Source organism: Quercus lobata, chromosome 2 (genome assembly GCF_001633185.2).
Source record: "Quercus lobata isolate SW786 chromosome 2, ValleyOak3.0 Primary Assembly, whole genome shotgun sequence".
Taxonomy (NCBI): domain Eukaryota; kingdom Viridiplantae; phylum Streptophyta; class Magnoliopsida; order Fagales; family Fagaceae; genus Quercus; species Quercus lobata.
The window spans coordinates 94,516,216-94,653,578 of NC_044905.1; the positions used below are offsets into that span (position 1 = coordinate 94,516,216).

The 137,363-nt window shown below is 33.9% G+C and overlaps 4 protein-coding genes across 6 annotated transcripts; 3 read left to right on the plus strand and 1 right to left on the minus strand.

Moving 5' to 3' along the window:
- The first annotated feature begins 53,066 nt into the window (after window positions 1-53,066).
- LOC115977310 (probable LRR receptor-like serine/threonine-protein kinase At2g23950) lies at window positions 53,067-58,466 on the plus strand. The gene is made up of 11 exons (XM_031099094.1): window positions 53,067-53,522; window positions 53,625-53,757; window positions 53,867-53,938; window positions 54,023-54,166; window positions 54,483-54,554; window positions 54,691-54,750; window positions 54,861-54,961; window positions 55,068-55,196; window positions 55,290-55,634; window positions 56,697-57,076; window positions 57,661-58,466. Exons 1-11 carry the CDS (start codon window positions 53,417-53,419, stop codon window positions 58,027-58,029), a joined length of 1,911 nt encoding a protein of 636 aa, XP_030954954.1. The 5' UTR covers window positions 53,067-53,416; the 3' UTR covers window positions 58,030-58,466.
- Window positions 58,467-60,640: 2,174 nt separating this feature from the next.
- On the plus strand, window positions 60,641-72,134 carry LOC115977311 (autophagy-related protein 18b). Its single transcript, XM_031099096.1, has 11 exons — window positions 60,641-60,879; window positions 61,082-61,155; window positions 61,828-61,901; window positions 61,992-62,101; window positions 63,431-63,522; window positions 65,128-65,240; window positions 65,890-66,009; window positions 66,529-66,674; window positions 68,984-69,091; window positions 69,845-69,913; window positions 71,538-72,134. The coding sequence occupies exons 1-11, from the start codon at window positions 60,785-60,787 to the stop codon at window positions 71,677-71,679; spliced, it is 1,143 nt and encodes a 380-aa protein (XP_030954956.1). The 5' UTR covers window positions 60,641-60,784; the 3' UTR covers window positions 71,680-72,134.
- Window positions 72,135-89,405: 17,271 nt separating this feature from the next.
- LOC115977312 (AFG1-like ATPase) lies at window positions 89,406-96,952 on the plus strand. The gene is made up of 15 exons (XM_031099097.1): window positions 89,406-89,604; window positions 90,080-90,421; window positions 90,555-90,634; window positions 91,154-91,254; window positions 91,402-91,524; window positions 91,746-91,815; window positions 92,542-92,628; window positions 92,766-92,831; window positions 92,956-93,048; window positions 93,405-93,461; window positions 93,572-93,700; window positions 93,796-93,886; window positions 94,671-94,759; window positions 96,001-96,194; window positions 96,578-96,952. The coding sequence occupies exons 2-15, from the start codon at window positions 90,199-90,201 to the stop codon at window positions 96,642-96,644; spliced, it is 1,470 nt and encodes a 489-aa protein (XP_030954957.1). The 5' UTR covers window positions 89,406-89,604; window positions 90,080-90,198; the 3' UTR covers window positions 96,645-96,952.
- A 2,147-nt stretch (window positions 96,953-99,099) lies between these two features.
- LOC115977313 (tetratricopeptide repeat protein 1) lies at window positions 99,100-104,768 on the minus strand. 3 transcript variants are annotated; one of them, XM_031099098.1, is made up of 5 exons: window positions 104,209-104,768; window positions 103,369-103,578; window positions 101,608-101,734; window positions 101,343-101,456; window positions 99,100-99,559 (listed from the first exon to the last, which is right to left on the minus strand). In XM_031099098.1, the coding sequence occupies exons 1-5, from the start codon at window positions 104,494-104,496 to the stop codon at window positions 99,444-99,446; spliced, it is 855 nt and encodes a 284-aa protein (XP_030954958.1). In that variant the 5' UTR covers window positions 104,497-104,768; the 3' UTR covers window positions 99,100-99,443. The 3 variants fall into 3 exon arrangements, with proteins under 3 accessions (XP_030954958.1, XP_030954959.1, XP_030954960.1); XM_031099099.1 differs by having other exon boundaries at window positions 104,227-104,767; XM_031099100.1 differs by having other exon boundaries at window positions 103,369-103,575; window positions 104,227-104,766.
- Between the last annotated feature and the right edge of the window lie 32,595 nt (window positions 104,769-137,363).

A 137,363-nucleotide genomic window follows, 5' to 3' on the forward strand; every position in this document is an offset into this window, starting at 1 on the left:
CTCAAATAGAAATAAGGAAACTATGGTCACATCAAAATGGCACATACTCCAGCATGTAAATATGTTGGCTCAGAAATTGATGGACAAGGAGGATAGATGGCATATCATAAGTAGTGTGTGGATGGAGATGCTTTCTTATGCAGCAAGTAATTGCTCTATGGATAATCATGCAGACCAGCTTAGGCGAGTGGGGGATTGATCACTCATGTTTGGCTTCTCCTAGCTAGCCCACAAGACTGATAAATTCTATACCAGTGACTAATATAGTATATTGGTATGTTTTGAGATATTTTAGCAGTTATTTCTTGTAATAAGATCTTAGTATCTTGTGAAGCATTTGAGTTAATTGTCTCCAATATATAAATCCATGTTAGGGAAAAAGGTAGCTTTGTTTCAATATGTAGGGCCATGTAATTTATGATGAAAGTAGAATGATATTTGTCTTTGTCAAATTTTCATCATTAGTGGTGGTTTACTATTCAATGTGTTTTTACTAAACAGTTATTATTGCTCTCTCTCTCTCTCTCTCTCTCTCTCTCTCTCAAGAAGAAACTGTAAATTTTATTAAAGAAAAGCCAAATTGGCTTGGAATATGGCATGAAGGTGTGGAGGAACACCCTCCATCCACACCAAGAGATTTGTGACATGAATAATATGTCTAGCAAGATTATGAACTACAAAATTTCCTTATCTATGAACATGAAGAAATTTAATAAAATCGATGGATTCTGCAAAAATCTTGGCATCAAGGATTAAGTGTCCTTATGGTGCTAGAGATTCATTATCATCTTTATACTTTAACTTATTCGTCCTCTTCCATATATATAATTCATTCCTGTTTCATTATGATATCCTTAATTTTTTACTATTGTTTTCATTTACTTTAGACTAAAATGCAAAAGCAAACTTTTGTGGTAATTGTGATTTTGGTCCTTTGAATTAAAGATTTTGATTTTAGTCCTTAACATTTGATTTTAAATTTAATTTAATTTTTCTATTATGTTTCTAAGAATGATATGATTATTAAATGCCAACTAAGCTTGCAATTATTATGTGGGTTCTAGTTAGTTCAACTGCTAAAGTCTCAGATGGTTGTATAAGAGATTTGAAGTTCAATCCCTGTCTACATCAAAAACTAATTAATATCTTAGTCTGATGATAAATAGCTATAATCAGAAGTGGATGCCATAAGTTGAAACTCTAAAAAAAAAAAAACTTGCAATTATAACAAATGGTCCAAGTAAAGTATAATAGACATATCACAACTTCATTAAAAGTAATGATAGCTTTTAAGGGAGAATGAGACATGGAGTTAAAATATGACAAGTCTATCGAATAGCTTAACCCAAAAAAAAAAAAAAAAAAAAAAACTATAAAAGTAAAGTCAGCCTGCATTTGACACAAAAGATTTCTTAGAGTGCTGTGGTTTTTCTATCATTTGTATATATTGATGAGGGGATTCTTTTGTTCTTTAGAGTTGGCAGCATTTATGTGGTTTGTACCTACCGAGTGATCTGTTTGGCTGGTGAATTTATATATCCCACAGGAACTTGAATTACTATTGCAATAATGATGAAGTCAAATCAGAAATCCTCAAATCCTATGCATCCATTGTAACTTCTATTGTAACGTCTAAGTTGTAACATAGTTATCTCACCATTTTAATCGCATCAACTTACCCAGATTGAATAATATCAGTTGTTTATTGTAAAGGGTAAATACTAGTACACACTTATTACACACATTTTTTGTATTGTAATCATTATTGAAATCATGATTTTAGTGCAGAAATTAGTGCAGAAAGTGTGTCTATACAGTTGTGTGCAATAGGCCAGTGTGAAAAATGAAAATAAAAATTATGCTAATAAAAGGAACAAGGGACTAAGGCAACTTTACAATCCAATTACAATTTCATGCAAAAATCCCTTAGGTGCTCTCTCCCTCTCCCCACTATGTGTGTTTGTTTCTAAAAAAAAAGAATAGGTAATTGTCCCATATTGTTTAAGAAAGTGTGTTATGTATAGTATAACTTATCTCACCCTCCCTTAAAAGTTATCATAGTATTTGGATAGAATTGTAGTGTACATTTATGTTAGAATCTCTTTCCCTCTCATCGTGTTTTGTTTTTCAAAAAAAAAAAATTCCCTTAGGTGGTCTAGCATAAAAGGCTGAACCACATCTCCAGCCCAATTGGTGAAGTGTGTTTAGGCCCACGGCGGCAATTTTGTCAATTAAATGAGAGAGACACGTGTAACTTCCCTCTAGATTCTAGAAGAATCCCGAATAGTAATCGACTTTGTACTAAAAGTGCTCACTCGTACTCAAATTTGTGTCACTCTCTAATCGATCATTTCATTTCGTTTCTTCAACCATCTTTAGGTACTAGTCTTCCTCTATGGTTTGGTAAATTGAGGCAAATGGATGGGTAAATGAAAAAAGTGCAATCAAAGGCGGAGATCGAAGGCATTGTGGCGGCGAGTAGGGCACTGGTGTTTGTGTTCTTTTGGAAGCCATTATGCTTACTATCCAAGAAAATGGAAAAAGAATTTTGTCATTTCTAGTTCTACACCAAATTTCCCCATGGCTACTTCCCACTGGTTCGTTTTATTTCCTTCATATGCTCTAAATTTTTATCATACTTAATTCTTGGTTCTTGGAAAAAGAGGTCATGAAATCTAGCTTAAATTATTCTTTTATTTTTAATTTTAATAAGTTGCTTAACACGTCATTGCTTCAATCATTAATGTTCTGTAATTAATTGTGTTGTTTGGTTGTCATCCTATGAACATCTTAATTTGTTTACTTTCACAGAGGATTGTCATATCAATTTCCACTTGTCCATATTTTTGCTTCTTTTTTCTTATTTGAATTTTTGGTAAATGTATTGTAGGTTAATGCTGAAGAGCAACCTGAGATCTTCCAGGCTTATTCAATTTCTTCTGTTCCTTACTTTGTTTACTTCCAGGTTCGGTATTCAATTTATATATTATGGAGATAATTATGCTGTTGTTTGATTGATAGAATATGCAAATTATTTTATGTGGATTAATATTTTTGTTTGCATTTCAACTGCTAGCTTATCGAGCTGTCTTTTGAAAGTAGTATATATTGGTACTACTGTTTCTGTTTGTGAGAGTTCTTGTTTGGATACTGGTACTGTTTTGGTGCGTATGCACATTTTGATTGTTTGGTGGTCATCTGGTCAGTATATGGTGTTGTTCTAATAGGAGCAATTTCCAAAATAAAAGTTAGTCATGTGTCTTCAATTTGTTTTACTGGTAGATGCTAACATATTAGGGAAATAGTTTTGTTAATACTATGTTAGCACACACTAATATTATTCCTGCTGTTTCTGAATTATGTCATTTTGCAGTGTATAATTGGTGTCTTGCCCATGCATTAATATGAACTCTTGTTATCTTTCATGGTACTTGATTTCCAATGTATGATGCTTATCATATAATTATTGCCAAGTTGAGCAAAATTCTCCTCCAGTGTGTTTGTTGATTTCTAGAAATTTATGTTACTCTGTCAAGGCGGATTTAGTAGTGATTGATTAAAAAGCAATAGCAGCCTTCTTAGTCTGTATGGAACATGGTTGTTAGCAAGTAGATATTAAATCTTTAGGATAGGTCAAAATGAATTCCCTGGCAAGCATTCCATCTCCATTTTAGTGGTGCCTCTTTCGTCATATTCTGTAATAGAATTCATACTCCAGCATTAGATTGATATGGATAAATTAGAGAATAGCATCACATTTACTCTAAATTGTTATATTCTTGTTTGAGCTTGTAGAAGGTATAATGGCCCCCGGGCTAGTTATGATTAGGCACATCCTAGGGTTGTTTGATCATTTGTTTTATCTACGCCACCATAGTTTGACCTGCATATGCACTGCATTTGTGTTTACCCTTCCCTTTCTATACATATTAGTTGTTAATATAAATATTAGCCATTATATTTCCTTCCATTATATCTAGGTGTTTCGACTTGGCTGTCCATGCGCACATTTTCACCTTGTTTTAAATATATATAATAGCCTATTATATATCCTTCCGTTATATTTGGCCAATTTCCAACCAACTTTACTTTACTCCCCCTTTATCCAAACTAGCCATTAAGAGAAGGGAGGGCGCGCGGGGGGGGGGGGGGGGGAAGGGGTTCGTACAGGTTGTGCATAGACACACATGAGAGAGCTGTGATTGGTTGCAGTGTCAAATAGAAAATTCACATTTACCATACTGCTTTTACTTGGAACAAGTGAAATGCATGGTCTCCGCTGGACGGAATAGTGATTGTAGAGATCTATGCCTTCAACTTCAAGGTGAGATGGTTTGCAATATTTTAGCTGGTTGTATAAAGATATACCTTCCTGGAGGTAGGTTGACTTTTAATTGATTTTTTTGGAAAAAAATTCTGTTGACTTCTAGGCATCCCAGTTTAAGAGTTAAGTCTCCCTAGGTTTTAATAGATTTGGGTAAAGTGATATGATGGATATGATAATGTTGTTTATAGGAAGCTTGAGAAAGAAGAAATGGTAGTGTGAATTTAATTATCAAAAAAGAAATGGAAATTGTAGTGGGAATTTCCAGGAGAAATGAGCTGTGACACAATGTTCTAGGGATCGCAAAATCTGTCCTAATAACCTTTTTTCTTTCTTTCTTTCTTTGGTTGATAAAGAAGTAAAAATATTTATCTCTACATAATTATGGAGTTCTAATTTGCAACAAGATTTTTAGATTGTTAACATTAATGAAAAAGGAGAGCAGAATTAATGGTGAGCATATGATTATGCCAGTAGTTTTATGGGTTTTTACATGGATTTGAAGTAGACACTAGCAATGTAATTTTTAGAACCACATTATTTGAGGGAGAGAGGTAGCAGTGGACCATATGACCTGAACTTGGAACTAACATTATGTCTGTTTGGACTTTGGAATAACTTATTATTATTTTCAGATTTTTGAAATTGGGTTGTTTGAAAGAGGTGTACTTAGAATAAAGTGAGGTTTAAAAAGAAGAGGCTATACTTTGAAAAAATGTTGTTTCAAACCTTTTTGATAAGTCAACATGGGATACCACAAAGGATGGCCGTTAACACTGAACTATTACTTAAACCCCTAAATGGGCACTATGTATTGTAGAATTTTTACATAATCACTTTTATCAAGTTTACTGACTGCCTATTTTAGATTGAATGCAATTTTGGGAGGAAGTGTTAGAACATTCACATATGGAAATGCCAAAAAAATTGCATCTTATATCATCCAAAACTAGTTTATTTATTTTACATTACCACTTAACAATACACCCTAGATTCCATGCTTTATTATGTTACCACTATATTTAAATATTCTTTTTTTTATTATATTTTACATTACCACTTTAACAATACATCCTACATCCCATACTCTATTCTTTTCATGAGATTAAAATAGTTTGGGGTGGAATAAAATAATAGTTCTTAAGATATACATGTTGCTACAGTGGACGTCTATTTTTAGATGTTATTGTGGCAACATTGCATTTTGCATCATTGGATGTAGGGCTTCTTTTTTGTGTGTTTGGGAACAGATCATAAGCTAGCTTTTTGTTTTTTAGTTTTTATGTACAGTTTTTTAAAACCTTACTTTTTCTCATTTTTTCAAAGTATAAGTATACTTTAGCATACTTTTAGCGAAAGGCTAAATAATTTGTTTCCAAACGGAAACTTTGTGGATTTGATGCTACAAACCTATAGTGTCGGTAACATCTAAAATGCATATAAATCCAGGAATGCTCTTAGAAGTAGTGATGTCCTAAATCTTAATGCAACTTGACGATAATTTGTGAGTAACGTGACAAGTTGATAATTGTTGGACTTGGGATTTCCATGTCCTTGGATAATTGGCAGGATAACTATTGAGGACATGAGGATTGATTTTTTCAAGTTGTATTTGGATATCTTGTAATTTTTATTTCCTTTACCAAAAAAGAGGAAAACTAGGAAGGAGAATGTGTATTGTGTCCGTTAACATTAGATATTTATGTATCTATATATTGACATATGCCATCTCTTTTGCTTCAGAACCTTATTCATTTATCTGATGAATTATACATTTTTAATGTATAAGAGTTGTAATTTGATGGAGTGTCTCTTAACATTAACATGTCCAAGTAACTGATATTGTTCATAAGAAGGTATAATGCTGTTTGGTATTCATCGAAAACATTTTAGCAGTCCTTAAAACATTTGCCATCCTCTATAACTATCTGATCAGGAGGTTTGATCAAGAGTTGTTTCCGTAGAAGCGCCATAGATGTTGGGAATAGAACTCATAAACACTCCATGTTTATTATAAGTTTATGAAATCTGCATATTCTTTTAGGAGTTTATTATGTTAATTATGAAAATAAAATTAGTGGTGAGTGATGAAGTTGATTTCTGAATTTCCTCACCTACCTAACTAGAATTTAGGGCATATGCCACAAAGCAGATCTATAGTTTGAAGGTTTTAAAATGTTCTTTAACCCAGTGCAGGCCCAACTTAAGTGATGTCCTGAGAAGGGTGGCTTGTATAGCCTACCATTCGAAAATTTCTTGCATGTGTCTTGATTTGCAGATTAAGGCGTAAATGCACTTTTAGTCCCTACATTTTGACGTTTTTCCATTTTAGTCCCTATATTTTATTTTTTCCACTTTTAGCCCCTAAAACCAATTTACGCCTTTCATTTAAGTCCTTCAAGCTAACTTCCGTCACTAATCTAACGGGAACACTGACAGATGAATAAAATAATATTAAAAATTTACTGTAGCACCAACACATCAGCTTATAAATTTAAAAAATTAATTTATTAATTTTAACTGAATAAAAAAAATAAAAACAGAATTAAAAAATCATGCTCAAGCCTTGCCCAGAATAAAAACATGTGTTCTTCAACGTTAATCATGTTCTTCATTTTCTTCCCAGCAAACCTTGCCCAGAAATTTAAAAAATCAATATTTTTGTCTCTCTTCTTGCATTTTCTAAGCAACCAAACATGCAAAACACATAGCAATCTTCAAATGAGAACAAAACCCAACAATCACAAAAATACAGATCTCCTGCAAAATCAATCTCCAACAACGAACCAAACCCAAATCTCCAATAAAACAACCAAACCCATAAACCCAACAACCAAACCGATCCCAACAAAACCTTCAAACCCATAAATCTTCTTGGGAAACAAATACAAAAAATCTAGATTGGTTGAATTGTGAGAAGAGAAAATGAATCGTTGATAAAGATTGGGTCAGATACCCACAGGAAAAACAAACCAAAACCCCCAAAATTCTCAAACCTAAACAAAATCATCAAATCCAAAAACACAAAAATCTCCCATCGTTTTCTCTGGATCAAGAATCCATGGCATCCATTATTAAAACCTTGAAGATCTGCCCCTTGCTCTGCTATTCGTTGGTCGAGGGAGAACCTGAAGTGCGAAAGGGCCGAGTCATTAGGCACAATGCAAGCTTGCAACTCGGCGAACTCGGCCAAGCCTTTCCGAACTTGGACTAGAGTCGAAATCTCTTTCTTCTTGAACGACTCGTGCAAAGTCTTCTTGACTCCACCTTTTCCTTTCTTGAACGCCGATTTGAGTTTTTGGGTCATTTGATTGGGTTGTGGGTTTTATTGTGTGGCGGTGTTGGGTGGCTATGGCGATGGTGGTTTTGATGAGTGTGGGTGTGGGTGTGGGTGTGGCTGGGTTTTTGACTGATGTGGTGGTGGTAGTGGGGGGTTGCCATGGTGTTAGGGGTGGGTTTCACTATGGGTTAGTTTCACTATGGGTTAGCTATTGTGGCAGGGAATTTTGTTCTGGGTCAAGTTCATGGCAGTGGCGGAGGGTGGTTGTGGTGGTGAGGGTGGGTTTCACTATGGGTAGTGGTGGAGGGTTGTTGAAGAACATGTGTTTTTATTCTAGGCAAAGATCCAGAAGAATGGGTCTAGGCTTTCAGAAAGATGAAGATGAGTTTGAGCATGATTTTTTAATTCTGTTTTTATTTTTTTTATTCAGTTAAAATTAATAAATTAATTTTTTAAATTTATAAGCTGATGTGTTGGTGCTACAGTAAATTTTTAATATTATTTTATTCATCTGTTAGTGTTCCCGTTAGATTAGTGACGGAAGTTAGCTTGAAGGACTTAAATGAAAGGCGTAAATTGGTTTTAGGGACTAAAAGTGAAAAAAATAAAATGTAGGGACTAAAATGGAAAAACGTCAAAATGTAGGGACTAAAAGTGCATTTACGCCGCAGATTAATTAATTATTCACTTCCCTTAATTTCATTTCATGAATAGTAATGCCATAAAACTGACGTTGAGAGTGTCTCAAAAAAAAAAAAAAAAACTGACGTTGAGCAATGGGAATGCTATCCTTAGACTATAAACACACACACACACAAAAGAATTCAGAAATCAACTCTTCCCTTTCTGCTCCTAGCCAAGCAAGTTTCTTTCTCCTTTTTTCTAAATATGTAATCTACTTTAATGTAACTGGTCTGGCATTTTGCAAATCTTGCCTTCATACCTTTGCTTTTTACAGGAAAATTTTCTCTTTCAAAATATAGATATCACTTTGGTATTTTCAAATCACCAAATTATGCTTTATGTTGCTTGTATAGAGTGATTTGGGAGAATGAGTTAACAAATAATTGCCACGTTCTCCAAAGTGCATTATATGGCTTATGGCGATTCCAAGTACGTATTGAGCATTGAAGTGGCTCAAATGATCATTTTGTACACTTCTTTTTTCCCTTTTTGTTTGATAATTGCAGTGTGGTGGTTCTAATTGAAATGGTTATGAACTTATGATTTAATTCTGTGGTGTCAATCTTCATTTTTGGCTGAACCAAGGGGAAAATCTCATTTATCATCTGATTTTCCTTGAAATAACATGTTTTAGCAAATTTCACAAAAGCACTGTGGCTGGTGTGCATGAGTGTGTTTGCATATGCATGTGCATTTGAATTTGAATTTACCCTTTGAAGTTCAGTCATTATAGTTCAAATTACAATTGTACATTTGGTACTACTACTTGGTCCCTTTATGTATGGCTGAAACTCTTAGGAAATCCTTAAACAGATCACGAAATTTGAATGTTTTTGTTGTAAAGTTTCATAATTATTTACCCATGAATTTAATTACTTAATTAATTACATTGGTAAGTTATGCATGCACCACCCAATGGTCTTTTCCTTGGGAGAAATGTCATTTGTGCCCTGCATTACTGTTAATGGCCAAGTTTGGGTGATAAAGTCCCCCCCACCCCCAACTTTCCTTTTCTTTTACTCCCTCAAAAATCAATGGGACTAGGGTCCTTTAGTTGTTAATACCGCCTTATAATCATTTAGGCTGCTTGATATTTCATTATGCTAGGTTGCTGGCAAGTATTTTATGTGTATTATGGATCATTTGTTATATTGTTGTGTTCTGTTTTATGGGCAGTTTTCTTTTTGTTTTTATCAAAGTTTGCTAGTGGTCATTTTGGGAGTTCTTTTTTTTAATGATTCAATTGTTACAAGTGGGAGGGGGAGATTCCTACTTGTTCTACTTTGAAAGGAGACCGAATAATGCCATTGAGCTAAATTTTGGGAGGGACGTGATTTCAATTTGTTTTAGATACTCAAACTTGGATGTGATTTGGAAATTTATGATTTGATATTCTACTTTTGTAACAGCCCCACCATCTTTTTCCCCCTAAAATAGTGTTCTTTGGTAAATCTTTGGTAGTAATGAAAAATATACTTTCTATGGGTGAGTTTGGTTAAACTTTTTGTAGAAGTGTATAATGAAAAAGTTGAGTTTTTAAAAGGTGCATAATGAAAAAGTGCATTTTCAAAAAACTGAGTGTTTGGTAAAAGTTGTTGAAAAGTGTTTTTTGAAAAAGTTGAGTGTTTGGCTAGCACTTATAAAAGTGGCAATTTGAGGGATAAATTACTAAAAAAGACAATATATATAAGGGAGTTTATTTCATACTTTTTTTTTTTTTTTTAATGTGAGTTTGTTTCATACTTAAATCAACTACTTCATCATACTTAAATCAATTTTTCCCTTTCTAAAAAAATTATTTTTTTCTCACCAATATTAACTAATAATAACCTACCACTTAAGATTTATTGTGAAAGTATTGTGCAAATATTGTGATAAAAATTGATATTGATTTTAATTTTAACATACTATTAAAATTATTTTTTTCTTATCAATATTAGCTAATAATAACCTACCCCTTAAAATTTATTGTGAAAATATTGTGATAAAAATTGATACTAATTTTAATTTTAATATACTATTAAAATGATTTTTTTTCTCTTTCTAAAAAAATTATATTTTTCTCACCAATAGTAGCTAATAATAACCTACCCCTTAAATTTTATTGTGAAAGAATTATGAAAATATTGTGATAACATTTCTTTCTTCTTTCTTCCTTTTCCCCCCCTCTTTTTTATCCTCCACACATAGCATTTCTTTCTTCTTCTTTTTAATTTTTTTTTTCCCTCTTTTTTTCTCCTCCACACACGTACCCTTACTCTTTTCTTTTTTATCATTCTTTCCTCCTTTTTTTTCCTGCCATTCCTCCAAACTCCAGAACGTTCCAAAGCTCTACTTCTTCGTCTCTCTCTCTCTCTTTATTATTTTTTTTTCTCCCTTTTCTCTTAGCACTTCGTCTGTTGGATCTTGGGGGAATCGACAGCGTCCCACTCAGGTTCTGGCAACGTAGAATCCATTGGAGTGCGTGACGAAGATGAGGCGGTGGAGTTCGAAGACGGCGAGTGGCTGAGAGGGAAGGGCTTGGAGATCGAAAATGGGGTTGGAGTCGGAGTCGGAGTCGGAGGGTTTGATTGGGAGGGGTTCGTCGATTTGATCGAACCCAGAGCTCAATGTTGTTGACGCATTCGCCTTCAATTTCATCTTGTAATTCTATCATTTTGCTATATTCTAATGTGTTTTTTGTTTTGCATTTTGAGGAATCCTAATTTGCAAGAGATTGATTTTTTTTTTTTTTTCTTTAGCTGATTTGAGAATTTGTTATAGATTTTTTTGTGTTTGGATTTGGAAATTTGTTGGGGGAGCAGAGAGATGAGATGAGAGGAATGAGAGACAATGTGAGAACTGATGATTTATCAAGGGTAATTTGGTAATTTTTGAAAGAGCCCATCGGATACCTTCAAAACGCACTTGAACTTTTTGTTTATGGACCTCCAGAGCTCCATAACTCAAACGCACGTTCTCTTCACAAATATAAAACGCAACTTTTTCCAAAAAGTAAAAAGTTGCGTTTTATACTTACCAAACACTATTTTTGGACTGGCTTTTTTGAAAATGCAACTTTTGGGCTTCAAACGCTGAAACAAACGGGCACTATGTCAAGATGGTAAAAAGTTAGGGTCTCTTAACCTTGGAGTAGGCCTGTCCAGGGGTCATTCCGGGTCGGGTTTGTGCCCAACTTAGAATCGACTCAACCACTTCGAGTGACAGGAAATCTAACTCGCAACCAACCACCGGAAAACATAGTTCAATTCAATTTCGGGTCGGTTGGATAGCATCCATTTGGATCGAAATCGATGGAGCAACACCAGTGGTGAGAACTAGCCAGATCTTAATGAAATCTCGTTGAGATCTAGCTAGATCTCGACGGATCTCGCCAGATCTTGATGGATTTCGTCGAATCTACGTTTGAGAATGGCAGATCTCGGTCGGGTCGGTTGGATTCAATTTTTCATGTGAAAACCCGCCAATTGACCCACCAGATTCGGTTTCTAAACATGTAGACCTGCAACCAACCGTCATTGGAGTCGAGTTGGATGGTTTTCGGTTCAAGCCTGGATGGCTTTCGGTTCAAGCTCGGGTAGTTTTCGGGTAGTTTGGTCAGGTTGTTTGGGTGCAGGTCAGCTTGGACACCCTTACCCTAGAGAACATGTTGCTCTTACCAACCTTGGTATGGCTACAGGACCTACTGCCCTTAAATTGATTGAAGAAGATGGCTCTTCAAAAGTTGAAAACCAACTGCAACCTGGCCATGTTGATGCATTGAAAGAGCGATTGCAGTAGCTAATTAACTCTCACCAAATCATGCTATTCATGGAAGGAACCCCTGGAGAGCCTAAGTCTTGGAATAGCAAAGTGGTTGTCGATGTTTTGAGGAATGAAAATGTTACATTTGGAAGCTTTGATCTCCAAGCTGACGAAGAACTTTGTGATGGATTGAAGAAATTTTCTATGTGGTCAACCTTTCTTGATTTCATATTTTATACGGCTATGCCTGTATCCTTGTTTGTGGATTCGATGAAGTTGGTGATCATCAAATTGAAATGATTCGTGATGGGATGATCGAACTTGCTAATTGGTATCGTCGAGTCTATTGAGAGCTTTTCAATGGGTATAAAATTGTAAATAGATTGCATGAAGATGTATTACACCTTCAACATGCAATCTATTTACAATTTTATACCCACCAAGAAGCTCTCCTTTGCAATAGACTCGACGATACCAATTAGCAAGTCCGATCATCCCATCATGAACCATTCCATTGTGATGCTCACCAACTTCATCAAATCCACTATTGAAGATACATGCACACCTATACATAAATATGAAATCGAGAAAGGTTGGCCACATAGAAAATTTCTTCAATCCTTCGCAAATCTCTTCATCAACTTGGATATCAAAGCTTCCAAATATAACATCTTCATTCCTCAAAACTTCAACAACTACTTTGCTATTCCAAGACTTAGGCTCTCCAGGAGTTCCTTCCATGAATAGCATGATTTGGTGAGAGTTAATCAGTTACTAAAATCGCTCTTTTAACGTATCAGCATGGCTAGGTTGTACTTGGTTTTCAACTTTTGAAGAGCCATCATCTTCAATCAACTCAAGGGCAGTGGGTCCTATAGTAATACCAAGGTTGGCATGAGGAGCATGTTCTCCAAGGTTAAGAAACCCTACCACTTTACCATCCTAACATAGAAAGTGCCCAGAAATCCTCTAGAATGAGCAAAAAGAAACTTGAAACCTCTAAAATGACCAAAATATCCACAAAACCTCTAAAGTGACTAAAATACCTTGAAACCTAAAAAATGACCAAAAATACCCTAAAACCTCTAAAATGACCAAAATATAGTCAAACCTCTAAAATGATCCATAATCCCTTTAAATCTCTAAAATGACAAAAAATATCTGAAAATCTCTAAAATGACAAAAACATAAATCCTAAAACCTCTAAAATGACTAAAATACATCTCTAAATGACAAAAATAACCCAAAAGTTTTGGTTATTTCAAAGGTTTTGGATAATTTATGTCAGTTTATAAGTATTTAGGTATTTTGGTCATTTAGTGGTTTTGATGGCATTTTGTTCATTATAGTGGTTTTAAGAGTATTTTGTTCATTTTAAAGGTTCATGGTATATTTAGTCAATTTTAGTGGTTTTGGGGGTATTTTGGTCATTTTAGAGGTTTTGGGGGTATTTTGGTCATTTTAGAGGTTTTTGGGTATTTTCGTCATTTTAGATCTTTCAATTTATATTTGTTCATTTTAGAGGTTTCAATGGCATTTTGGTCATTTTTTTAGGTGTAGGGGTATTTTTGGTGGTTTAAGAGGTTTTGAGGTTTTTTTGGTTTTTTTCTTTTTTTTTTTTTTGAGATTTTGGTGGTATTTTGGTCATTTTAGTAGTTTTTATTGGGAGGAGGGTTAGTCATTTGGGGGTACTGTGGTCATTTTGGAGGTTTTGGGGGCATTTTGGTGGTTCCAAGGGTATTTTGGTCATTTTAAAATTTTTGGGGTATTTTAGAGGTTTTGGTGCTATTTTAGTCATTATCATTAGTAAAATAAAATTTATTAGTGTGGGCAGTTTTGTCGATTCCATAAATTAGTATATCCCCACCAAAAAATAATGTAAGATTATCCCATTTAAGAATATGATGGGATATATTTTGTATGTCACATCATATTGATGAAAGGATTACTGGTTTCCTTAGTATTTTGTGATTTTTCTATCATTTGTATATATTGATGAAAGGATTCTTTTGTTCTTTAGAGTGGTGAACATTTCTATAGTTTGTATCTACTGAGTGATCCGCTTGGCTGGTGAATTTATATTATTACATACGAGCTTGAATTACTATTGCAATACATGGTTGTTGACATTTTGAAGGCATTCAAAAGTAGAGGACCTGTAAATAGTGGGAGAATATATAAAAATGACTAGGATTAAAAATGGCTAACCAAGTTTTTGAATTCTCACATTAAAGGCGCTTGACGAGTGAAGCTTTTTTACTCTTTCTCGCGTGAGGGTCAGACTTGTTGTGGATGATAGCTAGTGCCCAACAAGCACTTTTTCCTTCGAGGTCGCATGTTGTTGTCAAATTTCTTCCCAATCCTCGAGTCTATAAGAGGAAGGGAATACTTGTATTTTAGGCAAATTTTTCCTACATAGTTAATAAAGGTGGATTGGCCCGGGGATTTTCTCTTTATCCTTGAAAAGTTTTCCACATAAAAGGGTTTTTTTTTTTTTTTTTACATGTATCATTTTCCCTCTTTTCCAGTTTTCCTTATTCCTAAGTCCTTTCGTTAGAACTCTTTTTTTTTTTTTAAGAAACAATAATACTTATTAGAACACACACGAAAATATATATACTAGTGTTTTAAACTAGTTTATAAGACATTACATAACCAAAGTACTATTACAAAAGGGCATAATTCTTATAGTAGTAGACATTACATAACTAGTCCTTTTTTTTTTTTTTTTTTTAAGTACTTAATCGTCAACCTCTTCTCATCAAAAGACTTAACGCATTCTACATTTTGTCTTTCTTTCACCAAGGTTAATGTAGTAGGAGTAACCGTGAGCATATTTTCCTTAACTAAGAAACAATCCATTGCCACATACAAAATATAATTTTGCTTTGTGACTCATTATTAGGGCTGTGCACAGACCTGGCCAACCCGACTTGAAGGGTCTTTGGGCGGGTTGAATGGATGCTCAGGTTGAGTTTGGGCCAAATATTGGGTCTTCTTCGGGTCTCAGGTTGGTCTTGGGTCCAACCCGACCTGCCTGATCTTAAAATAAATTTAAAAAAATAGCAAGAAAAAAACCAACAGAATTCAAGTATTTATGGCGAAGGAGATGACAATATCTTCAGTGAGCTCAAGTCATATGTGCCACCAGTATTTCAGTGTGATTTTGACACTTGGAAGAAAAGAGATTAATAAGTAGTCAAATGCATGGGGGAGTTAGGTTTATTGGTTTGACATACTATTTGGGCTTTTTTGTGGTCATGAAAGATATTGTTAGACTGCCAACATGATCAAGAGGTTACTAATGGAGTAGGCTAATGTTATTATTTGGTTCATTCCACAAAAAATTTAACCATTTTGTTTTGCTTGTATTTTCAACGTGATTCAGCCCACCACAAGAATTACACATACCATGACGAGTTCAACGCTTCACTCTTTGTACATCGTGAGATATAATATTTCTTTTTAATGATTCTAGATTTTGTTCGTTTGGTTTCTTTGAGTTGCTTCTCATACATCACATTCAATACATTAAACGTCCTAATAATAAAAAAAAGCTGTTTAAAAAGTCAAGGAAATAGATAAAAAAAGAAAGAAAGAAAGGGGAAGGCTATCACTGCGGGTCTACTATAGGCTCAGCCCCGATTTGATTATTTCCCATCAGCTGATCAAGGCATTAAGCTCAAATAAATCCTCACTATGCCCAAAATCAATTGACCCGACGCATAACCATGAAATTAAGCCTGAAATTGAATTGGCCCACCAGCCCACCCAAAAGAAATTGTCTTTCTTCCTTTACCGAATACCAAAAAGAAAGTTTGATCTTATTATTAACTAGTCTAACCATGCAATGCACAGAATAACTATTAAATATGAGATTTTAAAAAAAAAAAAAATTCTTTAAAATCCCCACCACAATAATATAAATTGACCGAAACACAAACTTTTAGTATTAAAACATAGATAATGACATTTAATGGATTGGGTCAGAGTACAGACTTTTAGAAGAAAACAATTTGATTTAAAAAGTTGGAAACTTTTGGTTTCTTACTTTTTCCCTTGAATAATAAACTTTTAACAAATTAAATGCTTTAAAATTTGAAAATCTTAAAAAGCTTACATTAACACTCTTCAATTTGTCTACAAAACCGGTGCTAAATCTACAAATTGCATTCTCATATCCTTTATCAGTTGTAAGGTGGTCGGAGATAAAAATTTGTCCCAATAGAATTGTCTCTTTCTTGCATTATAGTTTAATCCTTCAAAAGCTTTAAAAAGTGATATACATATGGTCACATAATAAAAATTTGTATAAAGTTTGGAGTCAACAATAGGATTAGGTCAACCTAAAAAACTCTTCAAAAGCCATGATAAAAGGACTAATATCACTCAGCCTGATAATTAAATTGCAAAAATCACCAGCAAAGGGTCTTTTTGCTACATCAACTTCCTCTTTCCTATTTGATGGTGGCACAAATGGGTATGTGAAAGAGCAGCTACAATTGTTAAGGCAGTATTAAAGATCCTATAAGAAGCACATTTTCCAGTATTTGGGCCCAATGGTGGTACAAAGATGGCATCCGTTTACACAAAATTCTTCTCAATCCATAATTCAATCCAAAAATGTGTAACCAATGTTATATATGGAAGTGTTGTAGGAGGTAGAGAGTAGAATAAACATATTCTTAGGACCACGCCTATATAGCTTTAAAGTTCTAACTATGAAATTCCACCCGCATTCAAATATCACTTAGTTCAAGTAAAATTGTAAAAGTAATAAAACTAACCCCAAAAAGCATCATTGTGGAGAATTCTTTTGAACAAATAAATTCGAGCAATCAAAATCAAGCTAATCTATCTTAAAATTACAATTTCAAACACAATCACACAAACCTACAATGAAATTCCACTTAAAATGTCTATATGCTTTTATCGAACCATTTGATTAACAAAATTGCATACAAACATCACTAGGTGTAAGTAAAGCCAATAAAAATCACCAAAAAAAGAAAAACCATCTTTGTGGAAAAATCACAGAGACAAATGAATTAGACAGAAATTTAAAACCAAACATACTCATCTGCAAACATATCTATGACAAAGTCAAAAATCTATAACAAATTTCCTGTTAGTCTTTATTTTGTAAAGAAAAATGATAACAAACTGCTATTATAAATTTCAGAAATTGCACTTATATCCTTTTTGATAAATAAGCAAAAAATGCACTGTACCATCCAATACTCAAATCGTTTAACATTAATTATTCAAGTTTTGAGATTCCATTTTTCAACTGCTATGAACCTGCAATTCTTATCTGTCATCATCTCCCTTCCGCAATTACCGCTACAAACTATTTTGCTGAAATTATTTGATATAAAAATGTGGCATATGTGTCATGATTTTAAGGAACATGACTTTGGAATCTGGCAATGGAAACAATTATGATTGTTGGATTTATTGTTTATTGAGGTATTGGAAAAATATTCAAATAGTAATATTATTAACAAAATTGGAATACAAACACCAATCCAAAAGCCTCTGCTAAGTACAAAAGTCAATAGAAAAAAAATAGTATTAGGGTCTTGTTATTTCACTTCGCCTTAAAATCACAGAGTTAAAGGGACAGCAATTTGAAACCATAAAAGTAATAATCCAGGACATGGGTTCTTTGGTTAAGAAACTAAAGCAACAGAACACTTAAAAATCCAACCTTTAGATTAATTTTCATTTGCTCAGTTCTGTTTTTCTCACTAACCAAACAAATATACAAAAGACAAAAAACCTACACACAAAAACCCCATTTATTATAAATACACTGAGAATTAGTAAATGATTCCAATATATATAAAAAGGTACAATCTAACAATTGACCACAATGTAATATAAAGATTGAAACTACATAAAAGTACATGAATCCAATAGAGAAATAGAGTAAAAAATAAGGGGAAAGGCTTTCAAAGATTTTATGGCAGAGATGTTTGTTACCTTAACAATAAAACAAAATAGAGAAACCCCAAAAATAGATTTATTTTTTATTATTATTTTTTTTAAAGAAGAAAGGAGCAAAGTGAGGTCTGTGAAGTATTTTGAAGGTTTTGAACATGATTCTGCAAAGCTTATACGCCAATTTCTGTATCTATACTACATGTCATTTTCTTTATTGGTCTTCATGGAGATTTCAAAAATTATCTGCCAACTGCTACAGTCTAATTGAAAACATAAAATTTCTTTCTACATATTAGGAATTTAGGATTTGAGACAAACCTAAACAAAAAAGACACAAACTAAAACAAAGGTGGAAGCCTAGAGGTGAATTGAAGGCGATGAAGATTCAAGGTTCAAATAAATTTGACCATGGTTGCAAGGGTGAAGAGTGAAGAGAGAATTGAGAAGCAGAAGAGAAACTTGGGCTGCGCTTGAAAGAGATGGGAGATGGGACTGCGTGAAGGAGAAGAAAAAGGAGATGAGAGTGCGTTTGTGAGTTTGATCGGGTGTTTTGTTTTTGGGGGACTCGGCTGAGTATGCAAGTATGCAACTAATCGGATTTTGTTTTTGGGTGAGAGAGTGTTTTATTTATTTATTTTTAAATATTGTTGATGTAGAAATTGGTGAGAGTTTCAAATCCTACATGTCAAGCTTTTAGAAAGTCAAAAAAAGTCAAAGGTTTTGATTTTATAATATATATATATATATATGTGTGTGTGTGTGTGTTAACAATATAAAGTGAGAGAGAAAGACTGAATAGTCTGTATATTGATGTGTAAATAATAATATACAATAGAGAGTCTTATATAGGCTAGGTATGTGTGCAGTACAAGTAATATGAGTAAACTACAAGTACAGTATACTGGGCTAAGCCCAATGGACTAATCTAGTCTAAGCTATACACTAACATCCCCCCTCAAACTAGAGTTTGCAAGGAGGAAACCAACTGGAGTTTGGATATAAGATCTTAAAGACGACCAGACGGGTGAGACTTGGTGAAGATATCAGTAGGCTGGTCAGCAAAGGAGATGGAGAACAACTTGAGATTGCCTTTCTTGAGATGCTGGTGAGTGATGTGGCAGTCGATCTCAATGCGCTAGGTGCGTTCATGGAAGACATCATTATGAGCAATGTAGATAGCACTACAATTGTCACAATAAAGAGGAGTGGCAGTGGGTTGTGGAGCATCCATGTCAGCCAAGAGCTAGTGAAGCTAGACAAGTTCACAGGTGGTGTTAGTAAGGGCACGATACTCAGCATCAGTACTGGAATGAGAAACAACATCCTGCTTCTTACTACACCACGAGACAAGAGAAGTACCTAACAGGAAACAGAAACCTATGATAGAGCATCGATCAGTCGGATCACCTGCCTAGTCTGCATCTGAATAAGCATGAAGCTCTAGAGAAGACCGAAAGGCATAGTGTAGACCATGATAAAGTGTACCCTTGACATATCTGAGAATCTGAAGAACGATAGCACAGTGGACAAAACGAGGGGCATCCATGAACTTACAACCATACCCACGAAATGTGAAATATCTGGACGAGTAACAGTGAGATAGATCAGACTACCAACCAATTGACGATAGCAAGTAGTATCGGATATAGGTTCACCATCCAAGGGTGTGAGCTTTGCATTGTATTCCAAGGGAGTAGAAACAGTCTTGTTGTCAGTGATACCAGTTTTGGAGAGAAGATCAAAAGCATATTTAGCTTGGGAAAGATAGTATCCATCAGAAGATGAGATAACCTCAAGCCCAAGAAAATAATTGAGAGTGCCCAGATCTTTCATCTCAAAATGCTGATTAAGGAAGTGCTAAAGAAAGCAGATACCTACAGAATCCTCTCTAATAATAATCATATCATCAACATAAAGAAGAATAAGAGTGATACCGATAAAGGATCTTCGGACGAAGAGAGCAGTGTCATGAGGACTCGAAGCGAAATCCTACTGAGTAACAACTGAGCTAAAACTTTTCAAATCAAGCTCGAGGAGCCTACTTGAGGCTATAAAGAGCATGGCAAAGGCGACAAACTTGACTGCCTGAGTATAGATAGCCAGGGGGTGGTTACATGTACACTTCTTCTTGGAGGTCTCCATTGAGGAAAGAATTCTTCACATCCATTTGATAAAGAGGCCAACAGAAAAAAACAACCATAGTAATGAGACATCTGATAGATGTAAGGCGAGTAACAGGAGCAAATGTTTCCTCATAGTCAATGTCATACTCCTAAGTAAAGCCTTTAGCAACTAGGCGAGCCTTGTATCGTTCAACAGATCCATCAACCTTGGTCTTGATCTTGTAAACTCACCGACAACCTACTACAAATTGAACAGAAGGCAAATCAACCATATCCCAAATGTGATTCTTATGAAGAGCATCTAGTTCTTCATTCATAGCTTACTGCCAAAAAGGGTCAATATGGACCTCACGATAGGTGTGAAGTTCATAGAGGGTGGCAAGAGTAAAAGAGCAGTGATAATTAGTGAGATAAGGGGGAGGAATGCTTACCCGAGTGGAACGACAAAGCTCAAGACCAACAGGAGACTCAAGAGAGGGTGGTGCCACAGGATCCAAGACAGGCGGGTTATATGCCGGGGAGAGAGCCGAAGATGAGTTGTCTAGAGAGGTAGCCAATGTCGAAGAATCCTCTACAAGTTCAGGATAGAGAAGGAGGAAAAGATCAGTAAAAATGGGAGACTTGGAGAAAGAGGACATAAGAAACTGCTGAAGACTCATGAAATAATGATGTTCCCAAAACTTAACATGACGGGAGACACGAAGGCGATGAGAATTGGGATCATAGTAGCGAAACCCCTTTTGAGATACTTTATAACCAAGGAAACAACAGAGACGAGCACGAGGCTAAAGCTTTGTTCATTCATGAGGAGGAAGAGAGAGAAAACAAGCACAACCAAAAACCTAAAGAGAGGAGTAGTCAGGAGTTTGACCACAGAGAAACTCGAATGGTGATTTGTTGTGTGTAGTTGGTGAAGGAATATGATTAATGGTGTACATAACAATGAGTGCGGCCTCACCCCAAATGCGCTCGAGAAGAGAGGAAAAAATGAGAAGGGTGCAGACACCATCAAGAATGTGATGATATTTTCGTTCTGTAATACCATTTTGTTAAGAGGTGTAAGGACAAGACCGCTGAGTAAGGGTCCCATGACTATCTAAAAAGGATAGGAAATATTTATCATTATATTTTTGAGCTTTATATGATCAAAAGACTTTAACGGTGTGATTGAACTGTGTTTTAATCATTTTCTGAAATGTTTGGTAAATAGACACAAGTTCAGACCTATGGTGAAGTAGATAAATCCAAGTATATATTGAGAAAAATCATCCACAAATATGACAAAATATCTAGATCCCCCCTCAGTGAGAACAGGTGCAAGGCCCCAAATATCAGAATGTATAAGATCAAAAGGTGCAAAAGAAAAGGAGTCACTATTATTAAAGGGCAATTTTGTTTGTTTGCCAAAATGACAAGAAGTACAATCAAATTTTTGAAACTAAACTGAACCTAAATGACCTTGTGAAGCTAACAATTGAGGACGAGATAAGGATGGATGACCAAGATGAGCATGCCATAGATCAGGTAAGGGGGTGGTAATGGTAGTAGCTGCAAATATAACTTGTGAATGAATCTTTAAGTCATGAACCTCAAACATGCGACCAACTTTACGACATGTCCCAAGCACTTGTCCCATCCGGGATCCTACACATCAACACCATGATTAGTAAATAGAAGATCTATGCCTAAATCACAAAGTTAACCAACAAAAAGCAAATTGAGGGATAACTTTGGGATATGAAAAGTGTCACTAAGGGATAAACAAGGAGAAGAGATTGTTCCTTTATGACTAACAGGCATAGGAGTTCCATCAGAGTGTAAATGGTGATAGGGTGTTCTAAGGGTGCCTTATCAAAAAATTGGGACTTATCAGGAGTCATATGGTTACAACATGCAGTATCAAAAAACCCAGGTTGTTTACCTGAGGTGACAAAAAGGGCAATGGAAGTTTGGGATAAAACCTGTTGAATTACTACCTCAATATCAACCGTACTAAGTGAGGAAGCTAAAGATGGACTTGTAAGAACCGATGGATTTGAAGGACATACAACAGCTGCCTGAGGAAGAGAAGCTTTATTTTGCTCTTGCATAAATTTATGCAGTTTGCGACAAACTGAGATGTCATGGCCTTTGTCACGGAAAAACTCGCAGCGAGTACCTTTGGAAGACTGAGAGGTGGGATGCCCAAAGTTTATTCGTAGAGGAGCAGTGAATGCAGAATGGGAGGCAATGGAGATGGTGTAGCCAATACATGATCAGAGGATGACATGTGATGAGTAGGCCGACGGTTCTCCTCAGAAATGAGCTCCTTAACTGTAGCATCAAGAGGAGTAGGAGACAACTAAGCAGAAAAGCCCTAGTAGGCTCAAAATCCTCACATAAGCCCATCATGAAGTGCATAAATTGATGGCGATCTCGATATTTGACAAAGAGCTCAATGTCCTTAAAACACACTAGTGGAAGATCTGCAGTAGAGAGTTGTTCCCACATAGTAGAAGTCTGAGAATAAAAATCAGAAATAGACTGACCTGTCTTTTGGCGCATTTGATAAAGTTTTGATTCAATGTGGAACTCCAAGCTTGAATCATTAGTGCAATTATAGCGATCGGCCAAACATTTCCAAGTAGCTTCAGCAGTCTCAAGACGAGGAAGAAGATTATGAATAGAGGGAATAGAGGTATTGATAAACCAAGACAAGATCTTACTCTGAGTACTCTCCCATTCCTATTGGCGTTCTTCATAATCATTCGCTGCAATAGTAGTCTTGGAGGCATTTTCAGCAACTATGGCTTTGGACTGAGGTTTTGGTACTGGCTCTAGTCACATATCTCTACAGTTTACGACCCTTGAGAAAGACAGTCCTATTCAAAGATCATACATGATAGTTAGTAGGACCATCCAACATAATGGTGATATGAGGTATAATATCTCGTTCATTTTGTTAAGCCATAATGAAGAAAATGACAAAAAGTGGGATTTAGAGACCTCAAATGTAGAAATAGAGCCCAAAATTGGAATCTATGGGAAAAACTAAGCGAGATAGGCTCTGTTGAAAAATTTTGACTTGTTAAAAAAGTCAACGCAAAGTCAACGGTCAACAGTGGTGGTCAACGGTCAAAGGTAAAGTCAACAAAATTCAACTACTGACGTAGGTGGCTAATGCGAAGTGCTAACATGGATAGACGCTAAGGGTCTCAGGCGTGGTGGCTCGGTATCCGACGTGTGGTGGTGCGTGGAGCACGTGTTCGACAGTCAGAAGCTTCTGGCAGCGCGTGTAGGCAAGTATTAGGTCCTTTATGGCTGTTCTTGCTTGGGATTGGCTGTTCTGTCACTCTATGCCTTTGCTTTGGCAGTTGGATGAACAGAACGATGAGATCCGAGAGTTGCAGGGGTTGTGGGCGTGACGGTGGTGATTTGCTTCTGATAGTGACTACTGGATGAAGGTGAGGGCAGCGAAAGAACGCCGGAGATGTCCATAGGAACCAAAAAGTCAGAGGAATGGCTTTGATACCATGTTAACAATATAAAGTGAGAGAGAAAGATTGAATAGTTTGTATATTGGTGTGTAAATAATAATATACAATAGAAAGCCTTATATAGGTTAGGTATGTGTGTAGTACAAGTAATATGAGTAAACTACAAGTACAGTATACTGGGCTAAGCCCGATGGACTAATCTAGTCTAAGCTATACACTAACAATATATATGGATTGGGTTCAAGTTACACCTGGTGTAACTTTAAGTAATGTTACACCATCCAATAACTTGTTATAGAATTCATATTTTGAAAATCTCACCGTTGAATTACATGTTCTATATGTTCTTAACAATCTTGCCAATTTTCATGTCAATTGGATGTTATTTACCATTTGATCTATAAACTCATCTTTTATGCATTATTTTAAATAACAAAAACTTGAATTTAAAAAATTGATTGATAACATGGCTATTAATCTTTGACCACCTTGAAATTTTGCAACCATGAAGAATCAGTAGATTTGTCAAAATTTGCATCCAAATAAAAAATATTGAGTGGTGTAACATTACTTAGAGTTACACCAAGTGTAAGTTGAACTTACATCTGGTGTTTACACCTGGTGTAATTCTAAGCAATGTTACACCATCCAATAACTTATTAATAAATTTATATTTTGAAAATTTCACCGTTGAATTAGATGTTCTATATGTTCTAAACATGCATGTCAATTTTCATATCAATCGGATGTTATTTACCATTTGATCCATAAACTCATCTTTTATGCATTATTTTAAACTACAAAAACTTAAATTTATACAAATTGATAGATGACATGACTATTGATCTTTGATCACTTTGAAATTTTGCAAGTATAGAGAATATACAAAGATCATGTAATCCAACGGTTGATCTGTCCAAATTCACATCTAATTAAAAAATATTGATTGGTGTAACATTATTTAAAATTACACCAAGTGTAACTTGAATCCATATATATATATATATATATATATAGGGGAAACTACATTGTTAGTCCCTAAAGTTTACCTATTGGGTGCTTTTGGTCCCTCATGTTTCAAATGAGCTCTACTGGTCCCTAAAATTTAAAAAATAAGCACTATTGGTCCATTTGTTAACTTTCGTTAGTTTTATTGCCTATGTGTCTAATGGAATAATGAGGTGACAAATACTAGAGATGACACATCAGTTTTTAAAAAACTAAATTTCCAAATCAAATTTATTTATATTAATTCATCTTAGTTTAAAAATTAAACAGAAAAAAGATCAGAAATTAAAATAAAATAAAATAATTATCTTCAAAAATTCTCAAGCTTATCATTCATTTCTAGATTTTTTCCTCATTGCGGAACCAATCTTGAAGTACACCCAGATTAGGGATTGGGCATCATTATCTCCTTTAGCTACTTCCCAATTGTCAAGAATAATAGTCACCAAAACGATAGTAAGTCATGATCTTAGAACCAAAATCAATTTTCGGGCAGCATCCATGTTGGTTTTTATTCGCATATTATGTCTACTCAAAAGGAAGATGGGTAGAATTTGTTAATGAGAAAGCAAAATGGATGGCACACTTTATAATTAGCATCCATCCTTGATTTTCTTGGTTTCTTTCCTTTGTCATCTTTATGCCTTTAGGTACTTATATCGTCCAAACACTTTAAAAAAGTATAATGGCACATCGATGAGATTAACATTGCGATTCAAGATTAAGGTTGGCTTTGTGAAAGATATCTGGAATGGACGATGAGAATGGGGATTTTTGAGAATTGGCTATTTAGGTTTTAATTTTTTTCTTTTTAATTATATTTAATTTTTAGTTTTCAAAACAAAAATGAATTAATATAAATAAATATGATGTGGCAATTTTGTTTTTTGATAACTAATATTGTATTTGCCATGTTATTAAAAAAATGTCACATCATTATTCCGTTAGACACATAAGTTAATAGCAGGACTAATAGGATAAATTATAAGGTCTACATGGTGGACAAATGACGTGGTCCACCATTCCACTAAAAGACTCACACTTGTTAAAAATTGTTGAGTTAGAAATTTTTTTAAAATAGAAACTAATTATTGAGTCGGTAATTTTAAACAAGTGGGAGTCTTTTAGTGGAATAGTAGACAGATGACATAGTCCACCAGAGGACTGTATAATTTCTCGACTAATAGAGCTCACTTTTTAAAACTTTAGGGACTAATAGAGTTCATTTGAAACTTGAGAGACCAAAAGTACTTAGTAGGTAATCTTCAGGAACCAACATTATAGTTTTGCCATACACACACACACACACACACACACACACACACACACACACACACATATATATATATATATATAATACTAGCCTCATCACACACGCTTTGAGCATGCAATGAGGCTCTTTTTATTTTCTTGGTCTAGTGTACATGAGATTAGGAATTAAGGAAACTAGAAATTCAAAAATTAAACAAAAGAAACCAGTGAGTTTTGATAAATTAAAAAAAACAAAAAAACAAAAACATTGGAACATGGTCTTGAGGGAAATATCAAAGTGGATTGAGAAGTTTTTTTTTTTAAAAAAAAAATTTCAATAAGTTAGTTTTGAACACAGATTAGTAGGAGAGTGTCAAATTTTGTAGGCATTTTATGTGGAGTTAGAGATATATATTTTTACCGGATTGTCATCAAGTTTTATCCATATTAAACGTAAGATCTAGAGGTATTTATGAACCATATAAAAATCCAATCCAAATAGAGGAATCCTCTTTTAAATAGTATAGACAGATGAAGTTTATAAATTCTTTTAGTAGCTTTAATATTGCAAGGGCCTTTCAACTTTCTAGCTAAGAAATAACGGGATTTAAAAAGGAGGAGAAGTTATCCTTAAAATAATAATAATAATATAAAAGGAGGAAGAGAAGGATTTGCTGTGGGCTCTATGAATCTGAAAACAAAGCTACTCTTGATTGCATGTTGGGCCAATACGCCAATGTTAAGTAAGTCCTGTCTCGTTTTTAGAACGAATTTAAAATGTGAGCCATGCTTCGGATCTGTTCATTGGTTTGCCATGTTATCATCTCTAAATTGTTGGGCAACTGCTTGAAACCTCTAATGTTTGAGAAACCATGTGGTCATCATATGATTAATCAATTATTATTATATTGTGTACATTCTATTATTATTTTTTCCACTAAATAATAGTTTTTTTAAAAATATTTCTCCTTATGGTTGGAATAATAATAGAACATAAAAATCCACAAAATATATTATGTCCATTTATATATAAAAATTACTAAAAAGGTATTCCAAAATCCTGTAAGAATATTTAAAAGAAAAGAAAAAAAATGTTTTATGTACAATTCCAAAAATTCACAAAAATCAACTCCCTACTCTAATTACAAAATTTCTCTTCCAAATCTAATAACTCGGTAAGTAATCAAATTTTCTTTTGGTTTTTGATGAACATAGGTTTTATGTCTCATTCTCATTAACTCTTTCCTCCCACATTTCTTTTTACTTTGACAAATAGCACCACCGCACACTGTTGATTGGATGATCATTCCGTAAGTACAAGTTCTTGTGAGGTTGGAAGGGCAAAGTTTCCAAGAGTAAGTTTCACATACTCATACACTTATATTAGATTAGAGTAGAATTTCTATCTCATATATATATATATATATATATAAATATATATATATATATACGGCATTAGTACCTAGGGTATTATTGACTACTGTAACATATTTTCTGTAAAATTTATATTTTTAGGTTAGCAACCATGAACAAATTGTAACATTTAGAAATTAGTTTGTATGGTGGTTTAGTCTAGAAAAATTCTATTAAACAAGACTAATGAAGTTCTGCACTGATGAAGACTCAAGAAATTAGAAAAAGAAAAGTGCAGAAAAAAAAAATTCACTTATCTCGACCAATCAAGATTCGTGCAGATTGTAGATTGGAATTTTCTCTCAGCCGTTTAATCTAGAGTTTTGATGGATCTTAAATATATATAAATACAAACCCTAGAACACGTTTTTATCAATTCAAGAGGGTAATGCTCTGTACATAGATCTAGAGATTTTCCATACATTTTTGGAGCTACAGCTAGAGACTTTGTGCAAATAGTAGATCTAGTCTTTAAGTGAAGATCTTAAAGTCACAAATTGGAGAGTTTGTGTTGTTGTTCCAAATCTTTGAGTAGAGATCTTAGAGTCTCAAACTGGATTGTTTGTATGCAACAGTTTTACAGTAGAAGAGTCTGTGGATTTGGAGCTGCATGTGGTCACATGAGTAAGTACTACATAAAGTAGTAGTAAATTTAGGGTTAAGTCTATTGTACAAACTTATATTCTACTAGTGAAATGTTGCCTTGAGGATCGTTTTGGTTAAATCCTCCCTAAGTTTACTTTGAAACCACAGTTTCAAAAGTTTTTCTAAGTCATCATTCTTGGTGTTCATATGATCTGTGTTTATGGTATTAGATCATAATAGAGATGTCACGTCTTGAACGATAAACATATATGATTAGAGCATATGACAAAAAATGGATAGAAAAAGAATTTAGTACCCGGTGTATAGGATAAATTTAGGAGCATTTAGGGCTGGAGTGCACTATATAGGATAACTCAGTAAAATTATTCAAGTTTTTCTCAACCAAAAAAAAAAAATATATATATATATATATATATTCAATACATGTGTATGTACTTGGTGTATTATATATACTAACTTAACCTTTACATCACATGACCGTGAGTCCACACAATAAGTTTTGTATATGGGGCTCATTTTTATATAAGAGTTTCTAGATAAAACTAAAGAGCATATGCCATATAGTATCTTTTCTTTTTTTGGTAAAAGACGATGCATTAAACAAACTAAACAATTACAACAAGCTCCATACACATCCTGTTAAAATACACACCATTCAAATCATCCTCAAAAGCATTGTAAATGTCCACAGGCGGACTATCAAAGGAAATAAATTCTAGTTCCTGAATAGCACCCAGTCTAGCAAGCAAATCTGCACACCAGTTGGCTTGGCGATAACAATGGTTAAACTGGATCCGTTGGAAGTGCGCTGCCAAGTGCCTACAGTCATCCAATATTGGAGAGATAACGTTATTTACATAAGCATTGCTCCTAAAGACATCCACCACGGCTTGAGCATCCAGTTCAACAATAAGGGAATTAATGTTTAAGTTGCAACAGAGCAAAAGACCCTCTTTAAGCCCCTATAACTCAGCTATGAAGCTATTGGTTGAGCCAATATGTCTAGTAAAACCCGCAACCCATTCCCCTTGCTCATCCTGTACTATACCTCCACAACCAGATCTGTCTGACCCATCCAAGCATGATCCATCAGTATTTAGTTTCTTCCAGCCTGCTGGAGGCCTTTCCCAACGAAAGCTCCTAATGGTTTTGCAATTTGGGTTCCTAGGAGAGAGCACACAACAGATAAATTCTGTGACTTGGTTTATAATCTCCTTTGGCAGGTTTTGGTTCAACGTTTTCCTATTAAAAACAACCATATTTCGGCTTTTCCATATACACCACTTAGCAAAGGAAAAGGTAATTTTCCAAGGAGGTTTTCCTTGGGCACGACTACTATTGGTTTTCCCATTAAGGTTGATCCAATCTTGGAGTCTACTCATCCAAAATTCTTGGTTGTATATGCTCACACCTAACTAAATCCAAACTCCCTTAACCCAAGCACAATCTCTAATGGCATGAATGATTGATTCAGGTTCCCTTTGTCAGATAAGGCATAAGTCATCAACTACCACCCCTCTTTTTGCAAGGCACATCTTTACACCTATGTTGTTATGTTGGCACATCCAAAGGAAAGTTTTGATCTTGGGTAGCGTTTCAAGTTTCCAAATCCAACCAGAACTGAAGGGAGGAACAACTTCATCAGCCGTGGCAATAAAGTAGGCACTCTTGAAATCAAAAGTTCCCCTCGAGTTGCCTGACCAAGCTAGCCTATCTTGACCTCTATTTGTGATAGGTATGGGAGTTGCTTGGATTATGGACTTGACCTTAAAAGGAAGCTCGAAAGGTATCCAACCCCAATCCCAACTCATATCTGAGAGGATATCACATACCTTCCACTGATCAGCTCCTCGAGTTAGTGGTCCTTGGATCATATAGCAGAGAGGCCCTATACCCGTCCAAATTCCCCACCAAAAACTGATATTACTATCCCTTCCAATCGTCCACATGCTGCCCTCATTGAATGTATCCCTCCCTTTCTTTACTGCTCTCCAAATCTGCGAACATGGCAGCCTGTCCGCATTGGCAGAATTGATCCTCCTATGACTGCAGTATTTTAGCCCTAGCACTTAGGCCCATAAAGGCTCTTTTTCAACATGCAGTCTCCAATTAAGCTTAGCAAACAAAGCGGTGTTTCTACCCTTGGCAAATTGCAAACCAAGACCTCCTTCCTCCTTCGGCTTCGTTATCTTGTGCCACCTAACCTAATGAATTTTCTTGGACGACTCTGACAAACCCCAAAGAAAATTCCTATTCACCTGATTTATTTCCTCAAGGATTTTGTTCGGAATGTATGTGCATTGCATGAAATATGCAAGAATAGCCGCCGAAGAAGCCTGAATAAGGACTAGCCAACCAGCCAAGGAGAGTAAGTTAGCTTTCCAACCAGCTAACTTATTTTTCACCCTATCAAGTATGAAGTTAAAATCTTGAGGGGAAGATCCAGGATGCTTAATAGGAATTCCAAGGTACTTGCCAAGAGAGGGAGTTGAAACAAATCCAAGAATATCACAAAATGATTCCCTAGAATCCCTATCCACATTTGGCGAGAAATAAACTCTAGACTTAGCAACACTCACAAATTGACCCGAGACACTGCAGAAAGCATCAATAACATCCCTCACAGCCGAGCAATTGATGTGGTCAGTTTTGGCAAATAAGACCAAATCATCTGCAAAAATAAGTGTGAGAAAGCCGAGCCACTACACGATACCTTCACTGGCTACCAAAGTTTAATAGCACACTTCTCTTCAATGAGTTATCCAAGAAACTCCATGCAAAGAATGAATAAGTACGGAGATAGTGGGTCTCCTTGCCTTATTCCTCTCGATGGATAGATCGGATCAAGTGCTTCTCCATTAAACAAAATAGAGGTCGAGACCGTGGATATGCAACTCATAATAATGTTAATCAAATCAGTTGGCAAGTTGGCCCTTATAAGCATGTCTCTTATGAAGCTCCATTCAAGTTTGTCATACGCCTTTTCTAGATCAATCTTAATAGCCATGTATCCCACCTTTCCTTTCTTTCTACTGAGAGTATGGATGATTTCCTGCACTATGATCGCATTATCAATGCCCTTCCTTCTCGGGACAAAAGCTATTTGGTGGGGAGAGATAAGCTTGTCCAAATACGATCTAAGTCTAGCAACAATGATCTTTGTAATAATCTTATACACAGTGTTGCATAAACTAATGGGCCTATAGTTATTCAAAGTATTAGGGCTTTGAATCTTCGGGATTAAGGCAATAAAGGTTCTATTCAAGTATTTTGGAACAACCTTTTCCGTAAAAACCTTCTTTACAACATCAATCGCTAATTTGCCTACAATCAACCAAAATCTATGAAAAAAGCCAACATGCAGCCCATCCAGGCTCGAAGCTTGAAAAGCTTTTAAAGACCATAGGGCAGATTTTATCTCTTTCTTCGATGCAATCCCACTAATACTCTCCTTCTCCTCATCAGATAAGCTAGCCTGCCATTGGGATATATCGGGTGCAACCCGAGAACCCGAAACAAAAGAAGAGGTGTAAATACTATTGAACCCGCTCCTAACAATCTCCTTTACAGCACTCTCCTCATGTATCCACTCCCCCATAGTATCCTTAATGGCTAAAATCTGGTTCCTTTTCCTTTGAACAAGAGTGGACACATGATAAAAAGCAGTGTTACGATTGCCTTGTATCATCTAGTTAACGCGGGACTTCAAGGCCCAAAGCTCTTCTTCTTAACTGAGCACTTGGTCTAGCTCTTTGAGAAGCAAATTTTCCAAATTAACAAGGAAACAAAAGGTCTCATAGATAAAGCCTGTTGAATCCCATTGATCCTAGCCATGATGTTCTTTTTTCTAGTAAAAATATTACCAAAATGAGAAACATTCCACCTTATTGTTGCCTAAGTAAATCTGTTAACTACATCCCCTAGAGTGGGAGAGTCTCTCCAAGCTTGTGACACAACAGATAGGAAAGATGGTTCTGACAACCAGCAGGTTTGGAACCTAAAAGGCCTCTTTCTTCCCACATTAGTTCTCGATTGCATCTCCAAACGGACATGGTAGTGGTCTGAATGGCAACTGGTAAGATGGACAACACAAGCTTCCAGATACAATAAACACCAACTAGGGTTAACAAAGACCCTATCAATTCTTTCTTGGATTAATGCTTGGAATTCTCTTCTGTTTGTCCAAGTGAATCAGGGCCCCGAAAACCTAATGTCAATCATGTTACATTTATCCAGACACTCCTTGAATGACAGCGATCTACTAACACTCACTGTTTTTCCCCCGAATTTATCTTCCTCTGACAAGGGTTCATTAAAATCACCCTTCAAGACCCACGGCATATTATGTAACTCAGTAGTTTTAATAAGGTTATTCCATAAAATATGTTTTTCGGCAATTTTAGGACTAGCATACACAGTAGTAAAAAGCCAGCTAGAATTTTAGTTTCATACCTTAACTGTAGCATGAACTTCCTGCTCAGTATTGGCCAGTGGTGTAACATCCACCCTATCTGAATCCCACAGCATCTAGAGTCCACCAGCATACCCAATGGTATCCATATGCATTGAACCATTAAAAGGCAATCTATTAGTGATTTCCTTTGCCCTGTCACCCCCCACACAGATCTTCATTATTACCAACATCGCTAGATTATGATTCCGAACTAGCTTACCAACATGCTTTTGAAAGGACGGCTTCAAAGCCCCTACACAATTCCATACTATGATATTCATGAGGAAGATGTGATCTGGGGTGGGGCAATCATCGAAGGCCGACAACATCTTCACATCCTCCCTCAAGCTCCATCCTGTCCGCTTCAACCTCTCCCTCGTCTGCTCTTCTCCTAGAACCTCTCCCTCGTCTGCTCTTCTCCTAGCAACATAGATAGGTTGTGTAGCAACATACCCATTTCCATCTCTTGCGAGGGCACATGGAGACTAAGCTGCCACATGAGACTTGTGGAAATCAATTGTATTACCAGCATCCTCCGCTCGGATAAGCATTCCATTGGATTCACCTTGCAAAGAATAGGGGTTGGTGCCGTCAAGAAATTCCACCACGGGTTCATCGCTTCCACTCACGCTGGGTCTGACAGAGGCAAATTTCCTCCCTTTGCACTCACCTCTGTCAGTGGTACAATGCTCTTCCCTGCCTTTCGAATCTTCACATTGAGCCACCCCAAGATGCGAGTTGGGTTCGCACATATTTTGGCAAGGATCACTTGTGGAGTCTCGGCGATCTCTCCCTCCAAATTGAAAACCCATTTCTGGCCATGGCGCGGCTGTGAAGTGAAATCCCGGTGAGTCCTACAATTTTTGGCTGCCATCACTACTTTGGGTAGATCGGTCTTGAGTGTGGAAAGTCAGAGGAAGTTTTTTTTCTTCAGCTTCTCTAACGGTGTCATAGTAGATATTTTGGAAAGCTCTAGCATGTACAAGAGCTCCCTTTTCCTTCACCGAATCCTTTGAGTTAGGCTTTAGGACATACTTCTCTTTCCCAAGCCCAGCCCGGCCTATGTCTTTCTCCACACCCATACTTTTTAGGCTTCCCTCAGCTTCCTTTAAAACCCAAGTGTTGGGTGCCTTTACTAACCGCTAAATAGAGCTTGCCAAGAAAGGCCCATTTATATCCCTATTGGGCGATATTTTCCTCTTCACTTCCTTTCTAGGCCCAATGCTGTGACTGGGTTGCATATTGCCCATGTTAGTCATCATCTCATTCCCACTCCTCACTGGACCATGCCTTAGCTGATCATGCACCTGTTGACACCCTATTTTGCAACCCGCATTTAACCTCACATGGAGAGTAAAAGGGTAATTTCACCTTGGAAATATGCATCTTAATTCTGGTCATTAGATTCTTAATCTCATTTCACCAAAATAATCTTGATGTTGTAACGATCCAATCGACTGGTCATGAGCCCTAATCGGACCATCAGATTGAAAGTTATCATCAAATCAAGTTTTAATGGCTGAGATGTACTATCACAAATTGAGTTCGACTATATGTGATTATGAACAATTGATTTCAATTGGTTATAAGTATAATCAATTTGAGATCGATGATGTGTCATAATTTGATTGGTTAGGACTACGTTTTATGGTAGGGTTGCACACACCTAATTAACTAAATAGTTAAACATTAATTATTTAATGAGTAATTTGTGCAATTATATTTTAATTAGAGTAAATTTGAAACCAATTAAGTCTGAAATGGGAGTGATTGGAGCCATTTAATGTTAATTGGAAGCTAATTTGGGACCTATTAATGTTAATTGTGCTGAAACCATTTTCTAACAAATGACCTCTGCTCACCATTTTATCGATATCTCTTAGAATATTTTGAATCTGTGAATGAGGTTAATTTTCCCAAAAACTAGACATCCGGGGCTTCAATTTAAGCATAACAATGAGACAATTCCGATTAGAATTGAGTCAGATATGATTTTTCGAAATTGGCTCTACAGACTGTTACAGCAGCTACGGGAAAACCAAACTTTGCTTGCTCCTCACTCTTATCAATCTCCATATTTAATGCACCATATTTCCCCAAAGGCTAAAATGAGGTCTAGGTTCATGATTCTTTTTCAACCCTCATTAAATGGCTTTTCATTCATATTTCCTCCACCACTACTATATACACCCCTACTCTCCCTCATTCCAAGACAAAAAAAACCCCATCTCTTCTTTTCTCTTGAGTTCTAGTGAAGTTGAGTAGCCTTGTCATATCTTGGTATTCCTGAGAATCAAGGTATTGAGTAAGACTCACTCTCCCTCTTCTAGCTCTTTTTTTCCTCCACCCTTAGAACCTCCATCAAGAGTCCCCTCCACCATATGGATCTTGCATGAAGGTATAATCCCCTTCCCTAACTGTTTGTTTATGTTGCTATAATGAGAATTTAAAATTAAAGTATGATAATTCCCTTGAATATGTTTGAATGGTTTTAATTGTTCTTATGTGTTATTCACATGTTCTTGGTTGTTCATCACATGTTCATGCATATCACTAGATTTAATCTTAAATCCACATCAAAAATATGAAAATATGTTTGTTTAATAATTCTTTCAAATCCTTGAATCTAGGTTACCACCATCCACACACATTTACTAGAATTTATTTTTCAATCCAAATGCAATGCTTAATAAATTGAATTAGGGTTTATCATATGCACACACATCAAATTCAACATATAAATTGATTGACATATTGGATGATGTGATATGAATGTTGGCCACCATAAACTAGAAGACCGGTTTTACCGGGCAAGGTGGGTGCCTAACACCCTCCCACCTTGTAACATAGCCTCCGAACTTAGATCAAGGGATCATAGACCAATGTTTATTCTTGTAATTTTCAATTACTAGATTGTAACTAGGAAATAAAGCCATGTACTTTATCTTAGATTGTATCTAGGACCAAAGTCATGTAATTTTCTTATGATCAATGTAAATTCAATTTCAAATTAATAAAATGAGGAATTTTTCAATTATAGTTTTCTTATTTTTTCAATAATTAAATAAGTGGCGACTCCATTGTAAAACCCTTAATTTAAAGGGAAAAATATAACTAGTCGAATCTCCATTTTGAGAGGCAATAACACGACTCCACCCATTCATGTGGGTTTGGCCTAACATTCCATAAAAAATGGCCAGGGGCGCGGTCTCTCACTGCACTTGACCTATGGGGGTCCCACCATTTTTTTGATTTCTTGTCCCATTCCTTCTACGAGTAACCACGACGTACGTACCTTCTGAGGCCTCCACATTCGCACTCCCATTCACGCTCTCGTTGCTGCCTTGTCCTTTCTTGATCCTGTCAGGTGCATGCATCTCACATGGAGAAGACACCACGCTCCCTTCAGTCATCCTCTCCGTTCTTCCTCCTGGTGAGTCTTGTCGGATAGTGTATGAGCAATAATCTTTTCGATGTCCCACTCTACCACACCCAAATCAGAGTTTTTGAATACCTTCATAGCAATAGGTTGCTCAAACTTCCTTATCAAAATGGTCGTGACCAATGGTTTGTTGACGTCGATCTGTACACAAAGCCTGGTGAATTTGCCTTTGGTTTCAATGGCTGTATGCGTGTCGACTTTAAGTACATTACTAATCGACTTAACAATCTGGTGCAAAGCTTGCGCATTGTAATACTCAATAGGCAACTCATTCAATCTAATCCATACTGCCACCAAGGAAACATTGGCTATCGCTAAACGAAAGTTAGGCTCCTACAGTCTAATGGATAGAAAATTCTCCCCAATAAACCATGGTCCCTTCCTAAGGATAGTCTGGTAGTCCTCCTTGAGCGATAGGCGTATGAGGAAAAGACCATGTCTTAAGCCTACACAGTCCAATCTCCTAGCAAGCTTCCAAAGGGATAGGAGCTTATTGTGGATAAAGTTAAAACCAACAAACCTACCGTAAACCTTCACAATGAGAGCTCTTGTCCATGGGCTACGAATCTCATGCTTGAAGTCCTTAGAAAACTTCACTGCCACTAGCCTTTCTCGGAGAGCTTCCACCTCATAATCTGATTCTATATCATCCTCTATGAGGTCTCCGAAACTAAAAGCTTGGGTGTAGGCACCTGGGACCTCACCCACCAATCTATCCTTGAATGTCCCTGTCTGGTTCCAAGAGCCCCTACCATGTCTTGGTGACGATGAGAGTATGTCCAACCCTTCTTGGAATCCTACATGGCCAACATTCTTAACTTTTTTGTTACTACATGAGAGTTCCTCTTGTTCTTCCATGGAGAGCATGAGAGAGCGAGGGCTTTCCATTTCTCTTGGTGGGAAAATTAGAAGTTATGCCATATAGGTAGCATTTGGATGTAGCGTTTCCTACGTCTGACGTTTCCTGCGTTTTCTTCTTCTTCCTTTTTTTTTCACGCATTTCAAAGGGGACAATTAGCACTGTTCATGTACTATTGAGTACTGTTCACGTACTATTCATGCACAAAAAATATTAAAAATAGGTCCCATGGCACTATTTACATATTTAAAAATTGTTTTGCTATAGTATTTTCAGTTTTCAGCAAAATAAGTTGTATCCAAACGGACCCACAGTATCAATATAGGAGATAGAGACAAGGTTCTCAGGACTAGTACTATTTATTTTTTAAGTATTTAACAATGGGAGAGAGTTTGGCCTTGTAAGAGAAGGGGAATCAGGAATTGTTAAGACTGAGAAATCCAATTGCTAGGATAAGGGGCATCAAGAAATTTGTGATTGTGGATTATGATTCCTCATCTATCTATATATATCTAAAAGCTGAAGCGTAGCATTTATTGTTGCTATGCTCCAGTTGAGCCGTATCAGCGGCCACATCACCCACTTTTTTTTCAACCATCTTTCTCTAATTTTTTTACTATTCTTCTTTCTATTGATTTTGTACTTTATTGTTACATTTTCTCAAACCTTTACCCTTCCCTTTTACCTTTTCATTTCCCCACTATTCTTAACCTTAATGTAACTCTTCTTTTATCCCTTCATCTTCCTTTTTATTTTCCTTTTATTTTGACTCTTCTTATCCCCATCATCTTACTATAAATTTCATATTCCCTCTCATTCTATATATATTTTCCCATACAAAAAAAGGTTACTACTCTCTCTCTCTCTCTCTCTCTCTCTCTCTCTCTCTCTCTCTCTCTCATGTTTTTTTTTTGTGGATTTTTTAATTTTTTGTACCTTTACTTTATGTTTTCAAATTTTGTGTTCTTTAGAACTCTAATTTGGGTTGATAAAATTTGGGTTTGTGTTTCTAAGTTGTTATTTTTTTTTTCATTGTTATATAGTATATAAGAATATAATGTTATTATATAGCATGACTTGGATAACTTGGTGTGAATATAATCACATTTTGGGCTTTGCTCATCATCTTTCTTCTTTTATCTTTCAATTTTCTCACTTACATGAATGAGCCATTAATTTCAATTTTTTGTATATTTTGCTCAAATTTGATAGTGTTAGTGGAAGTTTCATTAGTTTATTATGTTTAATATGGATTAGAATTGTATGGACATTGGAAGTATAAATGGAGGCGCATACTAGGGGTGTCAATTCGGATTAGCGTGTCGGGTTCATGTCGTGTTGAGGTAGGGGTATTCGGCTAAATGGCTCAACCCTAACCTGACCTATTTAATAATTGTGTCATGATCCTTCAACCCTAACCCAACCTGTTAATAAGGCGGATTGACCTAACCCAACTCATTTGACACGCTTAATAAACAAGTCATGTTGGGTTGACATGAATATAGCACAACCCATTTCAACCTGCATAATATTAAATATAATATCCATCTAGAAATAATTTTTTTTACGTCCCAAAAAGTAGTGTATACACTTTAAGTCTTCAACCCAAATTCAAAATAATATAGTTTAACAAAAATACAGCATTCATCTTGAAATAAATTCTTTACACTCCAAAAGAAGTGCATACACTTCAACCCAAATTTAAAATGACAAAGTTTAACAAAAATAAAATAACATAGTTCAACAAAAATATAATATCTTTGGAACTCGCCAAATGCTAAGTATCAATATTGAAAAAATTGAGCAAACAGTGAACTAATCATAACTATGACCACGATTATCATCCATAGATTCTTTGTTGATGTCAAAATTCATAACATCTTCCACAAGCTCATCCAATGTTATTTGTGCAAGTTCTATGCTAAAAAAAAAAAAAAGTATTAGCAGTTCTAGGGTTTGTAAAGTTTTAATTTTCAATTATATCCCTTGTAAATTTTTGTAATTACTCACTTTTCTTTTTAAATTTTAAAATATATGTTGGATATAAAAGGTATTTGACATATCTAAAATAAAATAAATATTTATTTGTTATACGAGTTAAACAGGTTGTATTAAGTGGGTCATTTCGAGTTGACACAAATAAATTGACGTGTCAAATATGTCTATTGCAGGTTACTCGGGTTTACCCACTTATGACACGTTTTTTATTGTATCGCTTTCAGGTCGACCCGTTTATGACCCAAACCCATTAAGGCCCAACCCTGACCCGAAAAAACCCGTGTTGGGTTCGTGTCGTGTTCGCGAGTTGGGTCGAACATTGACACCCCTAGCGCATACACCTTTATTTTATTTATTTTTTTCTGGAAAACAATGTTCAATGACAGTATAGTAAATGTAAATGTAATAAATTCGAATATAAGTGTACCTTTCTTGAGGTTTACTTTTCCTCAAGGTGGAACAAAATAGACCAAAGTGCCAGCATATGTTGGAAGTGTTTCTCACTAAGTCTATGTTTTGCTACATATTTTACATGGTTCTGATATGAAATATTTCTGCTATTGTGATATACCATGTGTCATTCTCTAACCTTCCAATAAGAAAAGCTTAATGTATATCCATTTAAATTTAATTAATATTTTCATGATTTATTTAATTTTTATTATTTATTTCTTTTCAACAATAAATAATTTTATTCTCTTAAACTTAATGGGAACCACTTAGATTTAGGTGTGTAAATGCCAAGCCAATTGTGTAAATGCCAAGAAAGATATCTAATAGCCAATGTGTAAAAGTCGCGAGAGCAAAAGGTGTTGGTTGATGCTCTAATGTCTAGAAAGCAAACTAACATGTAAGTTCAAAAGTGGTAAATGTAAAGAGAGAGAGAGAGAGAGAGAGAGAGAGAGAATGATAAATTTATAGAAAGAGGATGAGAATAAGAACTAAAATGAAGGAAGATAAATGGATAGAGGAATAGTAACACTAAGGCAAAGAGTACTGTGGAGATGAAAAGGTAAAATGCATGGAGAAATATTAGAGAAAGTGTAAAAATAAATTGGAGAATTAATAATTTAAAAAAAAAAAAAAACTTAAAAACAAGAGAGAGATAATATTTTGATTTTTAAATAATGAAATTTTTAATTAACTCTATCTCTCTCCAAAAAAAAGTGATTACTCTCTCTCTCTCTGTTATTTATTATTTCTTGCAACTTTACTTTAGGTTGATGAACAGTGGCGGCTCCACCTCTAAGCTAGGTTGGTGTTGTGACCACCCTGACTTGCAAAAAAATGTATATATATTTGCCACAAAAAAAAAAAAAATTATATACTAAACTAATCTATTGTGACCACCCTAATAAAAATATCTGGCACCTTGACTTAAAAATCACAAGAATTTGAGTTCAATAAAAATAAGAGTATTGCTACATATACAACAATTTCACAATAAATCCTACGTAGTAAGTAGTTATTGATTAATTTGGGCCCAATATTGACATCACTTTTAAACCTTCTAATAACAGCTTGACATATAAGACTTCTTATGAAAATGTTTTAGACATAGCATTACTCCAAAAATAATTTTGGCCCTCAAACATAATCCTTAATCCTTAACGCCTTAAACACACACACAAAAAAAAAAAAAAAAAAAAAAAAAAAAAAAAAAAACCAAATAAAAACAAGACTAAACTAAACAACAAATAAACAAATTATTCAACAAAAAGCCTATTCAAAAAAAAAAAAAAAAGAAAAAGAAAAGACAAATCATTCCAATTTGTAACTCACTTAGTACATTACATAAAAAAAATCTATAATTTCATTTTTCCTTAAAAAACAATACCAAGAAAAATTAATGTGGTCTTAAATTCTTCTTAATGATCACCCTAAAAAAATTTCTATGATGAATCATTATATATATATTGTGGGGCCCAATAATTTGTGGCCCTGGCCCACTTTTACATTGGGACCCAAGGCCCAAGCCGAGGAGAGGAATTGTCGAGGACACACAATGAAAGTCCAAGTAGCTTTGATACATAGCCGAGGATGATTCTGTCCTCGGCATCCCCAAGGCATTCCTAAAAGAAATGACAAGAACGGCATAGGAACAGTTTTGGGAAGAGCCGAACAAATCCGCATCGATAGATAAAGGAGTCCTGGACAGTATGGCGACAAAGGACAAAAGAAAGGCTGCCATTACTGCCATTAAATACTCTGCGTCAGACAGAGCAATACTTTTCAGCTTTTACAACCACCCCCAACCACTCTGGGTATGGGCTGATGGGACAAGTATCAGTTTTGGAAAGTTAAACCTACACGTGGACGTTGGGAGGGGAGTGAAAGCTACTATAAAAGGAAAAATAAGCGGTCTAGGAAAGGGGCTGGGAAAAAAGGCGAAGAACCAAAGCCTCCCAGTCCGTCTTGAGGAAAAAGACTCCTCGAGCGAACATGGTTTAATTCTGTATGAACACCATGACCAACCACCGTTCGGTGACCAAGGCCTAGCCTTTTAAACCCACGCTCTACAAATTATATTGTTTGGGCTCTCAACGTGCGAACCCAATACTATTTTGGGGCTGTCACGAATTGAGTCCCTACATATATATATATATATATATTTATATATTTCTTTTTTATAACACTATTTTGAGTTAATATGATTTGGTAGTGTGTTTTGAGTTCTCCATCACAAGCTCTCTCTCTCTCTTAGCTTTTTTTTTTTTTTTTTGACATAATACTTAATTATTTTGAATGTTAGAAATTGAATTTATATCAAAATACAATCTTGCTATGTATTTGAATGTGTCTGCTAACTATTTGAGTAATATCAGGTGTAATTTGTGATAAGTTTTAATTATCATAATAATCTCCTTTAAAAGAATGAGAAAATTGAATAATATATTTGAAACTTAAAGAGTTTAGTTGTAAAACGAAAATATATATATAACGTACCATAATATAAATTATAAAATATGGACCACCTCAAAAAAAAATAATATCAATCACACACACCAACAATATTAAAATGATATATTTGTAAAGATGGATAGATGAAAAATAATTTTAGAAATTGTTTAATTTAATAGAAGAACAAATTATCTTCCACAAAATTTAAAAAACAATTTATACATTATACCACAATTACAAAATACTTATTTATTCTCACGCATTGCATGGGTTTGCGACTGGTTGACATAATCATAATAATTAGTAATTGAGTCCCACCTCTATTTAGCCAATTGGGTACTACTACTACTACATACAAATGGGTCTTGGAGAAATGATGCTATTTATGTCCTAATCATTGGAATAATAAGATGATGAAGTGGTGGGATTCATGCTAGAGATGCATACCTTTTAACTACATTAAAAATCTGCCTTTAACAAACACACTTGCTGTTTGTGTGGTCGAATAAAAAGAGAGGATTTTTGAAAAATACAAAGATTTTCATAATGATTTGGATATCATTGCGGTATCTTGAATCAAACTTTATGCTTTTCCCAAATTCACCAGGAAGTTAATTGAAGTAAAGATGAAACTCGATATGATTTTGATATGATCGTGAGATTGTAATCACAACTTTTTTTTTGCTGGGACCCAATTTATGTCTCCAAAATATTTCATGTTTTACTTGGAAGTGGATGTCCATTAAGCATTGCCAAAAGTTCTTACAGATTAAGATGTTGGGGTTTATATATTGAAAGAGAGTTCAAAGACCTCTATTTCCAAGTTTTCAATCAAATCAACTAGAAAACAATGTGAAATTAAAATGCCTACCAAGACAAGCAGAAAAGCTCTTGAGTTTGGATTATTTCCCCAAAATTATGGTGAGGTCGGTGTTGGAATTAGGTAGAAACGATGAAAGCATGGCTGCAGGCTTGTAGCTAGTTAAAAGGCTCTTGCTGTTTCTTCCATCAACTTATTAACCTTGTTTTTCCATCTCCTTGAGAAAAGTAAGTAAATGGGAAAATATATAAATAAAAGACTTGCCACAAAGAAAAGAGTACAACCAAGAAATAAAGATAGCAGAGTTTCATCCAAATTTACCCAGAAAAAAAAAAGGGTCATGGAATTAGAGAGACGGGGATTAATTTGTCCAAATTACACAACAGAGTCCATTTACAATATTGTGGCCACGAAAGTAGTTCTCTAAAAATCTAAATACCAAAATGAGGTGCTCAATTGACCAGTGGGGCTGCAAAGAATTGCATGGATCACCTTCACAAATTGCATTCTTAGTGGTAATTGTTTTTCAGCCAATTCAATCCAAACAAAAAGAACTTTTCTCTTTTGGTTTCTACCCATTACTGCAATGCAAGATTTCTCCTCTCACAGCTGATTCACAATTGAATTTGACAAAAGGTTGACTACTTTATGCTATGTCATGTGCACTAGGGCTACACTAAGGCTGGGTTTGGATTGCAATGAAAAGCAACAAACCACGCGTCTGCGTTTTTCCTATGGGTCTCGTGCACTGTTTACGGGATTTGCAATTACGAATTTCAGCAAATTTTTCTTTAAAATTGGGTCTCACGGTACTATTCACACATTTAAAAATTATTTTGCTACCATGTTTTCAGTTTTCAGCAATAAGCGGTATCCAAATAGACCCTAAATATCTTCCCAAATTATTCTCTTAAAACTACCGATTTTTTTTTTTCTTTCTTTAAATCGAAAAACTGAATGCTCCAAACTATGGCTTTCCCAATCGGTACAATACGATTTTGTGGTGATAATGTAGTTTCGGTCAGCTTCTGTTGCTAAAATGGCCAAACTAAAAGCTTCAATTCGGGGTAAAAATTTCCCTCCACACCAACCGAATCAAAACCAAATTAAACCTTAAACCCAAACCTTTATAAGTTCGTACTTGCAGGACAAATTACCCAATCCAACTAAAGTAAGGTTAGACTAGGCTTTCCTATAAACCCCCTATATATATCCTCATTTGTTTCATAAATAAAATTTTTGTTTATTTAGGAATAAAATTGTAAATTACACAAGCTAATTAGCCCATGCTTCATCAAACCTTTCCTAAAGTGAGCGCCCCACTTTAGTATATATGACATGCAGGTCCGGATCCACCGGCTATATACATATATATATATATATTTTTTTTTGCTGAATCGGCTATATACATATATGAGATGAGACTTGTAGGACCAGAAATGAGAATCTTTATCTTACCATACATCTGGCTTTGGGCTCAAAACGGCATAGTTTGTGATCGAGTTCAAACATTGATACATGCATTATACATTATTGTGGGCCTGAAAAAGCTGAGTGAGGTAGGGCACGGGTGCTTCACCTTTTGCTTTTTTGACATTCTAAACTCTTAGGAGCTTTTTCCAATTTTATTTTTATTTATATATATTTTTTGTTTGAGGATATTTATTTATTTTTATCTTAAGCACTGAGAAAGAGGCAAAAAGAGCACCCAAAAAAAAAAAAAAAAAAAAAAGCCAACGTGGAAGAATCAATTCCAACAGCGTAGAAGAATAAACGCACTCCAACGAAGATTTTGGTGTGGGAAGATTCCTATATATTAACATCACAGTTTGTAGTTGTACGCATCTCTATAGGATATAAAAAATATAAAAAATGCTATGTTTGTGGTCTGAGTTGAAAAAAACTTCATGAGCTTCTCTATGGAGTATTATTTTAGTACTGTTGCTTTTTTTTGTTGCTTTTTTTATATTTCCTTTTTGGGGATAGGCTGATCCTGGACGCCCTTATAAAACCAGAATATTATTTTTTGCCTATAATAGGCTTTTTAGAGGGAATTATTCTCAAAATTATAAGGTGGCTTTTGAGAATTGCAAATATTGGATCAACTTGGTCAAAAATGAGTTGTACTTGTCCTGTGATAGCCTGTCTGGAATTAGAATTAATTCCATTGATATGTTCCCCTTTCAAGTGGCCTTCATTGAAGGGATCCCGATGCTGTGATTCAAAAGGAATGTCATTATCTCCGGTTTCTACCAAAAATGTGTGTCATTGAACATGACTGCAAAGATGACCCGGTTTAAAGGTTTAGATGAGTTTAGGGCCGGCCCAAACGTTACAGAGGTCTAACGCGAAATCTTCAAAAGGAGTCTTTATGTTATTATTTAAATAGTATTTAACTAGCGTTTTATATACTATTTAAAAAAAAAATCAATTTCTTTTACTTTTTAATATGAATTTTTTTTGAGAAAATATTAAAGTTATAACAAATTTTACTACAAAAATGCTATAACAGATATGATCAGTGACATAAGGCTTACAAAAATTCTAGAGATATTATAAAATTTATAAATGAGAATTACAAAGATATATCACCAATCACAAAAATTCATTCAAAAACGTATTCAATAGTTTGTTGAAGTCCATCTATCATATTTATTATCACATCAAATTATAAAAGTTATGTAAACTATCGCACACTCTTGCCACAGTGATCACTCTACAAGTATAAGTACTTGTGGGATGTGGAATGTGGGGGGCAAGAGCCAATATTCAATTCTCTAGGACAGAGTTTCATACACATATATATTTAGATAGACTAGAGTAAAATTTTTATCTTGTATAAAAATAAATAAATAAAAGTTATGTAGTAAAATTTATAGTATTTTTTACATTTTTCTATTTGAATTACTTGTGATTAATAACATGTATATTTGTAAGACCTAATTATTTAAAATTGTCTTATCTTTATCTATAGTATTACTTAATTCTTTGGGCTTTTTTAACAATGAAAAAAAAAAATGTAAACTAAAATTCTTTTAATATTTCCCAAAAATATTTATAAAAAAAATTTGCCCCCAAATTTGTGGCCTTAGAGTAGGGGGCCTGAGGCAATGGCCTAATTGGCCTAGGCCTAGGGCCAACCCTGGATGAGTTTCACTTCAAAAAACAAGTAGAACTCTTTCAAGCATCACTTTTTGTAAAACTGTATTTTTATGCTCTAAATAAAATGAACTACATCTCCCATAGACTATTTAAAGATTGCTCTTTCTACCATCATACACCCTTGACGTGATAATCACTCCATATGTATGAAGTTTTTGTGAGGGTGAAGGGTAAGTGCTGAAGACTTGGAGTTCAAGTTTCCACAAGAGAGTTTCACAAGATTAAATTGAGAATATTTTAACACCCTCCCTCAAGTGTGAACAAGATTCTCCCTTAATAAGTGGCTTCAATATGTGAGATTTTTAATTTTTTAAATAAGAGATAAAGTCGAAACATAGTTCAAACTCAAATTGTCTACTTTGATACATAATAAATTATTAATTGGGTTAAGCTATTAGAAAATACTTAATTTAATCAGATAACTGTTATTCTAACACTTTTTTTTGTCAATTGGGCTTAAATATTCCAAAACTATGTTTATATGGACTGAACTATGGGTCTCAAACTTGAACTATAATTGTTACTTACCTATTTAATTATTTACGTTCTTCCATTCCTCTCTTTCCCATAATTTATTCATATTCTTATGCGAGGAGTCTTTTCTCCTCTCATAGGAAGGGAGAGAACAAATGACTCATCCCGTAAGAGTGAATAATTTCTTCTTTTTTCCATGATCCAAAGTGCTCAGTGCTCACTCTTATTATTAGTCTCCCTTCCCTCCCAATTACCTACTTTCATTTCCGACATACTCAAATGGTTGCATCTGATAAACTGGGTGCACTGCCTTTTCCAATCATTTATAATGGCCAAAGAATTGGTTAACTTAAGTGCACTGGGATCAGAATCATGTTGACTTTTTATTCTTCTATTTATATTTGTGGTGAGGAAAAAACCATTAATGGAGATAAGTCAAGGAAGTAGTCTCAATAAAGTCTAGAACATAATTTCGAAAAGGAAAAAAAAAAGGGGGGGGGGGGGGGGGTTTACGTGTAGGAAGATGTTTGATATAGTAAAAATACCAATTACGTTTCAAAAAAATCTCAATATCATAGTATCTGTTTAGAAGAAAAAGAAACCTTGCGTTCCAAACTAATACTATACTTGTTCCCTTTTTTCTTTTCTTTTTTAATTTCAACCTATGACAAACAGACGAAATACTAAATTGCTTTGGACAAGAAATAGACACTTTATTTTAAAGATGAAGAACAAAGAAGACCAACTGATTTTATAGTAGAGAAATAACCGAAGAGGAAGAGATAAATTGAGCCTTGATCCTTCGATTGATTGGAAATTTCACTTAGCATTAGGAGCAAAAAACCTTGAATGAACTACAAGGCACTTGCCGACAATATGAATGGTTTGATTTTTTTTATTCTTATTTTTTCTAAATAGCTAAACTATTCCCTAGTTATGGAATTTTAGTTATAGAATATGCCCAACACTTCGGAATTAATTCTAACGAGAAATGACCATAGATGCCATTTGAAGTTATATGGTCGAGAAAGGACTAGTTAACTCTTTAGAAAATTCTCGTGTCGATTACAAACCAAAACCAAAACCAAAACCACAAGAATCCATTTGCAACTACCTATTTGTATTTTCTTTTGCTCACTGGTTCTTAATAATGTAAGATAGATACCTTTGATAGGAATTTCTAGCAATAAGCTGTTATCTTATTATCGCTTTAAACACACAAGCACACAGTTGAAGATAATATTCTCCAAGTTTATGTCCCCATGTTGATTGTTGAATATGATTCAATTTTTAGGTCCATCTCTCTTTTACTGGCAAGAGAATTGATAGATGATCAATCCACTATTGTTTGATGTTTCGTTTTTGAAATTTTTTTTCCCCAATTCCTTTCTATCCTAATGCTCAATCATGGCAAAAGGTTAATACCATTTGAACCAAAAAGTAGTTGACGATTTGAAATTATTGAATCAAAGTTTTGTGAGCTTTTATACATTGTTATTTTCTAAAGTTTTAGTGGATGGTCGATTTTAGTCCTGAAATTTAATGTGATTAATTTTAGTTCTTTAGATAAAATGGCCAAATTAAATATTGACATAAAATCGCTTTATGAGGATTAGGAAAAAAAATTACTTAAAATTTGTTATAGACTAAAATCGATCCCTTTAAATTTATTTAGAACTAAAAGCAAAGTTGGAGATAAAAGTCGTTAAAAAGCTAAATTTTAGAGATCAAGAGCTTATTTTGATATTTTGTTTTCAGTTTTCACATAGTAGGAAATGATTGTACACATCATTTAGATAATGTGATGGTCTTGATTCTCTTGAAGCATCCATCTCTCTCTCTTTCTTTTTCTTTTTTAATTCAACTTGAAGCATCCATCTCATTCCAATTCCGTTACAGCGAATTTCCATTTTTGGGCATTTCATTTTGAAATAATGGTTGCAAGAGGAGGCCCACAGGTCGTGAAATAGAATTTTCTTGGAAAAGTTTAGTTTTCACTGGCCTTTTAAAAAAAAAAAAAAAAAAATTAAGAGAGGTTAAATTTTATTAATGTACTCTGACATTTGGGTTAATTAATGCCAACAAGGTTCAAAACTAATTAATTTTGTTCCTAAACCCAACTTAGTCCTTAAAACAATTGAGAAAAAATAATTAACTGTTTAGGGACTAAGTTAGCTTTAGGGACCAAATTAATCGGTTTTGAAGAGTTTTAGATTTGATTGACATTAGTTCAAATGTTAAGGTATGCTAGTGGAATTTACCCTTTAAAATAAATGCATTTTGTGAATTTTAATTAGTAAAAAAAATTTGTTGTCAAATAAGGAATATGAATTAAAATTTTACTTACACTAAAAGTTAATTGATATCATAACTCGATGATAAAAAAATAATCATTATCAAACTAATACAGTTGGTCCAAAATTTCAAATTCTCTCTCTCTCTCTCTCTCTCTCTCTAAAGAAAAAATAGTTGCTCTATAACTTTCCCTTGGTTCTTTAATCATTGCTCTATAACTTTTTGTTAAATTAGTATAGTTTTGATATTGAAAATGCAACTAGTTTATCATATGTCCAAGGGAACAAGCTCTTTTTGGGTCTGGATTAGAGTACAGGACAACAGATATAATCATAACAATTGGATGGGTTCATCTATTAATCCGCGTCGCGTTGGTCATTGGACCGAAGACTGAAAAAATTTATTATTATTTTTTTTTCTTCTTGCTATTTTAATCAACCTTAAAAGAGAACTTCTCTTCTTTTAATCACATTCAAACGTATTGGTCTAAATTTCCATAGAGAAATGCTAAACTGACACAAATTTCACTATAACTTTTAAGAATCCTTTTTAGGATTAAAATATACATTTATAATAAAAATTCAGGAAAAAAAAGAGAGAAAAAACTACATAATAAAAAACAAAGAATGATTAAGAACAAAGATTCCAAGTTTATAATTAATTCTACGTTTAGAAAGACTCGCTTTATAGTTTTTTTTTTTTCCTTATAAATTAGGCACATGGGTTCTTTTTTTCAAGATTCTGAAGTCATATGAAGGGGCTAGGTTGCTTAAGCTTTTCAGTTATAGTGCATTATAACACTATTTAGCTATTCTTTGTATAAACTTTTTAAGAGAAATGTTACATCTACTACAATTTCATAACAAATTTTAAATAGTAAGTTTTTTATTAGTTTTAACTTAAATTTATTATCAAAATTACTTTTTAACCCACTATTAATTTGTTACTTAAGATTTGTTGTGAAAATATTGTGAACATTTCTCTTTTTTTTTTTAACCTCACTCCTTATCTGTCCCAGAGAGTAGATTCATGTTTTGAAAAATGTAAATATTATGCAAAGAAGAAGTTTGCTGACTATAAAAGTTTAGTTGTGTTCATGGATCTTATAACTGGTTTTTTTTTTTTTTTTAATGAATAAGCTGAAACTTCATTAATAACTCAAAATGTCATGCTAATAATAATACACTAATTTGTAATAAAAATTATAAGGAATTCAAAATTATAATGAAATGCATTAGATTAGAGGCATGAGAATAAAAATTAGAATAAAACAATCAAGTTGAGGAGTGGAAATTTTGCTCCTTTTAAGAAGAAGGTTCAAGTCATCTATGATTGGCCAAGCCCACAAATTGGTGCAATAGACTTACATTTGGCTTGTCTCTTCTAGCATACATAAATCCGATTGAATTGTCATCAAGGTGACTCGATATAATTTGAGGTTGCACTTATAATTTGAGGTTACAATTTTAAGTGGGAGAATTTTATATATTTAAATATCAAATAATAATTATTTAACTTTCAATAGTAATTTTTTTTAAATCTATTATTCTTGTTTTTTAAGATATAAAATTATTAATTAATTTTTGCAAACATCTCTTCTTCAATTGATAATATTTCTAATCTACTTAATTTTTTTGTAAACAGTGAGACATTGGAAAATGAGTGTGAGTTAAAGAGATTTAAAACTTGTGTTGTGTATTCAAGAGTTAGACCTTTTTGGATATACACCACTGCCAATTTCTTTAAGATATTCTCATCTCTTCCCTTGTGTGTATTAAAGTACTTAGTATTCTAAAAAAAATACTTAATTTTCTTGTAATATAATCAATCTTCAATTTATTTATTATAATTTTGAAAAAATTTATTATGCAAAAGCAATTATAGTAAGTATTGTAAGTACAATTTTGTATGCAAGACATATATTTGGTATAGAATCTTTTTTTTTTTTTCCATACAATAAACAATGTTTATAGTACATGTTTGAACATCATTATGATTATTTTTCATATTCTCTTTTTGTTGAATTATTTCATGACTTCTTATTTTTATTATTATTAATTATTGAATTCAATTGTGAGCATCATAATTTTCTATTATATTTTGTACGTTGCTATTAAAAATTTATCAAATGATCCTATTCGAAATTTATCTCTCTCTCTCTCTCTCTCTCTCTTTCTCTCGTGTATACGAGCAAAAAAAATATTAAAAATTAGATTTGTATGTGAATAGTAACCATGTATGTTTGCATGGTTATTGTTATAACAATCCAAATTCACACAAATTTACGTGAAACGATGTGAGTGATTTTGGAATTAAATATGCAAAATTTATCATTTATGCAATTATATATTAACTGATATGAGTGTTCACGGGTTATGTTGGATTGAAAACTTTGTCAACCCAAACTTGACCCAACCCATATTTAGAGCTTGTTTGGCATAAGTTTCAGCTTTTAGCTTTTAATTTTCATATATAACTTTTTAAAGTCTCACTTTTTTTCCATTTTTTTCACTTTTTCAAATTTTTTTCAAGGTATAAGTATACTTAGTGTTCATTTGGAAACAACTTATTTAAATTTTTACTGAAAATGTGCTAAAATATACTTATACCTTGTAATTTTTATGAAAAATTAAAAAAATAAAAAATAAAAAATAAAAAAAAAAACAAAAAAAGTAAGGTTTTAAAAAGTTTTATATAAAAGTTAAAAATTAAAAGCTGAGTTTATAATCTAATTCTAAACAGACACTTAAAAGGATCTAGAACCCAACATATTATTAATCCATGATTTTAGAATAAGGGTGAATTGGTGGCTTAAATTCTCAAGCAATAGTGATACAAAAAAAAAAAAAAAAAATCATTAAAAGGTATCAGATTTTTTTCCCCCGCAAAATTTTGGTTTCATTACTTGATTTTCAAGAAACTAAAAGGTCCACATCTAACAATTAAATGATTTCACAAGTTACACCAGCACCTAAACCCACACTTCGTTTCTATTTGCATAGGTAAATAGGACCATCCCAGTTTGTTGTAGACCAAAAACAACGTTATTCTTTGCTTATTATCACAAAAGGATCTCTCCTTTTGGTTTATTCACACCAGACTGTGGAACTTTAAAATAAAAAATCCACTAAGAATATTAAGAAAAAAAAAAGTACTAATTATTGAGGAAAAATGGCTTGCAAACGTAACAACATGATTCTGAAATTATGGCCAAAAAAGCAAGCATTGAAAAATCTCCATAATAGTGGATTGGTAATAGGGGCACCTCTTAGACCTCTAGAGTCTCTAGACTATCGAAAGGAAAAAAAATAGGAAGCGAACCAAGACATCAGATCAGAGAGTTGGCCTCTCAAAATCACATCAACAGAAACCCCTATTTTTTTTGGATTTTGATTCTCTTTGCTATTTTAAAAAAAAATAAAAATAAAACAGATTCTCTTTCTTTCAATAGGCTTTCAGAGTTCACTTTCTCCATGTTTAAGCTGGAATGAGTAAAAAATTGAGAGTGGCGCGTGTTAAAAAAAAAAAAAAAAAGTTGGACAACAATAATTTACACAATTTTTGCCATTGTGAAAATACACTAATAGATCCATTTGAGTATCTCTTTACTACCTACAATTTGTCATATGACATGTGGCTAGTTATGGTAAAAATTAGGTAAATCATTATTATTATTATTATTTTGAGAATATTAAGTATTTTAACATATACAGGGAGAAGGTCTTAAAGAAATTGATAATAATATATATCCAAATCGACTAACTCTTGAATACAAAGTACAAATTCGATAAATTATTAGAGCAATGATACAATCAAAAATTATTTTAAAATATTTTTATAAATAATTGATGTAGCAAAAGTTGGGTCCATATTTTATAGTTCTCAATTCCATCTAAAGGCCAGTAGTCCTCATTTTTACTTATCAATTATCACTTGTTATATTAGTAGTGTGGGGCCCGGCCCAAAAATAATGGGTTATTCCAAATTCAGGCCCGACCGAGGAGCGTCCTGTCCGAAGAGAAGCCACATATGAAGCATTACTCAATCCCAATAACGGCAAGGAAACCTGTCCGAGGAGTAACTCCTCCTCGGATATCACAAAGCCCAGACGAGGAACTCTCCCCAGCCAATTCAGTTCATCCTCCCAACATATAAAATGAATAAAATCCAAAATATCTCACGGAAAGCTACCACCACATTAATTGCGCCCCAACTACCCTCTTGGCCGCATTAATGAGAAAAAGACCCCTGAACAGTACCACCTTGACTTCTGCAACTCACAAAGGGAGTGATGAGGGCGGCTGATGGGACAGATACTCAAGTAGATGCTTAGATGATCAACAAGTGTAAGGTTGAGATGAGAGGAGGAGAACTATATAATATAGTGGAGTCCCTCAAAGAAGGGGACGGAGAAACTGTATTAGGAACTGAAGAAATAGAATCATACGTGAGAGATTCATTCTTGTGTTTTTATTTTCTACAACAATATTGTCCATGTATCAGACCGAATAGGCTCACTGAGACTAAGTTCTTTGACCCATCCTCTACAAATATTTATTGTGGGTTGCGTTTTGGATCAAGGCCTGATCAATAGAATTTGGGCCAAGAAAATCGTTCAACTACAAGTAGTTTATTAAAAAAACTATGACTTTTACATTTTCTAAATTATTATGATTCTAGCTTAATAAAAAAAAGCCTTAGTTCTTATCAAAAAAAAGAAAAAAGAAAAGAAAAGAAGAAGCCTTAGTCAGTTCCAGATACAGGAAGACTCAGTACAATCTCAGTAGTACACACTACACAACTCACGTCCCTCTCAATTTCTGCACACACAAACACACACTAGCACACCCCTCCCCAACCTGACAACTCGTATCACCCACCTGATTTGCCTCTCTCACTCTCTCTCTTTCTTTTCTTTCTTTCTTGGGTCTTTCCACAGTTTCTCTTTTTCAGTCACCAACCTTCGCTTTACAAAAAAAAAAATTACAAGAAAAAGAAACCACATACAATACTTTATACACAGATAGAGGGAGAGAGAGTGTGTATGTTTTTGTGTGACTTTAGAGAGAGAGAGAGAGGTTGGTTCAAGTTCTAACATTTTCATGTCTTTGTGGAACATGTTATGTTGTTAATCACCACCATAACCATTCTATAGTCATGACTCCCAATGCCTTTCTCGTCTTCCACCTTCTTCTTCTTCTTCTTCTTCTTCTTCTCCCTTCAGCTCCACTTTGTATGTCCTATGAGCCTCGTAACCATGAGGGTAAGCAAACCCCTTGAACCATATACAGTAAAGTTTTCATCTTTTTCTTCTTTTTAAGTTTTTGTTCAAAAATTTAGTCTGTTTTTTTTTCTTTTGTTGTAGTGGAGGCATTGATAAGCATTAAAGTAGGTCTGAGTGATCCACATGGAGTGTTGAACAACTGGGATGAAGACTCTGTGGATCCTTGTAGCTGGGCCATGATCACCTGCTCTCCTGAAAACCTTGTCATAGGCTTGTGAGTTGTTGTATTCTTCTTTCTTTCTTTTTTTTTTTTTTTTGGTTCTATTAACTTTAATGTCATACAAAAACTGACTACTCCAATTTCGTTTCTGGCTCTTTTGCAGTGGAGCTCCAAGCCAATCTCTCTCTGGCACTTTATCTGGGGCCATTGGAAATCTCACTAATCTTAGACAAGCGTAAGAATTTCTGGGTCATAGTTTGTTTTTGGTGTTAATTGCTTGGCCTTTTGAAAGTTGAAATTTTTGGCTGTCTGTGTGAAGGTTATTGCAAAACAACAACATCTCTGGCAATATACCACCGGAGCTGGGCACACTTCCAAAACTTGAAACGTTGGATCTATCTAACAACCGATTATCCGGTGTGGTTCCAGGGTCTCTGGCCCAGTTGAATGGTCTCCAATACCTGTGAGTAATAGTATCTCACTGTGTTTGTTGTTATTCTGCTCTCTAATTTAATTGGTTGCCAAGAAAGTGGAGCAAAGGAATATAAAGCACAATCTGATTTTTTAACGTTTTCTTTTGTCCTCGTTTAAAACAAATATTTATGCTCACAACCAATTAGTCATACAGTTGTAATACACTATTTTAAGGCGAAAATTGTAATTATAGATATACATACATATATATATATATACCGTGTATAGTTTATGTTTTGGGATTATTTATGTAATTAATTAGATCTTAGTTAATACTGTTTATTTTTGTCATGTTATGAGACTAGGAGGCTGAACAACAATAGCTTGTCTGGGCCTTTTCCCGTGTTTTTGGCCAAAATTCCTCAGCTTGCTTTCTTGTAAGTATGGTTTTCCGTTGTTTCTCACTTTATGTTCATCATTTTGTTTGTTTGTCATCAGTGTGTCTTGAAAACTGAAACAATGTGCAATCTTTAATGTCTTTCTTCAATTGATGAAAACTATTTTTGTACGCAGGGACTTGTCTTATAACAATCTCAGTGGACCAGTGCCTAAATCCCCAGCTAGGACCTTCAAGTATGGTTACTGTGCCACTGCCACTGTCTCTCTCTGACTCTATTATGTAGACAATTATTGTATTTACCCTGATTTTGCTTTCTGTTTCACATTTGTCTTATCTCATCTAGCATTGTGGGAAACCCATTGATTTGTGGAACTAGTTCCAATGAAGGTTGCTTTGGATCAGTCACTCTTGTCCCTCCCTCCTCCTTCCTAGAATCGTCACCTGGTAATGCTCCAAAGTCTAAACCCTCCTCTGGTTTTAGACCACCTCTTTCTTTCTCTCTTACTTTTGTTTATTTAAAAATAATAATATTTTTACTGGTCTCTGATAGGAAAACACAAGTCCAAGAAACTAGCAATTGCACTAGGGGTCACCATCAGCTTTATCTTTCTCTTATGTCTAGCAATTGCCATTTGGTGCAGAAAGAGACAGAGAAACCAAACTATCCTACACATCAATGGTCAGTAGTATTCACTATTCAATTGAGAAACTCCTCTAGTAAACGACTGATTTTGATTTTTTACCTCAAATTGGTCTCTAATATTTTTTGCAGACAACCAAGAAGAGGGACTTACAAGCTTAGGCAACCTAAGAAAGTTCACTTTCAAAGAGCTCCAATCAGCCACCGAAAATTTTAGCTCCAAGAACATCCTAGGTGCTGGAGGTTTTGGAAATGTATATAAGGGAAAGTTGGGAGATGGAGCTATGGTGGCAGTGAAGCGGTTAAAGGATGTGACTGGAGCCACAGGGGAATCGCAATTTCGAACAGAATTGGAGATGATCAGCTTGGCAGTTCACCGGAATTTGCTTCGGTTAATTGGATATTGTGCCTCCCCTAATGAGAGGCTTCTGGTTTATCCTTACATGGCTAATGGCAGTGTGGCCTCCAGACTTAGAGGTTGGTCCTATCTTACTTTGCTGCAACTGCTGTCACTAAAATTCATTGTCAGCATGTCTGTAACTGACCAATTTTTATTTAATTAAAAAAAAAAAAAAAAACATTGTTGGCATGATTGATTTTTATTGTTCTCTTGTTAGAGTACTGCAATACCCACAATTTGATCTTGCTATGGACCACAATTGTTTGGGGTCGTGTGCATATCTGTTTTAGTTCAAACGTCCAACATGTGTGTTTGGGGCCAACGTGTAGTTCATTTTAATTTCTGGATATCTTTTCTTTTGCTTTAATCATTAGTTGTTTCCAATGGCCAATTTCCTTATAATAACGAAATTCCAAATATTGAGAAATTTTTTTAACTTTAGCCTGATAGGTTTCTGTAATTTTCCAAATTTGTTGAACTGTTGGTCAATATAATAAGTCAAATTCTTAACCAAATAAATATACCACCAGACTGACTAATGATACAAAGAACAAAAAGGTTAATAGCCAAATTTAAGCTTAAGTTGAAACTTCCTTTTACTTTAGGCAACCTTATGGATGCTTTTTTCTTCCCATTTACAAGCTGTATTTCTCAAAAAATATGTACTTAATGAGTTTTGAGGAGGCTCTTTTTTATTTGATAATGTTTTTAGATCTTTAAAATTGCTATGAGACTATTTGATCAAAATCAAGAGGCAATCTTATCTGAAAGTCACTGTTAAGATGCTGAATCTGAATCTAGAATTTGTCCACCTATATGTTATAAATATATATTAACCACTCTGATCATTATATAATTTTGATGAATAAATTGTTGATGAACATGGTGTGACAAGTTAATCTGGAGGCATTCTGCTTTTCGTAAAATCTTACGAGTCAAATAGAAGAAAAAGGGCAAAATGAATGGAAGTTGAAGAATGATTTCTTACTGACATAGAGCTACATCCTCCACAATGTGTTTTGCTGAGGCGTCAATGTTGATTTGATTACAACATTTTCTTCTAAGTGCTAAGAACTGTTCTTAAACCTAAATCCGCCATGTATTAGCAAACTGCTGATATCCCGTTTCGATTATGACAGGAAAACCAGTACTTGACTGGAACACAAGGAAGAGAATAGCAATTGGAGCTGCTAGGGGTCTTGTTTATCTACACGAGCAATGTGATCCAAAGATAATCCACCGAGATGTAAAGGCTGCTAATGTGCTCCTGGATGATTACTATGAAGCAGTTGTTGGTGATTTTGGCCTTGCAAAGCTCCTTGACCATGCAGACTCTCATGTTACCACTGCTGTCCGAGGCACTGTTGGCCATATTGCACCAGAGTACCTCTCTACTGGCCAGTCATCTGAGAAAACTGATGTGTTTGGATTTGGCATTCTCTTGTTAGAGCTCATAACTGGAATGAGAGCTTTTGAGTTTGGCAAAACTGTTAATCAGAAAGGAGCTATGCTTGAGTGGGTAAGTTTCCTCTGGAACTACTGTAAGCTTAAGTCTATAATTCTACGAGCAAATGAGAAGTATCTGGTAGGTTTGGCTTGGAAGTGAAGTTTTAAGGTCACACCATAATTTTAATTACTATTTAGATAGAATTTGAATTTCTTTTTTGGAAGTGATGGCATGGTACATTCTCAGTTACTTCAAGGTATTGATAAAAGTACATGCAGAGGGTAATTTTACATAAGAAATTAGTGAGTGCTTAGGATTTGCATTGCATTCAAGGCTACAGGGCAGCATGTAAATTAGGTTAGATGGAATTTATGATAAATTATCACTTATACCAAGAGTTCAAAGTTTTCAGCATTGGTAAATTCAATCATTTAACCATTATTCTAATGCTTCCTCTCTTGTGTTGGTCCAGACTCCTTAGTCCTTAATAAGTGGGGACTAATGCTTCCTCTATTATTCTAGTGCTTAGTTCCTGCGTAATTAGAGAGTGGGTTTTGTAGCTAATTTTTGTCCCAAAAAATAAAGTAGTGTTAACCCAAAAGCCTTGTATTTTCATGTATAAAGCTAAAGAATAAAGTTGATAATGTTGGTGACAGGTGAAAAGAATACAACAGGAGAAGAAAGTGGAAGTGTTGGTGGACAGAGAGCTTGGAAGCAACTACGACCAGATAGAGGTGGGGGAGATGCTGCAAGTAGCTTTGCTATGCACTCAATACTTACCAGCCCACCGCCCCAAGATGTCGGAAGTGGTCCGGATGCTCGAAGGTGACGGCCTGGCTGAGAAGTGGGCAGCATCACACAATAATACCAATCCCAGTATGAACCACTTTCACACTAACACTAATCCCGCTGCATCAAAACATGATGACAATGGTCATGATCGTTCAAGCATGTTTGGAGCTGGTGAGGATGATGATGAACATTCCTTGGATTCCTTTGCCATGGAACTCTCTGGTCCAAGATAGAAAAAGAAAGTACAAAAAGAAATAGAAGAGGAAAGAAAAAAAGAAGAATTCTTTGTCTTAATTTGATTTCTTACAAGTCAAGATATCTTTGCTCCCAAAAAAATAGGTTTAGTTTTCTGTTTGATAAAACTTTTGTGTTGTTTATAATTGCTGGCCTTTCTAGGCTTGTAATGTAAATAGTGGGGTATTAGTATTAGTATACTTTTCCATTCCCCTTTTGCATTTTATTTTGTATGTATTTGGTGGTTCAATTAGAAATGTAGGAAAGTATTAGGGGGGCATGCTATTTTGCTATGTGTGGGATAGGACTATATATAGTCTATACGATACATCATAAGATGCTCTGTTCCCAAGTGTGAGACAGAAGGTTTTGGTAAGGTTGATTTTGACTGTTTTTGACTGAAAAATGGTATGAAAAATTTGTACTGTTTTTCTTAGCTGTTTGTTTGTTTGTTTGTTTGGTGGGGCAAGGGTGAAACTGTGAAACTGTGATAGGATGAGTGTCAAAAAAAGCATGAGCTGTAAGGGGTTGTTTTTTTTTTTTTTTTGACAAATGTTTTCTTTTGATATTGCTTTAGCAGGGTCACGCTCCCTTTATTTTTGCTCGGTTTTTACTCTTTTTGGTAAATCAAATCCCTTTCACTCACTCCATCCCCACTACTTCTCACTTTTTATGTGAATAAGTTCCAAATTGCTGGACCTCTTTTGACCTTTTCCTCATATTCTCAAGAACATGCTCCAACCCCAGACAAAAAATGTCAGCAAGGCGTGGCCGACTGGCCGTTATGTCTAGAAAAAAAAGCATAATAAAAACTTCTTTATCATTTGTTAAATCATATATTTGGTCTTTTGTGAAAACCCATATATTTGGTCTTTTAATTTCAAAATCTACTCATCTTTCTTGAATATTTTTTTTCTTTACACTTAAAACTTCTTTTATTAATCACAATTATTTGTTAACAAAAATTTGCTTATCTCAATATTCACCAATTATCGTTAACAGTTAAAAATACAGAAATTAGTCTTCTTACACTTACCACTTCAATTTGTTCCTCACCAAATGAATTATCAACTAATTTTGAGTCTAAAAACTAATACTAATAATGATAAGGAATAACAATAGTTTAGCAATGAAGAGGTATAGAGTAGCTAATGAAACTTGAAAGCAAAAAGACTTCAATTTCAACAAATGAAAAATATTTATGTCCTTTACGTATTGTCTGTGGTATTATATTTTGGATGGACGGGGCAAGAACTGGGTGAGAGATCTTTGTCTTGACCTGCACGACAAGGTAGGAATGAGTTTTGGTTGTCTTGCCACGCTCTAAATATATTATTTACTACGATCTCAATAATATTATAGCTTGTTTCGGAGAGGAGGATGAGTAAAAACTGTAGAATTGAATGAATTGAAGGAGAGGTATGTGGAGAAGAAATTGAGATGTTTTAGAAAGGGTGTGTTTAGAAATGGCAGGGTTTACATTGTCCAATATAAAAAAATTATGAAGTCACTTTTTCAAGTAGTTTGAAATTGTGAGATGTTTTTAGTTAACATTGGGTAGTGTATAAAGTTACTTTATCATGGAATTTCAAATGATAACTTAATAATAATGACATTTTTATGGTGTCTTGTATTTGTGATTTGATGAGTTAAAGAAATTTAAAATTTGTGTTGTGTATTCAAGAATTAGGCCCTTTTAAATATATACCACTATCAATTTCTTTAAGATCTTCTCCCATTTTTTCGTGTATATGTTAAAATACGGGCCTGTTTGGTAGAGGAGTTTAAGTAGTGTTGTTTGTGGTTTTTTAAAATACGTGTGGGTGAAAAATTTTGTGAAAATATGTGTAATATTGTTTAAAAACTGAAAATGAGTGTTTGAAATGCCCTACCAAACAAGTATTCTCAACCAAAAAAAAATGCGGTTCGAAGTTTAAACGTCATTTTCCCATTGTCTCATTAAAAAAAAAAAAAAAAAAACTTTAACGTGGATTTATGTTAATATAACTTTTATCATATATCAATTATAAAATCATACTCCATACAACATATATATATATATATATATATATGTATACACTAATTATGAAAAAAAGTTTGTACTAAATATTTCTTACCATTTTATTTGAACGCGAAATCCAATAAAATATAGAGAGAGTCTATATATATATATATATATATGTCAAATAATTTGACATTTTATAATGTAGCAAATTGTTAGCGGTAAGAAAAAAAAATAATATTAGTAATAGACTAGACCCAAATAAAAACCTACACAAACTTGCCACATCAAAATGTGTTAAAAATGCTGATAAATTTTTTAGTAGCATTACAGGTATTTTGAGCTTACACACTAATGTATCACGAACTATTAAAAAAAACCTCAAATATTCAGTTATGAAATTTTTGAAGTCATCAAATTACAATTATTGTCCTTCTAAAAAAAAAAAAAAAAAATACAATTATTGTCATCTCAGTTTCTAAAATTTATGTACTAAAAGTCTAAAATTTAGTTTTTATTTTTTATTTTTTATTTTTTAGCTTGTCGGATATGATATAGACTTATGGAGTATCTTGGTAGCGGGACCCACTAAAAAAGTTTTAACGTCTATGTTCTGTTGAGTTTCCCTTGTTCCAATCATACTAGGAATTGAATTGAATTGAAGCTACCAAGTTTCAATCTCCAAGAAACGGCCTCGATATTTAATAATCTTCCTCACAAAAAAGCTTCGCAACAAAAATCCAATTCCTTTAATGGCCAATCAGTCCTCCTCCTCTTGCTCTTCCTCTTCCTCCTCCTCCTCCTCGTCCTACCCAATTCTCTGCGCTTCCTTCAACCAGGACGCCAGGTTGCTTCGCCAATACTTTCTATTCTCATCCTTCTATTTTTTATTCTCTTCCGACTTAGGGTTTCTTATTTCCGGGAATTCATTTTCTCGGGAAAAACAAAATCGAATTCTATTGAAACAAGCGGATAATTCTGATTGGTTCTATTCATAAACGTATTGATTGATTGGTTTTTTTTGACTTTTGGTTTTTCCGAATTTGCAGTTGCTTTGTGATAGGGACAAGGGACGGTTTCAAAGTCTTTGACACGAATACAGGAAGACTCTGTTATGAACGAGGTGAGTTTTCCAAGCAATACTCTTACATGGTTTCAAAGTCTTCTTCTTTATATGTCTATTTATTTATTTTTATAATTCGAGTTTTTATTTAAATTCTTAATTAGGGAAAATTACATGCTTATACTTAGCTTGTGACAATTACCTTCCCTATGGTTTGCTTTACTAGGCATTTCCGATAAGTTTAACTTGATTTGATGATGTGACAAGTCTCAATAATATCCATTAGGAAAGAAAAAAAAAAAAAAAACTATTCTACCAAAAAGCTTATACCTTGTGAATTGACAAATTACCGATGGTCCCAAATGAAGCTATTAGGAAATTGTGAATTTTATCATTTACCAATTGTCCCCAACATTTTAGCTTTTAGGAAATGGCAAATTTAATTATTTAACCATAATTCTAACATATGCCTAGGAAGCACGGACACTTCACAAGAAAGAGAATTTCGTTAAAATAATCTTAGACATGTGTGTGTGCGTGCATGCATATATAGAGAGAAAATAGTGGCATGGTCAAAATTTTTGACCAATGATTTATCATTCGTTTATTACACACCTCTAGAAAAGAATTGAGCTCTTATCTTATGTCCACACTTGAAATTTGGAATTACTATAGCTTAAATTGAAATCCTAGATTCAGTTCATTAAAAGTAATCTATTTTCTTTTGCCTAGCTATTGGAGCCTTCATTATTGTTGAAATGCTGTTTAGCTCCAGTCTTCTTGCCATTGTTGGAGCTGGTGAACAGGTGCTTGTGCCATTTTACTCATAGAGTGTGTTACAATGTTCATTAACTTTACCTGCTCATTACTTACTAAGGTTGTTTCTGACACAACAGCCATCTTTATCTCCCCGCCGTCTTTGTTTGTTCAATACAAGAACTGGAACTGCTCTCCGAGAATTGAATTTTTTGACTTCAATACTTGCTGTTCGCATGAATAAGAAAAGGTAAAAGATCTTACCTAGAAACTGAATTTCTGCCAGAGATTCTTGTTTTGATTTTCTGATGCATGAATTCAGGATGATATTTTAATAATTTTTTATTTGATGTTAATTATCAGATAGAGGGGTTGGGGATTAATTCTTAAGAATAATGTGTTTCATGGTGATCCTACATAACTTAGGGTTATTGTAGAGGAGACATGAATCATGGCTGTCAGAAATAATAATTATGGGGGATATGAGTGGGGAATTAATGTTCTCCTTATGTGAGCAATTGCAGTGTTGAGCTAAGAAATTTGAAATGCTTGTGTTTAGACTTGATAGGTATTTTTCTTGTTCTTTTGCTCTTATGGTTCTTCTGCAAGCAGTAACACATAGGTAAACAGATAGGTTACCATAGTAGGTTCACAAGCACACACTTTATTTTCCAAATATATACTTCACAAATTATGAAATTTAAGGAGGCCTACTTCATGTCGATTTTGGTGGCATTAGAAACTTCCATCTAGAATAGGAACTTTTATTTATTTCTAAAATCAGTGGTGAGTGGGACTTGGCTGGATTTATTTAATTAAAAATTTTGTTAGATCAATAAATTTAATTAATTATCTATCAAATTTAAGCTTTTACAATGACTAGTATTTTATTGATGCATCAAAGTAGATGATCTTAAGTTTGAACTGTGCGTCCATTCTAGACATGCCATTTATGGTTGAAAATTTCATGTCTTAGGCTTACTCGTTAAGGGGAGTTTGCCCCACATTGTTAAAAGAGAGTGTACAATGATCCAATTCAAGATTTACAACAAGCTTAAATTTTTGACACAGGTGATAATTTATCAAGACTTTTTCATAGGATATTTAGACATACCATTCCTTACCTTCACAAGAAAAACTAAAACGATTTCCAATAAGAATCTGATACGGTCATTCAACATTGCAATTTATCTTGCCCATTCCTTACCTTCACAAGGACAACTAAAATGAGTTCCAATAAGAATATTATATGGTCATTCAACATTGTAATTTATTTTGCTTCAACTCACAATTTTGTACTTCAGGCCTTTGTGCTTTTAACTTGAGGCTAAACCTCACATATAATTTGGTAATATTATGTCTGTTCATGGAATCAATTAGACCTTGGTGGTGTATAGGTACTAATAATGTCACAGATGTGCTTGGGATTCATTATGTTCTTGATCTTGCGCATTAAACACTTCTTATTTGGTAGAAACAGAGCTTCACCATTAGACAGGATTATTTTTTCATGAAGAGAACTCTAAGTTGTGTTTCCTTTCTCATTGATAATTTTGATTGGTTGTCTTGGCAAATGCAGGCTTGTTGTTGTTTTGCAAGATAAGACATATGTCTATGATTTAAATACTGTTAAAATCTTGGACTCTATTGATACAGTGCCAAATCTAAAAGGTGAGGTTTAAAAGTATTTGTTTTCTACCTAAAGTGGTATTCATAATTTGTTTACTGTGGATTATTTGTTTTTTCATAATATCTGTTTTCCTGTTTCTCTTAATCTTATTGTCTATTTTTATCTTTTCTTTCTATTATTGATTCCTTCCATTTCAAATTTCCATTGGTTATAAGTGACTGTCTCTTTATGCTTTATGTTTCTTGAGTACTTGGTGATCCCTATTTGGCCTTTTTCCCCTGCAATGAACTTCTTTACTGGTTTAAAAAAAAAAAAAAAAAAAAAAAAAAAAAACAGTGGTAGAACCTCCCTATTCATACAGAAGTGAGATTAAAATGGTTTCCAAAGTGTGTAAGTACTTTATATAACTGTACCTAGAAGGACATCTTGGAATTTGACTTGGAGGTTGTTTAGCCAGTCGGATAAATCTGACAATACATAAAATGAGTTATATTTTCTAACTCTGCCACTAGTTACGCAATTAAATATAATATCTGATACTTTTCTGAGTACAATGAAAATAATAAAGTTCAAGAGTATCAGTATCAGAGTATGTGAATAACATGCAACCTAAATGGCTTTTCGTAACTTACAAGTTTTATTTTGATATGCACAAAAATGTTACGGAACATGCAGCATGTTCTTCCTGGATGTCTAATCACACTAATGTGAGAAACTGCTTTGGGATGATGCTTATGAAGTTTATTGAATCTGTATGACTCTACATTAAGACTAGGTTTTATCTTAATGTAGTTAAGAACAGGCACAGAAGCTTAGGATAAGCAAATGAAAAGCCCATCATGCAACTATATGACTTCTCTGTGATATTATTGTCTGAGATATTGAAATTTTTTGAGCAAGGATTACATTATTGAGTTTAAGTAAGTTCTATAGGGACCATGCAAAATATAATTTTGAACTTGGGAGGGTATTTTTATCTTCAATATCTTTTACATGCTCCCTTTGACTCATCCAATATGAACTTTGGAGGTGAGTTAATATTGTATTGGTTGAAATTATAATGGTTGGTTCTGATACACTGCATCCATGAAGAAACATTTATACCACCTGCAGTTCTGTGTTACTCTTCCTGTAAGCATTCTTGTTGCTACAATGACCTCCATTGCTACCAGATACCTTTTTCTTGGCTAACAAACTAATCTTATCCAAACTTGACCCCAAAGTTTTCTGAGCTGAAGGAAAATATCTAAATTTGGAAACAAAGTCATACCTCTACAATTTATTAATTACTTTTTTTTCATTTGACTTGATTTAGTATTTTGGTTTATAATTTTCAATTATGGCGCAAGTCACCAAATAGTTATATTTCTTATTATTTTTTATTGGCAAGTTACACTGTCCAGTGGATTTTGAACATATGACCTCACTCCACCCACTTGTGAGAGAAGAAAATGCCATTTGAGCTAAAAAGCAAATTAGCCAAGCATTTATATTTCATAACAATCTAGCAGTCATACTGAGATAGAATCTGTAGAGCTTTGTCTGTCAAATTTTGAATTCTGCAGAATTAACATGACATTGAATGCTTAGATTAGTAGAAGTATTTTTTTTTCCTCTTTTTCTTTCTTTCTTTCTTTCTTTTTCAGGGCTTTGTGCATTCTCACCCAGTTTGGATAGTTGCTTCTTGGCTCTTCCTGCTAGCACTGTCAAAGGGTCTGTGTTGTTGTACAATGTCATGGAGCTCCAGTCACATTGTGAGGTCATGGCATTATCCCTTCCTTATATATATGATGAAATAAATGATTAAATAACAGGGCTCCTTCCACCACCCCCCCAAAAAAAAAAAAAAAAACTGGGACTCAATTTTTTTGTCTATCATCATAACTCTTTTTTGTTGTGGTAATTAAGATTATTGTTATCATCCACTTTGAAGATGATGCTGATTTTGGTACTAGTCATTTTAAAAGTGAATCAGAGAGCTTTTCTGCTTTCTATCCTTAAGTGGGAAGATAATTAAAAATATAGAATATCTAGATGTTATTTATGGACATTTGATGCTCTCTCTCTCTCTTTCTGTTTTCAAATTTAGAATGTTCAGAAAATCAGTCACATGAACCATAGCCCGTAGGACATGCTAGCTTTTTCTTTGAATTCTTGCGGCAATTTAGGACCAGTGGGCTACCTAGCCTAATTGCCTTGAGGGTCATGAGTTAGGGTGACCCTTAGGATGAACCTCTGGTCATATTTGCTGATTTATGGTTTGAATGGGTTCATTTTTTACTCATCTAGGAGCAAATTTTTTGAAACTGTGTCTTTCTTTCACTTGTTATTGGATATGGAAATGAATCATGATCCTTTTTAATTCTCTAGCTTATATCATTTATATTCTCACTCAAATTAAAAAACAGATAGATGCACATCGTGCACCTCTGGCTGCAATTGTCCTTTCTTCCAATGGGATGTATATAGCAACTGCTTCTGAACAGGGAACCATAATCAGAGTCCATTTGGTTTCAGATGCAAGTAAGGTGAGAATAGCACACCATCCATTCACAGTTTTTTATACATGGAGATCATCTATTGTAATTGATTATATGTTTCAATCAGGCTGTCAAAGACAGCCACCACACAGGTGGTACACAATAAAACTACTAGTGAAAATTAGATAGTGAAATTGCTGATGTCTTAAATGGTTGTTAAGAGAATCACTTTGATCCAGAGAGGTTTCCTAGATTTAAAGAAGTAATTTTTTTTTTTTTTAATTTAAAAAAATTTGTATTTGGCTCTAAATATCTTTTGTTAATTAGTGTAATGGATCTCAAAAGTGATCCACCATATGGAAAGACCAAGTCTTTTTGTGGCATGCATGTTATCTATGATGCATAACCATCTGTGCCCTAGATTTGTCCTTACCCCTCAGCTCAATTAAACAAGAGTTTTTTAATAAGTAAATATAAACTCGATTCTTGGAAGCAATACAATGCAGCCATCTTTGGTTGTATTACTTTACTTTGGGTTTGGAATCTAACTAGTCTTTTCTTTGGCAGTCATATAGTTTTCGGAGGGGGACATACCCATCAAATATATTTTCCTTATCATTTGGGCCATCTATGCAACTTCCCGATATTCTTGTGGCCACAAGTTCTTCCGGTTCTCTTCATGTTTTCTCTATGGGATTTGCTATAAATCAAAGGTTAGAACTACAACTTTCTGTTGCCTTCTTTGTATTTTTGCAATTACAATTTTTTTTAAATGGTAAGTTACACACACCCTAAATAATTTGTTGAGGATCCATAGTCGACCCCAAAATTTTGGGACTAAGGCTTTGTTGTTGTTATTGTAAGTTACACACTCAATGGATCTTGAACCAACAACCTCACCCTCCTACCAATTTTTATCGGAGAAGTTCATGCCAGAGGAGCTATATCTCATTGGAAAATGGGATAGAAACATAGTCAAATATTGTAGGATGTAATGTCATTATTGTTATACATCTGTTTTATGAAAGTCTTTAACTATTTTTTTAACCTGCTTTATAGTTACCTTGTATATATTTCTATCTATGTTCATAGAAATGGTGCCTCAGCCTATAAGTGGCTGTTTGGTAGACAAACTCCAACACATGTTTTCAGTTTTTAAACAATATTACACGCATTTCCATACACTTTTTCACCCACACGTATTTCCACACATGTTTTCAAATAACAAAACACATGTTTTCAAACACATGTACTAAACACCCCCTAAAGTTCCTTGTAATTGGACCTTCATTGATTCTGTTCAACAGTTGTGTGGTTCTTGCTAGTGACAAGGTTAGAGGCTAAAGAGCTAATAAAAATACTTACCAGAAGTTCAGAGAGAGAGAAAGAACATGGCAAAGGAGTCTTTTGCCATCATCGTAGACAGTCAGCTAATAGAGGGAGATATCACCCTAGGAAGAAAATATAGGGGTTTGTAACACAGAGAGAGAGAGAACATGGCAAAGGTCATTTACCATCATCATTGACAGTAAACTAATAAAGGGAGATTTCACCTGAGGAAAGAAATAAAGGGTCAGTAACAATATAGATTAACTCGAAGGAAAAGTAGTTTCACAAACCTCAAGGGAACTCCTTTAGTGCAGATACCATATACAGGCCTTCATCACATGGCTGGGCAATGGAGGCCTGCTGCTGGTTGGCCTGGCTGGTATTTATTAGATCTTATTTAATCTAGGAATTTAATTTGTATTTGCTTTTATTAATTGGTTTAAGATTTTTTTCCTTTCCTACTTGGTTTAAATTTTATTTAATGTCCTAGCTTGGTCAGAAAGATACTTTCCTTCACTAATGTAACCTGGGAACCTATGTAAAGGCCCCAAGAATCAGTATTGTTATGCTTGAGTTACTTATAAAAAAGTAAGAAAGTATTGTTTTGGTTGAGTTGATTAATAAAATATATGTTGGAATATTTCCAATAGTTTGGTGCTGACTCCCATGGTTTGTTTTCTTTTTCTGCTTGGTGCTGATTCCTAGTTTATCTATTTCTTTCTATTCTATTTGTTCCCTGAAATCTTTTATTAACTGAAAGTAAAAGCAGCATAATTTCACAGACCTCAATGGAACTCTGTGTAATGGATAGAAACCTTGTGAGGTAGTGTCTTGGTGTCTCTATAACAAAGTTCCATGCTGCTTATATGGTTTTTTATTTATTTATTTATTTATTTTATATCTCGTATATTTCTAACATAACCTTCATTTTTCATCAATTTCCATGCAGCCTAAATGGGGTCCAACCCCCCTTTAAATTTTTTTATAATTATGCCATGTTTTTGTGTTTAATGTCCGTTTGGTAACAGCTTATCTAGTTTTTTCTAAAAAGTTTATGCTGAAAATACTGTAAATAAAAGCTAAAAGTTAAATAAAATAAGTTGATTGATGTTTTGCTAAAAGTATTGTAGCAAAAAAAAAAAACTAAAATTTGCTTATAATCTAATCCAAACGCACACTTAACTTGTTCGGTATCAGCTTTAGCTTTTAGTTTTTACGTACAGCTTTTTAAAACTTTACTTTTTCTTGCCTTTTCTCACTTTTTAAAATTCTTTCAAGGGACAAGTATACTTTAGCACACTTTCAGTAAAAAGTTTTCAACAAAAAGCTAAATAAATTGTTCCTAAACGGACACATAGTCCGTTTGGATACAACTTATTTTGCTGAAAACTGAAAACACTGTAGCAAAATAATTTTTAAATGTGTAAAAAAGTATTGTTCACTCTTTGAACAGTGCACCAAGCGTTGGTCTTTAAAAAAAAAAAAAAGAAAAAAAAAAAGGCAAACGTGGGTTTGGAAACGCGGATCCAAACCCACACATAGTGTTATATATTATTTTCACAGCCAGTCCCAATGCCAACGTAAAATTTTGTCACTCTATTATTTTGAATGCATTAATGGTTGTAGTTTACAAAGGATTTGCAAAATCATCCAATCCTTTTTCTCTATATCTTTCACTTCTTTGCTGAAACAGGAAATCAAGTAGTATTCTTGGATCAATAATACCTGACTCTGTTGCTGATGCACTGGATCCAACTCACCATCAAGTACTTCAATGTGCTGTTACAGCAGGAGTCAAAAGGTGAAGCAGTTTATAACTGATATAATGTACCCTTTATTGGATAAATAACTAGTCCAGTAAATTATAGCACTACAAATATATTGGTATGCCTGGGGTTGAGACATATGATGGGGCATCTGCTTGACTGAGATTCAACAAACAAAATCTATACTTTCAAGTTCCACCTTTCCCACCTACCCCTCTATTATTCTCTTGAGCTAAACCTAAACAACTTCCAAAAATAATATAGAAAAACGGGTGATCAATAGGACTGTAAATAGCCTGTTTTGTATTTTATTTATTACAAATATCAAATTCTATTTTATTTATTTTCTTAGTATGGGAGATTAAGGTCTTTATTTTGTTATTTGATTAACAGTGTTATTTCCATAGTGTTTAAAGTTGAATATGAATTTGGAGAATATTTTAAAACTGTGAGGGGAAATGGAAATTACAAATGCAGAATACAATAATACAAAAGGTGTATGAACATAGAGCCTGCATAAGCAAGATTATACTTGATGGCTACTATCTTTCAATTAAGTTTCTAGCTAAGGAAGAGATGTGGCAGTCCATTAGATATTAGATCTTGACATTTTTAAATGGGCATATAAAAAATGACCTTTCTAGTAGATGTAGTATTTTGACATTTGTCAAATTATCTTTTTTATTATAGAAGTGCATTGTTGTCTGTTATTTTTTTCTTCCTTTATTTTTTATTTATATTCTTCTAGCTCTTTTATTGATGCAATGAAGTGTTCTGTTCTAGTACAGCAATTCAGTGATTCGCAAAGTTGACAAGGTTGTTGCTGATTCGTCCACATCTGAAATTGTATCTTGCAAGTGAGTTTTCTGACATTGTGCCCATCTTCTTCTTCTTTTTCTTTTCCCCAAGATGAGGGGAAAGGGGAGATTCAAACTCATGACCTCCACTTCATAAAGCATGGTCAATATCTGATTGTACTATCCTTGGGTTTAAACAATGTTCATTCTTCTTTTGTGGGGTTTCCTTTTTTCTTCCTCAGCACTTTACTGTTAGGTTTTATCTTTTGTCAAATTAGCTTAATACTACATTAATAGATCACTTAACAAGTTTCATAAAAGGACTATAGAGTTCAACAATTGAAGAAACTCAACAAATTCAAATAGTTTTGTGGTGATATTAATTGGCATGAAGACTTTTTGGACGTACTCTGTATGTTAGCGAACATGAATTCATTGAACCTTTCACACTGATTGCCTTGCAAAGGTGAAAATTCTATAGCCCAAGAAGCCTGCTGCATGCTTGATATTTTAATTAGACATGTTCCGCTGCATGCCTTCTCTTCTGAAGGCAAGTTTTATGATCTCATATGATATTTAGGTGTTTTGTGTCAATACTCAAAATTATTTTTTATAATGTCAAATGGGTGACATTATGGTATCTTTAGAGTTATGGTGGTGATTTGCATATTAATATTATGTGGAAAAGAGTAAATGGGTCCTTCCTGTACATAATTTTTTTGTTTTTTGTTTCTTCTTTGCTGTTTGTACATATTTTTCTGGCTACTTCATTTTCTAATTAAGTAGTCTTCTCTTAATACAAGTTTTCTTACCTATCAAAAAAAAAAAAAGAGGAGTAAATGGATCCTTATACACCACTCTCACAGTGGTTACTGCTTTTGCTATTTCCTGGACACTACCTCAAACTTATATTAGTGATTCCAAAGTATCAATTGTGATGGGATAAAGTTTGGCTTTCAATTGGTATGGAACTATCTTTTCCAACCCATTACATGGTGATTTATAAGACCATCCATGTTTATTATTTAAACAAGTCACCTGACTCATTTAAAAAGTTATGTGACTATAAACATGAATAGTCTCTTCAATTGCCACATAGTGGGTTGGAAAAAGATAGCTACAAACTGGTTTGGAGTTGAAAATTTTCCTTTGTGATGTACACATCCTTTGGTGACTTAGCTTAGTGTCAGTTGATAACTTCAACACAGTCACTTGATGCTTCTGGTGATTTCTCAGATGCACAGGATGCTGTTGATAGCTATTATACCTAGTTGATGTTGAAACAAGAAAGATGGGAAATCTTGAACCTTGGACCTCAATATATAGAGGGCACGAGTGCTGCCCATACCATTTCTCGTCACCTTCTCATTTGATCTAATTTCTGGATAAATGGAGCCATATTAATGCAAATTTTGGTTAAACTTATAAAAGGATACCAAGTAGTTATTTTGGACGAAGTTCATGGTTCTCTGTTTGCTGTGAGCTACCAAATGCATTGGAGATACAATCCCTGAATTCTATGTGGAGATAGGAAACATTTGCTGTTGTTAATCTTTCTTGGATATGCAGCTAAGGAATTTAACTAGCCTCCTCGTAGATATATTGCTTATTTCTTTATAATCTCCTAAATAAATTTTGGGAATCTTTCTATTGGCTTATGTTCTTTCTGTTTTGGATTTTCTAGGGCTACCATATCCATAATTACCTACAATGGTTACTTCCAGGAGTACAGCTTAAGTATCCACCAGCAGAATGACCCTGTGTGGACTTTGGAGCATGAATTTAATCTTTTAACAGTGATCTCAGATAATGCCATTAGTTTATGATCAAATGTTGCATGACATCAACCTTTGAAGTCTGCATGTTTGTGTTACTACATGCTATCCTCTGACCTTTCAGCTCGCAGGATCTCATTGCATACATATTGTTGCTTACATAACAAAACCGATCAATGAAGTTATGAAACCGAGGAAAGAGAATTGTTGAAAATGGTTGTCCAGTGCAAGGGATTAGCCATTAAGGACGATGAAAGACTTCAAGATGCAAGTATTTAAGACGTTTGTATAAGTTATTCAATGCATGTTCCTTGTACAACACTTTCTTAATATGAAGTTCTTGTTGGCATGGAAATATGTGTAAAGCAAGCTTTGAATTTAAAGAGCATCCTTGTAAATATTACTTTGGCAAGCATTCAGTTATAATCTTACCGATAAGAAAATTGTAATAATATTATGTATATTGCTATAATGTCCAGTTTAAGATGAAATCTTCAACTTTTTCACATGTGAACCTCAAATTATTAAAACTACAAAATTTGAAAGTAAATCTCTACATATTGCATGAATACGAGATTAGTGATGTGTGATAAGATTATAAAAAGAAAATATAATGTAGAAGGCCCATGTTTCTTAGATGTTATGCTTAGTTAGAATTAAGAGATCATAATCATCTATAGTCAAGATTTAATTGATTATGGTCAGGATTTAATTCATAAAAGTGCATCTTACCGTTAAAACTTGTTTTTTATTATTATTATTTTTTTTTAATATATATCTTTTACTTTTGGTGATCCAATTAATGCTCATTAACTATTGTTTTGATCATTATGACCTCAAGATTTATTTTATGAGAAGTATTTGGAGATTAAACGGCCAAAATTATATTCTTGCCTTGGAGACATGAGATGGTGATGATATGCAGTGTAATGCAAGTGAGGTTATATGTGATTTGCAAAATGAGGTGTCTACACTATTTTACAATATAAAAAATTTAATCAAGGCCAAAAATTTTAATAAATAAAATTTATTTTTAAAATATTATATTCTTTTCAAATGTTCAACATTTTATTAATACATTTCATACTAGATTTGCGGTAGTTTAAAAGTGTAAAAAATTTAAATCTTTAAAAAAAAAAAAAAATTGCTCTTTCTTTCTCTCTCTATCAAAATTAAAATTAGAATAAATATTTTAAAAAAAATTATTGAAATCCATTGTTCAATAACTGAAATCCAACATTGCCAAAAGAGACAATGACCATCTAAAATATGATATTTATTCTAAAACTAATTGTTTCGACATTTTTAGAATTAAAAGTTTTAAAATATGTTTTATAAATATATTTAAATAGTTCAATTAATGTACCACTTATAAAATATTAAATAATAGTATATTTTACATTTGTATCTAACCCCAAAATATATTGATTAGGCCCTAGACTAAGCCTATTTTTGTAGAGTATGAATTTGAGCGAGATTTGAAAATATATATCTGAAGTTGAATTAAGGTATTAAATAGGAACAACAACATTTAAAATTTACAAGTTTTAAAACCTTTTATTTTATATTTAAAATACTCAACACATTTGAAATATCTTTGTGGGGCCCAATAATTCACGAACCAAGCCCATTTGTCCTTAGAGAGTCCAAAGGCCCGAGCCGAGGAGAACTATGGCCCAAGCTCTACAATGCAGAGCACCAAACATTTTTGTGGTGCAGCCGAGGACAACTCAGTCCTCGGCAGATCCAAAACCTCACCAAAAGAAAAAGGATAAAACCGGTATAGGGCCAAGCTTAAAAGAGAATCAAAGAATATCCAGGAAAGCTGCTCTCACTGCCATTCAATGAGCTGCCCCTGACAGAGCCGTACTCTTTAGCTTTATCGAACCATCCCCAACAATTCCGGGATTGGACTGATGGGACAAATGTCAGTTTTTGTAAAGATTGACCTTACACGTGGACGAAGGACAGCGAATGCAAGCTAGTATAAAAGAAGAAAGTAAGTAAATCTGAAGGGGAGTCCCATCCCACCTCCGAAAAAGAAAGACGACATAGGGGAGAACCTCTCAACAACACCGAACCTGACTGAAGAAAGTCCGTCGTTGGGTAACCGGGATAAAGCCTCAATGGTCCTCGGATCAACTCCGAGGAGTCCCATCCCATAGGGTGCGACGCCTTAGGGCTTAAATGTTCCAGCCCAACTCTTTTTTTCTACAATGAACTCCTCTAAAAACCATGACCGGGCATCGCCCCTTGACCAGCGGCTAACTTTTCAAGCCCACTCTCTACAAATCATATTGTGAGGGATCTTTCGTGTGTGAGCCCAAAAATGTTAATGGGCCGCAAAGGAATCGTGTCCCTACAATCTTCATAGAAAAAATGTGACCATATTTATTATTTTGCATGAAAGGAATTTAACATGCCAATAATATGGTTACTATTTCATGATTTTGGCATGATCATAATGGTATTAGTACAAAGAAACCAATTCAATTGAGACTAAAGTTGTTAATATATATATATATATATATATATCAAATTAATGGTTTTTCTCAAAGAAATATTCAATGAGTACCACCATTGGGATATTGGAAGAAACTAATACTTTTTTTTTTTCTTATAGTAAATTTGCTAAAAAAAATGGTACCTTGCAATAAGTATGTGTGCCTTACATCAAGCTAACTCACCAAAACATACAAAAAGTATTCTCCAAAACATACAAAAAGTAGAATACGTATAAAATTAAAACCACAATTTACCTCAATGTAATAACATAGTTTTACTTCTCTCGTTTTTATTTCTACTATCAGAGAAATAAGGAAATTTTGTATTTCATTCATTTACAAAAAGAGAGTACAATGCTATATATATAACAGAGATCAGAAACTAGAAACTAGCCTAACTAAATAACTGCTACTAATAAACCTGAAACTAACTCTTACACGTGAATATATATACAAATAACTAACTGTCCCATGTGTGATCACTTATACAATCAAAACAAAAGCTAAGCTACAAGTCGTTGCTCATAATGCTACAACACAGAAGCTAATGTCGTTTATGCAGTGCAGTGCCCATTACTCAGATCAAGCTCCATTGGTCTCACACTTTGCTCTTGCTACTTCCTTGTGATCAACAGTTTCACTTGCACCTTCACTTACATTCTGATATCTACTAACAAAAAGTAACCAAAAAAAGGAGCTGATAAGAGATAAAGACTAGAGTACACTTCTAGCAAATGAAGATGAATTTAATGACCAACACAAGTTAACACAAAACTCAATTCATCAAGAACAATATACTAAATTTCATAGAAATCAGTGTTGAAATAGTCTTCCAATTTATAAAACTAAAGGCAAAATATATGAGTACTAGAAAACCTCCTAAAAATGCTTATAAGATTGGCAATCTGAGCTACGTCCACCTGCACATCCTCCCCATGCACACCCTCCTCAAACTCAACCTCATCCTGCTTATGTTTTTGTTGCAATAAAGTCAAAGTTATTGCAATATGATTATTGTTGCAACAAAAAAAAATGGTATATAAATTACATGATAAATTATTGTTGCAATGACATTTTTTCGTTGCAATAAAGTTGAAGTCATTGCAATATGATTTTGTTGCCAAAAAAAAAAAAAAGTAGTTGAGTGTTATTGCAATAAAGTCTGTGACAGTAGGTTATTGTAACATAAAACTTTAATGCAACAAATATTTTATTATATTTTAAAAATAATGTTATTGCAATAGTAGCAATAATTATTATGGATTACAATTGAATGAATGGGTGTAGTAACAACAAATTTCTAGCAATAAGTTAATAAGTTATCATATATGTATATATATATATATATATATTTAGAAACAACAGACAAAGTTTATATATAATAATTGGGAAATGATAGAGTATGAGAAGGCATGCATTGCAATCGATGATGAGGTAGTAGAGATTCGCCATGTGGCGAGCGTTCTCTTCCTTGCGCGCTTCTTCGCACTTTGATATGGATGGTCGGAATTGACCTTGGTTGATTTTAGTAGAAGACTAAAATGGCCTTACCAACCATCGTTAACCATTAACGAGAAGAGAAGCCTAGGTAGGTCATTTGGCTGTCTCGGCCCAACTCAAGCCAGCTAGCTACCAAATAGAGTTCACATCTTTTTATTTGTTAAGATTAACCAAATCTCTTCTTCTTCTTTTTTCTTTTTTTTCTTCTTTTTTATACTTTTTTTCTTTTTTTTTTTTTCCTATTTTAAATACCTACTTTTAATATACAAGTTACAACAACATACTCCATAAAAATATTGTTTTTTTTTCTTTGTTTATTATTCATTTATTCTTCTTTTCGATGGTCATGTTTCTCCACCGACCATATTTTTCCAATAGTCATAAATATGAATTAGGAAAATTTTCTTGTATTCTCACATTATAAATAAAATAATTTCTTACTAAAAGTTTTGTAACTTGTTTAGTTGTCATCTTTTGATATTTTCTTTACTTTTTATTTCACGGATAAATTGACATAACATAAAACAAAAAATGAAGATGAGACCCATAATTTGAGGGGCAACCATCTTAAATTTTAAGGCATCATATGCATTATCAATATTAACTAAATTAGACATCATGCTTATTTATTAATTCACAACATATAACAACAAAATGCATGAAATTTGAGGCAAATTGAAAGGCAAAAGAGAGAAAACTAAGAGAAAATGATACCTTTCAATCAACAGCAAGAAACTAGTCTTGCTAATAAACTTTTGTCTTGGGTCTAAGAGTGGCAATAGCATGGATGACTTTTAGAAGATTTTTCCCAACTTATCAAACCAACCCTAGTCCAATAAACAAGGAGTTGTAGAGATGAAATTAAAGAACGGAATTGTGAAGGTTGTTTCATTTTGCTCTCTTAAGTCTTAGATTTTTCATTTTGACCTACCAAATTTGGTTTTGTTGTCAAAATAGTCTTGCCATCCATATCCTGACTAATCTAGCTTTAGGAGTTGTAGAGATGAAATTAAAGAACGGAATTGTGAAGGTTGTTTCATTTTGCTCTCTTAAGTCTTAGATTTTTCATTTTGACCTACCAAATTTGGTTTTGTTGTCAAAATAGTCTTGCCATCCATATCCTGACTAATCTAGCTTTAGGTGCAATAAAATGATGTTGCTCTCTCTCTCTCTCTCTCTCTCTCTCTCTCTCTCTCTCTCTCTCTCTCTCTCTCTCTCTCTCTCTCTCTCTCTCTCTCTCTCTCTCTCTCTCTCTCTCTCTCTCTCTCTCTCTCTCTCTCTCTCAACAACTTATATAATCACGTATGTGAAATGATTAGTCATTTGTAAACTCAAATAAAACTTGGTAAACCAAAATGAAAAATCTCAAATGCAAAGGAGCCATATTGAAAACAACCCCAAATACAAGGGCTAGAATTCTAAGTTGTTCATTTTTTTTAAAAGTTGAGCAAAACTAAGATAAAATCAAAGTCAATAAAAATCATAATAAAAGATCTAAAGAATCATTGTAATATTTAAAAACAAAAAGGTAAATTGGATTTTGGGCAAATTAAGTTGTCTTTGAACTTATTAAGTGATGATTCAAACGATCATCAAAATTGCAAATGGTTTTAATCACATCTCACATGACCTATTTTCAATGAATCATGTGACTTGTTTATATAATTTAATGAATTATAAAATTCTAAATATGTGAATGGTTTTTATAAATGGTTGCATAATTGTTTGAAGAATGTTCATCCAAACCTATTTATAAGAAAAACTTTGCCCTTACCAATAATCATGCTCTGAATTTTGTCTATGATAGGGGCGTTAAAAATGTGTTACTGGGTGTTGTTATTTAGAAATCCAGGGCAGCCAAGAAGTCCAAAATTTTGCCTATCATATTCATAGGGAAGTTAAAACATATTTTACTTGGGGTTGTTAATTGGAATACAGACCAAGCTTACCATAAACTTGGAATTGGGGATTAATTATCATTATTTCTCTAATTCTTTTGGAGTATTTTAAGTTAAATTACGTCAGCTTGTCATGTGCCTTTTGAAGATAATATATTGTTTTATGATCCCAGGTCTCATAGCTGTAGTACCCAGTTGATGTAATGTTTAATACTAATCTTTTTTACCCCCCCTGAATCATGCAATAAAATAATCATAAAACACACTTTATGTTTGGCATTGGAAGGGTCATTATCTTATGCTTCCATGTTTTTTTTTTTTTTTTTGATAGGAATATGATGTAATGTTTAGTACTCTTTCTTTCTTTCAAAATCAGTAGGAGTTAAGAGTGACGTTTACGTACACCGAATATGCTTCCAAGTTGTATCCATATGAATGGTAAAAAAAGTCGTATCCACCATATGCTGAACTTTTTGGCTAAAATGGAAGATGCTGGAAATGTCATATCTACTTAAAATTTTAAAATGTTGTACCAGCACAACAGTGTATCTATATGCGTCTTAAACATACTAATTCAATAAATATAGTAATAAATGATATATCCAATTTTATACATAATTTCATAATATATTGAAGTTGTCACCTATGAGTGGTCAACACTTTTTGCCAAATACTTTTTATATAAATTCATCATTTTTTATTTCCAACTCATAATAGACCTTCTAAAAAAAACTCATAATAGACCATTTTAACGTATTGTAATATTTTTGTGTGAAATTGAGTGTTTGTGTATAGGATTTTTTTATTATAATTTACTACTTTCTATTTATTAACAATAAGTATAAATTTTGTAATGTTATGTTAGATTCTTTAGGTTCTGAACTATTTATTTCCCTTAAGGAGAATCATGCATATCATATGCATGTTTTTTCCCTTTCACGTGGAGGTGGACTGCACACAAGTTTTTAGGGATGAGGGATTGGAGAGCATCTTTTATGAGAATATTATCCCCGTAAAAACACTTCTCCCTCTCTAGTAAATAGGATTAAATTAACCAATAACCAATTGAATCTCTCTCTCTCTCTCATGAAATTTATTCCTAACGTAACATATTAAAAATCATTGACTAAAAATAGTGTTATCTTTGATAGATGACATAAAGATCCAACATGATAAGAGCCTTGCAGCTCATCTTGATATCTATTGATGTTCTTAAATAAGACATCTAGAATTTAAATCTCAACCCCTCAATTATTAAATTATTAAAAAAAATCCAACATAATATTCCTAAGGAAAGAACAACGTGATCAAATTCATATGATCAAAGTTTTAGAATATCAAATTATGAACATATTAGATATTATAATTTTTTTTTTTTTGAGCTTACTATAATTGTTATACAAAATCACAAGAGATGGTCTAGATTTACATAATAGTTTTTTTGTCATTCATTTACTAAATGATTTTTACTTGCTATAAAAATAATAATAATAATACTAAGATCCATTTATTATATAATAACAACTATTCCACCCCTTTTTTAGGTATCTTCTTATCTTAAAATTAAGAGCCTTGGGACCAAGTCATTTTCAAGCGTTCACGTTTATTATATTTTTTAAACAATAGTTTTACCTTCTATTTTTCTAATACCTTGATGGTGACTAAAAACTGTTCACATGAAATCCCTTATCACATAATGTCATGTTCCATGCTAACTGGAACAAAATTTTATCCAACCCTTTTTAAAAGAAGGATAAGGGAATATTTTTGGGATGTAGCTAGAAATTGTTTCGGCACTCTACTACCTTAGTAAAAGAACTGTTTTTATTCTTATATATATCTATATATATAGATATATATATATATATATATATATACACTATAATACTGTTTGTTTCTCCAATAAAAGAACAGCAAAATTGTTTGTATTGAAGTTAATAATTTATAATGCTTCTCTCAATTTTTTTTTTTTAAATTTTTTATATATGCTTAAAAAAAATTTAAATTTATACAAAAAAAAAAAAAAAAAAACATTGTTCAAATCCTATTTATACTATTGTATCCTTGTATGGCAAAGTCTTTTTGGGGAGACTTGGACATGTCAAATTATTCTAAAATTGAATTATTACCTATATTAATCTAAAAAGGGTTTTTTTTTTTTTTTTTTTTTGTGAAAAGATCATTTAAAGAATTTAGTGGTTTTGAATTTAGAATATGCTGTGAATTTATTTTCAAAACATCTTTCACTAAAAAAGTATTTTATTTTTAAATAATTTAGTAATTACAACAGGGATGAGGGAATTGAACCCTAAATGTCGTATACATAGTAAAATGTGTCAACTAGTTGAGTTACAAAATTCTTGACCACTAAAATTTTTTTTGGAAAAGGAAACAAATTTTAAAAATGAAAAAAACTTTTATTTTCCCTAAAACTAAATAACTAATTGTTGATAATTAGGTTTTTAGAAATGTAACATTTTGATTTTAGTTCTAAACTTCTAATGTGTTTGAATGAATCTATTGATTATTGTTATAGAAATTGTAAGGACACGATTCGTGGCGGACTGTAACAGTGTCGGGTTCGCACGTAAAAAGGGCCCAAACAATATCATTTGTAGAGCGTGGGTTTGAAAGGCTAGGCCTTAGTCACCAGGCGGTGGGTTTTTCGTGGTATTCGTGCGTGTTTAGGTTATCTTCACCCATGGAGTCTTTCTCCTGGAGGTGGGCTGGGAGGCTCTGGATTTTGGCCATTTTTCCCAGCCCCCTCTCTAGGTTACTGATTTTTCCTTTTATACTCGCCTGTGTTCACTGTCCTTCGTCCACGTATAGGGTCAACATTTCCAAGGCTGATACTTGTCCCATCAGCCCATACCCAAAGTCGTTGGGGGTGGTTGTAAAAGCCAAAGAATGCGGCTATGTCAGGTTAAGAGTATTAAATGGCAGTAAGAGCAGCTTTCCCTGAATATTTTAGATATTTTAGATCTTTCTTCCAAGTTTCAGTCCTATACCGTTTTTACCCCTTTTTCTGGGGGGACTTTGGGTCTGCCGAGGACTGAATTGCCCTCGGCGGTATCCATAGGCTATCTTGTCAAGCTTGGGCCATAGCCCTCCTCGGCTTGGGCCTTTGGATTCTCCCTGGGTAGATGGGTCTGGCCCATAAATCATTTGGGCCCCACAATAGCCCCTCAAAACTCGGCTGTCCAACCTCTTGGTTGGAAAGGGGAGTTTTGGTAATGCCGAGCTTTTATGATGGCTCCTTTAATTCGGCCTTTCATTAATGCTGACGGTTTTCCATCTGTCCAAGAAATATACTGATCTACGAGGCGTTTTTTGATTTTACTCCTGACGCGTTCTCGTCCTTTGATTATTCAAAACACGCTTTTAATGACTTCCCTTTACGAGACTCATTTACATTCGACGGTTCGTCTGACGAGGCGGAGAAATGGAACGGACACATCTTCGTTTTCAGATTCTTTTGGAAACCTGAACGAATTTAATGCTTTCCGTTTTACCCTTCCTATAAGAAGACAAGTAGGAGGCTATTACTTTCGTGCAGAGACCCTTTTATTTTTCTGAGATTTGAAACCCTTTGCCTTCCTTAGCGTTTACTTAACCCAGTAGTTATATACTAAATCACAGTACATTCACCATAACAAATGATAAAGAAGCTATACCCCTCCTCAAAGCGTCATGTTCTAATAAAGCTCGAAATGGCTCGGTCAGGGCAAGGATGGCGGAGGCTTAAGATTCGTCTTACCTTCCTTTCAACCAAAATCCGAAGCAGGGACTCGTCACGTCAAACTTTCGGCGTGACTGAGTCGAGAACACCCATCATCAGTACCAACCGCGCTCTCATGAGCATACCTAATATGGCTCCAGTGTGTTGGGAGTCAGGATCGAGGCAGGGACTAAGTGCCCCTGCTTCTTCCTCTCTTCATTCACTGGCGCCTCCTTTTGCCTCCCTTTCTTAGTCTTCCCAACACCAGTTCCATCCTGGTGCTTTTCTTTCTTCCTCTTTTGCTCCTTTTTCTTTCTTTTCATCTCTTCTCTCTTATTCTCCTCCTTCTTTACTCATGTCCTCCATCTTCTTCATTCATCTCTTCCATCTTCTTCTTCCTTCTCCTTCAAATTCTTCTTCCTTCTCCTTCATCTTTTTCCAAAGAAGGTTCTTCTTTCGATATGAGCAATACTGAGGCAGAGATTGGAGAGACTTTGAAGACGAGTTTAAAAGACATCTGGCTGTTTACTTATCTGTACTGCGCATGTTAGTGTTGCTTCGGCAGCTCACCTTTTGTATAGGCTTGTTTGAGTCCCTCTTTGTACGTTGTAATAATTTTTCATATTAATAAAAATTGTTGTTATTTTACTTCGCATGTTCTGTCTCTATGTTTTTACAAATTTGCAAACGCTGCTCAGCACAATAATATAACATTTGAATCGATGACAACTAAGGCCAAAATACTTGCTAATAAAAAGAAGCCACCACAACTTTAACAGAATTGCTTGAACTAGCAATGCGTACCTGTGAATAACGATAATTGCCTGAAACAATGTCGAGATTAAAACTGGATGCTCTATGCGGTGTAGGAAGTAATCGTTCGAAGACATATCATCCGCAAAAATGAACAGCCCCCTTAGGCTACCGAATAGTGGAGTGCCCCACCATCATCCTAACACTTTTATTGGCCTTAACATTTTACAGTATCTGAGCCGGGGACTTTTCCCATCCGAGCAGTTATAAGACTTGTAATAATTTTTTTTTTTTTACTTGGTTTCCCCATAGGCTTGAGTCCGAGGACCATGCAAGGCCTTGGTTCTGTCCAAAACTTGTAATTTTTCTTTTTTGTACTTGGTTTCCCATAGGCTTGGGTCCGAGGACCATGCAAGGCCTTGGTTCTGTCCAAAACTTGTAATTTTCCTCATCCAGGTAGTTGGTTTTCCCATAGGCTTGAGTCCGTGGACCATGCAAGGCCTTGGTTCTGTCCCTGGGCCCCCATGCAGAACGGGCCTGGGGCGCGAGTTTACTGGGCCCACAAATTGAGAGGTATTTCCGTAGTGTTTGGTCACGCGGTACTTTTTGGCGTCCCAGTGTTCGAGGTGCGCCTTCACGAGACTCCTTTAATCTCATGGTTGCAGATGGCGTGGGAAATCAAACCGGAGACATTTTGTCTGTAGCGTTTCTTGGGACGCTGCGTGAATTAAATGCCACCACCTTATCTTTTTAAATAAATAGGAGAGAAAGTTGCCTTACCTGCGCGCAAATCCTTCAGTTTCCTCCCTTAGTATATCATGTTTGTGACGAGGGTTGGGGAAAAGGAACTCTATCCGCCACGGAGGCGCCGTGTCCTCCTGAGACTCAAAGTAGTGAGGTACGGGCAAAGGAGGCGTAAATTCAAGGGAACATTCCGTTTCGACAGAGGGGAAAGGGTGTTTCTCCCCCTTTTAGTCAAAATCTGAAGCAGGTTCTGTTCATGCCAGAATTTTGGTGTGTCAGAAGAAAGATTCTCCGCCATCAGCGCCTCTGCCTTGTTGCAGGCAAATTTTTGGTGAAGGCTCCTCAACTTCCGGCTCCCTGCACCTTTCCTTCAGCGGTGTGAGGCTCAAGTTGGGTTCTTTTGCTGCCTGAGTTATGGGCGTGCAAAAGCATTGAGGAGGAATAAGGTCTCGAAGTAGTAGCCAACCTCTCCTCTGTGCTACCTCCTCGGCTTTATCTTCACTCTCTTGTATTTTTCTTTACTTACGTAGTTAGTTTTAATGTAAACTTGTTTCAGCTTTTCATTGTACACTGTACTGTTCCTTTGTCTTAATAAAAGATGTGTTTATTTCTTTATACATACTTTTCTTCTCTGCAACAACTACTTTGTGCATGAATATTAAATGTAAGCTTGCCCTTAATGATATTCCAGGCAGAAAAATGCCTTAACGCAAATTCCTACTGGTTTAAACTCACAAATGTTATCAAGTATAACAAGGGTAATCCTTAATAAATTAAACTCTTGGAACTAACCGGGATAACCGCTGAGTGCTGCGCGATGCATGCTAGACCAATGTCCGAGAACGATAAACTCGAAATAATTCGTCCGAGAGGGTGGCCGAGTAGCGAGGGACTTTGATTGTGCTTTTGGGTAATACATTGCACCGTATCGTATCAACCCCTTTGATACTGGGGATCAGAGGGTAGACCGGGGAATTCGTGCAATTAAGGGATTAACCCAACTGTTAACGAGGAGTTCTCTTCGGATGGATTTTGAGGTTTATGTGCCATAGTTTTTTTTTAAACGGTTGGTTTCCCCATAGGCTTGAGTCCGAGGACTATGCAATGCCTTGGTTCTGTCCAAAACCTAGTTTTCCTCATCCAGGTAGTTGGTTTTCCCACAGGCTTGAGTCCGAGGACTATGCAATACCTTGGTTCTGTCCAAAACCTAGTTTTCCTCATCCAGGTAGTTGGTTTTCCCACAGGCTTGAGTCCGAGGACTATGCAATGCCTTGGTTCTGTCCAAAACCTAGATTTCCTCATTCAGGTAGTTGGTTTTCCCACAGGCTTGAGTCCGAGGACTATGCAATGCCTTGGTTCTGTCCAAAACCTAGTTTTCCTCATCCAGGTAGTTGGTTTTCCCATAGGCTGAGTCTGAGGACTATGCAATGCCTTGATTCTGTCCAAAACCTAGTTTTCCACATCCAGGTAGTTGGTTTCCCCATAGGCTTGAGTCCGAGGACTATGCAATGCCTTGGTTCTATCCAAAACCTAGTTTTCCACATCCAGGTAGTTGGTTTCCCCATAGGCTTGAGTCTGAGGACTATGCAATGCCTTGGTTCTGTCCAAAACCTAGTTTTCCACATCTAGGTAGTTGGTTTCCCCATAGGCTTGAGTCCGAGGACTATGCAATGCCTTGGTTCTGTCCAAAACCTAGTTTTCCACATCCAGGTAGTTGGTTTCCCCATAGGCTTGAGTCCGTGGACTATGCAATGCCTTGGTTCTGTCCAAAACCTAGTTTTCCACATCCAGGTAGTTGGTTTCCCCATAGGCTTGAGTCCGAGGACTATGCAATGCCTTGGTTCTGTCCAAAACCTAGTTTCCACATCCAGTTAGTTGGTTTCCCCATAGGCTTGAGTCCGAGGACTATGCAATGCCTTGGTTCTGTCCAAAACCTAGTTTTCCTCATCCAGGTAGTTGGTTTCCCCATAGGCTTGAGTCCGTGGACCATGCAATGCCTTGGTTCTGTCCAAAACCTAGTTTTCCACATCCCAGGTAGTTGGTTTCCCCATAGGCTTGAGTCCGAGGACTATGCAATACCTTGGTTCTGTCCAAAACCTAGTTTTCTCTTTGTGTGGGATCTTGGCTTTAGGGGAGTTAGCTCCTCAGCCAAGCTCCTAGAATTTATCCATACGATTAACGCTACCAAGTGCCTAGTTTGCTCTTTACGGGGGACCTTGGCTTTAAGGGAGTTAGCTCCTCAGCCAAGCCCCTAGTCAAGAAACGTAGCCCCTAGCAGAACTTTATACTAGAATTCTATAACCAACGGTTAGAAATAACAAAGAAACTCTATCGACCCACCTTCTATACCAACACACAAGCCTTTCCCACAGACGGCGCCAATTGTAAGGACACGATTCGTGGCGGACCGTAACAGTGTCGGGTTCGCACGTAAAAAGGGCCCAAATAATATCATTTGTAGAGCGTGGGTTTGAAAGGCTAGGCCTTAGTCACCAAGCGGTGGGTTTTTCGTGGTATTCGTGCGTGTCTAGGTTATCTTCACCCATGGAGTCTTTCTCCTGGAGGTGGGCTGGGAGGCTCTGGATTTTGGCCATTTTTCCCCAGCCCCCTCTCTAGGTTACTGATTTTTCCTTTTATACTCGCCTGTGTTCACTGTCTTTCGTCCACGTATAGGGTCAACATTTCCAAGGCTGATACTTGTCCCATCAGCCTATACCCAAAGTCGTTGGGGGTGGTTGTAAAAGCCAAAGAATGCGGCTATGTCAGGTTAAGAGTATTAAATGGCAGTAAGGGCAGCTTTCCCTGGATATTTTAGATATTTTAGATCTTTCTTCCAAGTTTCAGTCCTATACCGTTTTTACCCCTCATTCTGGGAGGATTTTGGGTCTGCCGAGGACTGAATTGCCCTCGGCGGTATCCATAGGCTATCTTGTCGAGTTTAGGCCATAGCCCTCCTCGGCTTGGGCCTTTGGATTCTCCCCGGGTAGATGGGCCTGGCCCATAAATCATTTGGGCCCCACAAAAATCATGTAATGAAAGAAATTATAATTTGGGCCTTATACATGAGAGATGACCATGCTTGGAGCACTTGGGCAACCCCAAGGCTAAAGAGGCATGATGACTTAACGTCATTCTCACCTTTAAAAAATAAATTATTAAAATGTAAATTTTATTAAGGAAAAATAAAATTTTAAAATCATGTACATAAATTGATAATAAAAAATAAATTAAAATAAATAAGACCTTAATGTAAAACTAAGAGTATTTTATTGTATTAAGTTTACTTAAACAAGTAGGTTTCAGTTAACTCAACTGGTAAAGTATCTGATAGTTAAATAAGAGGTCTGAGATTCAATCTCCGTCTACACTAAAAACCGATTTGTGTCTTGGTTTGAAACCTCTATCTATCTATCTATATACATACATACATATATATATATATATATATATATATATAAGTTTACTTAGATAAATCCTTATGCATTAATTGTTCTTAGTATTTTTTTTTTTTTTTGGTGAAAGGATAATGTAAAGAGTTAAGTGGTTTTGAATTTAGAATATGCCGTGAATTTATTTTCAAAAACATCTTCCCCTAAAGAGTTATTTATAATAATTCAGTAACTACAATAGAAGACGAGGGATTTGGATTATAAATCTCATGAATATACTAGAAGGTGCTAACTAGTTGAATTATAAGACTCTTAACCACTAAAAATTATTTTTTGAAAAATAAACAAATTGTAAAAATGAAAAAATCTTTTATTTCCCCTAAAACTAAATAACTAATTGTTGATGAAAGTTCAAATAGTGTATAAAACACCCTTGAACGTTTAGACCCCCAATAACAAAAATATCAATTCAAGCTTTATGACAAACAACAAGTGTGCAGAAAATTAACACAAGCTATAAATAGAATTGGTAAACAATCTAAGTCAATTAAAATCACATCTACAGCAGAAAATAAAAGGTAAAGATTAAGGGAAGAAAGATGCAACACAAGGACAACACAACGATGTGTTATCGAAGAGGAAACCGAAGCCCTCGGCGTAAAACCTCTCCGCCGCCCTCCAAGCGGTAAGTAATCCACTAGAAAATGTAATTGGGATACATGAACAGTAATAAACCTTCCAAGCCTAATCTATCTGATGTACCTAAGCCCTCCAAGCTTCTTACTCCAACCAGGTTGCGCCGAACCTTTTTCTTTTCTAGCTTATCGGATTCCGCTATAATCCATAGCATCCGCCATCCTTGGCATCTTCCAATACTTCCCAAAACTCCAAAAACACTCAACACTCTAAATGGATGTGGGTAGTGTTTGGATAGAAATCTCCTCTCAATAGGTATGATAATGAGAGAGGAAATGAGAAGAGACTATAAAGATTTCTCTCTAAGAATGAGTAGCTTTCTCTAATTGGGTGAGTGTTTTGAAGAAACCTTTCTTAGGGTTTTTCTTTCTGAACAGCCACACATATTTTATGGGAATGAGAGGCATTTATATTGGTGTGAGAATGGAATGCAAAGAGTCAGTTTTTTCAAAACAGGATTGGCTGGTGACTTGACCTCGCGACTTGATTGAGTCGCGAGTTCAAGCCGCGAGCTAACTGAATGGCCAGTTTGGATTTTTGTCCTGTAGTGCTCCAGCTGGCATGACTGTTCAGCTCCCCTGCATGCTCTGCGCGTGTGCAACTTTTGGCGGCTTGCAAGCCACGAACCTCTCGCGAGATCCAGCCGCAAGTCCCTACTTCACTGCACAGTCTTGAGCATTTCTTCACACTCTCTCACACACTACACTTACATAATTCCCACCTAAATACAGGGTTTCTAAGTGTTGTATTACAAGCAAATTTGTCATGGAATAAAGCCAACACATGGTTGATTAAATTTAACCTTACAGTTGATAAATGGGCTTTTAGAAATGTAACATTTTTTTTTTTTTTTTTTGAGAAGGGTAATATTTTGATTTTAGTTCTAAACTTCCAATGTATTTGAATGAATCTATTGCTTATTGATATAGAAATCATGTAAATAAGATAAATTCTTATTTAGACCTTGAACATGAGAGATGACCATGCTCAAAGCACTTAGACAACCTAGGGGAAAGATAAAATGTTAAAATGTTGTACATAAATTGATAATAAAAAATAAATAGGACCTTATTGTGTGTTTGGGTTAGAATTAAAAATTAAAATTATTTCACTATTCAGCTTATTTTTGCTACTATTCATAGGCCCTAATGTACTTTTTGGAACTATTTATGGACTTCATTGTACTATTTCAATTAACTTTTACCTTTATTTACAGTACTTTCAATAATAATTTTTCAGTTTCAGCAAAATAAGTTGTATCCAAACACACCCTTAATGTAAAACTAAGAGTGTTTTATTGTATTAAGTTTACTTAGACAGTTTTCAAAAAAAAAAAAGGGTTAATCCCATATTGAAAAATGAGTGTGAGTGAAAGAGGTTTAAAACTTGTGTTGTATATCTAAGAGTTAAGCCATTTTTAATATACACCACTGTTAGTTTTTTTAAGACATTCTTCCTTTTTTCCGTATGTGCGCTAAAATAATTAGTATTCTTAAAAGAAAAAGAAAAAGAAGTTTACTTAGACAAATCCTTATGCATTAATTTTTCTATTTTATAATTAAGAATTTAGTAAAGAAAACAAAAAAACATATGACAGGTTCACGGGAATTAGAAAAGTTCCAAGTTATTAATAAACTTAGCATATTAAAATAAATTAAAGAGAACTCACAAGTCACAACTCATCAATATGTACATTCACCATCCAACTCCACTAATAAGAAAAGAAATTGCACTTGTTTGATGTTGACATTTTAAAGACAATTCAACCCATATAATTGATCACCATTGCCCATATTTAAAAATCTCAAATCCAATTGAATAATTCAATTCATACTTGATCACTACTGATCCATATACTTAAAAATCTGAAATCCATATATTTTTTAATCTTTAAAATCCTATTCCATATCTAATAACAGTGATCGAAAAATTAATTTTTTTTTTTTTTTTTTGAGAAAAAAAAAAAAGAGACTTATCAGATATATATAAAAGGCAAGTCAACATGTGTGACATTGGTTTCCTACAATTTTTCTTAATATATGCAACAAGTAGACGCCACGCCACTGCCGGTTTTTGATTGAAACCCGAAAAAGAGCAAAAAGGGCCCCAACTAGATAGTGGACCCCACCTTCCAAAAAATGATAGCTAAAAAATTGTGGCAAAGGGCCTGCGGCATGGTACAAAAGTGGGCCCCACTAAAATTTAAAAAAAAATCAAAATCTTCATTTTGATTTTGTTATAACAAAATTTTAATTTTCCAAGAAATACTTTTCTAATAGTACTATAATAATAATAATTTTTTGTAACAAAAACACAGATAGCATGTGCCATGTGGTAATTGACATTCATGTGACGTGAGTAATTGCAATATTATTGCATTACAGGTCAAGCAACAGCTAACGTGTAAAGCTAAATCCAACCCCTCTTATTATACCAAAAACTTAAAAGGCAAAAAAAAAAAAGAAAAAGAAAAAAAAGACCAAACTCAAAACTACTGGGAGAATCATCGGAGTGTCTCAGAAGTCAGATCATACACACAAACACTCTTTTTTTTCTCTTCCTACTCTTTCGAGGTCTCTCCGAAATCATAGGTTGCTGTACTTGTTGTTTTTAGTTTTTGCTATTCTCGGTTACTGCTACGTGTGAGGATTGATTAATTTGATTCTTCCGAGGTACTACATAATTCTTTATCTCTCAGAACTCACAAAGAATTCAAAGAAACCCCCAAGACTCTTTTGGTAGTTCCAGTTTTATCGGAGTCTCGTTTATATTAGGTACTTTCTTTACTTTATTTCTCTAAAAATAAAAGATTCATGCCATTGTTCTAGATTTTTTTTTTCTTTAGTTGAGATAATAGTTTTTGTAACAATTTGTTATGAGCTGGGTTTCATGCAGATTGGAAAAAAGAATGGTAGTTTTTGGTAATGAATTGTTGTTAATAGATATGGTTTTTTTTTTTTTTTTTTTTTTTAAATAAAAAAATTTTAATATGGGGTTTTTGTAGAGATGGTCAGTGATTTCGTTGATCAAGATATAATTATCCTGTACTTGTTATTGTCATTGAAAAGGCCTAAAGTTTATTATTTTAGTAAAATTTTGTACCTTTTTTCTGTGATTTTCATATTCTGATTCTATGTAAATATAATAGTGATGACCGTGAAAGGCTTATTCTGTGTATTATTTTAGTTTATGAAAGGACCTAAGAATATGTTCTGTTTCAATAATGGATTTTTACTGCTATTGTTTTAGGGGCTCTGTATATTTGTAAGGTTCTTTGAAGTTTGAAACCACTCCTTAATCTCTTCTTGATTGGAGGCTTGGAGTGGCTTAAGTTTATTGGGAATTTCTATTGAGACCTCGGATTGAAGATGAGAACATTGGCCCGATCCCTTCGCCACACTCGATTGTCTCTTCAGCATAAAAAATGTAATTATTCGGGTGGATTTGTGAATACCCGGAAGCATTTGATAGAGACTAATACTGGGTCTGTTTGTAAATTTACTAACAATGCCGAATTCAATAGATTTCGATACCTCACATTTATGATCTCAAGAGCCATGTCAGCTGATGCTGCTAAAGTTACAAATGCAGGTTGCTTTTGATTTCTGGTTATCATTAATTGAATTTTTATCCCCTTGTATGAACAAAACTGTATTGAACTCTGACTCAATTTTTCTCTTTTTTTTGTTGTTGATGATTTCGGTTATTTTTGGTTAAACTGCAGATGTGAATGGAGCAGGGCCTCTAGTTGAGTATGAACGAAGAATTGCTGCTGGCGAACTTGTGGATGGCGATAGCTTCCAGGTATTATACACTTCAGCCCTGCATGCTTGAGTGTCAGTTTTGAGACATAAAATTAGGGAAATGAAAGGTTAAAGCTTAGGAATGCCTCAATTATGTAAACTATTTTGAGCATTGTACTTTTACTTCTAGTCAACTTCTTTGAGGACTAAATTCTGATTTTGCAGAGAATTAGTGCACACTTTGAATTCACCTTGGCCTATCGTATAGCTTATTATTTGCTTAGTTTTCCCGTTATTAGCCAATGGACTTTTTCGTCTAGTTGCACATCACCACCTTATTGGTGGGAAATGTTAGGGGTTCATTCCCTTACACCTTCACTTATCAGGAGGGGGAAAAAATAACATTATTTGATTTTTGGATAATTGAATATTGTATGCCATTAATAACAGATATTGTTAGATGTGAGTATACTGTAAGATTGGTTGAGAGCTTAATGGACTTTGTACATTGTTCTAAGGCAATTACTTTCATATCTGCTATGGTTTTCCTAGTTGAATGGATCTAAGAGTGTTTTTGCAGGTAGACACCTTACGAGAACTTCAGAGACTATATGATGAGCTTGTTGCTTCTGCTGATGCCTGCCGGTTGGATAGGTATTCGGCTTCTGAAAAAGCTGGAAGGTAAATCTTCCATTTTGTTATGATATTCTGTTAGCACAGACAAGTTCTTTATTTTATTCTGAATATACTTCGGCTATAGAATTTTTTTTTTTTTTTAAAAAAAAAAATACCCATTTGCCAATTAGTCACTAATTTGTTTGTATACAGGAGTAGGTGGTTGTGGTCTCGATTCATACCCCAATCTTCATATTCACCTGTCAAGGGTCTATATCTTTTTGGAGGAGTAGGGACTGGAAAAACTATGTTGATGGACCTGTTTTTTGATCAATTGTAAGTTTGATATGCGGATTTGATCTGTTACGGTTTTTGGCTTCCTTGTTGTTATGCATCTGTCATTCAGAAAGATTTAGAAACATTCCTAATAAGAGCATGTGTAAAGGCTATATGGCCTTGAGATAGATGTTATTAATCTTAATTCTCTTGATTTCAACTCTGACTTATCACCATTATTACTGGATTTATCTGATATTACTCAATTTCCCCTTTGTCAGGCCCTCTAGTTGGAGGAAAAAAAGGATCCATTTTCATGACTTTATGTTAAATGTTCATAGCCGCTTGCAAGTAAGATTCCAGATATGTTTTAATTTGGTTTCATAAATGGGTCTTGTTAATGTATGCCCTTAGGGCATACATTAATCATCCATTTTTGGAAACATTTTATGGGGAATTGAAAAACCTATCAAAAAAGTTAATAACTTTTTCATTTTTCCATAAAAAGTTTCCTAAAATGGGGGCATACATTAGTAAAGCCCTTCATAAATTTAAGAAAATTTATTTTCAATAAAGATTTTATTTTTTGTGCTTACATAAAAATCAAAAAAATAAAAAATATTTTTCATACTTAGCTCTAAGTTTCCTGAAGCTGATATATATTTTTCTAGTAAACTGTCAGGTAGTCCCGCCACTACTAGTTTAGATAATTTTCAAAAAGGGCAGAACATACAATGGGTCAGTGAGCAATCTCTTGGATGGTTAATATCAAAAGGCTTACAGGCCAGGCTGTTTTAAACCTCTAACTGGCATGCATATTGATGAACTATTTTTCTTCTTTGGTCCTTTCAGCCTTATCTTATTGGTAGTTTGAGAAATTGGTCTAGAAAGCTAAATCTTTTAGGTTAGTTAGACCCACAAATTTTGTCTCTTACGAAGACATTGTGAAATTTGTTATCACTTCCGGTCCAGAGTTCATCTCATTCACTCTAGTTTTTACATGGCACCTAGTCTTATGCAGATTTTGAAGTTTGTTATGGATTTTGTATTTTGTATTTTTTTTTTTTTTTTTTGCAGAAGCACAGGGGTGTGGCAGATCCACTTGAAGCTGTTGCCGATGAAATATCTGATGAAGCAATTTTATTATGTCTTGATGAATTTATGGTAAAATACTACTAGTTGTCATATAGTTGCGTCTGTATATCATACTTATCATAAAAAAGTTGCCTCTGTATATCACATCCAATTGCTTTGTAATTTTATAAATATCCTGATTTCCTTTGCAATGTGGCTCCCCATAGGTGACTGACGTTGCTGATGCATTGATACTAAACCGTTTGTTTAGACAGCTATTCAGCAATGGTGTTGTAAGTAGTTTAATTGCCTCTGTTTTCTTGTGTTCTTTGCTCTACAATTTATTAACTTGTACATTTATTCTGAAAGAAAACATAACAATCGTATGTTTGTGTTTGTGGTGGGAGGTAAGTACAGATTCTTGTCTCCACCTCAAATCGTGCTCCTGATAACCTCTATGAAGGCGGACTGCAGAGGGATCTTTTTCTACCCTTCATTGCTACTTTGAAGGTGCGTATATTGATGTTATCTCGTAAAGATTGGTGATTAGATAGCTTAATCCATGTGAGCTTGGCATATATTTTGCTCAAAAAGAAGCTTTTGCATTGATTTTTAACTTTCAAAAAACTTTAAATTCATGCCAAGCCACTTGTTTTGTGACCGAAAGTTTTCTTTTGAGTTTGTGTGTGCAATTCCCCACTTATGCCTGTGATTTTTAAGGAAGCGATGGTCTGATTATGCATTTGTTTATATATATGAGAAAGCAAAGACTCGAAAGAGTAGCATTTTTCCAAAGTTTCAGGAATGAGGCTTTCTTCTTGTTGTTTTAGTATTAACATGCTAAATTTTAAAATTATATTGTGTAGGAACGATGTATAGTTCATCAAATTGGTTCGTCAGTAGACTATCGGAAGATGACTTCGGTATGATATCAGCTTGGTTATATGTATATATAAAGTTTTGTCTGCATATTCAGCCGCTAATTCCTATTTACTATAGATTTCTAACTTTTCATGTTTGCCTTGAATTGCAGGCAGAGCAAGGATTCTACTTTATTGGCAAAGACATGTCTGGCTTTCTCAAGCAAAAGTTCCAGCAATTGATTGGGGAGCACACAGCTAGTCCACAAGAGGTTGAAGTAGTAATGGGAAGGACGTTGCAGGTATCTGCTAAGTTATATTGTGCAATGGCTTATGCAGAGCATGTACTTGGTCAAATTTTTCTTAAACCCTTTCTTAAAATAATTAATATTGTTAGGTTCCTCTTGGTGCTAATGGATGCGCATATTTTCCTTTTGAGGAACTTTGTGACAGACCACTTGGAGCTGCAGATTATTTTGGATTGTTCAGTAAGTCAGATCTTAGCTTTCTGGATTTTGATGTGCTTGTTAGGATATATGTATAGCCAATTCAAAATTGTTGAATATCGCTATATTTAACTGAGATTAGTTACGTGTTATAGATCAGGAATATAATCTAATTGATAACTGTCATAAAAAATGACTGTATTATTGAACAGGAGAGTGGTTACACACAAAACATACAAATGAACATTCATAGATAAATTTTAATGCTTATTTCTTTCTGAATCTTCAAATTACTTTTCCTTAACCTTCTTTGAAAAAACAATTAATTAAATTTGGTGTTTTCTTTTCCTCTAAAAGTGGTTTTCTTTATGCTTTTAGTATCCAATTCAAAATAGTTGGATATCGCTATTTTTAACTGAGATTAGTTGCATGTTATAGATCAGGAATATAATTTAATTGATAACTGTCAGAAAAAATGACTGTATTATTGAACAGGAGAGTGGTTACACACAAAACATACAACTGAACATTCATAGATAAATTTTAATGCTTATTTCTTTCTAAATCTTCAAATTACTTTTCCTTAACCTTCTTTGAAAAAACAATTAATTAAATTTGGTGTTTTCTTTTCCTCTAAAAGTGGTTTTCTTTATGCTTTTAATATCCAATTTGGCATAGGATATATCGTAGCTTGTAGCTACCAAAATGTCAAGTTTCAAACATCTTTATGCTTTCTAGATGTCTGAAGTGTCATTCTTGGGTGCATATTGTGTGTGTGCGGGTTGGAATTTATTCATATGTAACATTATTCATTTTTGTTTTGCAGAGAAATTCCATACCCTGGCATTGGAAGGTGTCCCAATTCTTGGACTACACAATAGGACAGCAGCATATCGGTTTGTCACTCTTGTTGATGTATGCCCCAATTGTTCTCAACTGTTTCGGCCTTTCTAAATATTATATTACTAAAAGTTGGACTTCATATACTAGGTTAGACTTGAGAAAACTTGGCTTCAGCTATTTGGTCATCCTCATGTCACAGATTAAATATGTTTGCCACTTGCAGCCAGCTCTTTCAGTTTATTGTCAAACATGGTCCTTTCTCCAACATAGTAATTTGGAAAAACTAATTATTGTAAGTTGTGGGGAAGATGAAAAGCTCTCGAAAAAAAAAAAAAAAAAAAAAAAAAAAAAAAAAAAAAAGGAAGAAAGGACCCATAGCAATTAAGAATTGCAAAAGTCTTGAGTCCCAAGTAGAACAACAGATATTGTTTTAGAAGCAATCAAAGCTAACTTTCGTGAGTTGCTTCTACCTTCTAGGCATGTCATGAATGTAGAAAAGTAACTCTTTCTTTGTATGGACTAAACAAAAAAGTAAAGAAAAAAGGCTCTACTTGCTCATAGTGGTTGTATATGAAAATAAAATTTGAGTTCAATCTCTCTGTTAGTCATCATGGTTTTTTCTTATGACTTCTTGTTCCTTTAATTACTTTCCGCCTATTTTTCTTTTTAGGAACAAAATTTATATAAATGCAATATTACCATCAGTAATGATGAACTGATGATGCCCTTAGACTTTAAAGAATCCTTTACCGAGATAACGAAGCTGATACAACAAAGCCTTAGTCTCAAAATTTGGAGTAGGTTATGGATCCTCGACAGATTAGATTGGGTCGGCCACATGAATAGGGGATGTTCATAAGAGTGACTAAATTTTACGCTGGCTGCCGACCTACTGCAACCATCCTTTACCTGGCTTTTGAACTGGCTGTGGACTAAATATATGCCACTAAGCACAAACATAGGCAGAGTTATCTGGAACACGCTGTGGACGAAATATATGCCACTAAGCACAAAGTTACAAACACAGGCAGAGTTAGGTAAAGAAGCTGATAATTCACTGAAACGCTGGGGGAAGAAAAAAGAAGGATGAATACCCTTTCTTGAATACCAATTCCAAAGAATTTCTATTACTTGAAAGGCCATAACCTGAAATTGAGATTTTAAAAAATCGTGTGAAAATATTTGAACTTGAGCATCTCTCTGGCAAGGCCATTGTATTTACACTATACAGCTTGGAATTTTCCATGTTTATCTTCTTCTTCTTCTGATGAGTAGCTAAAATTGAACTATTTCTTTTACTCTTGCCACCAAAGGTAATGTATGAGAACAAGGGCAGACTGTTGTGTACAGCTGAGGGGAGTCCTCAAGAACTTTTCGAGAGGATAGTGACAATTTCTGATGCTCAACACAGGGCACCTAGAACTTCTTCAAGATCAAGGAAAGTTGATGATTTTGACCTTTGTGTGGACAATGAACTGGGATTTGCAAAAGACCGCACCGTTAGTAGGTACAGTGCCCTCTGGATTTTAACTATAGCATCGGTCCCTTTTTCTTTTTCTTTTTTCCTTTTAAATTTCTTTTAATGTGGTTGAGTAGAGATCGTACATGACCTTAATCATTTAATGCAGAGTTGGGAACTGTCTTTTTTCTTCCATTCTAATATCATGATTACCATTTCTTGCGTATGCACCTGACTTAGCGGCAACCTGATTTCCTTCATGCAATATGCTTTTATAGACCAAAATTGTACTGCAATTTGTATTTATGCAATCAAAGCAACAATGTTTCAACATAGCTATTCTTTTGCTTTTCTGTTTTGTGGAGTAGTTTATACAATGTCATAATCGTCTTCCTGCTGTAAGTGCTGATTGACACCACCAATTAATGCAGATTAACTGAGATGAACAGCAAAGAATACTTAGAGCAGCATGCCGATATGTTTTTAGCTGGGAAGTAGCTCCCATAGGAAGGTGGCAGTCAGGTGCCTTACAGGAATGATATAGAGAAGTATGAATGATATAGAGAAGTATCCGACATCTTACAGGCAACATGGGCGAGTATCAGATATCTTCCTAGTCTGTTTTACCTTAGTTAATAAAATTGTATCCTTTCATGTAGTGAGGTTTGGCTCTCAGTTTTGGTGCCAAGAGTAAATAATTTTTATCATATCTATCAATTGTATCTTGAATAAAGTGTAATTTATCATTGTAATGTTAATGTTCTGTTTTAATGGGGTGGTTACAAAGTTACACCATTGTCACCCAATTTATACTAATAATGCTTTCACTTTTCACTTCACTAGATGCCGAGTCACATTAGATTATCTGTGATATAATCTGGTTATTGGTTTAGTATCCTTTAGGCTCCATTTGGGAGTTCATAAGGGAAGGGAAGGGAATGGAATAGAATATAATGATCATAAGGGAATGGAAATGAATGAAATGTATTTAAGTAAGAGAAATGAATGGAAAAGAATGGAATCGAATGGAATTAAGTAACCTTGTTTGGATGTTTTAAAATAAAGGAATGAAAATGAATGGAATGTAAGGAATCTTGTTTGGGAGCAACATGGAATGAATGAAATAGAATTATTTTATGACACTATTACTATTAGACCCATATTTTAAAATAAAGAGTTGAATATATAAGGGTATTTTGAGAGTTTTAGTAAAAAAATTATTAAATTTAATTTCATTCCCTCTCATTTCTCCCAATTTCGGGGGGAAGGAATGAGTGTTCTCTCCTACCCATTCCATTCCCTCTCACTTAAACTCCCTAACAAAGGGATGAGTTTTCCATTTACTCCATTAAAACTCTCAAACAAAGGAAATGAAAAATATTCTAAAATGATTCTTTTTATTCATTTCCATTCAATTTCATTCCCTCCTTCCAAACGAGGCCTAGGGCTTTTAGGATAACTCCACCATGGAGTTCTACTTGAATTGAATTTTGTCATACCATTAATAATCTAAACAAATTTTGATTAGCACTATTTTGATACTATTAGTTTATATTATTACTTATGTAAAAAAATATTAATTTAAATTATTGATGGCGTGAAAAAATATACACAAAAATAGTTCTAATTTATCGTGGTTTTCAAAAGTATTCATTCAGCATTTTTGTTTAAATCTTATATGTACGTTATAAAATGAGTAAATTAAATTTTACCATGCCATTAGTAATTTAATTTCATACATCTTATTTGTTAAAATCTTATCCATATGGTGTGAAATCGGTAAATTAGATTTTGCCATGCTATCAATATTTTAAATTAATATCAAAGGGGCTAATATCAATATTTTACCATGCATGAGGCTATAGTTTTAGACAGGTCGTACATGGGGCCAGTTATAAACTTTATGATGACTGGCCGGGCCTGGTACTCTCAAAATTGATTCTTTGGTCATTGCGATGGGGAACAGATGAGAGTCTTGCAACTTGCAAGTCGTGGAGGTTGGGTTAAGGGTTTTTTTTTTTTTTTTTTTTTTTTGCACAAGGGAAGTAAAATTAAATTTGAAGAAATTATGCATAATGATGGCATTAAATTATATATTTTGATCGTATGTTGAATTTGGCCCGGTATAGTCCATGGGTATGGGATTGAGAAGTGAAATGATGATGCTGAGGTGGTTATAAGACAACTCTGAGTCAGAAATTTGCCAACCCAAACCACTTTCCAAGGCCCATTGTTTGCCTCACTCCTTTAATAAGTAGCAATGCATTTTTAGCGCCAAGGGGTTCTACTCAAATTAGAGATGTCAAAATCGACCCAAACTCATTTACCCACTCAAACCCATCCAATTATTATTGGGTCAAATAGGTATTAACCCAAATGGATTTATACATAATAATTAGATTAAATTAGATTTAAGTTAGAAGTAATTAGTTAAATGGATAATAAATAAGCCTAATCTAAACCCACCCATTTAACAACTGTCTCAAATGGTACGTTTCATATAATATTGTATTTGTGCATTGATCAGATTTAGCTATTTATGGGAGACGACCTATTACCAGGCTCACTTTCTAGGGACAAGTATTCCCGAACTTTCCATAATCCATCTATCCCTTTAATCAAGAACAAAGGGAAAAGTATTTCTATTAATGGGTTCTAGGCAGCGTACGAGACCCTTCTCCCAAAGCGAACATCATAATCATAAAACAATGAGTCAGATATTTAACTCCATATTATTATTATATAAGGGAAAGTTCGGTATGAAAAAAAAAAATAAAAAAATAAAAAAATAAAAATCTGTTAGATGTATATAAATATTAATAATTAATAAAATTATAAATTTTGTAGAAATGAAAAGCATTTACCAATTTAATCAAAATTTGTTATATTATATAAATGTTCATATAATACCAGTGACATGAACAAATTTGAGCATTACGTGACACCATTTGAAAAAAAAGCCAACATAATAAAAAGTTTATATTTTATATATTCTAGATAAATAAACCTCATCAAAAGTAGGAGCTGCCGAGAATATCAACAATAAAGAACTTAAAATACAAGTAATAAACTTACGGTAACTCGCCCATTAGCACCACCACAAATGGACACTGCATCACTTTCTGCTCTTATGAAAGAACCAAAACTATTCCCCAAACTCTTATCATTTTATCAACTTTGCGATTTTACTTGTAACAATTGGACCCAGCATACAAAACTACGCCCCACAGTGGTATCATTCTATGACTGCTTCCATTCAACATCGTTGAAGTAATTACATGACCAAATGCATCCAGACTAACGTTGGAACGAAACGGAATAAGAACCAGTGTTTGGATCTTTGACAGCCTTGAAGTTGTCAACACTCATCCCGAAGCGGCCCAATAAAGAGTTGCCCATATCTTTCAGCTTTGCTGCTCACAAGAACAATGTAATGTAATTAACTTCTGTTGATAATAGTAATCATGAAGTGTTCACAAAGAAGCTAATAAAAATTTGCTTAAATCGTCAATAATGCAGAAAATACAAGTCTATGAAGCACCCAACATCTGAATGAACATCACAGGATATATCAAACATACAAAATTCAAGTGTCAATGTACTAGAATAAAATCATAAACAAGAAATTTTGATATAAGGACACAAGTGTAAATAAAAAACAACAAATGTTCATAGGCAAGAATGTATGTTCAAAACAATTTGGGCAGCTGAAAATGTCATGCTACTTTCAATTTCCTTGCTTTTAAGGGTCTTGAGCAGTCTTTTTTCCCCTCTTTAAATGATAAATTACACAAGTACCCAACGGGCCTTGAATGCATAACCCTCCACCCAATCCTTAAGGAGAGGAAGTGTCATTTGAGCCAAAGAGCAAATGTAATGGGAAAGGCCTCCAAAAATGCTTTCTACATATAAGATATTACTTAGAGCATGCAATAACCCAGGCATGATGGGGCCATAAAGGCAGGACGTTCAAATGAGTATGTTGGTTGAGTCCATTGTTCTAAATAGTATCAAGAGCAAAATCATGTGCTTAGGTGCTAATTACCAAGTTCGGACAACTTCATCCATAAAGCTCAATACAAGTGCATGGATATATTAGGACAAAATGCAAGTTTTTCTTTTTATGGAATTTGACTAATTCCCCTACAATGAGATTTTCCTTATGATGCCATGGTGTAGTGTCTCTGTTGCAAAATGATGCTATTCGTTTGCTTAATAGAGTGACTATACTATATGAAAAATCTGAAGCTATGCAGCAGAATTGATGATCCAGATGAAACAGAAATTTTAGCTGTTGAGTTGAAATGCCAATTGTGATATAGTTCAAAGTCAAAAGATTGACACATAATTTACGAATATTTATTTTACTTATATAAAAAAAAGGGAAAATTTAAGTATAGACTGAAACATGTTTGTTGCATAGTTGCTCAATTGACAGTGATATACCAGTCAAAATCATATGTTATTTTAGAAATTATTTTGAACATGATAATATGCATTTTTTCTTAATAGAATGATGCGTTAGATGAAGTTATTTTGAGTCATGAATACACACAAACATACATGAAACAGATTAAGGTTATTTTGCTTTAATGTATTTTCCCTAAATTCTGGTCATCTTTTATTGACTAGTATGAACATCCATTTGCCAGAATCATAAAACAGGTCTTTAGAAACATAAGTTGGCAAGTGATGAAGTGACCTTAAAATTAGTCTAATTTGCATGCCCATGTACCCCTATAATAAGATAAGGTGATGTGAGTAGTCAGAAGAAGCTGTGATGCCTCAAAGACATTTCTTTCCTCTTTGTGAAAGCTAGGCATGTGTGTGTGTAAGGCAGAGAGAGAGAGAGAGAGAGGGGGGAGGGCAGATTCTCAAATATCTTGCCCCAAACCCAACTTGGTAGGAAAGAGCATCGCAAATAACAGTTTCCAAAAGGGTTTTTTTCTTTTTTAAAAAATTAAGAATCAATCCTCATGTTGCATCCTGTTCTTTTGCCAATGAACTCTAGCTCAACTAGCACTCCTCCCTCCCTTATAAGTTCTAAGGGGAGGGTGAGGTTTGGGGTTCATGACGGGTGCATGTGTAACTTATCAATAATAAAGATTTTAAAAAAATCAATCAATCCTTTCTCAAACTACTAAAGGTGAGAAGATGAGAAAGAAGAAGGCACATAAAAAAATTCACTACACTTACAAATCATCTCTTCCTTCATCTTTTCTCGCTTTTCTGCAGCTAATGGCTCCAAGCGGTGAATAGTTTTCCTAGCTTGGTCATTTGAAGGATCCAATTCCAAGATTTTTTTCATATCTACAAGTAAATCAGAGAACGATATCAATTACAAAACCCCCATCATATCAGCATACGGATCTAACAATGCAACATAATCCAGGATATCCAATCAAACTATTTATTGAACAAAAATATAACTGTCTAACTATTATATTAAACCCAAACGTACCAGCAATAGCCTCCTCAAAATGTTCAAGCTTTTCATGAGCCTCTCCCCTTCTAACCAGAGACTTCATATAAGTAGGATTTAGTTCTAATGATTTTGTGCATTCCTTGATTGTTTCATCATATTTTCCCTATATAAAAATTTAAAATCAAGAGTAAAAAGTTATAAAATAAGAATTCCAGAGAACCTATCAAGATATCAATAGAACAAACAGTCTTAAATTAAAATTCTGTGACTGGTAGGCACATATCCAATTATACCAAATTTCATATCCATTTGACAGTGTTGAACAGCATGCTTCTATATATGACCTTATCATAAAGATTAGTCTTTGGCCTCTTTCATAATAAAACCAGGGTTCTCCTTTTTTAGCTTCATAAGCCACTCCACAATAGATTTTCAAAGAGACATAAATCCATCAAGCATTATCAAAAGATGTTGATAATCATGAATATTCACTATTCAGTGTTGGTAAAAGCATCAAGCACACTTAAGCACAAAAGGCACAAAGAGCAAGTGTGCACCTGATTGAGTAAAGCGCACAAGTTTTCAAATATAATATATAATACCTCTAATAGAAAGATACATAATATATAATAAAAAAGTTAATAAACTCAAAATAGTAATCTATTTTGCGTATTAGCTATAAAATAGATTGTGCAATTGCACAAAGTTCGTAAGTTAAATTTTTTTTTTTTTTGGTTAAGTATGTAAAATATTATTAATATGAAGTTTGCAAGTTCAATTCTACATAAGATATAATTATTTCAATTTCTTAATTTTTATATTAGTAAATTTGAAAATAATTATTAATGAACAATATGATAATAATCTAGTGATAGAAATTTTAAAATAAACATTTATATAATTCTCTTGTGCTTTATAAAAATACATAATTGTGAAAGCTATGATCAAAAGAATTAAATGGTACTATCAAAATATATTCAAAAGGCAAAGACCGAAAAGTACAAGAAGTCAATAACAGTAAATTATTATTATTCGTAGCTTCTAATATATGAACAAAATATTGCTTGTGTAATACACCACCTTAAAATAGTGTTTGTATGGTAAAACATGTCTATGTCATTTCCTTCAAGATCAAGCATTTAATTTTAACAATTCATCTTTTTTAGAAGAAAAAAAAAAGGTGGGCTTTGTGCTTCTTCAAAAAGAACTCGAAAAAGAGTGCCTAAGGCACGCTTCAATACACGAGCTTTGCTTCGACCAAGTGAAGTGCTTAGAAATTGGGGCTTAGAGCTTAAAGCAAGCCTAAGCACAATTTAACAGCACTGGGCATATTTCTAAAAAAAATTCACACAAAGTTGATCTCACAAAGCGATCAACATATCAGAGAGAGTAGCAATCCAAGGCTCAAGAGAAAAAGTTATTTGGAAGACTTGGTCCACAAACTTAAGCACAACCCTAACAAGTCTACAATAATACTAAACAAAGTAACCTGAGAAAACTCTACAGAAGGTGTACAGTATAGTGATCCACAAATGTGAGTGTCTTTCATGATGAGAAACCATAAAGAGTTTTCTTTAGTAGTAAGGTTAAAACATATATCAGCCGCAGTAATTAAATTATTACTAGCATTGATATGTCCAATAATAGAAACAGAAATAACTAATAATATGAACATGAACATTGTACAAGTATACAACTTTATGTTTCACTGCATAGAGTATGTAAATTCTAATTTGGGGTTTCTGAACAATCAAATTTTTTTTTTTGGTCTATGTATCATTGGAAAGAAAAACATACCAGTTTCGTATAACATATTGCACGATTTGCATGGCATATGGAGCGTAATTCTGAAGAGGAAGGCATATCTGGTGCAACTTGTAAAGCAAGCTCATACTGTGATAGCGCCTCCTCAAACTGCCCATCTCCAAACAACTTATTTCCTTCCAATTTCGCATCATTTGCTTGCTCTAAGGCTTTCGCATCATTTTCTTGCTCTAAGGCTTTCTGCTTTAAAACAAAAATAGAACAAATTCAGGTTTATTTTATTTTTTGGAGATAAGAAAAACGGTGGATGCAGCTAACAAAATCAGATTCCATATTTAGCATTAAATACAGATAAATAAATAAAACCAATTCAAGTTAACTTTGGCCTGAAAGAATAATACTAAATACAACACAAATAAAGCCCCTATGGTTAAAGTAACACATCCCATGAAGATGCTCTCAAATTTACACATTGGATGTTACAAAGATCCTGTACTTCACGAGTTTACTTTCCTTACCCAACAATTTGCTTTTGACTGAAGAAAAGAACAATTGGATATAAATATATAAATATATATATATATATATATATATATGATTTCATACTAAGGTTGCAATTTGAAGATTAATAATTCTTATAGCACATAAATAGCAACTGATTCTTCAAAATTTGGAAGATTAACTCTTTTTTAGAAATCGGTGCTGAAATAGATGATATATAACTTGGCATCATCAAAGATTAAATGTTAATATAGTGGAAATGATTAATCAGATAATAGAATAGAATAACGTTACATTCATTCATAAAAAAATAAAATAAAATCCAAAAGCAAAATCGAGATCCAATGGAAAATCAATGAACTAGTGTACTACCCAAATAGAATGAATAACCTGTTGTTGGAGTGCGTCGTTGTTTTGGGAAGAAGAGTCGGCTTCGTCGTGTTCTTCAGGTTGAGGTTGTGGAGGAACAATCTGGTGGTCCTCTTGTTGTTGTGCATTTACGGTGTTGGTTGCATCACCGCCATTGTCGTCGTTGTCGTCGTCGCTGGGTAGCTCGCCGTCGCTGGCGGTTTCGAAGCCATCGGAGGCGTTGTGCGATGTCGATGATGGTGCTGGTTTTGGAGGATTCACGTTGCTCTCTTCCACTTCTATCACCACCATTTTTTTCTTCTTTCTTTTTAGGGTTTCTCACTTCTCAGAACAATTTGGGGATTTCGGAAGCTGAAGCTATTGCTAATTGCTATGAGAATATACAGTAATTTTTTTTTTTTTTTTAAATATAAATATAGTGAGTTTCCAGAAACCTCTCTCTTTATTTTATATAGCTAGCTGTGAATGATGCTATTCGATCTTTTCTCCGCACTCCTCCTCGCTCCCTCGCTTTCTTTTGCCACCGTTTCTCAGTCTCTTACACCCCCTACGGCTTCGAAACGCAACGCAACGTTTCGGTATATTTAATAACATATTTCTTAATATATTTGAATGAATTTACATTTTTGTCTCTCAAATATGAAGTTGTTTTGATTTTGGTCCCTCGGCCAATTTTTAAAGAGTTTTATTATTATTATTTTGAATTTTAAATTTGTTTCAATTTAACCCATTTCTTTCTTTTCCATTACATATTATGTATTTTTTTTTTTTAACAAAATCATTTTTATTTTACTAACGAGGTTCAATGTACTAAAATCCAACCAATCACATATTTTAAAAGACAAAAAAAAGAAGAAGCAAATTACGAATGTGGCATTATTGCTAGGTTTGTTATATCCTGTAATGAACTTTGTATGAAAATTGCATGAACTTTGTATGCATTTTGGTAAAATACAAAATTATAAGAGAGCATTGCAATTTACGAAAGTTTGTATGAAAATTGCATGAATTTTGTATGCATGTCACTGGATAAAATTATCACACAGTAATAGCCTGGAATTTTTTTTTTATAAACGCCTGGAATTTTCTTATATTTTTCAAGAAGAGCTGACTTGTAGTTGTGATCTTAATTTAATTTTGGCATTCTTCCACATATAAAATTGTGTAATTTTCACAATGCCTTGGACAGAAGCCAATTTCACACAGGCCTGTTTGAAATTCGCTTCTGTCCAACCCACAAATCTCAATCAGTGTTTCCATTTTCTTCTACCTTCTCTAAAAATAATGTAAATAAATAAAAAACTTCCATTAAAAATAATAATTCTCACGATGACATAAAACATGCGGAAACATGTGTCCCAAAAAATTGCAGCTTACTAGACTAATAGTAACTACAACTGTTTTATTTTTGCATAGACATGCTATGTAAAATTTTAAGTACAATCCACCAAAATTTGTGGCTCAGCCACCAGAGCCTCTAGTACTGAAGGACTGATTTCAAGTTTCAACTTTTGTTTTAAATTTAAAAAAGAAAAAGAAGAAGCTAAAATTAGTTCCATTCATATCGATTTCAACTATTTTTATTTTTATTTATGAAATCGGCAATAGTAAACCAATTTCTTTTAACTGTTTCATTTTTTTCCATATAGTTGCATGAGGAGTAAAAGGTCAAAACGTTTTTTTTTTCTTTTTTCATACAATTTTATTTTACTAAACCCCCTTCAAAACTCTTTGGTTCTTTGTAGATGTTTCTCCTATAAGTTGAGTAAACAATCTTCCACTCAACTTCTAATTCATGTGCATCACTTTCTCTTTTACTGTCTCCATCCCTCTTTCATTTAACTAAATAACTTTTCACATATGTATATGAATTAACATAATTTATTTTGAATAAACTTTAGTTACAAAATTAGTTGTAACATAAGACTACAACATTCTTTAAAAAAAATTAACATTACTGTATATTTTGAAAATCTAACCGTTAAATTACATATTCTTTACGCTCTTAATATACTTATCAAATTTTGTGCCAATCGAATATTATTTATTATATGATATATAAGTTTATATATTATGTATAATTTTAAACTACAAAAACTTAAAATTTAAACAATTTATTGATGACATAACTATTGATCTTTAATTTTCTAGAAATTTTGCAGGCATGAAGGATATAAGAAGAAAATGTAATCCAATAGTAGATTTGTCAAAATTCACCTCAAATAAAAAAGATATTGAGTAAGTTATAACCTTAAGTTATAACCAATTTTATAACTAAAATTTGTCCATTTATTTTTTAAATAGTTTTTGAGAGGGAGAGAAAAAAATCACACGTCCAATTATGAAAGATTTGAAACCTTATCTTATCTTACCATTACTCTCTTTGCCATTCTCTTTTTCTCCTTCTTTTCTTTTTTTTTTCTTTTTTTTTTAACTACCTTCTATGAATTTTTTTTTTTTTTTTTTTTTGAGAACCTTCTATGATATATTGAAATAGGTAATTTTTAAAATAAGAGTATCATGTGGGTGAAGCGATTAGTTCCATTCTCTTGCTTGAGAAAAATTATTTTCCCTTAATAGTTTTCTAAGCCTCTATTCGATTATCTAGTGATCCCAACGATATCCCTATGTTCAAAAAATAATGATGTGATCAATATCCACATTCGTTTTTATATATTTATTATTATTTGGAACAAGATAGGTGGACATTGTTAGAGGGGATCATTATTTTTTTAAGAAACAAACACACATATAAGAGAGAGAAAGATTTTAACACTTGTTAAAAGGGATCATGGTGAACCATAAGATATTTAGATGAGTTTTTTTTTTTTTAGAAGGAAGGGAGTGGAGGAAATGAGAGATTGGCCCATGATCCCCACCATATCTCCCTTATCTATTTAAGTTTTGGGAATTACTAAATCTTTACCATTGAGTGTACAATCTTCATTTCAAACAAATGAAGGGTAAAAATTAGAATTTAATTAGAATTCTTGATTGGACTTTCTCTAGGCTTTCACATTAATATTAGTTAGCAACTCATGTAATGCATGAAAAAGTTTAATAAAATGTGATTTTATCTTTAAAAAAATATTTTTTTCTCTTCTATTTTGTATATAAATAGGAAATTTGATAATTATGATAGTTGTTACTTAGACATTTATAAGGATTGTATTTTTGTATGGAATATTAAATATAAAATTAAATAATTTGGTAGTTTTCAATAGCTATTTATTATGATTGTATTTTATATGAAATTATTAAATATATAATTATGATAATTATTAATGGGTATTTATTAATGTTGTGTTTGTATATGAAACTATTTATTTTATTAATTAAGAGAGTATGATATATTAAGATTCAAAAAATTTCATACACAGACACAACCATAAAAAGTGCACATTAATAATTACCATAAAATTATATATTTAATACTAATCTATAATCATATTATAAAATTTGGATCTTAGAACTGGTGAATACATGCTACGATGACACTTATTCATTTCCAAAGCATCTTATAATGACATGTGGCAATTTTTTATATTTAATTGGTATGATCAGACAAACAATGCCACGTGTTAAAATATTATTTGTACATGTCAATGTATTTGTCATAATACTAGACATGTGGCATATAATTAAAATTTTGAATGAAATAAATACATTTATTTATTATGGTGTTTAAGTTTACATTTTTATTCTTATTTATGATCTCTAATTCTTTTCTTTTATACAAGATAGAATTCTATTTTAGACTAATCTAAGTATATATGTGTGTGAAGTTCCCTCCTGGAGACTTGAACTCTGACCCTTACCCCCCATACCTCACAAGCACTTATACTTGTGGAGTACTGACCATCGCACCAAGGGTGTGCGGTGGTATGACCTCTAATTCTTAATTTATCATTTGTCTATTTATTTTCCTTAACATTTCCATTCCAAAGGCTATTCAAGTATTTTTTTTCCCCTAAAAAAAAGTAATTTTTGGAAAAAAAAAAACTTTAATTGAGTCATTTATGTGTAATCTAATTAGATATTATATATTATATATTGAGATTTAAAAAAAAAAAAAAAACTTATTTTGAAATCATAATTAAATACATCACAATTAGGAAAAAAGAAGAAGCCTAGAAGTCATTTTATTTTTTTTCACTTTTTAAAGACATGAAATTAAAATTGTATCTCATTATCAAATAAATTTTACTATCTTTTTTTTTTTTCTTTCTTTTACATTAAGAATTATATCAATATCATAATATAAATATTTTATATATCATAGTATAGTCTCAAATTTTATATAATAATCTTTCTAAGTGTTATATAAATAATTTTAATATAATAATGTTAATATATTAAGGGATTTTAGTGGACTTTTTATGTAATATTATTAATTCAAATAGTAGAATTAAAATATTATTCATTGTTTCACTATATTGATTAGCAACTATTCGAAGCAAAAACAATAATTTTTTTCCAAGATTATGATTTTTTTTTTTGGTTAAATTGTTACTTTTACTTAATATTTAAAATTGCAATACTTATGAGTTTCCATGTATCACAATGATAATAATACTAATTTACAATCTTTTACAAAAAATGTATGCAACACACGGTCATATCACTAGTTTCATATAAAAATACAATCATAATAAATAGCTATAGCTATTAATAACTACCATATTATTTATGATTCTAATTGGGGTTGAATATATAATAGAATTTAAACTCAATTATAAATGTATAAAATTGCGAGGTCTCATAAACTTATGTGCTCATAATATTATAAGGTCAACTAAAATTAGTTAAAAAGTTTTGGTTTTATATATAGATTACTAGTTAGTAATCTGTGCAATTGACAATGTTTTAATATAATATATTTCACTTTTTTGTCTAAATATAAAATTTGATAATTATAAAATTCACTAATAAGTATTTATTATGATTGTGTTTATGGATGAAACTATATATTCTATCATTAAAAGAAAATATATGTGTCAAAATTCTAATGTAGGGTATAATTATGGAATGAAATTTTAATTCAATTAAAAAATAATATTAGAATAATGATGTATAATATTGTGTGACCTCATCAATAAGTGGTAAAATATTATTAAATCAACAATTTTTTTTTTGATTTAATATATGAGATTAAATTCTATAAAGATGCGGTGTAAATTAAAACCCAAGTTTACATCCTCCAATCACAACATGCATATCACATCATCTTATCACATATTAAAGAATAAATACAACCACACTCAATTAATTCTAACATTCATATGAAAATCAATTCTAGCCTATATGGTAAGATGTATTGAGTTTTAAGTAAAAATATGATGTGTCAATCTCTTATTGGTTGGTGTAAAATATGGGTTTTACACCCAATTCTTACCGAATTTGTACTCTTAATATATATTATAGATAGATTATAGTTATATGGTATATGATTTGTAATTTGTTGCGATAAACTATTGTTTATTGTTGAATTAGGTACTATGTATATCAAATTAAGATGATCAAATTCATATTTAGCTCTCTCTATATATGTAGATAACTTTTCATCGTTTTCCCAACAGGTTTATTTGATATATTCCTCACTAGTGTTAAATGGCTTGCACTTGGAAAAGTTTGGCTCTACTTGTATCTATCTTTCTTGGTGTCATTGGAGAACCACACCTAATGTTTGTGAATGGAGATGCAACACTAATAGACAGTGTGTGTCGCAAATCCGGAGCTGATAGCTTTTGCCACCTGTGCTTTACCAGCTTCTCATGAAGCATAGGTGAGGATGCGAGAGGCCAGCTGGGACGCACATCCATTGATTGTACATAGTTTCAGTCTATTCAAATCAGGAACGCCTTGGGCCACTTAGCAAGTAGTGCCCCAAACAAGCAAATCAAGAAGCTATTGGTGGATGGCGAATTCGCGTATCATAGTGCCGAAGGAGAATTGGATGCTGCACATTCGAGTTGGCAGGATGCACATTATGCAGACGCTAGCAATCACGTACTGGCTGCTTTGAAATTTGGCCAGGATTATGAAGATAAGCTTGGATCACAAGTTCCCAATGAAACTCTTGCAAATATGATCGATACATTTGAGGGTCTCGCTATAGCATCTGCTGGAGTTCTCAAAGAACTTTAGTTATTAAGCAGCTTGTTATTTCAACATTAATACTATTTAGAAAACGTGAGGTTGCATGTTACCTATTAAAAGAAAAATAAAAGAAGGAAAGTGTACTAATTCTCTTTTAGCTCTTGTCTTGTGTTTGGATCAACTTGTTTTTATTTGTGTAGCTTGTTTAAGAATCAACGGAGTAATACTTTTAAAGAAGTAAGTGACAAAAAGGTTGTAGGTAAGGGTTTGTACGTAGCTTGTTCTTTCATAACAAATCCATTGCTTGTTGACAAATAGTTGGATTGCATTCCTATATGCCCAAATGACAGATAGTTGGATTACATTCCTATGTGCCCAAATCTTCCACAACATCATGATGCATAATAAGCTCGCTTCCTCTTGTGATAACTGCTTGTAAACTTGCTCAAATTATACATCAAAAGCTCCAGTTGATACAACATACATTCCTTAGTTGATCTATATATCCCACTAGACTGACAGACACACACTGAGGCAATTCTAAATAACCAAAAGGCATGAAACACATCCTCATCTTCTTCACAATGCATCTCAAAAATACCACTTAGAACTGTATTCTTCATAGGCAATATTTCTCAACATGCTATCCATGCTAAGTTTTGTCCTTTGCTTAGCTAACCAAGCGAGGTTGAACTTTTGTACATCTTGAAACCCAATCTCTCTCTTTGTTACGTCCACAATATTATTGCTATTAGAAGTTGAATAGGGGTTGATTAGCACTGTGCTTATCCTTATCTGTTGCTTAGGTTGGTTAGTTGTTTCTTTCAATTTGTAGTCTGTAAGTTTATAAATGACTGAACACTTTGCACAATAATATCAATGAGAAAATTATGACATTAGTCTTTTGGGAAATTTACAGATTGTAACACATTCACTCTCATTTTAGGGCACAAAGTTTATCCCAAGCAAGCCAGTGAATTTTATGTTTTTCAGTTTTTGGAAAGAATGAGTCTTATCTAAGTCATTTGTTAAACTTTTTGGCAACTTAAAGCAACTAATTTGTTAATCAATAATTTACATCCAGCTTTAGATAAGACTCATTCCTTCCCATCTTTCAATTTTGTCCATACATGTTCTTTAAGCTCTGTCACTGTTTTGTTCTGCAGTTGACCCACAAGTAAGGGAAGACTCAAGTACTTCTCAAATTGCTTGATAATAGGAACCCATAACATGTCCTTTAAGAATAAGGATGTATCCTCTTTGTTAATTTTTTTGGCATGAGCGTAGCTTTTTAGCTATCTAGAATAGACATGATTCATAAACCTTCATCCCTTTTTAGTTCTACCAAACAGCAAGCTATCATCACCAAAAAAAAAAAGGGTGTGTTACTAATGAACTCGTCAGACTTGGGCTTCCTTATTATAGAAATAAGATACTCTGCACGTCAAAGAAACATGCATGTATGGTGAAAAAAGATCACCCTATCAAAGTCTCTACTTAGGAAGAATATACCCTTCTAGCAAACCATAAATCATAATAGAGTACAAAACCGATTTCTAGCAGGCCATGAGGCCCGGCCCATAACCATATTTATCCATCCATCCTACATTTTTTTTGAGCTAAATCGATGGATCCATCCTACTGTAGACACCCAATTTTACAACTTCCATTTAACCATCCGATAGATCTTTAGATTTGTGATATAAAACAAATCTTGATGCTCTAACGATCATAATGGTATGTCATGAGTTTTGATCGGGCCACCTGATCAAAAGTTATCATACAAACAACTTTCAATGATCATGGCTCGCCTGTACGATGGGCTTGATCACATTCAATTCTAAACACTTAATTTTGATTGGTTCTCACAAGAATTAATTTGAAATTAATTAAGTGTGATGTGATTTTTGATTGGATTTCATTTTTTTAAAGAAATGATAAAAAAATGTTTTTCTTTATGGCATTTTATCTGCTCTGTTTTTCTTTTATTTTTAAAAAAATTCTGGAGATATGATCCATGAAAAATTCAAAAAAAAAAATGCTCAAAAAACGTCATTATCTTCAGCAGTAACCTGAATCGCATTTTTGGTCAGAAAAATGTTGAAATTTGGATTTCTCTATTTCTATAAAAGTTGTAGAAAATTAAATTTCCTTTCAAAAAACATCAATCCCAAATCAATTGGAATTTTGAGCAGCAAGTTATGGCCAAAATACGAAACAGGTGCAGAAGATAACACAAATTCAGCATTATCTTCAATTTTCTCTCAAAATTTCAAATGAGTTCAACATCAAATCTGTTCAAGCCTATCTAATAGACTTATCCTTTCCCTCTGCTTCAGACGAAATATTTTTGAAAAATAAATTGGGTAAAGAAACAGATATAGCCTATGAAAAAATTCAAAAATGCTCAAAAGATGTTACTATTTTCAGCAGCAATTTGAAACATATTTTTGGCATGAATAACGTTGAAATTTGGCTTTCTCTATTTCTGAAAAAGTTGTAGATAATTCAATTTCCTTTTAAAAAACACCCATTTTGAATCAATTGGAATTTTGAGCGGAAAATTAGAGCCAAAATACGAAGCAGGTGCAGCATCATTTCAAAATTTGAATGACAATCAACACCAAATTCGTCCCCAGCTCATTTAAACAGGTTATCTCCTCCCTTAGCTTCAGAAGAAAGCTAATAACTTAGCTTTAAAGCTAAGCTATCCCTTCCCTTATAAATAGAGAAGACCTCTTCCATTTCCTGGACCCCGGAATTCCCTCTAGAGAACTAGTGAGAAAGCAGGAAAAAAAAAAAAAAAAAGGCTATTGAGCAACCATTGTTCTTACTTTGGTTGTAGTTGAGTACTTCCTTGCTTTCTCCCTAGCCCTTTAGGTGATCATTTCCCCTTTTAATTTATGCTGGTAAGTAGTTAACTTTTTTTTTAATTCTTTATACATGCTAGAATAAATGCTTACAAATCATTATTCACTTCTTTTATGCTATGCTTGGATGAACATGCCTATGTCTTATTGGTTTTCTCTTACATGCTTAGATGAACATTTCTAGGCCAATACACAATTTTCTTTTGAATGCTTAGATGAGCACTTTTAGGCTAAAACACAACTTTCTCTTTAATACTTAGATGAACATGTCTAGGTAGTTGTTTACATTTTTAAATACTTGAACAAACATGTCAAAGTATTTTGATTTTGTCTAGATAAACATGTCTAGGGTTTTTCTTTTACTTCTCTTCATAATTGCTTGGATGATCAAATATGCTTAAAGATTTTATTTTTATTTGCTTCTCTTTGCAATTATGTTGATGACAAATAACATGACAATTTTGTTTTCCCTCACATGCTTAGATGAACATGTCTAGGCTAGGAATTCTTTATTTATACTGATCTCTTGGATGAACATGCCATTACCTTCATTTTTTGTTATCTAACAAGTTTTATTATTATTTTTTTTCTCTTTATGTCAAATTCCCCTAACATATATTTATTTACACTTCCTGCAAATCACATGTTTATATGACATATTCTTTATATTTGTTTGACATGACATGACATTGGCCACCTTAACCTAGGAGACTGGTTTTACCGGGCGAGATGGGTGCTTAATCCCTTCCCATCTCGCAAATTAGCCTCTGAACCAAGATCAAGGGTTCTAGACAATGTTTTTGTATATACAATTTTACCTTTTTTAGAATGTAACTAGGAAATAAAGTAATGTAATTTACTTTTCTTAGATTGTACCTAGGACAAAAAGTATTGTAAATTTTTGTTACAAAATTCAATGTAAATTGTCATATACATTAATACAATAGAAGTATTTTTTATTAAAGGTTTTCTTGTTTTTCCTTTTTAAATTAAATAAGTGGCGACTCCATGTAAAACCCTCGATCTAGGGGGGGAGCACATTTTTACACCTACATCAATATGCTTAATTAATTTCTACATAAATTTATGAAGAAAGACACATGATTCATCCACACGCTTGTACGCCATACATCATTTCATTTACCATCACTTTTACTACTTTTATCCGAATTTAAAAGGTGAGAAAAAAAAATAGAGTTAAGACTCACAAATAGTATATGATCTTAGCTTTTTTACCAAAAACAATACCAGGCCATGTGAAGAAAAAAGCTGTTGAAGTAAGTTAATATGGAACCCACAACAGTAGAACATTTTAAGCAAAATGCCAGCTTTAATCAAAATCCAAAAGCACAAGTTGGAAATTTGTCCGGAACTCAAACATGATGAAACAGGATAGGTTGGATTGAACTCACGCTTTTATAAAGTGTTTAAGAGCAAATACTTCCCCAACACAAACTTTGTTAATGCAAAATTAGGTAGACACCCTTCCTATGCTTGGCGTAGCATTTTAACTGCACAACCTATTATTAATCATGTATTCTTCTTAATTAATACATGGTATATTAATTAAGAAGAATTAAATTATACCACATGAGCTTCCCACTAGAAATGAAAATCAATCTCATCCATTAGTTTCAACCCATCAACTTCTACCTCCATCACTCTGGTCTCCACCCTATTAACCAACTGCTCTCCCATTTGTTGCACAATTGAAACCACACCCATACCCACACGTCTGTTGTCTACACACTATAACATAAATTAATACATAATATTTTGTTTTTCTAAGTAACATCAATTGAGGGTTTAAACTCTTTTTGCTATTATGAGAGCATCAAGTAGTTTCTATCTACCTTTTTTTGTCAATGTTGAGGGTTTAAATTCTTTTTTCTACCTAGATTATCTGTAGTACTATACTTTTCTTTTTAAGTGTAAAAAAAAAAAAAATTCTATCAAAAATGAGTTGTAATATTGTTTTTGTTTTTAATATTTGTGTGTATGTACTATACTTCCAAAGGAGTACTATACTTTTCTTAAGTGTAAAAAAAAAAAAAAAAAAAATTCTAGGGAAATGATTTGTTGAATTGTTTCTGTTATATATATATATATATATATACACACACACATACATACATACATACTCACACACACTATACTATACTATACTTCTAGAGTAGTACTATACTTCTCTTAAATTGCACAAAAAAAAAAAAAAGGTATTGTATTTAATTTGGAAGTGATTTGCAATTTTTCTTTTCTACTAAGTTGTAGATTAATGAAAAATCATAGAGCATTGTTTATAGTTGATTTGAGCTACCATCTCAACCACAACACATTGCCACAACCAAACCCATGAAACTCATAGCCAAAATCTACTATATATCAACACCACCACTGACCATTGATCCTGAAACCACCAAACCCAAAACCACACAAACTTGAAACACCACATTTCATTGTACATCATTTCATTCAAAAAAAGGAAATGTAAAAACAATACAATACATGAATGGTTAATATCATATATAAATTACATTTAATTACTACCTCGTAAGTGATATGAAACCTGCCCTTCTTCTCATGTCTACATGGCTCCTCCATGCACAACCTCATGAAGTTAGGGGTGCACCAACCACATCGCTCACAACGCAGCTGAAATACAAATAATGAGCAAATTTAATAGGTTACTACACAACATACCTTGATGTTGTAGGCATGGGATGGATCTGTCCAATCCTTGCCTACTGGCTCAATGTGAGCCAGTCCAGTCAGCTGAGCAGTAATTTTAAACAACATCTTCATCTTTCTAGGACACTAGCTTGATAGAGATTTCTTTTTTTCTCCCTAGTCTTTTCTGCCTCTTTTCAAGTTCTCGCTATCTCTGTCTCTTTGCTCTTTTCTTTTATCTTTTCATATTTCACTCCAAGACTAGGGCTACTCCATTTCACTACTTTTTTCTTCTTCTTTTTTTGGAAAAGTTTTTAGTTATGGAAACTATAAGTTGCTTTTGATTTTTTTATTATTATTTTTAGGGCGAGTGGGTGGTGCATATGTAGTAGGAGAATACTCCACTACAACAAAAAATGTCTATTACATTAAGTGTTAATACAACAAAATATTTATATAGTACTTTTAGACAAAATATCACATCTACAAGTTAAAATGGTTGCAATAGTAACTTAAAAGTGTTAAATTATTGCATCAACAATAATAAGTTGCAATAACTTATAATTTTCAGTTACAACAGAAACTATAATATATTAGGAAAAATTGTTGCAATAACTTAAAAATGAAAGAATCGTTGTAATAAATTGATACCAATTGTTTTTGCAATCTATTGCAACGAAAATTTCGAATTAATAGCTATTGCATCGAAGTTACCATTGTAATAATTTGATATTAATTCTTTTACAATCTATTGCAATGACAAACATGTAATTGTAATGAATATATCGTTGCAATAACTTTGTATCAATTATTTCACAGTCAATCGCAATGACAAAATGAATTATTTGTCTATTACAATGAAGATATCATTGCAGTAATTTAATCCGACTTATTTTGTTCTATTACAACAAGTTTCGTGAAGTAATAGCCTATACTTACGATATATTCGAAATAGTAAATTTTGTATTGCAACAATATATATATATATATATATCATTGCATCAAAGTTATTATTAAAATATTTGGAGTTTATTGCAACAAAAATTTTTATTGTGTAAACCTATTACTTCAAATTTTATTGTAGCATCTTGTATCAACTATTGCAATAACTCTAATGTTATTGTAATGGTTTTTTTCATTGCAATAAACATTTTTTCTTGTAGTGTCAAAAACTGCAGTCCATTGGAAGTCTGTGCCAACTTCGCCATCCAATGGGACCAACCCGTCACACTCAAGCAGCATCACTGTCTTCTCTACACCACTATGGAGGGGTACACCCAGTTGGCGTCGAATGCCAATCGTACCCCGACAACCACAATTAGCACACTGCATATATTTATAATTACAACATGATGCATGAGAAAGCATGTATACATAAATAGTTAACACCATATATAAACGAAATTTAATTACTATCTCGCAAATGACATGATCAATGCTCTTCTTCCTCCATCTGCGTGGCTCCTCCATGCACAGCCTCACGAAGTCGGGGGTGCACCAACCACATCGCTCACAGCGTAGCTGAAATACAAACAATGAGCATAGAGCTCAACCAGACAATTTTAGATGATTATTATTATTTTTTTTTTTTTTCTGAATAACAATTTTAGTTGATTTGGGCAATGTGTAGATGCACACAATATGTGCAACCAAAACTGCCCAAAAGTTATTTAAATACAAAATAGATGTATGGTGGCTCATTTTGAAATGATAATCTAGACTTTCATAACAATGGGATACCCAAAATATTAGATATTACTGTAATCATGAATCATGCTGTCAACCAAAACGCCACACATTGTGAAACATATATGAAATCACATACCTAGGGGCGGTCCCTTTTTTTTGAGAAACAAGTGACGGTCCCGAGTTGAAGGCAAAAAATTATATATAATATTTTTATTATTTTTACTACCCTATAAATGAATATTGGAAACAAAATTAAACTTCGTCCCATTAATAATATCTAAAAACTTCGTCCCGTTAATAATATCAATGACTCTCTTGTCCTAGCTAGTGATTTTCGTTGTTGTAATTTCTCTCATGTAAAACGATTAGGCAATTTAGTTGCCCATTGTCTTGCCAGAAAATCCAAGTTTGGTAATGAGCTACAGGTTTGGATTGAGTCCATTCTTGAGGATATAGCTCCCCTTGTATCTCGTGATGCTTTCTAGTTTTCTTTTCTTTTCTTTTAATATCAGCAGACCCCTAGGTCTGGATTCTCCAAAAAAAAAAAAAAAAAAAGAACATGCCTGCAATAAGAAAGAACTCCCTAAAAAAAAAAAAAAAAAAAAAAACCAAACAACATCGCAACGCCAGATCAACTGCCTCAAAACAATTCGCCAAATCTAGATACCAGTAAAAGTATACGATCCAAACCAATCAACGAGGATGAAAAAGAAAATCAAAACTCGAAACTACACAACAAAAGTATACGATCCAAACCAATCAACGAGAATGAAAAAAAAAAAAAATCAAAACCTGAAACTACACAACATACCTTGCCTACTAGCTCAACGTGAGCCAGTCAAGTCAGCTGGGCGGTGACGTTGAACAACATATTCATCTTGATTCTTAGGTTTTTTCTTTTCTCCTACTCTCTACGGCATCTTTTCAAGTTCTCTCTCTCTCTCTCTCTTTGCACTTTTCTTTTATCTTTTCAAATTCCACTCCAAGCCCTAGGGCTACACCATTTCGCTACCTTTTTATACAAACTAAAAGTTGCTTTTGATTTTTTTTTTTTTAATTATTTTTAGGGCAAGTGCATATGTACTAGTACTAGGTGGCTACTCAATAATTTTATTTTCTGAAAGCTAATCACGTCTTAGGGCAGTGTAGTGTAGTGCAGTGTTCTTTTTGTCTCATCTGTGTACTGTGAGATGACCATTAGAGCACTAGTTTGTTGGTCTTTCTGTTTTTTTGGAAAGGATCATGCTAACGAGTGCCTTAAGGGCACTTGTTAATAATCCATTTTAGGAAAGTTTTGACATCACTTTTATAGGAAATGAAAAAAGTTGTCAAAACATTAATTATTTTTTTTCTTTTCCTGTATAAACTTTCTTTAACTAGATTCTTAACTAGTGCTCTAAGGACACTCATTAGCATTTCATTTTTGGAAAAGGAGTAAACCTTTTTATTTGAATGGCTGCCGTATGAGTCCCACACCATTGTTAACATAAATTAACCAACTTGACTTGCCTTGCCTAATATAATACTCAATATTTAATTGGCTATAAACAAACATTAATTAATGGGAGTAATTAAACAAGTTTATAAGTAGTAAGTTCCGACACAATACTACTCTACTAAATGATCCGCTCCTTTTTGGGAGACAGGAATTTAGGGTGTGTTTGGTTCCTGTAAAATGTTTTCTGGAAATGCTAATTTCCAGAAAAGGAAAATGTATTCAGGTGTTTGGCTATCTCAAAAATTGTTTTACAGAAAATCAATTCCGGTGTTTGGTTCGTCCAAACATTTTTACAGAAAATGCTTTACATAGCTAAGCCACCCAATTTTCCATACACTTCCTCAACTGTAAACATGTGGATAATGAATCAATTCCACACTCATTCACAAAAGAAACAAAACCCAGCAAAAAAATTCATCAAATCCGGTCAAATTGAGATCGCTGGCGGAGGAGAAGGTGAGATCGCGCGGAGGCGATATCGGAGCGGAGGCGAGATCGAGCGGAGGCGAGATCGGAGGCAAGATCGAGCGACGCAGTGCTACGATCGAGTGAAGCGGTGCTGTGATCGAGCGGCGTTGTGCTACGATCGAGTGAAGCGGTGCTGCGATCAACGAGCGGTGCGGTGCGATCGTCGGACTGGAGCTCCATCTGTGGTCGCCGGTGAAGTCTCTTCTTCCTCTCTCTCTCTCTCTCTCTCCCTCTCCGGAAATACTTTGAAGTGAAAATGAAAGTGTAAAATGATTTCCGTAGTCAAAACCTTTTTTTTTTCGGTCAACGGAAATCAATTTCCGGAAAATAGAATTTTCCGGACCAACCAAACACCCGCATTTCCGGAAAAGCATTTCCAGAAGAGATTTTCACCCAAAAAAAACACACCCTTATAGAAGAAACTTGTGGGTGGGGTTGGTTCGTGTAAAGTGGGAGATATTATTCTACCAATCGTTCAGAGGCTTTGGGTGGGGCCCATCTCCTCTAGGCATAGGGATTATCCCCTCCATTTTAATTGACCACCACCCAAAGAACATAGTACTATTCAAAAGATTGTCCTTTTTCAGATTCAAAAAAAAAAAAAAAAAAGATTTTCCTTTTCTCATCCTTTCCATTTTATTTTTATTTTTTGGGTAAAATTTTCCATTTTATTTGCTCTCTCCATTGTATTATTTCCTTCATCTCCCTTCCCTTTCTCTTTTTTCTTTTTTTATCCCAACCCAAAATAGTAGAAATCCAAAATCATGCATGGACGAACCCATCCCAACCGTCACCAAGTGACAACCCATAAATTTTCATACCGTCAGCCTCTTGTGCCAGTCCAAATTAATAGGCAACATCTAGGGATTGTTTAGTAGGGTGTTTTGAACAATAATTTTTAGTATTTAAACAACATTACACATATTTTTACATATTTTTTCACCCATACATATTTTTAAAAAATACAAACAACGTTAGAACAACGATACCAAACGGTCCCTAATATCTCTCTATACTTATGCTTATGCTTATACTTATCTATTACCATTACTGCTAAAGACGAAACTACAATTTACTTCCAATTGAACCAACCAAAGAGTAAAGTTATTCCATCAAAAAAAGGAAAAAAGAAAAAAAAGAGTAATGTTATTACTTATTACAGTGGATTAATCCCTGTCTTGTGTTTAGCAAAAATTAATAAAGTTTACTGTGTGTTGTACAGACGTAATGATGTACTTCTTTTTTCTTTCTCTTATGGTAAATAATGATGTACTCCTTTTACTATTATTATCTTTCTTTTTTCTAAGTTTTTTGAACTTTACAATACACATGTGGCTGTCTTTCTAATATACACGTACTAATTATTGGCAATGTTTATTATACGTTACTAGCCTCTGAGCACGCGCATGAGGCTTTTCTATTTTTTGAGTAAGAGTTAATTTAGAGCATTTATTATAATTTGGAGCATTTATTATAATTTGAGATTACTATATTCTCCAATCACAAAAAAAAATCTAGGGGTGTGATGAGTGTCATGTGTGGAGAAATAATTTTCCAATCATAATAATTTTTCATCACAAAAAAATCTAGGGGTGTGATTGGAAAATTATTTCTCCACATGTGACTAGACATGGCAAAACGGGTTAGAATTTTCTGACCCGACCCAACCCGAAAAATACCTGATCCGAACCTGATTTTTTTGACCCGAAGCAAAAACGGGTTGACCCGTGACCCAACCCGTGTTTTTTGCGAGCCAACCTGACCCGACCCGCAACCCAACCTGAACCCGAACTCGAACCATTTTTTTAAAACTTTTTTTTTTTTTGGTAAAAAAAAAATAGTGAAATTAAGATAATATTGGTTTAATTGTTTATTGTGAGCTTTAAGGAAACAATTGATACATTTACATAACTGCATGCAAATTAATTAAAAAATAAATAGTTGAGCATTCTGTAATGAGTAAAGATTTTTAGATATCAAATAGCAAAGTACATGCCAAGATAATCTAGTTACATTAGAGTCAAAAATAAATTTAAAATTGTAGACATGTGTGAGACACATTCACAAGTGTGAAAATAGTAAAGTCAAAGTATCAAATTAGCATAAATTATGAATTCTTAGACCTATTTTTTAACAATTTATGTTCAAAATAAATGGCTTTTCAAAATAAATTATGATATTTCTAAGAGTGTGTGCTACTTAACAATGATATGATCTTCATAAAAGAGATCATGTATAAATAAGTAAGCAATCAAATTTTAACGTATATCTCAAATTGAAATAGAGTGCCAACCACAATTGATAATAGATTATAAAATTAATTTTCAAGATCGTAACTTTCTTATATGTTTTTATTCTTTATCAGATGAGTTATCCAATAAGTCATTTATAATTTTGTTTTATATTTTGGAATGTTGATATTGTGTAGAAATAAAACTTGTGTATTTATTTTACTTATCTTTGTGTTATTTTATTATAGATAGCAATGTTAGGATTTGTATAATTTTAAAATTATTGAATACGTATTAATAAGTTTAACTGAGTTCATTCTTGATATAAGTGATGAATTAAAAATAATGCATTTTACATCAAGTAATATGTTGCATAACTTTCCAAATGGCAAATACATATTGTTTTCTTTATAAAATTTTTTAAAAAAAAAAATTCATATGAAAAATACGGGTCAACCCGACTCAACCCGCAACCCGATTGACCCAAACATGTTTTTAACCCGCTTAAAATGACCCGTTTTTTACCCGTGACCCGTTTGACCCGCACATGACACTCATCACACCCCTAGATTTTTTTGTGATGAAAAATTATTGTGATTGGAAAATTATTTCTCCACACATAACACTCATCACACCCCTAGATTTTTTTTTTGTCATTCCAAATTATAATAAATGCTCTAAATTAACTCTTACCCAAAAAATAGAAGAGCCTCTGAGCATGCGCTCACGTGCGTGCTCAGAGGCTAGTATATATTAAGAGGATTCGAAAGTTAGTTATTGATTTTTTTTACTGTCAAAAGTACCCCTAATTTAATTAATCTAAACTAATCAAAATAGGGTTAAAATAGTAAATTTCATCCTCAATAAATTCCTACCCATGTTGAAATACTATCCCACATTCTTTAAAAAAAAATAAAAGTATATATTAAGAGGATTTGAAAGTTAGTTATTGATTTTTTTTACTGTTTGTATATATTAAGAGGATTCGAAAGTTAGTTATTATTTTTTTTATTGTCAAAAGTACCCCTAATTTAATTAATCTAAACTAATCAAAATAGGGTCAAAATGGTAAATTTCATCCTCAATAAATTCCTACCCACGTTGAAATACTATCCCACATTTAAAAAAAAAAAAAGTATATATTAAGAGGATTCGAAAGTTAGTTTTTATTATTTTTACTGTAAAAAATACCTCTAATTTAATTAATCTAAACTAATGAAAATAGGGTTAAAATAGTAAATTTCATCCTCAATAAATTCCTACCCACGTTGAAATACTATCCCATGATCTTTTTAAAAAAAATAAAAGAAAAATACCCTGGCCACCCAAAAAAAAAAAAAAAAACTCCCCTCGTTCAAATAACGCTCTATCAATTATCTACCCACGTAATCTATCAAAAAATAAAATAAAATTATCTACCCACGTAACTTCTCACAAATACAAACTCATCCCAGTAGTTGAAAAAAAAAACACACACACACACTCTCTCTATCAAATATCTACCCACGTTCCTATTGAAAAAAAAACTCCCAGTACACCAAAACACTCCCCACGTTTATTAAAAAAAAAAAAAACTTCTCAGCAGTTGAACTTTTCACAAATACAAATGCATAATATTCATCACACTCCTAAGAATTTTTTGTAATTGAAAAATTAAGTAATTTCAAATTATAATATATGCAAATCTGTATATATTAAGAGGATTCGAAAGTTAGTTATTACTTTTTTACCTGTCAAAAATACTCCTAAATTAAAATGATTCAAAAAAATCAATTATTATTTTTTTTTACTATAAAAAGTACCTCTAATTTAATTAATCTATTCTTATTTCTTAAAAAGAGAAATAAGGTTAAGATGGTAAACCAACTAAAATTTTCCCACTACCCTTACACTTCCCACTTCCTAGCCCCACTACCCCACATTTCTAACCAAAAATAAGAATGGAAGGCTACCCACCCACGGCTTCTATAAAAATTTTAAAAAATACTACCAACGGTTCCAATAAAATAAAAAAACTTCCATAAAACCAAAAAAAAAAAAAAAAAAAAAAAACTCTAGCTTCTGAGCAACTACTCACATCATATAAAATTACTTCATCACAAATGCTTAAAACTCATCAAACCCTTAGATTTTTTTTTTTGTGATTGAAAAATATATTAATCTCAAATTATAATTTATGCAAATTATTAAATTTACCTAAATAAATAAATGAGCTTCTATTATAGAATATACGATTACTTTTTAAAAAATATAGAAGATAACTAATCGTTCTTGTCTCTATTCATACAGCTATCATAATAATAGATGGGATAATTTTTAAGAAAAAAAAAATTACAACTCCCCGTTCCACTTTTTCCAAAATTCAAAATTTAAAAACAATATAATTTCAAGAAAAGTACACGTTTAAAACAGTTATCACATCACCACAATTGTTTTGGATCTTTTTGTTGTCTATAAAAACTGCCACACTCATCAGTTTCATATCTTTCTCCCTTTATTTTGCCTTATTTTCAATCCCATTTGATTTCACACTCAAATCTAAGTTCTCCAAATTTAGGTGAGTTTTTCTTTTCTTTTTTTCTCTGTCTTAAGAATTTTAATTGATTAGGAAAGCAAGGATTTGGTTGATTATGGGTTCTGATTATCTTTCTTTATTTGTTTATATATCTTTTTTTTATATATCACAGGTATCATCTTTAGGAGAAAATGTGTGATGAAAGGCAAGCACAATGTACTTTAAAAAAAAAAAAGTTTGGAATTCTTAGTTTAGTTGGATTGTATGTTGAATCTTAGATTTGTTAATTTAAAAAAACTGTTTCTTTTGGCTTAGTTAGGACTTTCAGGTGCTTTTTTTTTTCACCTAGCTTATTTTTATTTTTATATTTAATGAAATTTCAAATTCACTTTTAAGATTTTTTTTCCTTTCATCTCAAATAGAATTTTGTCAAATTGAAATTCATCTTCTTCTTTTTTTCAATCACATAATTTCTTTGGATGTGTGAGATTTATACGTTTGTAAGTAAAATAAATTTTTTGTGATAGATCTTATCACTCTCTTAAGAATTTTGGTGATTAAAAAATGTATTGATCAACTCCAAATTACTATATATGAAAATTTTTCCCCTTAGGGAAAAAAAAAAAAAAAGCTACACATACATAAAGACTAATTTATTGTAAAATTATTGTGAACATAACACTCATTCTCTTAAATATTACATTTTACGGATCTCTTTGCACTGTTTGCTACAATTATAGACACACTTTTGAGTTATCTCCTTTCTGGGTTGTTGGTCTAGCTGTCTAGAGCTTTTGTCCTTGGTTCGTTTTTCTTCCAAATCTGCTTCGTCAACCAATTTTTCATTTTACATTTTTACTATTATCTCACGTGCACTTGGACTGCTAACTGCTAAGGAAGGATATAGGGCAGACTGGCAGTGGGACTTTCCTTTTGCCTTTGGTCGTCGGAGAACATTTGATTTGATATTTTTTTCATGTTCTTTACTTATTTGCTAGAAGACATCACAATTAGGCTCCACTAGAGTTTATGAGTACCGTCCTATTGCTGTGTGTAATATTCTCTACAAGTTTATTTCTAAAGTTTTAGCAAATAGTACCTTCTTCAGTCAAAAAAAAAGTTTTAGCAAATAGACTTCAAAAAATATTACCTGATTTAGTATCTAAACACCAAAGTGCTTTTTAGTCTAACAAAATTATTTCAGATAATATTTTGGGGGGGGGGGGGGGTTTGAGACTTTGCATCCTATGAAAGACCAGAAATCCAAGAAAGCAAGGTTTATGGCCATGAAATTGGATATGAGTAAAACTTATGATAAAGTGGAGTGAAATTTTGTGGCTAAAACTATGGAGAATATGAGATTTTGTGATAAGTTGGTTTCTCTTATTTTTGAGTGTATTAGCACGGTACTCTCATATTTGGTGTTGGTGAATGGGGAACTTAGTGGGATATTAAACCTTCACGGGGATTCGACAAGATGATCCTTTGTACCCCTACCTTTTCTTGTTATGCCCAAAAGGTCTTAATAGATTATTACAAAAGACAGCCAGAGAGGATTCACTCAGAGGTTTTTCTCTATGTAAAACAGGCCCTAAAGTTTCCAATTTATTTTTTGCTTATGACAGTATGTGGTTTTGTCGTTCTAATATGTCTAATTTAATTATTATTCAAAATATTTTAGCTCTATATGAACAGGCATTCGGTCAGCAATTAAATAGGAAGAAGACCGCCATATTTTTTAGCAAATCTATGGAGAAGGATAGAAAATCTTCAAAAAAAAAATATATATATATATATATATATATATATTTGTATTGCACACTATTTAGTGTGTGATTAAGATTAGCCAATGAAATTTTGCATTCATAACTGTGTACCTTATTTAGCTTTGATAAGCTTTAATTTGCACCTCACTAGTTTGTGTTACATTTACATTATGCTTTATTGTATGATTTGCTTTTAGTCTTTTTGATCATAAGGACTAAAAAATCATAAGAAAAAGACATAAATAATCATCTCACCATTAGTGTAGAGTAATTTGTGCGTTTCTCATTAAAAAAATTCAAGAGAAACCTCATGCAAAAATTCTTGAACAAAAGGTGATGCAAAAGATTGTAACTCTACATTGAAAGATGTGGAAGGTATAAGATGTACATTTTTAGATGATAGTTACTTTCTTTTAATTTTAATCAGTTTCGATTTCAACTATTTAAATTTTAATTTAAGAAATCGGCAATAGTAAACCGATTTCTTTTAACTGTTTCATTTTTTTTTTTTTTTCCATATAATTGCATGAGGAGTAAAACGTCAAAACGTTGTTTTTTTCCATACAAATTTATTTTACTAAACTCCCCTTCAAAATTCTTTGGTTCTTTCTAGATGTTTCTCCTATAAGTTAAGTAAACAATCTTCAACTCAACTTCGAATTCATGTGCATTACTTTCTCTTTTACGGTCTCCAACCCCCTCTTCATTTAACTAAATAACTTTTAACATATGCATATAATCAACAAAATTTATTTGTAAGTGAGTGTTGGGATAGGAATTATTTGCGTCTGCGTTTTTTTTTTCTTTTCTTTCTTCTAACGCGTTTCAGCTTTTTAAAGAGACAAAAATCACTGTTCACGCACTGTTTACGGGACCCACAGCTACTTTATTCAGAAAAAAATATTAAAAATGGGTCTCACAGTAATATTTACATATTTAAAAATTATTTTGTTACAGTGTTTTCAGTTTTCAATTTTCAGTTTCAGCAAAAATAAGTTGTATTTAAACGAATCCTAAATAGTTTGTAAGAGGGATAGATAAAAATCACATGTAATCTAATCAGTGGAACCTACAGTTTTTAAAATATTTATAAAAATATCATTGAATAACGTTATTTGAAAACTGAAAACTAGTAAGAGAAGTTTTCTAAAATTCAGTATTTAAATACCCTAAAATGAGTAACATAAAACACTCCAGTAAAAAACACCCTTGCCCAATGCTTTGGTTTTTTTTGCGCCACAGTTTTCAGTATTTAAACATTGAAAACTGTTGTTCAAACACCCTAATCAAATAGGCCTTTATTCTCCAATAAAAAGGAAAAAAATAAACACACATTGCTTTGGCCAAGAAAGTTACAGGTTGTAACACTCACTCTCATTTTAGGGACAAAGTTTTATCCCAAGCAAGCCAGTGAATTTTACGTGTTTCAGTTTTGATCCTTCCCCAACCAAGATCTACTTATACAGGAATCTAACTCAGTTGTTAAAACTAATTGGCAACTTAAAGCAACTCATGCGTCATGACATAAAATAGGTATAGCTTGACTCAAGTACTTCTCAAATTCCTTGATAATAGGAACCCAAAACATGTCTTTTATATCATCCAGAATTAGCTAATGGAGTATTTTTATTAAAGAATAAGGGAGTATCCTCTTTGTTAATTTTTTTGGCCTGATGTAGCTTCATAGATATCTAGAATATAGGCATGATTCATAAACATTCCTCCCTTTTTAGCTCTACCAAACAACAAGCTCAATTTCTACATAAATTTACGAAGAAAGACCCATTCCACATGCTTGTACGCCACGGATCATTTCATTTACCACCACTTTTACCCTGTGTATCAAATGTAAGAACTTTTTTTTTTTTTTTTTCATTTTATTATTATTATTTTTATTTATAGGAAATGTACCAAATTAGAAACTAATTCTTTTTTCTTAGCTCTTGCGTAAAGACTTACCCGTTACCATCACTTTTACCATTTTATCCGAATTTAAAAGGTAAGGAAAAAAAATATATATATATATATATATATATATAAAGTGTGACTCTTATATATATATATATATATATATATAAAAAGTGTGACTCACAAACAATATATGACCTTACCTTTTTGGCCAAAAACATTAACGGACCATGTGAAGAGAAGAGCTATTGAAGAAAGTCAATGTGGACCCGCAACAATAAATAATTTAAGCAAAAAGCCTGCTTTAGGGTCCGTTTGGATACAATTGAAAATTGAAACTGAAAACTGAAAAATACTGTAGCAAAATAATTTTTAAATGTGTAAATAGTACCGTGGGACCCATTTTTAATGAAAAAGTTGCTGAAAAGTGAAATTTGTGGGTCCGTAAACAGTACATGATGTGTACTGATTGGCTGAAAAAAGTTTGAAAAGTCCAATTTTGCGGCTACTGTTCATTGAACAGTGCATAAACAGTAGCCGCAAGTCTCAAAACCGCGTGAAAAAAAAATTTGGAAAAATACAGATGCAAACATTTCAACTGAATCCAAACGTAGCCTTAATCAAAATCCAAAAACACAAGTTAGAAATTTGTCCGAACTCAAACATGATGAAACGTATCGTATTAATTGATCATCTATTTTTTTATTTATTTTTTTGATAAGTAATTGGTCGTCTATAATAGGTTGGATTGTGAGATAGTAAATTGCAATTATAATTATATATATAAAAAATACTTTTGAGCATGCCTGAAAGCCCATAGGTAGATAGTAGTTATTAAATCAGTATCAATTATAAAGTCGGGAATATGGTATGATGGTTTGTTGGTTCAACCTTAGATTAATAATTAATTTATTTTAAAATATCTATAAATAAACTAAAGAGTACATGAAGAAGAATGAAGATACAATATAAGAAATGAAATGGTATTTAATTTAAACATAAACTAGTAGCATGCATGTACAATGCATGGACTAATTAACAAATTTAATACTAAAGAAAGATATATTTAAAATATTATTGAAACCTTAGTCAGTCACTTGAAATTTTAATAGAGTTTCATCTAAATTAAATTATCAAAATGCAAAAATATATTGAGCTACTTGATGACAAGTAATGTGCAAATTTTATTATATTAAAATATAACGTCATGACAAATGTTCATAATAGTTAAAATAAATTTTAAATTTTATTTTAAAATTCTTAATTTTTTTGAACTTTGAAGTAGACTTTTAGACGGAGAAGAATCTTAAATTTCTTGAAACTTAGCAAATAGAGTTTCACATAAACCGAAATAGTTGAAGTAGAACTCAAATTTCTTGAAATTAGCTAATAGACTTTTATATAAAGTGAATGATCCTAAATAACGGGGCTTTAATAATTTGTTGCAAAGAGAAGATAGTCACTTAGCACAACTACAACCTCTAGACCCAACTTTTATTATATTGTATATTATATATAAAACGATATTGTATATTATATATAAAATGATATGCAAATGTAGAACTAGTATATATATATTATTGTTTTAAAATACTTATTCAAATGTAGAATTAATGTTTTTTTTTAATTTATAAAAATACTAAACATAGTACATTTGAATACAATTCTAAAAAAAAAAAAGGTACATTGTTATGATCTAAGTGTCCCACATTGTTAAGTGTAAGCTTAACTATGTGTTTATAAACTCTTGGACACCCTCCCTGTAATGACACGATTCTTTTGCGGCCCAATAATGATGTTGGGCTCGCACATGAAAGATCCCTCACAATATGATTTGTAGAGAGTGGGCTTGAAAAGCTAGCCGTTGGGCACGGGGCGATGTTCCGGTCTTGATTTTAGAGGAATTCATATAGAAAGAGGAGTTGGGTTTGAACATTTAAGCCCTACAGTGTCGCATCCTATGGGGTTGGACTCCTCGGACTTGATCCGAGGATCATTAAGGTCTTACCCCGATTACCCGACGGTGGGTTTTTCTGTGATGTGCAGGTGTTCTCCTGATGTTTTCCCCCATGGAGTCCCTTTTTTTGGAGGTGGAATGGGCCTCTCCCTAGATTTACTTATTTCTTTCTTTTATACTCGCCTGCGTTAGCTGTCCTTCGTCCACGTGTAGGGTCAACCTTTACAAGACTGATATTTGTCCCATCAGTCTAATCTCGGAATTGTTGGGGATGATTGATAAAGCTGAAGAATACGGCTCTGCTAGGTGCAGAGTCTTATCTGGGAAGGGTCATAAGGGTAACTTTCCCAAGACATTTTAGGTCTCTTTTCAAGTTTAGTCCTATACCAGTTTTACCCTTTTTTTTTCTGATGGGATTCTGGATCTGCCGAGGACTGAACTGTCCTCGGCTGTATTCCAAAACTGTCTTGTACTCTATGTTATCGGGCTTGGGCCATAGCTCTCCTCGGCTTGGGCCTTCGGATTCTCCACGAGCAAATGTGCCTGGCCCATAAATTATTAGGCCCCACAATAGCCCCTCAAAACCCGGTTGTCCAACCTCCCGGTTGGAAAGGGGGGTTTTGGCAATGCCGAGCCTTTATTACAGCTCCTTTAATTTAGCCCTCCATTAATGCTGACGGTTTCTCCACCTGCCCAGAAAATATATCGGCTTACTAGGCGCTCCCTTCAATTTGCTCGTGACCCGTTCCTGCCGTTTGGTTGTCCAAGACGCGCCTTTAATGACTTCCCTTTACGAGACTCATTTATGTCCGACGGCTCATCTGATGAGGTGGGGAAGTGGAACGGACGCATCTTTTGTTTTTCAGATTCTTTTGGAAACCAGAACGAATTTAATACCTTCCCTTTTGCCCTCCCTATAAGAAGGCAAGTAGGAGGCCATCACTTTCGTACAGAGACCCTTTTGCCTCTCTGAGATCCGAGATCCTCAGCCCCTCTTCCTTAGCGTTTACTTAACCCAATTGTTATACACCCAATCAGAATACGTTTACCACAACGAGTGATGAAGGAACCATACCCCTCCTCAAAGTACCATGTTCTAGTAAAGCTCGAAATGGCTCGGTCAGGGCAAGGGTGGCGAAGACTTAAGATTTGTCTCACCTTCCCTTCAGCCAAAATCCGAAGCAGGGGCTCATCACGTCCAACTTTCGACGTGACTGAGTCGAGAACTCCCGTCATCACAACCAACCGCTCTCTTATGAGCTCACCTAATATGGCCCCAGCGTGTTAGGAGTCAAGACCGAGGCAGGGACTAAGTGTCTCCGCTTCTTCCTCTCTTCGTTCACTGGTGGCCCCCTCCGCCTCCCTTTCTTAGTCTTCCCAGCACCAGATCCCTCCTGGTGTTTTCACTTCTCCCTCTTTTGCTCCTTTTTCTTTCTTTTCATCTCTTCTCTCTTCTTCTCCTCCTTCTTTACTCATGTCCTCCATCTTCCTCATTCATCTCCTCCATCTTCCTCATCCACCCTCTTCTTCTTTCTCCTTCAAATTCTTCTTCCTTCTCCTTCATCTTTTTCCAAAGAAGGTTCTTCTTTCGATATGAGCAATACTGAGGCAGAGATTGGAGAGACTTTGAAGACGAGTTTAAAAGACACCTGGCTGTTTACTTATCTGTACTGCGGATGTTAGTGTTGCTTCGGCAGCTCACCTTTTGTATAGGCTTGTTTGAGCCCCTCTTTGTACGTTGTAATAATTTTTCATATTAATAAAAATTGTTGTTATTTTACTTCGCATGTTCTGTCTCTATGTTTTTACAAATTTGCAAACGCTGCTCGGCACAATAATATAGCATTTGAATCGATGACAACTAAGGCCAAAATACTTGCTAATAAAAAGATGTCACCACAACTTTAACAGAATTGTTTGACATAGCAGTGCGTACCTGTGAATAACGATACTTGCCCGAAACAATGCCGAGATTAGAACTGGATGCTCTATTCGGTGTAGGAAGTAATCATTCGAAGACATATCACCCGCAAAAATGAACAGCCCCCTTAGGCTACCGAATAGTGGAGTGCCCCACCATCATCCTAACACTTTTATTGGCCTTAACATTTTACAGTATTTGAGCCGGGAACTTTCCCCATCCGAGCAGTTATAAAACTTGTAATTTTTCTCCTCTTTTTTTTTTTTACTTGGTTTCCCCATAGGCTTGAGTCCGAGGACCATGCAAGGCCTTGGTTCTGTCCAAAACTTGTAAGATTTCTTTTTTGTACTTGGTTTCCCCATAGGCTTGAGTCCGAGGACCATGCAAGGCCTTGGTTCTGTCCAAAACTTGTAATTTTTTTTCTTTTTTTTTTACTTGGTTTCCCCATAGGCTCGAGTCCAAGGACCATGCAAGGCCTTGGTTCTATTTCTTTTTTTTTTACTTGGTTTCCCCATAGGCTTGAGTCCGAGGACCATGCAAGGCCTTGGTTCTGTCCAAAACTTGTAATTTTTCTTCCTCTTTTTTTTTTACTTGGTTTCCCCATAGGCTCGAGTCCGAGGACCATGCAAGGCCTTGGTTCTGTTCAAAACTTGTAAGATTTCTTTTTTGTACTTGGTTTCCCCATAGGCTTGAGTCCGAGGACCATGCAAGGCCTTGGTTCTGTCCCTGGGCTCCCATGCAGAACGGGCCTGGGCCGCGAATTTATTGGGCCCACAAATTAAGAGGTATTTCCGTAGTCTTAGGTCACGCGGTACTTTTTGGCGTCCCAGTGTTCGAGGTGCGCCTTCACGAGACTCCTTTAATCCCAGGGTTGCAGACGGCGTTGGAAATCGAGCCGGAGACATTTTGTCTGTAGCGTTCCTTGGGACGCTGCGTGAATTAAATGCCACCACCTTATCTTTTTAAATAAATAGGAGAGAAAGTTGCTTTACCTACGCACAAATCCTTCAGTTTCCTCCCTTAGTACATCATGTTTGAGACGAGGGTTGGGGAAAAGGAACTCTCTCCGCCACAAAGGCGCCGTGTCCTCCTAAGACTCAAGATAGTGAGGTACGAGCAAAGGAGGCATAAATCCAAGGGAATATTCCGTTTCGACAGAGGGGAAAGGGCGTTTCTCCCTCTTTTAGTCAAAATCCGAAGCAGGTTCTGTTCATGCCAGAATTTTGGTGTGTCAGAAGAAAGATTCTCCGCCACCAGCACCTCTGCCTTGTTGCAGGCAAATTTTTGGTGAAGGCTACTCAACTTCCGGCTCCCTGCACCTTTCCTTCAGCGGTGTGAGGCTCAAGTTGGGTTCTTTGGCTGCCTGAGTTATAGGCATGCAAAAGCATTGAGGAAGAATAAGGTCTTGAAGCAGTAGCCAACCTCTCCTCTGTGCTACCTCCTCGGCTTTATCTTCACTCTCTTGTATTTTTCTTTACTTACGTAGTTAGCTTTAATGTAAACTTGTTTCAGCTTTTCATTGTACACTGTACTGTTCCTTTGTCTTAATAAAAGATGTGTTTATTTCTTTATACATACTTTTCTTCTCTGCAACAACTACTTTGTGCATGAATATTAAATGTAAGCTTGCCCTTAATGATATTCCGGGCAGAAAAATGCCTTAACACAGATTCCTACTGGTTTAAACTCACAAATATTATCAAGTATAACAAGGGTAATCCTCAATAAATTAAACTCTTGGAACTAACCGGGATAACCGCTGAGTGCTGCGCGATGCATGCTAGACCAATGTCCGAGAACGATAAACTCTAAATAATTCGTCCGAGAGGGTAGCCGAGTAGCGAGGGACTTTGATTGTGCTTTTGGGTAATATCTTGCACCGTATCGCATCAACCCCTTTGGTACTGGGGATCCGAGGGTAGACCGGGGAATCCGTGCGATTAAGGGATTAACCCAACTGTTAACGAGGAGTTCTCTTCGGATGGATTTTGAGGTTTATGTGCCATAGTTTTTTTTTTTTTTAAATAGTTGGTTTCCCTATAGGCTTGGGTTCGAGGACCATGCAAGACCTTGGTTCTGTCCAAAACTTGTAAGATTTCCTTTTTGTACTTGGTTTCCCATAGGCTTGAGTCCGAGGACCGTGCAAGGCCTTGGTTCTGTCCAAAACTTGTAATTTTTCTTTTTGTACTTGGTTTCCCCATAGGCTTGAGTCCGAGGACCATGCAAGGCCTTGGTTCTGTCCAAAACTTGTAAGATTTCTTTTTGTACTTGGTTTCCCCATAGGCTTGAGTCCGAGGACCATGCAAGGCCTTGGTTCTGTCCAAAACTTGTAAGATTTCTTTTTTGTACTTGGTTTCCCCATAGGCTTGAGTCCGAGGACCATGCAAGGCCTTGGTTCTGTCCAAAACTTGTAATTTTTCTTTTTTGTACTTGGTTTCCCCATAGGCTTGAGTCCGAGGACCATGCAAGGCCTTGGTTCTGTCCAAAACTTGTATTTTTCTTTTGTACTTGGTTTCCCCATAGGCTTGAGTCCGAGGACCATGCAAGGCCTTGGTTCTGTCCAAAACTTGTAATTTTTCTTTTTTGTACTTGGTTTCCCCATAGGCTTGAGTCCGAGGACCATGCAAGCCTTGGTTCTGTCCAAAACTTGTAAGATTTTTTTTTTTTTTTTTTTTAGACCATAAGTCCCAATACCAGGGCGGGGAAGGTTGGCTAAGCCCCTATACCAGGGCGGGGAAGGTTGGCTTGAGGCCGGAAGCCCCTAGAGATGCCCACGCCCTTGGCACTGCAAGGCGTAGCCCCTAGCAGAAGTTTACGCCGGAGCAGCAACTGTATGTCGTCGGAGACGGAGGAAACCCCAGGAATTTCTGCTTACTAGAGAGTTGACTCCAACGTCACCTGCGCCAACGCGCAAGCTTTCTTACAGACGGCGCCAATTGTAAGGACACGATTCTTTTGCAGCCCAATAATGATGTTGGGCTTGCACATGAAAGATCCCTCACAATATGATTTGTTGAGAGTGGGCTTGAAAAGCTAGCCGTTGGGCACGGGGCGATGTTCCGGTCTTGATTTTAGAGGAATTCATATAGAAAGAGGAGTTGGGTTTGAACATTTAAGCCCTACAGTGTCGCATCCTATGGGGTTGGACTCCTCGGACTTGATCCGAGGATCATTAAGGTCTTACCCCGATTACCCGACGGTGGGTTTTTCTGTGATGTGCAGGTGTTCTCCTGATGTTTTCCCCCATGGAGTCCCTTTTTTTGGAGGTGGAATGGGCCTCTCCCTAGATTTACTTACTTCTTTCTTTTATACTCGCCTGCGTTAGCTGTCCTTCGTCCACGTGTAGGGTCAACCTTTACAAGACTGATATTTGTCCCATCAGTCTAATCTCGGAATTGTTGGGGATGATTGATAAAACTGAAGAATACGGCTCTGCTAGGTGCAGAGTCTTATCTGGGAAGGGTCATAAGGGTAACTTTCCCAAGACATTTTAGGTCTCTTTTCAAGTTTAGTCCTATACCAGTTTTACCCTTTTTTTTTTCCGGTGGGATTCTGGATCTGCCGAGGACTGAACTGTCCTCGGCTGTATTCCAAAACTGTCTTGTGCTCTATGTTATCGGGCTTGGGCCATAGCTCTCCTCGGCTTGGGCCTTCGGATTCTCCACGAGCAAATGTGCCTGGCCCATAAATTATTGGGCCCCACACTCCCCTTGCAAGCCGATTTTTAAGGGTGAGTTCTACCCATGAATTTGTAACATTTAGTATCAGAGCCAACCATCATCCTGATTAATCAGGTGTAGCATATTGAGTATGGGATCAAATTTTGCGACTTTGTGGTCGGATCCAGGAAGGAGCGACCTAGAGGCTGGATTAAAATTATTGATAGTTGAGTGGAGCCACCAAAAAGAGAAAGGGCTACTAATGGGTTAGTGTTGCTAGAGTAAGCTGTCGTGGACGTCGGCTGCAGAGCATGGTGGTATGTTATGATCCTAATGTCTCACATTGTTAAGTGTAAGTTTAACCATGTGTTTATAAGTTTTTGGGCACCCTCCCCTTGCAAGCCGGTTTTCAATGGTGAGTTCTACCCATGAGTTTGGAACATACATTTGAATACATCTTTTAACTATTTATTTTAAATTTAAAAGCTAAAGACTTAAAAGCTAACTAGCCTCTTTACACATGCTTTGCGCGTGCGATGAGGCTTTTTTTTGGTTTAGTGTCCCTATTAAGTTTAGGGTTTAGGGGGTATTTTTGAACCATATAAAAGTTCAGTCCAAAGAAGGAAATTCTGTTATAAATAGTATATATAAATATATGTATAAAATAGTTTTTTTAGTCAATATAAAATAAAATTAAAAAAATGGACAGTTTGAATAGCACGGTTGGATTTGTTAATTCTCTAAGAAACCTCCCTTTTTTATAATTATTTTTCTTTTATTTTTCAAATTTTCTATTTCTTTTATGAAAAAAGTCAAAATAATGCGCTAAGGACATTGGTTTAGAAAATATTTTTAGAAACTTTTTATGATAAAATAAAAAAAGTTATTAATTTTTTTGACGATTTTTTATATTTTTCATGAAAGATGTGTCAAAATATTATAAAATAGTTTATTGATAATTGCTTTTAGGGCACCAATTAACAACATCCTTCTTTTATATTCGACTTGAAATTTTGTACGATTCACTGATCTGATAGCTTCCTCACTATTTTGATAATTAATATATATATATATATATATATATATATACATATACATATTTATTTATTTATATTTAGGACAAAATTTAGTTACAAAACTGGTTATAGCCTAAGGGCTAACGATACAATTTTACTCAATTAAATAAATATTATTACATATTTTGAAAATCTAACCATTAAATTGCATATTCTTTACACTCTTAATACACGTGTCAAATTTTGTGTCAATTGAATATTATTTACTATATGATTTATAAACTTATATTTTATGCATAATTTTAAATTACAAAAAATTATAATTTAAACAATTTATTGATGACATGACTATTAATCTTTAATTTTCTATAAATTTTGCAAGCATGAAGGATTTAAGAAGAAGATGTAATCTAATGGTTGATTTGTCAAAATTCACATCTAATAAAAAAAAATATTGAATAAAGTTGTAATCTTAGACTACAATTAATTTTGTAGCTAAATTTTGTCCTTATGTCTGCACTCTATACTATTATTTGAGAGACTTCCAAGATGTGAATTTTAAGTTTTGGATATCTCAAAATATTCTTTCTCAACTCACTTACAAGTTTTTAATTAAATGAGACAAATTTGTAAAACAAAAGCTCACAATTTAAAATCTCTTACTAAATCCAAGTTATTCTACGTCCTCTTTATTTTAAACTGAAAAATCTCTAGATATTTAGCAAACTCAAATTTACAACAGATTTTCAATGCAGAAAAGAGATGAATAAAGGGAGAATTACATTACTAAACCCGAAAAAAAAAGAAACAAAATTTCATCACATAGTTGTGAGTAGTGAAGTTATGGATTACAACTTTTGCCACAACCAATTTGTTCACATGACAAATTGTGAG

Bases quoted from the DNA above. Each gene is read 5' to 3' on its own strand.
- LOC115977310 (XM_031099094.1), top strand. From the start codon at position 53,417: ATGACTCCCAATGCCTTTCTCGTCTTCCACCTTCTTCTTCTTCTTCTT. The intron at 53,939-54,022 runs GTAAGAATTTCT...GTCTGTGTGAAG, and splicing joins CTCACTAATCTTAGACAAGC to GTTATTGCAAAACAACAACA. The intron at 57,077-57,660 runs GTAAGTTTCCTC...TGTTGGTGACAG, and splicing joins AAGGAGCTATGCTTGAGTGG to GTGAAAAGAATACAACAGGA.
- LOC115977313 (XM_031099098.1), bottom strand. From the start codon at position 104,496: ATGGTGGTGATAGAAGTGGAAGAGAGCAACGTGAATCCTCCAAAACCA. The intron at 101,735-103,368 runs GTATGTTTTTCT...ATTTTTATATAG, and splicing joins CAATATGTTATACGAAACTG to GGAAAATATGATGAAACAAT. The intron at 101,457-101,607 runs GTACGTTTGGGT...ATTTACTTGTAG, and splicing joins TTTTGAGGAGGCTATTGCTG to ATATGAAAAAAATCTTGGAA.
- LOC115977311 (XM_031099096.1), top strand. From the start codon at position 60,785: ATGGCCAATCAGTCCTCCTCCTCTTGCTCTTCCTCTTCCTCCTCCTCC. The intron at 62,102-63,430 runs GTAAAAGATCTT...TGGCAAATGCAG, and splicing joins GTTCGCATGAATAAGAAAAG to GCTTGTTGTTGTTTTGCAAG. The intron at 69,092-69,844 runs GTGAAGCAGTTT...GTTCTAGTACAG, and splicing joins GTTACAGCAGGAGTCAAAAG to CAATTCAGTGATTCGCAAAG.
- LOC115977312 (XM_031099097.1), top strand. From the start codon at position 90,199: ATGAGAACATTGGCCCGATCCCTTCGCCACACTCGATTGTCTCTTCAG. The intron at 90,635-91,153 runs GTATTATACACT...GTGTTTTTGCAG, and splicing joins TGGATGGCGATAGCTTCCAG to GTAGACACCTTACGAGAACT. The intron at 93,462-93,571 runs GTATGATATCAG...CTTGAATTGCAG, and splicing joins ACTATCGGAAGATGACTTCG to GCAGAGCAAGGATTCTACTT.